A 142644-nucleotide genomic window follows, 5' to 3' on the forward strand; every position below is an offset into this window, starting at 1 on the left:
GGATCGTTTGCAACAGTTTGGAAGGATTTTTCAGTGAATTGCAGAACGTCAGATTTTTGCTGAAATTGGGACCGCGCGGCTTAGGGATTTTTTCAAAAAAAGTTGTTCAGACGTCGAGAGCAAATTCTTTTTCTGATGATAAAACCCATCTGTTTCCACCGAAAAACCTTTCAGGGGATCGTTTGCTACAGTTTGGAAGCATTTTTGAGTGAAATGCAGAACGTCAGATTTTTGCTGAAATTGTGACCGCGCGGCTTAGGGATTTTTTCAAAAAAAAGTTGTTCAGACGTCGAGGGCTTATTCTGCTTTTGATGATAAAACCCATCTGTTTCCACCGAAAAACCTTTCAGGGGATCGTTTGCAACAATTTGGCAGCCTTTAGGAGTGAATTGCAGAACGTCAGATTTTTGCTGAAATTGTGACCGCGCGGCTTAGGGATTTTTTCAAAAAAAAGTTGTTCAGACGTCGAGGGCTTATTCTGTTTTTGATGATAAAACCCATCTGATTCCACCGAAAAACCTTTCAGGGGATCATTTGTGACAGTTTGGCAGGATTTTTGAGTGAATTGCAGAACGTCAGATTTTTGCTGAAATTGTGACCGTGCGGCTTATGGATTTTTTCAAAAAAAGTTGTTCAGACGTCGAGGGCTTATTCTGTTTTTGATGATAAAACCCATCTGTTTCCACCGAAAAACCTTTCAGGGGATCGTTTGCAACAATTTGGCAGCCTTTATGAGTGAATTGCAGAACGTCAGATTTTTGCTGAAATTGTGACCGCGCGGGTTAGGGATTTTTTCAAAAAAAAGTTGTTCAGACGTCGAGGGCTTATTCTGTTTTTGATGATAAAAACCCATCTGTTTCCACCGAAAAACCTTTCAGGGGATCGTTTGCAACAGTTTGGAAGCATTTTTGAGTGAATTGCAGAACGTCAGATTTTTGCTGAAATTGTGACCGCGCGGCTTAGGGATTTTTTCCAAAAAAAGTTGTTCAGACGTCGAGGGCTTATTCTGTTTTTGATGATAAAACCCATCTGTTTCCACCGAAAAACCTTTCAGGGGATAGTTTGCAACAATTTGGCAGCCTTTTTGAGTGAATTGCAGAACCTCAGATTTTTGCTAAAATTGTGACCGCGCGGCTGAGGGATTTTTTCAAAAAAAAGTTGTTCAGACGTCGAGGGCTTATTCTGTTTCTGATGATAAAAACCCATCTGTTTCCACCGAAAAACCTTTCAGGGGATCGTTTGCAACAGTTTGGAAGGATTTTTCAGTGAATTGCAGAACGTCAGATTTTTGCTGAAATTGTGACCGCGCGGCTTAGGGATTTTTTCAAAAAAAGTTGTTCAGACGTCGAGAGCAAATTCTTTTTCTGATGATAAAACCCATCTGTTTCCACCGAAAAACCTTTCAGGGGATCGTTTGCTACAGTTTGGAAGCATTTTTGAGTGAAATGCAGAACGTCAGATTTTTGCTGAAATTGTGACCGCGCGGCTTAGGGATTTTTTCAAAAAAAAGTTGTTCAGACGTCGAGGGCTTATTCTGCTTTTGATGATAAAACCCATCTGTTTCCACCGAAAAACCTTTCAGGGGATCGTTTGCAACAATTTGGCAGCCTTTAGGAGTGAATTGCAGAACGTCAGATTTTTGCTGAAATTGTGACCGCGCGGCTTAGGGATTTTTTCAAAAAAAAGTTGTTCAGACGTCGAGGGCTTATTCTGTTTTTGATGATAAAACCCATCTGTTTCCACCGAAAAACCTTTCAGGGGATCGTTTGCAACACTTTGGCAGCATTTTTGAGTGAATTGCAGAACGTCAGATTTTTGCTGAAATCGTGACCGCGCGGCTGAGGGATTTTTTCAAAAAAAAGTTGTTCAGACGTCGAGGGCTTATTCTGTTTTTGATGATAAAATCCCATCTGTTTCCACTGAAAAACCTTTCAGTGGATCGTTTCCAACAGTTTGGCAGGATTTTTGAGTGAATTGCAGAACGTCAGATTTTTGCTGAAATTGTGACCGCGCGGCTTAGGGATTTTTTCAAAAAAAGTTGTTCAGACGTCGAAGGCTTATTCTGTTTTTGATGATAAAACCCATCTGTTTCCACCGAAAAACCTTTTAAGGGGATCATTTGTGACAGTTTGGAAGCATTTTTGAGTGAATTGCAGAACGTCAGATTTTTGCTGAAATTGTGACCGCGCGGCTGAGGGATTTTTGCAAAAAAAAGTTGTTCAGACGTCGAGGGCTTATTCTGTTTCTGATGATAAAACCCATCTGATTCCACCGAAAAACCTTTCAGGGGATCATTTGTGACAGTTTGGCAGGATTTTTGAGTGAATTGCAGAACGTCAGATTTTTGCTGAAATTGTGACCGTGCGGCTTATGGATTTTTTCAAAAAAAGTTGTTCAGACGTCGAGGGCTTATTCTGTTTTTGATGATAAAACCCATCTGTTTCCACCGAAAAACCTTTCAGGGGATCGTTTGCAACAATTTGGCAGCCTTTATGAGTGAATTGCAGAACGTCAGATTTTTGCTGAAATTGTGACCGCGCGGGTTAGGGATTTTTTCAAAAAAAAGTTGTTCAGACGTCGAGGGCTTATTCTGTTTTTGATGATAAAAACCCATCTGTTTCCACCGAAAAACCTTTCAGGGGATCGTTTGCAACAGTTTGGAAGCATTTTTGAGTGAATTGCAGAACGTCAGATTTTTGCTGAAATTGTGACCGCGCGGCTTAGGGATTTTTTCCAAAAAAAGTTGTTCAGACGTCGAGGGCTTATTCTGTTTTTGATGATAAAACCCATCTGTTTCCACCGAAAAACCTTTCAGGGGATAGTTTGCAACAATTTGGCAGCCTTTTTGAGTGAATTGCAGAACCTCAGATTTTTGCTAAAATTGTGACCGCGCGGCTGAGGGATTTTTTCAAAAAAAAGTTGTTCAGACGTCGAGGGCTTATTCTGTTTCTGATGATAAAAACCCATCTGTTTCCACCGAAAAACCTTTCAGGGGATCGTTTGCAACAGTTTGGAAGGATTTTTCAGTGAATTGCAGAACGTCAGATTTTTGCTGAAATTGTGACCGCGCGGCTTAGGGATTTTTTCAAAAAAAGTTGTTCAGACGTCGAGAGCAAATTCTTTTTCTGATGATAAAACCCATCTGTTTCCACCGAAAAACCTTTCAGGGGATCGTTTGCTACAGTTTGGAAGCATTTTTGAGTGAAATGCAGAACGTCAGATTTTTGCTGAAATTGTGACCGCGCGGCTTAGGGATTTTTTCAAAAAAAAGTTGTTCAGACGTCGAGGGCTTATTCTGCTTTTGATGATAAAACCCATCTGTTTCCACCGAAAAACCTTTCAGGGGATCGTTTGCAACAATTTGGCAGCCTTTAGGAGTGAATTGCAGAACGTCAGATTTTTGCTGAAATTGTGACCGCGCGGCTTAGGGATTTTTTTAAAAAAAAGTTGTTCAGACGTCGAGGGCTTATTCTGTTTTTGATGATAAAACCCATCTGTTTCCACCAAAAAACCTTTCAGGGGATCGTTTGCAACACTTTGGCAGCATTTTTGAGTGAATTGCAGAACGTCAGATTTTTGCTGAAATCGTGACCGCGCGTCTGAGGGATTGTTTCAAAAAAAAGTTGTTCAGACGTCGAGGGCTTATTCTGTTTTTGATGATAAAATCCCATCTGTTTCCACCGAAAAACCTTTCAGGGGATCGTTTGCAACAGTTTGGAAGGATTTTTCAGTGAATTGCAGAACGTCAGATTTTTGCTGAAATTGTGACCGCGCGGCTTAGGGATTTTTTCAAAAAAAGTTGTTCAGACGTCGAGAGCAAATTCTTTTTCTGATGATAAAACCCATCTGTTTCCACCGAAAAACCTTTCAGGGGATCGTTTGCTACAGTTTGGAAGCATTTTGGAGTGAAATGCAGAACGTCAGATTTTTGCTGAAATTGTGACCGCGCGGCTTAGGGATTTTTTCAAAAAAAAGTTGTTCAGACGTCGAGGGTTTATTCTGTTTTTGATGATAAAACCCATCTGTTTCCACCGAAAAACCTTTCAGGGGATCGTTTGCAACACTTTGGCAGCATTTTTGAGTGAATTGCAGAACGTCAGATTTTTGCTGAAATCGCGACCGCGCGGCTGAGGGATTTTTGCAAAAAAAAGTTGTTCAGACGTCGAGGGCTTATTCTGTTTCTGATGATAAAACCCATCTGATTCCACCGAAAAACCTTTCAGGGGATCATTTGTGACAGTTTGCCAGGATTTTTGAGTGAATTGCAGAACGTCAGATTTTTGCTGAAATTGTGACCGTGCGGCTGAGGGATTTTTTCAAAAAAAGTTGTTCAGACGTCGAGGGCTTATTCTGTTTTTGATGATAAAAACCCATCTGTTTCCACCGAAAAACCTTTCAGGGGATCGTTTGCAACAGTTTGGAAGCATTTTTGAGTGAATTGCAGAACGTCAGATTTTTGCTGAAATTGTGACCGCGCGGCTTAGGGATTTTTTCCAAAAAAAGTTGTTCAGACGTCGAGGGCTTATTCTGTTTTTGATGATAAAACCCATCTGTTTCCACCGAAAAACCTTTCAGGGGATAGTTTGCAACAATTTGGCAGCCTTTTTGAGTGAATTGCAGAACCTCAGATTTTTGCTAAAATTGTGACCGCGCGGCTGAGGGATTTTTTCAAAAAAAAGTTGTTCAGACGTCGAGGGCTTATTCTGTTTCTGATGATAAAAACCCATCTGTTTCCACCGAAAAACCTTTCAGGGGATCGTTTGCAACAGTTTGGAAGGATTTTTCAGTGAATTGCAGAACGTCAGATTTTTGCTGAAATTGTGACCGCGCGGCTTAGGGATTTTTTCAAAAAAAGTTGTTCAGACGTCGAGAGCAAATTCTTTTTCTGATGATAAAACCCATCTGTTTCCACCGAAAAACCTTTCAGGGGATCGTTTGCTACAGTTTGGAAGCATTTTTGAGTGAAATGCAGAACGTCAGATTTTTGCTGAAACTGTGACCGCGCGGCTTAGGGATTTTTTCAAAAAAAAGTTGTTCAGACGTCGAGGGCTTATTCTGCTTTTGATGATAAAACCCATCTGTTTCCACCGAAAAACCTTTCAGGGGATCGTTTGCAACAATTTGGCAGCCTTTAGGAGTGAATTGCAGAACGTCAGATTTTTGCTGAAATTGTGACCGCGCGGCTTAGGGATTTTTTCAAAAAAAAGTTGTTCAGACGTCTAGGGCTTATTCTGTTTTTGATGATAAAACCCATCTGTTTCCACCGAAAAACCTTTCAGGGGATCGTTTGCAACACTTTGGCAGCATTTTTGAGTGAATTGCAGAACGTCAGATTTTTGCTGAAATCGTGACCGCGCGGCTGAGGGATTTTTTCAAAAAAAAGTTGTTCAGACGTCGAGGGCTTATTCTGTTTTTGATGATAAAATCCCATCTGTTTCCACTGAAAAACCTTTCAGTGGATCGTTTCCAACAGTTTGGCAGGATTTTTGAGTGAATTGCAGAACGTCAGATTTTTGCTGAAATTGTGACCGCGCGGCTTAGGGATTTTTTCAAAAAAAGTTGTTCAGACGTCGAAGGCTTATTCTGTTTTTGATGATAAAACCCATCTGTTTCCACCGAAAAACCTTTCAGGGGATCATTTGTGACAGTTTGGAAGCATTTTTGAGTGAATTGCAGAACGTCAGATTTTTGCTGAAATTGTGACCGCGCGGCTGAGGGATTTTTGCAAAAAAAAGTTGTTCAGACGTCGAGGGCTTATTCTGTTTCTGATGATAAAACCCATCTGATTCCACCGAAAAACCTTTCAGGGGATCATTTGTGACAGTTTGCCAGGATTTTTGAGTGAATTGCAGAACGTCAGATTTTTGCTGAAATTGTGACCGTGCGGCTGAGGGATTTTTTCAAAAAAAGTTGTTCAGACGTCGAGGGCTTATTCTGTTTTTGATGATAAAAACCCATCTGTTTCCACCGAAAAACCTTTCAGGGGATCGTTTGCAACAGTTTGGAAGCATTTTTGAGTGAATTGCAGAACGTCAGATTTTTGCTGAAATTGTGACCGCGCGGCTTAGGGATTTTTTCCAAAAAAAGTTGTTCAGACGTCGAGGGCTTATTCTGTTTTTGATGATAAAACCCATCTGTTTCCACCGAAAAACCTTTCAGGGGATAGTTTGCAACAATTTGGCAGCCTTTTTGAGTGAATTGCAGAATGTCAGATTTTTGCTAAAATTGTGACCGCGCGGCTGAGGGATTTTTTCAAAAAAAAGTTGTTCAGACGTCGAGGGCTTATTCTGTTTCTGATGATAAAAACCCATCTGTTTCCACCGAAAAACCTTTCAGGGGATCGTTTGCAACAGTTTGGAAGCATTTTTGAGTGAATTGCAGAACGTCAGATTTTTGCTGAAATTGTGACCGCGCGGCTTAGGGATTTTTTCCAAAAAAAGTTGTTCAGACGTCGAGGGCTTATTCTGTTTTTGATGATAAAACCCATCTGTTTCCACCGAAAAACCTTTCAGGGGATAGTTTGCAACAATTTGGCAGCCTTTTTGAGTGAATTGCAGAACCTCAGATTTTTGCTAAAATTGTGACCGCGCAGCTGAGGGATTTTTTCAAAAAAAAGTTGTTCAGACGTCGAGGGCTTATTCTGTTTCTGATGATAAAAACCCATCTGTTTCCACCGAAAAACCTTTCAGGGGATCGTTTGCAACAGTTTGGAAGGATTTTTCAGTGAATTGCAGAACGTCAGATTTTTGCTGAAATTGGGACCGCGCGGCTTAGGGATTTTTTCAAAAAAAGTTGTTCAGACGTCGAGAGCAAATTCTTTTTCTGATGATAAAACCCATCTGTTTCCACCGAAAAACCTTTCAGGGGATCGTTTGCTACAGTTTGGAAGCATTTTTGAGTGAAATGCAGAACGTCAGATTTTTGCTGAAATTGTGACCGCGCGGCTTAGGGATTTTTTCAAAAAAAAGTTGTTCAGACGTCGAGGGCTTATTCTGCTTTTGATGATAAAACCCATCTGTTTCCACCGAAAAACCTTTCAGGGGATCGTTTGCAACAATTTGGCAGCCTTTAGGAGTGAATTGCAGAACGTCAGATTTTTGCTGAAATTGTGACCGCGCGGCTTAGGGATTTTTTCAAAAAAAAGTTGTTCAGACGTCGAGGGCTTATTCTGTTTTTGATGATAAAACCCATCTGTTTCCACCGAAAAACCTTTCAGGGGATCGTTTGCAACACTTTGGCAGCATTTTTGAGTGAATTGCAGAACGTCAGATTTTTGCTGAAATCGTGACCGCGCGGCTGAGGGATTTTTTCAAAAAAAAGTTGTTCAGACGTCGAGGGCTTATTCTGTTTTTGATGATAAAATCCCATCTGTTTCCACTGAAAAACCTTTCAGTGGATCGTTTCCAACAGTTTGGCAGGATTTTTGAGTGAATTGCAGAACGTCAGATTTTTGCTGAAATTGTGACCGCGCGGCTTAGGGATTTTTTCAAAAAAAGTTGTTCAGACGTCGAAGGCTTATTCTGTTTTTGATGATAAAACCCATCTGTTTCCACCGAAAAACCTTTTAAGGGGATCATTTGTGACAGTTTGGAAGCATTTTTGAGTGAATTGCAGAACGTCAGATTTTTGCTGAAATTGTGACCGCGCGGCTGAGGGATTTTTGCAAAAAAAAGTTGTTCAGACGTCGAGGGCTTATTCTGTTTCTGATGATAAAACCCATCTGATTCCACCGAAAAACCTTTCAGGGGATCATTTGTGACAGTTTGGCAGGATTTTTGAGTGAATTGCAGAACGTCAGATTTTTGCTGAAATTGTGACCGTGCGGCTTATGGATTTTTTCAAAAAAAGTTGTTCAGACGTCGAGGGCTTATTCTGTTTTTGATGATAAAACCCATCTGTTTCCACCGAAAAACCTTTCAGGGGATCGTTTGCAACAATTTGGCAGCCTTTATGAGTGAATTGCAGAACGTCAGATTTTTGCTGAAATTGTGACCGCGCGGGTTAGGGATTTTTTCAAAAAAAAGTTGTTCAGACGTCGAGGGCTTATTCTGTTTTTGATGATAAAAACCCATCTGTTTCCACCGAAAAACCTTTCAGGGGATCGTTTGCAACAGTTTGGAAGCATTTTTGAGTGAATTGCAGAACGTCAGATTTTTGCTGAAATTGTGACCGCGCGGCTTAGGGATTTTTTCCAAAAAAAGTTGTTCAGACGTCGAGGGCTTATTCTGTTTTTGATGATAAAACCCATCTGTTTCCACCGAAAAACCTTTCAGGGGATAGTTTGCAACAATTTGGCAGCCTTTTTGAGTGAATTGCAGAACCTCAGATTTTTGCTAAAATTGTGACCGCGCGGCTGAGGGATTTTTTCAAAAAAAAGTTGTTCAGACGTCGAGGGCTTATTCTGTTTCTGATGATAAAAACCCATCTGTTTCCACCGAAAAACCTTTCAGGGGATCGTTTGCAACAGTTTGGAAGGATTTTTCAGTGAATTGCAGAACGTCAGATTTTTGCTGAAATTGTGACCGCGCGGCTTAGGGATTTTTTCAAAAAAAGTTGTTCAGACGTCGAGAGCAAATTCTTTTTCTGATGATAAAACCCATCTGTTTCCACCGAAAAACCTTTCAGGGGATCGTTTGCTACAGTTTGGAAGCATTTTTGAGTGAAATGCAGAACGTCAGATTTTTGCTGAAATTGTGACCGCGCGGCTTAGGGATTTTTTCAAAAAAAAGTTGTTCAGACGTCGAGGGCTTATTCTGCTTTTGATGATAAAACCCATCTGTTTCCACCGAAAAACCTTTCAGGGGATCGTTTGCAACAATTTGGCAGCCTTTAGGAGTGAATTGCAGAACGTCAGATTTTTGCTGAAATTGTGACCGCGCGGCTTAGGGATTTTTTTAAAAAAAAGTTGTTCAGACGTCGAGGGCTTATTCTGTTTTTGATGATAAAACCCATCTGTTTCCACCAAAAAACCTTTCAGGGGATCGTTTGCAACACTTTGGCAGCATTTTTGAGTGAATTGCAGAACGTCAGATTTTTGCTGAAATCGTGACCGCGCGTCTGAGGGATTGTTTCAAAAAAAAGTTGTTCAGACGTCGAGGGCTTATTCTGTTTTTGATGATAAAATCCCATCTGTTTCCACTGAAAAACCTTTCAGTGGATCGTTTGCAACAGTTTGGCAGGATTTTTGAGTGAATTGCAGAACGTCAGATTTTTGCTGAAATTGTGACCGCGCGGCTTAGGGATTTTTTCAAAAAAAGTTGTTCAGACGTCGAGGGCTTATTCTGTTTTTGATGATAAAACCCATCTGTTTCCACCGAAAAACCTTTCAGGGGATCATTTGTGACAGTTTGGAAGCATTTTTGAGTGAATTGCAGAACGTCAGATTTTTGCTGAAATTGTGACCGCGCGGCTGAGGGATTTTTTCAAAAAAAAGTTGTTCAGACGTCGAGGGCTTATTCTGTTTCTGATGATAAAAACCCATCTGTTTCCACCGAAAAACCTTTCAGGGGATCGTTTGCAACAGTTTGGAAGGATTTTTCAGTGAATTGCAGAACGTCAGATTTTTGCTGAAATTGTGACCGCGCGGCTTAGGGATTTTTTCAAAAAAAGTTGTTCAGACATCGAGAGCAAATTCTTTTTCTGATGATAAAACCCATCTGTTTCCACCGAAAAACCTTTCAGGGGATCGTTTGCTACAGTTTGGAAGCATTTTTGAGTGAAATGCAGAACGTCAGATTTTTGCTGAAACTGTGACCGCGCGGCTTAGGGATTTTTTCAAAAAAAAGTTGTTCAGACGTCGAGGGCTTATTCTGCTTTTGATGATAAAACCCATCTGTTTCCACCGAAAAACCTTTCAGGGGATCGTTTGCAACAATTTGGCAGCCTTTAGGAGTGAATTGCAGAACGTCAGATTTTTGCTGAAATTGTGACCGCGCGGCTTAGGGATTTTTTCAAAAAAAAGTTGTTCAGACGTCTAGGGCTTATTCTGTTTTTGATGATAAAACCCATCTGTTTCCACCGAAAAACCTTTCAGGGGATCGTTTGCAACACTTTGGCAGCATTTTTGAGTGAATTGCAGAACGTCAGATTTTTGCTGAAATCGTGACCGCGCGGCTGAGGGATTTTTTCAAAAAAAAGTTGTTCAGACGTCGAGGGCTTATTCTGTTTTTGATGATAAAATCCCATCTGTTTCCACTGAAAAACCTTTCAGTGGATCGTTTCCAACAGTTTGGCAGGATTTTTGAGTGAATTGCAGAACGTCAGATTTTTGCTGAAATTGTGACCGCGCGGCTTAGGGATTTTTTCAAAAAAAGTTGTTCAGACGTCGAAGGCTTATTCTGTTTTTGATGATAAAACCCATCTGTTTCCACCGAAAAACCTTTCAGGGGATCATTTGTGACAGTTTGGAAGCATTTTTGAGTGAATTGCAGAACGTCAGATTTTTGCTGAAATTGTGACCGCGCGGCTGAGGGATTTTTGCAAAAAAAAGTTGTTCAGACGTCGAGGGCTTATTCTGTTTCTGATGATAAAACCCATCTGATTCCACCGAAAAACCTTTCAGGGGATCATTTGTGACAGTTTGCCAGGATTTTTGAGTGAATTGCAGAACGTCAGATTTTTGCTGAAATTGTGACCGTGCGGCTGAGGGATTTTTTCAAAAAAAGTTGTTCAGACGTCGAGGGCTTATTCTGTTTTTGATGATAAAAACCCATCTGTTTCCACCGAAAAACCTTTCAGGGGATCGTTTGCAACAGTTTGGAAGCATTTTTGAGTGAATTGCAGAACGTCAGATTTTTGCTGAAATTGTGACCGCGCGGCTTAGGGATTTTTTCCAAAAAAAGTTGTTCAGACGTCGAGGGCTTATTCTGTTTTTGATGATAAAACCCATCTGTTTCCACCGAAAAACCTTTCAGGGGATAGTTTGCAACAATTTGGCAGCCTTTTTGAGTGAATTGCAGAATGTCAGATTTTTGCTAAAATTGTGACCGCGCGGCTGAGGGATTTTTTCAAAAAAAAGTTGTTCAGACGTCGAGGGCTTATTCTGTTTCTGATGATAAAAACCCATCTGTTTCCACCGAAAAACCTTTCAGGGGATCGTTTGCAACAGTTTGGAAGCATTTTTGAGTGAATTGCAGAACGTCAGATTTTTGCTGAAATTGTGACCGCGCGGCTTAGGGATTTTTTCCAAAAAAAGTTGTTCAGACGTCGAGGGCTTATTCTGTTTTTGATGATAAAACCCATCTGTTTCCACCGAAAAACCTTTCAGGGGATAGTTTGCAACAATTTGGCAGCCTTTTTGAGTGAATTGCAGAACCTCAGATTTTTGCTAAAATTGTGACCGCGCAGCTGAGGGATTTTTTCAAAAAAAAGTTGTTCAGACGTCGAGGGCTTATTCTGTTTCTGATGATAAAAACCCATCTGTTTCCACCGAAAAACCTTTCAGGGGATCGTTTGCAACAGTTTGGAAGGATTTTTCAGTGAATTGCAGAACGTCAGATTTTTGCTGAAATTGGGACCGCGCGGCTTAGGGATTTTTTCAAAAAAAGTTGTTCAGACGTCGAGAGCAAATTCTTTTTCTGATGATAAAACCCATCTGTTTCCACCGAAAAACCTTTCAGGGGATCGTTTGCTACAGTTTGGAAGCATTTTTGAGTGAAATGCAGAACGTCAGATTTTTGCTGAAATTGTGACCGCGCGGCTTAGGGATTTTTTCAAAAAAAAGTTGTTCAGACGTCGAGGGCTTATTCTGCTTTTGATGATAAAACCCATCTGTTTCCACCGAAAAACCTTTCAGGGGATCGTTTGCAACAATTTGGCAGCCTTTAGGAGTGAATTGCAGAACGTCAGATTTTTGTTGAAATTGTGACCGCGCGGCTTAGGGATTTTTTCAAAAAAAAGTTGTTCAGACGTCGAGGGCTTATTCTGTTTTTGATGATAAAACCCATCTGTTTCCACCGAAAAACCTTTCAGGGGATCGTTTGCAACACTTTGGCAGCATTTTTGAGTGAATTGCAGAACGTCAGATTTTTGCTGAAATCGTGACCGCGCGGCTGAGGGATTTTTTCAAAAAAAAGTTGTTCAGACGTCGAGGGCTTATTCTGTTTTTGATGATAAAATCCCATCTGTTTCCACTGAAAAACCTTTCAGTGGATCGTTTCCAACAGTTTGGCAGGATTTTTGAGTGAATTGCAGAACGTCAGATTTTTGCTGAAATTGTGACCGCGCGGCTTAGGGATTTTTTCAAAAAAAGTTGTTCAGACGTCGAAGGCTTATTCTGTTTTTGATGATAAAACCCATCTGTTTCCACCGAAAAACCTTTTAAGGGGATCATTTGTGACAGTTTGGAAGCATTTTTGAGTGAATTGCAGAACGTCAGATTTTTGCTGAAATTGTGACCGCGCGGCTGAGGGATTTTTGCAAAAAAAAGTTGTTCAGACGTCGAGGGCTTATTCTGTTTCTGATGATAAAACCCATCTGATTCCACCGAAAAACCTTTCAGGGGATCATTTGTGACAGTTTGGCAGGATTTTTGAGTGAATTGCAGAACGTCAGATTTTTGCTGAAATTGTGACCGTGCGGCTTATGGATTTTTTCAAAAAAAGTTGTTCAGACGTCGAGGGCTTATTCTGTTTTTGATGATAAAACCCATCTGTTTCCACCGAAAAACCTTTCAGGGGATCGTTTGCAACAATTTGGCAGCCTTTATGAGTGAATTGCAGAACGTCAGATTTTTGCTGAAATTGTGACCGCGCGGGTTAGGGATTTTTTCAAAAAAAAGTTGTTCAGACGTCGAGGGCTTATTCTGTTTTTGATGATAAAAACCCATCTGTTTCCACCGAAAAACCTTTCAGGGGATCGTTTGCAACAGTTTGGAAGCATTTTTGAGTGAATTGCAGAACGTCAGATTTTTGCTGAAATTGTGACCGCGCGGCTTAGGGATTTTTTCCAAAAAAAGTTGTTCAGACGTCGAGGGCTTATTCTGTTTTTGATGATAAAACCCATCTGTTTCCACCGAAAAACCTTTCAGGGGATAGTTTGCAACAATTTGGCAGCCTTTTTGAGTGAATTGCAGAACCTCAGATTTTTGCTAAAATTGTGACCGCGCGGCTGAGGGATTTTTTCAAAAAAAAGTTGTTCAGACGTCGAGGGCTTATTCTGTTTCTGATGATAAAAACCCATCTGTTTCCACCGAAAAACCTTTCAGGGGATCGTTTGCAACAGTTTGGAAGGATTTTTCAGTGAATTGCAGAACGTCAGATTTTTGCTGAAATTGTGACCGCGCGGCTTAGGGATTTTTTCAAAAAAAGTTGTTCAGACGTCGAGAGCAAATTCTTTTTCTGATGATAAAACCCATCTGTTTCCACCGAAAAACCTTTCAGGGGATCGTTTGCTACAGTTTGGAAGCATTTTTGAGTGAAATGCAGAACGTCAGATTTTTGCTGAAATTGTGACCGCGCGGCTTAGGGATTTTTTCAAAAAAAAGTTGTTCAGACGTCGAGGGCTTATTCTGCTTTTGATGATAAAACCCATCTGTTTCCACCGAAAAACCTTTCAGGGGATCGTTTGCAACAATTTGGCAGCCTTTAGGAGTGAATTGCAGAACGTCAGATTTTTGCTGAAATTGTGACCGCGCGGCTTAGGGATTTTTTTAAAAAAAAGTTGTTCAGACGTCGAGGGCTTATTCTGTTTTTGATGATAAAACCCATCTGTTTCCACCAAAAAACCTTTCAGGGGATCGTTTGCAACACTTTGGCAGCATTTTTGAGTGAATTGCAGAACGTCAGATTTTTGCTGAAATCGTGACCGCGCGTCTGAGGGATTGTTTCAAAAAAAAGTTGTTCAGACGTCGAGGGCTTATTCTGTTTTTGATGATAAAATCCCATCTGTTTCCACTGAAAAACCTTTCAGTGGATCGTTTGCAACAGTTTGGCAGGATTTTTGAGTGAATTGCAGAACGTCAGATTTTTGCTGAAATTGTGACCGCGCGGCTTAGGGATTTTTTCAAAAAAAGTTGTTCAGACGTCGAGGGCTTATTCTGTTTTTGATGATAAAACCCATCTGTTTCCACCGAAAAACCTTTCAGGGGATCATTTGTGACAGTTTGGAAGCATTTTTGAGTGAATTGCAGAACGTCAGATTTTTGCTGAAATTGTGACCGCGCGGCTGAGGGATTTTTTCAAAAAAAAGTTGTTCAGACGTCGAGGGCTTATTCTGTTTCTGATGATAGAACCCATCTGATTCCACCGAAAAACCTTTCAGGGGATCATTTGTGACAGTTTGGCAGGATTTTTCAGTGAATTGCAGAACGTCAGATTTTTGCTGAAATTGTGACCGTGCGGCTTATGGATTTTTTCAAAAAAAGTTGTTCAGACGTCGAGGGCTTATTCTGTTTTTGATGATAAAACCCATCTGTTTCCACCGAAAAACCTTTCAGGGGATCGTTTGCAACAATTTGGCAGCCTTTATGAGTGAATTGCAGAACGTCAGATTTTTGCTGAAATTGTGACCGCGCGGGTTAGGGATTTTTTCAAAAAAAAGTTGTTCAGACGTCGAGGGCTTATTCTGTTTTTGATGATAAAAACCCATCTGTTTCCACCGAAAAACCTTTCAGGGGATCGTTTGCAACAGTTTGGAAGCATTTTTGAGTGAATTGCAGAACGTCAGATTTTTGCTGAAATTGTGACCGCGCGGCTTAGGGATTTTTTCCAAAAAAAGTTGTTCAGACGTCGAGGGCTTATTCTGTTTTTGATGATAAAACCCATCTGTTTCCACCGAAAAACCTTTCAGGGGATAGTTTGCAACAATTTGGCAGCCTTTTTGAGTGAATTGCAGAACCTCAGATTTTTGCTAAAATTGTGACCGCGCGGCTGAGGGATTTTTTCAAAAAAAAGTTGTTCAGACGTCGAGGGCTTATTCTGTTTCTGATGATAAAAACCCATCTGTTTCCACCGAAAAACCTTTCAGGGGATCGTTTGCAACAGTTTGGAAGGATTTTTCAGTGAATTGCAGAACGTCAGATTTTTGCTGAAATTGTGACCGCGCGGCTTAGGGATTTTTTCAAAAAAAGTTGTTCAGACGTCGAGAGCAAATTCTTTTTCTGATGATAAAACCCATCTGTTTCCACCGAAAAACCTTTCAGGGGATCGTTTGCTACAGTTTGGAAGCATTTTTGAGTGAAATGCAGAACGTCAGATTTTTGCTGAAATTGTGACCGCGCGGCTTAGGGATTTTTTCAAAAAAAAGTTGTTCAGACGTCGAGGGCTTATTCTGCTTTTGATGATAAAACCCATCTGTTTCCACCGAAAAACCTTTCAGGGGATCGTTTGCAACAATTTGGCAGCCTTTAGGAGTGAATTGCAGAACGTCAGATTTTTGCTGAAATTGTGACCGCGCGGCTTAGGGATTTTTTTAAAAAAAAGTTGTTCAGACGTCGAGGGCTTATTCTGTTTTTGATGATAAAACCCATCTGTTTCCACCAAAAAACCTTTCAGGGGATCGTTTGCAACACTTTGGCAGCATTTTTGAGTGAATTGCAGAACGTCAGATTTTTGCTGAAATCGTGACCGCGCGTCTGAGGGATTGTTTCAAAAAAAAGTTGTTCAGACGTCGAGGGCTTATTCTGTTTTTGATGATAAAACCCATCTGTTTCCACCGAAAAACCTTTCAGGGGATCATTTGTGACAGTTTGGAAGCATTTTTGAGTGAATTGCAGAACGTCAGATTTTTGCTGAAATTGTGACCGCGCGGCTGAGGGATTTTTTCAAAAAAAAGTTGTTCAGACGTCGAGGGCTTATTCTGTTTCTGATGATAGAACCCATCTGATTCCACCGAAAAACCTTTCAGGGGATCATTTGTGACAGTTTGGCAGGATTTTTCAGTGAATTGCAGAACGTCAGATTTTTGCTGAAATTGTGACCGCGCGGCTGAGGGATTTTTTCAAAAAAAAGTTGTTCAGACGTCGAGGGCTTATTCTGTTTCTGATGATAAAAACCTATCTGTTTCCACCGAAAAACTTTTCAGGGTATCATTTGTGACCGTTTGGCAGGATTTTTGAGTGAACTGCAGAACGTCAGATTTTTGCTAAAATTGTGACCGCGCGGCTGAGGGCTTTTTTCAAAAAAAGTTGTTCAGACGTCGAGGGCTTATTCTGTTTCTGATGATAAAAACACATCTGTTTCCACCGAAAAACCTTTCAGGGGATCGTTTGCAACACTTTGGAAGCATTATTGACTGAAATGCAGAACGTCAGATTTTTGCTGAAATTGTGACCGCGCGGCTTAGGGATTTTTTCAAAAAAAATTGCTCAGAAGTAGAGGGCAAATTCTGTTTCTGATGATAAAACCCATCTGATTCCACCGAAAAACCTTTCAGGGGATCGTTTGCAACAATTTGGCAGCCTTTATGAGTGAATTGCAGAACGTCAGATTTTTGCTGAAATTGTGACCGCGCGGGTTAGGGATTTTTTCAAAAAAAAGTTGTTCAGACGTCGAGGGCTTATTCTGTTTTTGATGATAAAAACCCATCTGTTTCCACCGAAAAACCTTTCAGGGGATCGTTTGCAACAGTTTGGAAGCATTTTTGAGTGAATTGCAGAACGTCAGATTTTTGCTGAAATTGTGACCGCGCGGCTTAGGGATTTTTTCCAAAAAAAGTTGTTCAGACGTCGAGGGCTTATTCTGTTTTTGATGATAAAACCCATCTGTTTCCACCGAAAAACCTTTCAGGGGATAGTTTGCAACAATTTGGCAGCCTTTTTGAGTGAATTGCAGAACGTCAGATTTTTGCTAAAATTGTGACCGCGCGGCTGAGGGATTTTTTCAAAAAAAAGTTGTTCAGACGTCGAGGGCTTATTCTGTTTCTGATGATAAAACCCATCTGATTCCACCAAAAAACCTTTCAGGGGATCATTTGTGACAGTTTGGCAGGATTTTTGAGTGAATTGCAGAACGTCAGATTTTTGCTGAAATTGTGACCGCGCGGCTTAGGGATTTTTTCAAAAAAAGTTGTTCAGACGTCGAGAGCAAATTCTTTTTCTGATGATAAAACCCATCTGTTTCCACCGAAAAACCTTTCAGGGGATCGTTTGCTACAGTTTGGAAGCATTTTTGAGTGAAATGCAGAACGTCAGATTTTTGCTGAAATTGTGACCGCGCGGCTTAGGGATTTTTTCAAAAAAAAGTTGTTCAGACGTCGAGGGCTTATTCTGCTTTTGATGATAAAACCCATCTGTTTCCACCGAAAAACCTTTCAGGGGATCGTTTGCAACAATTTGGCAGCCTTTAGGAGTGAATTGCAGAACGTCAGATTTTTGCTGAAATTGTGACCGCGCGGCTTAGGGATTTTTTCAAAAAAAAGTTGTTCAGACGTCGAGGGCTTATTCTGTTTTTGATGATAAAACCCATCTGTTTCCACCGAAAAACCTTTCAGGGGATAGTTTGCAACAATTTGGCAGCCTTTTTGAGTGAATTGCAGAACGTCAGATTTTTGCTAAAATTGTGACCGCGCGGCTGAGGGATTTTTTCAAAAAAAAGTTGTTCAGACGTCGAGGGCTTATTCTGTTTCTGATGATAAAACCCATCTGATTCCACCAAAAAACCTTTCAGGGGATCATTTGTGACAGTTTGGCAGGATTTTTGAGTGAATTGCAGAACGTCAGATTTTTGCTGAAATTGTGACCGCGCGGCTTAGGGATTTTTTCAAAAAAAGTTGTTCAGACGTCGAGAGCAAATTCTTTTTCTGATGATAAAACCCATCTGTTTCCACCGAAAAACCTTTCACGGGATCGTTTGCTACAGTTTGGAAGCATTTTTGAGTGAAATGCAGAACGTCAGATTTTTGCTGAAATTGTGACCGCGCGGCTTAAGGATTTTTTCAAAAAAAAGTTGTTCAGACGTCGAGGGCTTATTCTGCTTTTGATGATAAAACCCATCTGTTTCCACCGAAAAACCTTTCAGGGGATCGTTTGCAACAATTTGGCAGCCTTTAGGAGTGAATTGCAGAACGTCAGATTTTTGCTGAAATTGTGACCGCGCGGCTTAGGGATTTTTTCAAAAAAAAGTTGTTCAGACGTCGAGGGCTTATTCTGTTTTTGATGATAAAACCCATCTGTTTCCACCGAAAAACCTTTCAGGGGATCGTTTGCAACACTTTGGCAGCATTTTTGAGTGAATTGCAGAACGTCAGATTTTTGCTGAAATCGTGACCGCGCGGCTGAGGGATTTTTTCAAAAAAAAGTTGTTCAGACGTCGAGGGCTTATTCTGTTTTTGATGATAAAATCCCATCTGTTTCCACTGAAAAACCTTTCAGTGGATCGTTTGCAACAGTTTGGCAGGATTTTTGAGTGAATTGCAGAACGTCAGATTTTTGCTGAAATTGTGACCGCGCGGCTTAGGGATTTTTTCAAAAAAAGTTGTTCAGACGTCGAGGGCTTATTCTGTTTTTGATGATAAAACCCATCTGTTTCCACCGAAAAACCTTTCAGGGGATCGTTTGCAACAGTTTGGGAGCATTTTTGAGTGAATTGCAGAACGTCTGATTTTTGCTGAAATTGTGACCGCGCGGCTTATGCATTTTTTCAATAAAAGTTGTTCAGACGTCGAGGGCTTATTCTGTTTTTGATGATAAAACCCGTCTGTTTCCACCGAAAAACCTTTCAGGGGATCGTTTGCAACAATTTGGCAGCCTTTATGAGTGAATTGCAGAACGTCAGAATTTTGCTGAAATTGTGACCGCGCGGCTTAGGGATTTTTTCAAAAAAAAGTTGTTCAGACGTCGAGGGCTTATTCTGTATCCGGTGATAAATCTCATCTGTTTCCACCGAAAAACCTTTCAGGGGATCGTTTGCAACAGTTTGGCAGCATTTTTGAGTGAATTGCAGAACGTCAGAATTTTGCTGAAATTGTGACCACGCAGCTTAGGGATTTTTGCAAAAAAAAGTAGTTCAGACGTCGACGGCTAATTCTGTTTCTGATGATAAAAACCCATCTGTTCACACCAAAAAAGCTTTCAGGAGAACGTTTGCAACAGTTTGGCAGCATTTTTGAGTGAATTGCTGAAACTCAGATTTTTGCTAAAATTGTGACCGCGCGGTGTCAGGGGCTCGGGAGCAGGAGTACAGGGGAGAGAGGAAATGGAGAGCGAGGGGGAGGAATCCGAAGGCAGCGTAGGGGAGTATGACAGTGACCCGAGAGATTCCATGAGCTTCTCCAGCGAATCAGAAGATTCCCAGAAGGGGGCGCCGATGGTCAGGGCAAGGGGGGTCCCAGGGGGGACGCACCAGAAACAAGGAGCCAGCGGGGAACCCCAAAGCAGCAGCGGGGGATCAGGACCAGTTCCCCCACCAGAGCGTAGTGGGGGGGAAGAGTCACATGTGTCAGGACCAGCGTCTCCTCCAGCGGGGAGAGGAGATGAGTCAGGGCTGACCACGCCTCCATCGGAGAGTGGGGGAATGGAGGGGAGGTCAGTTGCAGCTAGCCCCCCCGAAGGGGGAAGCAGTGACAGCAGCAGTGAAACGGTCAGGAGGAAAGTTGCTGGCTGGGCGCGCGCGCCAAGTTCAAATGTGCAGGCGCGGGGGACAGCAGGAGACCCGGATGGGGAACCGGCTCCTAAAGCCCGCCGGAGGGAGGGAGAAGGCTCAGGGGAATCAGCGTCAGAAGAGTCTAGAAAGGGCGAGACCCCGACGGGCCGGCGGACCCAGAGGAGGAAAGAGCAGAGGAAGAGGTGGAGTAAGGCGAGAGTCTTAAACTGGTGTATGGGGGGAGGAGATTCAGACGGAGAATCAGCAGTCTAAAGCTTGAGACGTAGGGCTGCGCGCTGCGGCTCTGGAAGTGAAACTGAACTTCAATAAAGACTTTGGTATTTAACAACGAAGCAGCATTGGTCCTTTGTGAGCTGGGACCTAGGGCAGCTCTGACAGTATGCTCCGTCTCCTTTAGAATTTAACCCTCGCAGCGTGAGTTGGCGCAGTGAGGGGCAAGACTTGGCGTTTTGCGAGCTCACGAAGATAGGCAAAGATGACTACAGAAGACAAGGTGACAGAACTGCAAGACGCAGTCACAAGGCTCTACGCAGAAGTGGAAGTGTCCAGGAAAAGAGAAGAAGAAGCAGTAGCGCGCTGGCGGGATCTGCAAACCAGGTGGGAACGTTGGGAGAAGGAGGGGCTGCCAGGACCCAAGCCGGAGGGCGTTGGCCTCGGGAAGAGGGGGGGCCACATAGTAGCCCACTTCGACGGCAACCTTCAGCAGTACCCTAACTTCAGAGCCGACATAGTTTTCGCGCTCAATTTGCTTCGGAAAGACTTTAGAGATGAGGAAGAAAAAGTAGGCTTCATAATTACTCATCTGCATGGGGAAGCTAAATCCTGGCTGCGGAATTTATGGCGCGAAAATGACCCCGCCCTCCAAGATTCCAACGCATTTATCAAAGCTATGGACGCTTGTTTTAAATCAACGGTAGATGTGGATGTGGCCAGGAGGGAAATGCATGGGCTGCAGCAGGGCAAAGCCACGGTGAGACAATATCACTCCCGCTTTTTTGCGTTAGTGAATGTACTGGGCTGGGAGAAGGACTCCATTGCCGTCAGGGACCTGTTCTGGGAGGGACTAAATGGGGCTGTGAAAGATGAGCTGGCAAGGGGAGAAAGACCCAAAAGCACCACAGAAGTTGTCCAAAGAGCGCTGGCGATAGGGGTGCGCCTGGAAGAATGCCCTTGGAGCAGGGAGGAGGGACGTAGGGCAAGCACAACAGCCAGGACAACCCCCTTCCTACCCAGAGAGACAGGGCGCGCGCTATCCACGCCTCCACTGGGGAGGGGAGAAGAGCCGATGGAGATGGGTGGTGCCAGGGCTCAGACAGCCAGCAGAGCCCAAACACCGGGAGCAGTCAAGGCGAAGGCTCCTAGAGGGACCAGGAAGTGTTACATCTGCGACAGTGCACAGCACATGGCCAAAGAGTGTCCCCAGAGGCTCCAGAAGCACACTGCAGCTTCAGCAACAGTAAAGGGAACAGGTCAGCAGCAAGAACAGCTGCAGGTAAACGAAGAAGCCTGGTTGGAAGCGGAAGCACTGGGGCCCAGCCAGGCGAGTCAGTGAAGCAGTCCCAAGAGATTTTACAGCCCACAGACCCCCTCCCACCCAAACCAGTGGTGCAACTCACCGCATCGCTCCAGCTGCCCAATGGGCTCACCCTGGAAGTACCAATTACCATTGACTCTGGGAGCAACGGAGACTTTGTAGGAGTGGACTTCATCAAGCAACATCGCATAGCACTCCTGCCAGCCACGATGCCCCTAAACGTCGTCACGGTCGATGGCAGGAAGCTACTGGGAGGAGAGGTGGTACAGCAAACACCGCCTATGGTAATGCAAATTGGAAACCACCATGAAGTCATCAGCTTCAACGTCACCCACCTGTCGGACACGCCCATAGTGTTGGGTATGAGTTGGCTGGATAGGCACAGCCCGGCATTAGCATGGTACCAGCGGCAATTGACCTTCTGCTCTTCCTACTGCGCAGAACACTGCATCCGGACCCGCCAGGAGGAAGAGGGGCAAGAGGATGAACCGCAGCTACACCTAGGCATGGTGCAAGCGGTACCCAACAAGTACAAGGAGTTTTTGGAGGTCTTCTGTGAGAGGGAAGCGGATAAGCTGCCTCCCCACAGGCCTTACGACTGCAAGATTGACCTCCTGCCGGGGGCGACGCTGCCGACTAGAAAACTGTATTCCATGTCTGAGGACGAACTGCAAGAACTCAGGGAGTTCATAGATCACAACTTGAAGCGGGGATTCATCCAAGAATCCAAAGCAGTGGGGGGCAGTCCCGTGTTTTTCGTGAAGAAGTAAGACACGCCCCAACGCAGGCTGGTAGTTTATTATAGAATCATCAATTCCAGGACAAAGCCCACGGCATTCCCCATGCCCAAGATCGACGACCTGCTCGCGACGGTGAGGAAGGGACGACTCTTCACCAAGTTGGATCTACGAGGGGCGTACAACCTTATACGCATGCGGGAGGGCGTCCATCTAATTACACCGAAACAGCTTTCAGGGGATCGTTTACAACACTTTGGCAGCATTTTTGAGTGAATTTCAGAACGTCACATATTTGCTGAAATTGTGACCGCACGGCTTAGGGATTTTTTCAAAAAAAGTTGTTCAGACGTCGAGGGCAAATTCTGTTTCTGATGATAAAAACCTATCTGCTTCGACCGAAAAACCTTTCAGGGGATCGTTTGCAACAGTTTGGAAGCATTTTTTAGTGAATTGCAGAAGGTCAGATATTTGCTGAAATTGTGACTGCGCGGTTTAGGGCTTTTTTAAAAAAAAAAGTTGTTCAGACGTCGACGGCTAATTCTGTTTCTGATGATAAAAAACCATCTGTTTCCACTGAAAAAGCTTTCAGGACAGGGTTTGAAACAGTTTGGCAGCATTTTTGAGTGAATTGCAGAACGTCAGAATTTTGCTGAAATTGTGGTTTAGGGATTTTTGCAAAAAAAGGTCTTCAGATGTCGAGGGCTTATTCTTTTTCTGATGATAAAAACCCATCTGTTTCCACCGAAAAACCTTTCAGGGGATCGTTTGCAACAGTTTGGCAGCATTTTTGAGTGAATTGCAGAAAGTCAGATATTTGCTGAAATTGTGACCGCGCGGCTTAGGGATTTTTTCAAAAAAAGGTTGTTCAGACGTCGAGGGCTAATTCTGTTTACGATGATAAAAACCCATCTGTTTCCACCGAAAAAACTTTCAGGGGATCGTTTGCAGCAGTTTGGCAGCATTTTTGAGTGAATTGCAGAACTTCAGATTTTTGCTAAAATTGTGACCGTGCGGCTTAGGGATTTTTTCAAAAGAAGTTGTTCAGACGTCGAGGGCTTATTCTGTTTCCGATGATAAAAACCCATCTGTTTCCACCGAAAAACCTTTCAGGGGATCGTTTGCAACAGTTTGGAAGCATTTTTGAGTGAATTGCAGAACGTCAGATTTTTGCTGAAATTGTGACCGCGCGGCTTAGGGATTTTTTCAAAAAAAGTTGTTCAGACGTCGAGGGCAAATTCTGTTTCTGATGATAAAAACCCATCTGTTTCCACCGGAAAAGCTTTCAGGAGAGCGTTTGCAACACTTTGGCAGCATTTTTGAGTGAATTGCAGAAGGTCAGATATTTGCTGAAATTGTGACCGCGCGGCTTAGGTATTTTTTCAAAAAGAAGTTGTTCAGACATGGAGGGCAAATTCTGTTTCTGATGATAAAAACCGATCTGTTTCTACCAAAAAAGCTTTCAGGAGAACGTTTGCAACAGTTTGGCAGCATTTTAGAGTGAATAGCAGAACGTCAGATATTTGCTGAAATTGTGACCGTGCGGCTTAGGGATTTTTTCAAAAAAAGGTTGTTCAAACATCGAGAGCTAATTCTGTTTCCGATGATAGAAACCCATCTGTTTCCACCGAAAAAACTTTCAGGGGATCGTTTGCAATAGTTTGGCAGCATTTTTGAGTGAATTGCATAAGGTCAGATTTTTGCTCAAATTGTGACCGCGCGGCTTAGGGATTTTTGCAAAAAAAAGTTCTTCAGACGTTGACGGCTAATTCTGTTTCTGATTATAAAAACCTGTCTGTTTCCACCAAAAAACCTTTCAGGGGATCGTTTGCAACAGTTTGGAAGCATTTTTGAGTGCATTGCAGAAAGTCAGATTTTTGCTGAAATTGTGACCGCGCGGCTTAGGGATTTTTGCAAAAAAAAAGTTGTTCCGATGTCGACGGCTAATGCTGTTTCCGATGATAAAAACCCATCTGTTTCCATCGAAAAACCTTTCAGGGGATCATTTGCAACAGTTTGCCAGCATTTTTGAGTGCATTGCAGAAAGTCAGATTTTTGCTGAAATTGTGACCGCGCGGCTTAGGGATTTTTGCAAAAAAAAGTTGTTCAGACGTCGAGGGCTTATTCTGTTTCCGATGATAAAAGCCCATCTGTTTCCACCGAAAAACCTTTCAGGGGATCGTTTGCAACAGTTTGGAAGCATTTTTGAGTGAATTGCAGAACGTCAGATTTTTGCTGAAATTGTGACCGCGCGGCTTAGGCATTTTTTCAAATAAAGTTGTTCAGACGTCGAGGGCTTATTCTGTTTTTGATGATAAAACCCATCTGTTTCCACCGAAAAACCTTTCAGGAGATCGTTTGCAACACTTTGGCAGCATTTTTGAGTGAATTGCAGAACGTCAGATTTTTGCTGAAATTGTGACCGCGCAGCTTAGGGATTTTTTCAAAAAAAAGTTGTTCAGACGTCGAGGGCTTATTCTGTTTTTGATGATAAAAACCCATCTGTTTCCACCAAAAAAGCTTTCAGGAGAACGTTTGCAACAGTTTGGCAGCATTTTAGAGTGAATTGCAGAACGTCAGATATTTGCTGAAATTGTGACCGTGCGGCTTAGGGATTTTTTCAAAAAAAGGTTGTTCAAACATCGAGAGCTAATTCTGTTTCCGATGATAGAAACCCATCTGTTTCCACCGAAAAACCTTTCAGGGGATCATTTGCAACAGTTTGCCAGCATTTTTGAGTGCATTGCAGAAAGTCAGATTTTTGCTGAAATTGTGACCCGCGCGGCCAAGGGATTTTTGCAAAAAAAAGTTGTTCAGACGTCGTGGGCTTATTCTGTTTCTGATTATAAAAACCGATCTGTTTCCAGCGAAAAACCTTTCAGGGGATCGTTTGCAACAGTTTGGCAGCATTTTTGAGTGAATTGCAGAACGTCACATTTTTGCTCAAATTGTGACCGCGCGGCTTAGGGATTTTTGCAAAAAAAAGTTCTTCAGACGTTGACGGCTAATTCTGTTTCTGATGATAAAAACCTGTCTGTTTCCACCGAAAAACCTTTCAGGGGATCGTTTGCAACAGTTTGGCATCATATTTGACTGAATTGCAAAACGTCAGATTTTGGCTGAAATTGTGACCGCACGGCTTAGGGATTTTTTCAAAAAAAGGTTGTTCAAACGTCGAGGGCTAATTCTCTTTCCGATGATAAAAACCCATCTGTTTCCACCGAACAAGCTTTCAGGAGATCGTTTGCAACAGTTTGGCACAATTTTTGAGTGAATTGCAGAACGTCAGATTTTTGCTGAAATTGTGACCGCGCGGCTTGGGGCTTTTTTCAAAAAAAAAGTTGTTCAGACGTCGACGGCTAATTCTGTTTCTAATTATAAAAACCGATCTGTTTACACCGAAAAACCTTTCAGGGGATCGTTTGCTACATTTTGGCAGCATTTTTGAGTGAATTGAAGAAAGTCAGATTTTTGCTGAAATTGTGACCGCACGGCTTATGGATTTTTGCAAAAAAAAGTTGTGCAGACGTCGAGGGCTTATTCTGTTTCTGATGATAAAAGCCCATCTGTTTCCACCGAAAAACCTTTCAGGGAATCGTTTGCAGCAGTTTGGCACAATTTTTGAGTGAATTGCAGAACGTCAGATTTTTGCTGAAATTGTGACCGCGCGGCTTAGGGATTTTTGCAAAAAAAAGTTGTTCAGACGTCGAGGGCTAATTCTGTTTCCGATGATAAAAACCCATCTGTTTACACCGAAAAAGCTTTCTGCAGAACGTTTGCAACAGTTTGGCAGCTTTTTTGAGTGAATTGCAGAAGGTCAGATATTTGCTGAAATTGTGACCGTGCGTCTTAGGGATTTTTGCAAAAAAAAGTTGTTCAGACGTCGAGGGCAAATTCTGTTTCTGATGATAAAAACCCATCTGTTTCCACCGAAAAACCTTTCAGGGGATCGTTTGCAACTGTTTGGCAGCATTTTTGAGTGAATTGCAGAATGTCAGATTTTTGCTCAAATTGTGATTGCGCGGCTTAGGGATTTTTGCAAAAAAAAGTTCTTCAGACGTCGAGGGCTTATTCTGTTTCTGATGATAAAAACCCATCTGTTTCCACCGAAAAACCTTTCAGGGGCTCGTTTGTGTAATGGCTTTAGGGGTTGCTTGTGCGTAAATAGTCGCCGCTCTGGGCTAGGTTGGCTGGTTAAACCATTTCTCGCTGGAAAGCCATCCACTCCGTGGCTGTTCAGTCACTGGCAGAATCCGTCAGTGGCCGTTTCTTAAACCTTTTCCAACATAAAAGTTGTTTGACGCCCAGTCTCCTCCTACTCTCCCTGCGCGGAAGTCTTCTGCACAGGGAGGGCGTGGGTAGCGGAGGACCTGTGCTCTGCCCGCTGGTGTCCAGTGAATAGTCCCGGAGCCTGCTCTCTGCTTCCCCATTGGCCCCCCTCTATCCCTGGTGTTGCCCTGATTTTCTTCCCCAACGGGAGACCTGCCTCTCTCCCTGCTTGGCCCCTCTCCAGCATCGTTGTGGAGCCTCGCCTCCTCCTCCTATAGTTCCGATGGCAGTTCCCTGACATCCATCTCCCCCCCAGAACCCCCTCCACCCCCGGCCCGACCTTTGGATCCAACTTCGTCCCTGTCGTCGGCCGACGATGCGGGGAATCCTCGGAAGGAGCTGTCGCCATCCTCAGAGGATTCAAAACCCACTTCCCACCCGCTCTGATCTCTCCCTGCGGGGTGGGCCTCCCAGTCTGAATCCTCCCTCCCCGACGCTTCTCCTCCCTCCTCTTCGGAGTGAGGAAAACCTACAAACTCCTCCTCATCGTCGGTGGTGCCAAATTGCTCCTCCCAGAATCTCGCTGGTGGTTTTGGTTTGTGTGGGAACCGACTGTGGAACTCTTCCACTAGATACCCGTCATTGATTGCCTCCGCGGGAACCCACGTGTCTTTGGACCGGGGTTCTCCCTCCCAAGTGACCAAGTACTCTACCTTGCGCCCCCGCCACCTGGAATCGAGTATTTCCGTGGCTTGGTTGTGGTGTTCCCTCTCCTCTACTTGCGGGTGTGTGGTGACTTCTCCCTCCCGTCCCGGGAATTCCCGCCCCTCTCTGTACGGAGAGAGTAGGGACCTATGGAACACCGGGTGTAACTTCATGCTGTCAGGCAGCTTGAGCCTAAATGCCACGGGGTTCACCTGCTGTGTTACCTCAAAAGGTCCCAGCCGCCTCGGCTGCAACTTCTTGCATCCTCCCTTAAAGGGTAACCCTCGGGTTGACAACCACACCCGGTCCCCCACCCCTATGGTCTCCCCTTCCCGACGGTGCTTGTCTGCCTGCCTCTTGTAAATTTCTTTGTCCCTCTCCAAATTCATCTGGATTTGCTGGCGCAAGGCCTCCATTTCTTCCACAAACTGCTCTGCTGCAGGTACGCTCCACCCTTCCTTCCCCCTCCCCGGGAAGGCCCTGGGGTGACACGCATAATTGGCCATGAACGGGCTCATTCCCGTGGACACGTGTTCAGCGTTATTGTATGCAAATTCAGCCAGCGCTAGTTTCTCTACCCAATCGTTCTGTCTCTCGCTGACGTAGCAGCGTAGGTATTGCTGGAGTATACTGTTCGCTCGTTCCGCTTGCCCGTTGGTTTCCGGGTGTCTCGCCGTCGAGAACCCCACCTCGACCTGCAGCAAGCTCATGAGCTCCCTCCAGAACCTTGAAGTAAATTGTTTCCCGCGATCTGAGATGACCCTTGAAGGAGCCCCATGCAACCTGAAGATGTGATCTACAAACAATCTGGCTGTTTCCTCTGCCGTCACCGCATGTGAGCAAGCTATGAAATAGCACATTTTTGTCAGTAGATCGACTACTACCATGACTGCTGTCTTCCCTCTTGATTTGGGCAGATCAGTCATAAAATCTATGGACACCACCTCCCAGGGTCTTCCCGGCGTGGGTAAGGGTTCCAGTAACCCTGCAGGGGCCGCCCTCTCCCCCTTTGCCCTCTGGCAGCGGTCACACCCCCGTACGTACTCCCGTACATCTTCCCTTACCCTTGGCCACCAGAACTGCCTGGTGACAAGCAGCATGGTCTTGTGCTGACCAAAGTGCCCCGCTGTTGGGTTGTCGTGGAGTTGTTTAAGTACCCTTCCCCTCAAGGTCTCCCCCGGTACGTACAGCACTCCCTTATAGTACAGTACCCCTTCCTTTTCTTCAAACTCTCCATGGTTTTCCCTTCCTTCCCGTAGTTCCCTGATTTTAGTTTGGGCGAACTCGTCGTCCCTGGTGAGACCGGCTAGTTCTCGTTTCCCAGCCAACACTCCCCCACACACCCATTTGTCCTCGGGAAACACGTGTTGGGCTTCCGGCGGTCCGTCTCCTTCCATGTACTCCGGCTTCCGGGAGAGAGCATCGGCTCTAACATTCTCCTCTCCCGGCACATACCAGATCTTGAAGGAAAACTTGGAGAACTCTTGTGCCCATCGAATCTGTCTCTGGTTGAGTACTCGCGCAGTCCTCCAGTACTCCAAGTTCTTGTGATCCATGCAAACCTGGATCTTGTGCCGCGCCCCTATTAACAGATGTCTCCATCGGCGAAACGCTGCATAGATAGCTAGCAGTTCGCGGTCATACACCGTGTAGTTCTGCTCCGACTTGTTCAGCTTCCTCGAGAAAAAGGCGCACGGCCTCCAGTCTTGCTGGGTTCCTGGCTGCAAAAGTACGGCTCCTATGGCCCGGTCTGACGCGTCGGTCTCTAGCCTCATGGGCTTCTCCAGATCCACGTGCAGGAGCTGCTCTTCCGACGCGAACGCTTTCTTCAGGCTTTCAAATGATTGCTGGGCCCCTTCCGTCCAGACGAACTTCTTTTTGCTACTGAGACAGTCTGTGATGGGTGCTGTTAAATGGGCGAAGTTCTTGATGAACTTCCTGTAGAAGTTGCTGAACCCTAGGAACCTCTGCACGTCCTTCCGGGTCTTGGGGGCCTTCCATTCCAGTACCGCCTGCACCTTGCTGGGGTCCATAGCTAGGCCCTTGTCTGACAACTTGTACCCCAGAAACTCGACTTCCCTTGTGTGAAATTGGCATTTTTCCAGCTTGTCCCACAACTGGTGCTTCTGCAGTCTCTTTAGCACTTCCCTGACGTCTTTGACATGTTGCTTCTCATTGTCAGAATAGATTAAGACGTCGTCCAAGAAGGCTACGCAGTTTTTGTACAGCAGGGACCCCAACACGTGGTGCATGAAAGCTTGAAAGCAGGCGGAGCCCGACTGTAATCCGAAGGGCATAACTAAGTACTCAAAGGCTCCTAGGGGAGTGAACATGGTGGTTTTCCATTCGTCCCCCTCCCTCATCCTGATCAAATTGTATGCCCCCCTGAGGTCCAGCTTGGTAAAAAATTTCCCCTGCCTCACCCGTTTTAAAATGTCATCAATCCTGGGCATTGGGAAGGTCACGGGTTCTGACACCAGGTTGATGCCCCGGTAGTCCACAACGAGCCTGGGCTTATTAGTATCCTTTTTGTCCACAAAGAACACCGGACTGCCCCCCACCGCCTTTGATTCTCCTATGAAACCTCTTTTCAGGTTCTTGTCAATAAATTCCCGCAACTCCTGCATCTCCCTGTCCGACATGGCATACAGTTTACCCACTGGCAGCTGAGCCCCTGGGAGTAGGTTGATTTGGCAGTCAAAGGGCCTATGGGGGGGTAGTCTATCCGCCTCCTTCTCGCTGAAGACCTCCTGCAGGTCAGCATATTGGGGTGGCACCTTCCCTTTTGGCTCCACCGCCATTCCCGCCACCCTGGCCACTGTCATCCTTGGGGTTTCCCCCCCCCCCCATGCAGTGTTCCAAGCAGTAAGCTGACCCAAAGGTGACTGTCCGCTGATGCCATGCCACTACTGGATCATGCAGTGACAGCCAGCTCATTCCCAGTATTATTGGGGGTCCTGACAGTGTGGCTACGTGAAAGGCAATAGTCTCTGTGTGCCTGGAAACCCTCATTCTCATTGGTGGGGTCTGGTGTGTCACCTCCCCTCCCAGAAGTTCCCGGCCGTCGATGGTGGTCACTTGCAAGGGAAAATCCAGAGGCAGCAGGTGGAGTTGGTGTTCTAGAGCGAAGCTCTTGCTGAAGAAATTGCAGGAACTGCCTGAATCCAGCAGCCCCTTCACCTTGACTGGGTGCCCATTTGGGAGTTCTAGCACCACTTCTATGGCTATCGCTGCCCTGGGAGGGTCTGGTTGGGGCACTTCTATTGGTTGTTGGCTTGGCTGCCGCCCCCGCTGATTGGCAGCCAAGCTTGGCTGTTTCCCTGGTCCTGATCCGTTTCCTCCTTCCCCTCACAGCCCACAGCTCCCACCATCCCTTGCCAGGCCTTTCTTTGAGGGCAGACCCTGGCAAAATGTCCTGGCCGTTGGCAGAGGAAACACTTCTTGTGGATTTTCCAATCCTTTCCCTCCCTCTTGCGCCCTTCAGTGGTGTTTGAAACCTCGTGCGCGCGCGCGCCATCTATTTCCATTGGCTCAGCCGGCTGCCGCGGTATTTCAGGAATGCGGTAGTCATGGTAACGTTCCCCTCTCCCTTTGCTCTTCTCCTGCGCCCGCGCTTCCTGTCTCGCTCCAATCGCAAGCACAGCCTTGGTCAGCTGGTCCATCGACTGCGTGCGGGGCGTGCGGGAAAGCTCATCCTTGACCGTTGGGGACAACCCCTCCTCAAATAACATCTGAATGGGTTCCGCGTCCAGATCCCACCCAAGCCGGTGGATTAACATCGCAAAGCGCGACCAGTACTCTCTAACAGATTGGCTCCCCTGCTTGCACCCCATCAATTGCCGTCAAACCACATTTTGCTCCACTTCGCTTGAAAACATTGCATTCATTGCCTGAAAAAATTTCCTGACGTCTTTCAAGGCGGCATTTTGCGTTGCCATTAGGGGCCTGATCCATTCCCGCGCCCCATCCTCCAGATGCCCCACAATGTAGGCCACCCTCTCCCCATCATCCGCAAAGTCATCATGCTGCAGTTCCAAAGCGTACTCTATTTCCGTTTGGAACGCGTTGTAGTCCTGGGGCTTTCCCCCAAACTTGTGCACCAGCCCCGGTACCTTCCTTGCGATGGGGGTGGGTCTGACCTTGGCATCCTGAGCCCTCCGTTCTTCCAGCCTCGCCGTCAGCAGAGCCACATGCTGTTCTAAATCTCGGTTCCTCTCCACCAGATTCTGCACTCCAGCTGCTCGCTCCGTGGCACCGGCTTCTCCTGTTTGACTCATTATGCTCCCCTGCCTGTCGCTGTGCACAAGCCGCTTCAGGGACTGACGGATTGCTGTAATGGCTTTAGGGGTTGCTTGTGCGTAAATAGCCGCCGCTCTGGGCTAGGTTGGCTGGTTAAACCATTTCTCGCTGGACAGCCATCCACTCCGTGGCTGTTCAGTCGCTGGCAGTATCCGTCAGTGGGCGTTTCTTAAACCTTTTCCAACATAAAACTTGTTTGACGCCCAGTCTCCTCCTACTCTCCCTGCGTGGAAGTCTTCTGCACAGGGAGGGCATGGGTAGTGGAGGACCTGTGCTCTCCCCGCTGGTGTCCAGTGAAGAGTCCCAGAGCCTGCTCTCTGCTTCCCCCATTGGCCCCCCTCTATCCCTGGTGTAGCGCTGATTTTCTTCCCCAACAGGAGACTTGCCTCTCTCCCTGCTTGGCCCCTCTCCAGCATGGTTGTGGGGCCTCGCCTCCTCCTCTAGTTCCGATGGCAGTTCCCTGACAATATGTTTTTGGATAATATGTTTTGTTATAATTTTGAATTAAAAAAAAATTAAAAAGAGAGTCTCCCAGAACCCATACCTTCCCCCCAAACCAGATGTTCGCTGAGGATAGCAGAGAAGAAATCTCAGAGTCAAGTGGTCCTGACCAGCCGCCATCAGAGGCAGGAGGAGTCTGATGAACAGGGAAGTAACAGAGAAGGGGGTGGAGCTTCACTCAGAGCAACTAACGGTGCTTCATGGAGGTGTCTTGATAAAAACAGAATGGAAAAGCTCGCTGTGTCCCTGCCTCTCTGCTTTTCTGGGCAATTGACCAGATGCTGACAACAGCACCCTCACACATGGGAGGTATCTAGTTTAGGAGAGACTCCATTTCATGTGAAGCAAGATGACTGTGTGTTAGGATCCACTGTGAATACTGCTAAGTTGAATGGAGTGTTGGAGTGCTTCTTCTCTGCTTGAAAGAGGACCATGCTGCAGGAGAAGGTAAAAGTGGACGTCTCTCATAGGAGCTACAGAAGGCTAAGTGCTGAGCTCTGGAAAGACAGGGAAATACAGCTGTTTGGAAGTTAGAAGAAGAGACTTTAGGCCCATGCTTGAATAAGCATGTGACTGTAAATATTACGTTTTAATTAATCTGTAACTCTAAGTTTCCACAAGTAAAGTTTTTGAATGTTAAAGTCTGCACATTGGTTTAATTTCCAAAGATGGGTGTTGTTGTTGTTGTTGTTGTTTAGTTGTTTAGTCGTGTCCGACTCTTCGTGACCCCATGGATCAGAGCACGCCAGGCACTCCTGTCTTCCACTGCCTCCCACAGTTTGGTCAAACTCATGCTGGTAGCTTCGAGAACACTGCCCAACCATCTCGTCCTCTGTCGTCCCCTTCTCCTTGTGCCCTCCATCTTTCCCAACATCAGGGTCTTTTCCAGGGAGTCTTCTCTTCTCCTGAGGTGGCCAAAGTATTGGAGCCTCAGCTTCACAATCTGTCCTTCCAGTGAGCACTCAGGGCTGACTTCCTTAAGAATGGAGAGGTTTGATCTTCTTGCAGTCCATGGGACTCTCAAGAGTCTCCTCCAGCACCATAATTCAAAAGCATCAATTCTTTGGCGACCAGCCTTCTTTATGGTCCAGCTCTCACTTCCATACATCACTACTGGGAAAACCAGTAGTGGTTTAACTATATGGTGCTTTAACTATATGGACCTTTGTTGACAAGGTGATGTCTCTGCTTTTTAAGATGCTGTCTAGGTTTGTCATTGCTTTTCTCCCAAGAAGCAGGCGTCTTTTAATTTTGTGGCTGCTGTCACCATCTGCAGCGATCATGGAGCCCAAGAAAGTAAAATCTCTCACTGCCTCCATTTCTTCCCTTTCTATTTGCCAGGAGGTGATGGGCCCAGTGGCCATGATCTTTGGTTTTTTGATGTTGAGCTTCAAACCATATTTTGCACTCTCCTCTTTCACCCTCATTAAAAGGTTCTTTAATTCCTCCTCACTTTCTGCCATCAAGGTTGTGTCATCTGCATATCTGAGGGTATCTGTCATATATATATGAGTTGAGCTTCTTAGCCATGATTTTGCTACCCTTACTTCAACAAACAGTCCCACACCATATGTACAGAATATGATCATTCTTATAATAACTGCTTATTTCTGCCTCCATGCACAGCTTACCTAGGTCTACACTGCCTCGCTGCGCATTCTTTTTCCAGCCTTGGAGAAATTTGTTTCTGATGCTTGCCAAATTATAGACTGTGTGTTTGGTAGAAGCAAGGAAGAAGGTAGGGCCGGAGCATTCAAGTCCTTGCCCAGCCAATTAGACGAAGGACAGAGCCAGAGGAGGCCAGGCCTTTTGTATCTGTGCTCCGCGGGATTTATTGGCACTAATTACCAAGGCACTTAATGGCTGGTTCTGGATGGGAATTAATTCTGGCCTGGTGGATAAATAATGCACGATGGTTTATTTAGCTAAATGCAAGGCAGCAGAGAAGAGGCGGGTGCAGGCAGGAGCTTGCTGCAGACAAACAGGACAAGAGATGCTGCGATGAGGGGATTCATCTGACTACCAGTAAGATGGGGAAGAGGAGGGCAGGATGATGAAGACGAGGAGTAAATTGTACTTGCAATCAGGAGGGCTATGTTGAGTCCCAAGATAAAGCAAGCCAGAAGAGGTGAGTAAGGCTCGGATCTAACATTATCTCCGAAGGTAGACCATAACAACCTTGCTTTCAAGTGTCATGAGATCAAAACAGGAAACTTTTCTGGCTCCTCGTATCGCCAATACAAATTGTGATATTGAACGCTATCAAGGCGGCCACAGCATAATTATCTCGCTGCTCCAAAATTGCTTCTTGAGTTCTGAGAGGCAGGTAGGGATGTGTTCATCCCAGGTAGAGATGTATCTTGTTTTGCTGATGCTTTAGAGAAGGAAACTCAGTGTAAGTGAGTGTGTGTGTGTGTTGCACAGCAGAAGAGGATCTTGTCCATTTTCAAGTGCAAGGCTTGTATTCTGGAACTGGGAGCAAGTGGGGTTTGCCTTGCTGCATTGGAACTTTTATCTGCTCAGTTGTGCCTGTAAAGTTCCCTAGTAATATGTACTGTGTTCTCTTTTCAACGTAATACCATTTAAAGTATGGGTGGATCATGTTGCAAAAATGTTTGTAGAAATGTATGGATTGTGTCCCTTGTAAGGGGCATGCTGAAAAATTGGCAGTGAACAAGTGCCACAAATCTGCACATAGTGATCTGGGCTCCCAATGTCTTTTGATTTTTCTCAAAGAGCTGTGAGGGGAGGGGAAACTTAGCTCAGGACCAAAGCGTGGACCCTCACATCTCAATATCCCAGCATGGCCAATGGCCATGGATGATGGGAATTGTAGTTCGTCAGCATTTGGACACCCACCCCTGCTATATCCCTTATGAAACATTCATTGTGATCTATTTAGTTTAAACAAAACACAGGAAATAAACTCAGCCTGCTCTGGAAGAAGCCCTTGACAAAACAGAAACCGAGATTTGCCAGCTACGTGAGTACAGGAATTTGGTCGGCTTGTTACCACAGAGCTCTTAGCTCTCCACATCTTGATGAAACAGGCAGATTTAGAGGCTCCATTAGCGAAAGATATCGCCAGGGGGATACATTCTGCAGCCTTGGACTGTTGCTGATGCAGTTCTGCACTCGGCATTGATTCTGCAGTTCGTGCCTGAGTTATTTGTGCCATTTTCAGGCCGGCATTAATCCCCGCTGTGCCTCTTTTCACCTGTCAAAATAAGGTAGCACAGGCAGTTTTCCATAGCCTGAGCAATGGAAAGTCAATCTGTGCAGAAAGAAATGTAGGATAACCTCCCCACATGCCTTCATACCTTGGCTTGGGCTATTTAGTCATTCTATAAACTTATAGTCTACCCTCAACATAAACTTCAGTTCACTTTTAATTTAGAAATGTGCTGCTGATACTATCATAGCTTGACAGATGTGGGTGCTTTTCCTAGGGTGTTCTATGGTGTTGTCAACTGTGTCATTTTCAGTACAGTAGTACCTCGGCTTACAGACGCTTCAGGTTACAGACGCTACAGGTTACAGACTCCGCTAACCCAGAAATAGTACCTCAGGTTAAGAACTTTACCTCAGGATGAGAACAGAAATCGCGCGGCAGGAGGCCCCATTAGCTAAAGTGGTACCTCAGGTTAAGAACAGTTTCAGGTTAAGAACGGACCTCTAGAACAAATTAAATTCTTAACCCGAGGCACCACTGTATTTAAAACACTCAACCATGGGTAGACAAACTAAAGCCTGAGAGCCGGATGTGGCCCAATCACCTTCTCAATCCAGCCCTTGGACGGTCTGGGAATCAGCGTGTTTTTACATGAGTAGAATGTGCCCTTTTATTTAAATTGCATCTCTGAGTTATTTGTGGGGCATAGGAATTTGTTCTTTCCCCCCCAAATATAGTCCAGCCCCCCACAAGGTCTGAGGGACAATGGACCGGCCCCCTGCTGAAAAAGTTTGCTGAGCCCTGCGAGTCAAGGCCAATTGGCCCAATACTGAGTTCTTCTCAGAAGAACAACCCACCTAGTTGGCTGGGCTACTTATTCTCTGGGACTTTTATGGGTGCATCATCGCTAGCCCCAAATATTGCAGAGTGTGTACACATTTAATATCTCAGTCAGGCCTGAACTAGATGCGGCATGAAATCATGTGCACATTCAACCCCTGACTTCCTTTTTTAAAAAACCAAAAGCTGCAGCAGGAGACTTGGGAGCTATGGGTGCCATCTGTTCCATTTCCCTCACTCTGCACAAAGCCTAGGAAGAAATACTGTCCGTTCTTGTATTTCTTTTCTGCTTCTTACACCCTCGTAGCACCACACTTAACAGCCCCTGCTAGCCAGAGACCTTTAATGCCTTGCGCGTGAACTTTGTGGGGAAAGCTGATCTAATAACATCCAGCTTCCCCAATGCATGTGGTAAGAATTATTTATGTTTCCGTAAGACAGCTGCTGTTGAACATTCCTTCCCTGAATGAGAACGGCCTTGGACCTGAATGGTCAGGCCACAGGAAGCATTTGCAGGATGAAATCACGGGGCCTTCAAGGCTTCAACAACCCCCAACTTCAAACAACATCCTTTTGTGGCCAGAAAAAGGCCCACGGGGTCATGCAGGGCTGTCAAAAACAGCCTGGGGGTGTGGAAGCACCAGCGCTTCCATGATCTCTGGTTGCCTTCAAATGCTTCAGTTACTGTGCTGGGACGGGGGCAGATCTCTCCCCTACCTGGGCGTGCTGCTACCCCCACCACCACCAGTGGCAGGGAAGGTGGGGTGCCTTTGGGGGCACTGCCTTGGGGGTTTCTGATGCCCAGGGCAGCTGCTTCTCTTCACCTCATGGTCTGGGACCCTCTTGCCGCAAGGTATCCCTGCAATATGGTGTTCCCTTCTGTTATGTACTGAAGTTCTCACCCTGGGCCAGCAGGGGGATACTTTAGATAGTTCAGGTCCACATATGCAAATAAGGGATCAAAAGTGACGTTCAGTGATTCGATAGTTACAGAAAGTTGTTACAGTTACGTTGTACTGGAGCTCTATATAAGCAGGCTGGCTGAACCCTTCAGTTCAGTTCTGTTCTGGCCTGTGAATAAACAAGAGCTGTTTGAAGAATCGCTGTGTCGTCTGATATGTTCACCCACAACTTAACACTTTCCCACCAGCAGGCTTTGCCAGAAGTCACTATGCAACCCATTGGGAATTACCGTATATACTCGAGTATAAGCCTACTTTTTCAGCCCATTTTTAATGCTGAAAACGCCCCCCTCGGCTTATACTTGAGTGAGGGCCCTTTGGGGCTGCTGCTCCTTCCTCCTCCGCCGCCTTTGCCACTGTTGGTGGCGGCGGCGGAGGAACGAGCAGCCCAAAAGCAGCCCTTTTGGGCTGTTCCTTCCTCCGCCGCTGCCGCCACCAGCCCCTGCCTCTCGGCAGCACCCATGGTAGGCAGGGGGACAGGAGGGGCTGGGGGGGAGAAAGAAGCCCCCTCTGCCATGTGTGCATGTGTGTACACACACACGCACCCCAGCCCACCAGGAGGTTTGTGGTGTGGTGAACCAGCTTATACTCAAGTCAATAAGTTTTCCCAGTTTTTTGTGGTAAAATTACCATATTTTTCGCTCCATAAGGCACACCTGACCGTAAGGCGCACCTAGTTTTTAGAGGGGGAATTCAAGGGGGGGAATATTATTTAAAGGAAGCGCTGAGCAAAGCCTGTATGCATCCCAGGCTCTGCTCAGCGCTTCCTTTCACGAGCAGCGTGGAGTGTGTGTCTGGCTCTTGCGGGCTTTTCTACAAGGAGGGGGAAGGGACTGATGCGGCCAGTCAGTCCCTTCTCCCTCCTGGGGAAAAGCCCTCAAGAGCAGCGCCGAGCTTGTGTGTGGCTCTTGGGGGCTTTTCCCGCCTGCCTCCCCCCTGCATTCGCTCCATAAGATGCACACACATTTCCCCTTACTTTTTAGGAGGGAAAAGTGCGTCTTATGGAGCGAAAAATACAGTAGGTGCCTCGGCTTATATTCGGGTTGGCTTATACCCGAGTATATACGGTATGTTTACATGTGGTGGAGGTGTAAATATGTACATTTTTTTTCTGGCGAAGGGTATTAACAGAAATCACTGGGTTCAAGCTGACCAAAAGTCCAGAGGTAGCACTATTACCAATTTGCAATGGGGTGGAAGGTTCGCAGGCTATGAAGGACTTGCTCACAAATTTATTGACAGCTGCGCGAATTATGATAGCTAGGAAGTGGAAGGGGCAAGCAGAATATAAAATGGAAGAATGGTATAAAGAGGTGTGGGGTATAGCTATTAATGATAAATCAATATGTGCCATTAAGGGAACACACAGGAGAAATAATTTTGAGGAGATATAGAAGGTGTTTGTAGCATTTGTACTGTTAAAACGGAAAGGGGTCAAACCATTGCAAGAGGTGTTGAAATGTTGGGAGATTGGACAGTTGCAATGGAATGGTCTTGGTGGTAGGGTGCACATTTTTACAGTCATACCTCGGGTTACAGACTTTTTTTGGGTTACGGACCGCCCAAACCCAGAAGTACCAGAACGGGTTACTTCTGGGTTTTGGCAGTCGTGCATGCGCAGAAGTGCTAAATCGTCTTTGCGCATGCGCAGAAGCACCGAATCGCAACCCGCGCATGCGCAGACGCACCGCTGCAGGTTGCGGATGCTGCAGGTTGCGGACGTGCATCCCACACAGATCACGTTTGCAACCAGAGCGTCCACTGTATTCTTACTTATTTATGATTATTACTTTGTCAAAATATAATCATAATCATAGAAAAGAAAATTAATCCAATTTTTTTAAAAAAATTGTCTGTCAAAAAAAGGAGGGGTTATATAGCCATGAGGAATCCAGGAGGCTTGGGGTAGGTGTGGGGGGACCCTGCCTGTCAGATAAGGTGGGTGCCCCATCATTTTATTGATTGATTGATTGATTGATTGATTGATTGATTGATTGATTTAGAAATTGCTGGCGTTAAAGTGTTTGGAGCACACTCTTGTAGATATAGATAAATATTCTGCCTTTGTCTTCCTTTGTGAATGATTTTTTTAAAAAATAAAAAAGTAGATTTCTCCCGCCCCCCCTCTCTTTTACTTAGACCGCTCCAAGAGCCTGGTGATGGGGGACCCCCCTGGGCTGCCCTGCCGGCCTTCCTCCCCCTGCCGACAAGAGCCAGCGCTGAAACGTGGCTGGCTGAAGAAGCAGAGAAGCATCATGAAGAACTGGCAGCAGCGCTGGTTCGTCCTTCGTGGCGACCAGCTCCTGTACTATAAGAACGAGGATGAGGTCAAGCCACAGGTAAGGTGCCTCTGGGCTGGAAGTGAGAAAAAGTAGCCAGCAATCTGTGGAGGCCCTTGCTGGGTCTCCTGTCTGTGGTTGGTTGTGTGTCTGCGTGCTGCTTTAACTGTCTACATAAAGGCTATTCTCTTGCACATCTGGCTGTGTCTGTTCTGTCGGGGGTTGCATAACTCCATGCCCTCCAACATTTCTCGGATGGAAATAGGGACATCCTAAGGAAAAGCGGGACATTCCAGGATCAAATCAGAAACCGGGATGGCTTCTGTAAATATGGGACCAGTCCCTGGAAAATAGGGACACTTGGAGGGTAGCTTTTGGATATATGGGGAGCTGAACGACCCTCTTTCTGTATGCTGTTTACCAGGCATAGGCAAACTCTGGCCCTCCAGATGTTTTGGAACTACAATTCCCATCATCCCTAGCTAACAGGACCAGTGGTCAGGAATGATGGCAATTGTAGTGTCAAAACATCTGGAGGGCCGGAGTTTGCCTATGCTCACTGTTTACCTTCCACATTTACATTTCAAATATCTACTTCCCTTCTGTTCCCTGACTTTTTTCTGTTTTTTCCGCCAATTTCAGGGGTTTGTCCCTTTGCAAGGCAATCAGGTGAATGAAGTGGTCCCCAATCCTGAGGAGCCAGGGAAGTACCTCTTTGAAATTTCTGCAGGTAGGCTTGCCTTTCGGTCTCCTTTGTCTTGATCGTATGGTTCCGATTTGATGAGTGGAGCAGGGAAGTGGTGTAACTCCATGGTGGGGCATTTAAATTTTTAATTCTGATAGGAAATGCTCTGCAGGGGTCGAGAGGACAAAAAAAGGGGGGTCTAAGGAAGGTCAAGGACATGGGTTAAACCACAGAGCCTAGGGCTTGCCGATGAGAAGGTCGGTGGTTCGAATCCCCGCAACAGGGTGAGCTCCCGTTGCTCGGTCCCTGCTCCTGCCAACCTAGCAGTTCGAAAGCACGTCTGGTTCGAGCCCCACATTGGGCAAAAGATTCCTGCAGTGCAGAGGATTGGACTAGATAACCCTTGGGGTCCCTAACAGGTCTACGATTTTATGACACCAAAGCCACTTCCACCTTATGGAGGAAGTGGGGTTGCGGGCTTCACGGCCCCACCATGCGCGCGGTGGGTGAAGGCCACCCTCATGCGATTGGGGGGATTCCCAGCCGCATCATCTCCTGGCAGGCCAATCGGCCGGTTCAGGGGGCGTGGCCTGCCCTATAAAGGCAGGACGCGGCTGGGGATCTCCCTCTTTGCTGCTCATCAGCTGTTCCTGTTTTTCCCCACCCTCCCACCCTATAAGGTTTCCGTTCTTTGACCTTGCTATGGACCTTGGTTGGTTGCCGTTGAGGGGCCTGGTAGGAATTTTTCCACTTGGCAAATTGGCACCAGCCACTTGGTTTTTGCCTAACTCGTAGCAAATCATCACAACTTTCTTGGTAATGGCGGTTAGACATTGGTATTGTTCTGTAGATGGAAGAGGGGAGGTAGCGCCATCACCTGCCCTGCATATCGAAGGGTAATCCAATAAAGGATTCAGGGGGATGTGGTCCTGTCCGAAGCCTGGGGAGGTGAGGGCCTAAGGCATGCCCCCTAACGGTGACCCCGGGGGAGTCCTAGTTGATGTGCATCAGCAGGACTCCCCTACTGGTGGTTAACCCTTCCTGGACTTCAAGCGGACGGGCTGAAGTCGGATATAGTTGGTTAGGACCAATGCCTAAGCCAATGCCACTCATCACCTGTAACCAATAAAGTTGTGGCCTTTTTTAGCCCATTAACCGTAATAATTGTGTCACGTGTCATTATTTCCACGGGGGGGGGGGGGAGAAACTAACCATGCAACTGCCTTCCCCTCTCCCACCCCCAAGCCCTCCTTATCACATGTAAATGACAGCAGGGGCAAATGGGGTGAGAGCTGAGGTGCTTTTGGGGGACAGCATGATGCTGTCAAAGGAGGGACGTGGGTGGCGCTGTGGGTTAAACCACAGAGCCTAGGACTTGCCAATCAGAAGGTCAGTGGTTCAAATCCCCGCGACGGAGTGAGCTCCCGTTGCTCAGTCCCTGCTCCTGCCAACCTAGCAGTTCGAAAGCACGTCAAAGTGCAAGTAGATAAATAGGTACCACTCCAGCGGGAAGGTAAACGGTGTTTCTGTGCGCTGCTCTAGTTTCACCAGAAGTGCCTTAGTCATGCTGGCCACATGACCCGGAAGCTGTACGCCGGCTCCCTCGGCCAATAAAGCGATATGATGAGCGCCGCAACCCCAGAGTTGGTCACGACTAGGCCTAATGGTCAGGGGTCCCTTTACATTTACCTTTATAATGCTGTCAAAAGGTTTCTGGCAATAGGTTGTTTTTTTTAAAAAAAAAAATCACCAGAGAAGGAAAATCTGGATTAAAGGGTGTTTGTCTGGAATGAGCTAGCATTTTGATGCCAGCGATGAGGTTGCGGGGCACTGCAAAAAACTTTGCATGTATGCTGAGCACTGATGCTATAAAAAAACCCACATGCACCCATTCAGAAGCACTCTATATTGTTACGGTACTTGGGCTGCAGCGAACATTGGTGGTTGTAACCTAATTCAGGAAGCCGAGTCAAGCTTATTCGCCAGTGCAGTTAATTAAACCTAGGTGCAAATGTTAGCTAGTAATTGAAGCATTTAATGGCAGCTCCACGGTAATCATTTGGTTGCTGCCGCCGTGAGTGGAACACTTTATCATGTGCACAAGTAAGTACCCCGGAACTTACACCCCCCAATTATCCCTGATGACGCCCCGGGGCTCGCGCTGTCAAGTAAGCCACAGCTGACTTGAGTCAATTAAACTCTTGGGAGCTCAAGCAGGAGAATAATGGAAGCAAATTACTGTGCGATGCAAATGTGATCACGGAGCCTGTTCAGTAATGGGAGCGGCATGAGAATGCTCTAACAGAGCTCAACACATCTCTTAAAAAAACAAAAAAAACCTTGAAATTATTGTCTGGTTCTCTTGCACACCCTGCAAACAGGCCTGTGAGGAAAGGGAAAACAGGGTGGTGGTCCAATGGAAAAGTAGTAAGGGCTAATTGCTGGCGGTTATCATACCTATTAATGTTGAACTCAGCTCAAAGCTTGCTTCCAAGTAAACCCATTTGCCCCAGTGAGATTTGGCAGCTGGAAACTGTGAGGGACGCAGGTGGCGCTGTGGGTTAAACCACAGAGCCTAGGACTTGCCGATGGTGGTTCGAATCCCCGTGGCAGGGTGAGCTCCCGTTGCTCGGTCCCAGCTTCTACCAACCTAGCAGTTCAAAAGCATGTCAAAGTGCAAGTAGATAAATAGGTACCACTCCAGCGGGAAGGTAAACGGCGTTTCCATGCGCTGCTCTGGTTTGCCAGAAGCGGCTTAGTCATGCTGGCCACATGACTCGGAAGCTGTACGCCGGCTCCCTCGGCCAGTAAAGCGAGATGAGCGCCGCAACCCCAAAGTCGGCCATGACTGGACCTAATGGTCAGGGGTCCCTTTACCTTTAACTGTGAGGAGGGCCACAGCTGCAAAATGCTAGGCGATTGCCGCTCAAAATACCTCATTATATTCCTGAAAAAGAAACACTAAAACAACAACCACAACCACCCCTACCTACCAGGGTGATAAAACATTACATTTGGGGGCACCCAGGTGTGGAGGCAAGCCTCTAAGCACAGGTTCCTTTTTGTAATAAGAATAGAAAGCCCTGCAGTTCTGTGGTCAGCTGTGAGATAACTACAGTGGTACCTTGGTTCTCAAACGCCTTTGTACGCAAACAACTTGGAACCCAAACACTGCAAACCCAGAAGTGTTCCAGTTGCAAACTTTTTTTGGAAGCCAAATGTGCTCAGTTTTGAGTGCCACACTTCTGTTTTGAGTGGTATGCTGAGGTGTGTCTGTTTTTGCTATTTATTTTGCGTTTTTGTGGCTCTTTTTGTTTTGTTTTTGCAACTGTGTGGAACCCAGTTCAGCTGCTGATTGATTGATTGTGTGACTGCAGTACATTGTTTATCGCTTTCATTTTATGGATCAATGGTCTCGTTAGACAGTAAAATCCATGTTAAACTTGCTTGTTTTAGGGGTTGTTTTTAAAAGTCTGGAACGGATGAATCCATTTTGCATTACTTTCTATGGGAAAGCGCCCCTTGGTTCTGGAACACTTTGGTTTTGGAATGGACTTCCGGAATGGATTAAGTTTGAGAACCAAGATACCACTGTATAGGAGCATGTAACATTTTCAAACATGGAGGACATTCCGGTATCAAAGTGCTATCTTGGACTATAGCTATGTGCTCAGTTCCCCCATGTGGTGAACCACCAATGTTCAGGCAGTGGCTGTCTCAGTGAAGTAACTGCATGAACTGACTGGTTATTGGAGCCTTTGGGGCAGACAGGAGTACAAAGGGCTTTGAGTTCCAGCTGTTCCTTGCTTGAGCCCCATGGTCTTCCTAAGATACTGGCTTGTGCCTGCATGGTTTGTTAACATGCTTGTTGTCCCTGCTGTCACAATTTTGGCTTCCGGTCCTTGCTTTTACAGTGGTACCTCAGGTTACATATGCTTCAGGTTACATACACTTCAGGTTACAGACTCCACTAACCCAGAAATAGTGCTTCAGGTTAACAACTTTGCTTCAGGATGAGAACAGAAATCGTGCTCTGGCGGTGTGGCAGCAGCAGGAGGCCCCATTAGCTAAAGTGGTGCTTCAGGTTAAGAACAGTTTCAGGTTAAGAACAGACCTGCGGAACGAATTAAGTACTTAACCCGAGGTACCACTGTATATACTTTGTTAAGTTATGGGTGAACATATCAGACAACACAGTGATTCTTCAAACAGCTCTTGTTTATTCACAGGCCAGAACAGAACTGAACTGAAGGGTTCAGTCAGCCTGCTTATATAGAGCTCCAGTACAACGTAACTGTAACAATTTTCTAAAACTATCCAATCACTGAACGTCTCTTTCAATCCCTTATTTGCATAACTATCTACAGTATCCCCCTGCTGGCCCAAGGTGAGAACTTCAGTACATAACATACTTAGCTTAAGCATAGCCATACTGACTCTCTCACGAAACTGTATGGATGTGCATGTGTGGCTAGATCTATGCAGCTATTAAGAAACGCTAGGCAAAAAAACCGTTGTAAAGCTCCCAATTGAAAATATCAACGGGAGCTCACTCTGTCATGGAGATTCGAACCGCTGACCTTCTGATCAGCAAGCCCAAGAGGCTCAATGGTTTAGACCACAGCGTCACCTGCATCCCTCTAAAGCATCTCATACCCTCTTAACATTTCTCAGATGAGAAGAGGGGCATTTCTCCCTCCCTCCCTCACAACTGACCTTCCTTAAAGGTAAAGGGAGCCCTGACCATTATGTCCAGTCGTGACCGACTCTGGGGTTGCGGCGCTCATCTCGCTTTACTGGCCGAGGGAGCCGGCGTTTGTCCACAGACAGCTTCTGGGTCATGTGACCAGCATGACTAAGCCGCTTCTGGCAAAGCAGAGCAGCGAACGGAAATGCCGTTTACCTTCCCGCCGGAGCGGTACCTATTTATCTACTTGCACTTGCACCCATTTTTCCCAAGTTACCCCAACCATTCCCCTCTCTCGGAGATCAGAGCTATGAGTGCATAGGCCATTTACCCCCTAAACTAGCCTGCTCTTGGGGTCACAGGAAGAAGCCATCCTATTGCCAGTGTTGAGTAAGATTTGACACCCCCCATTGTCCCAAACCACTGGCTTACCTGGCAGCAAATTAGTGTGCCAAGTTCAAAATCCGAGGGTCGATCCACACAAGCAAAGTCCAAAGGTCAGGAAACGAGATTCAGGGTCAATCCAAGTAGCCAAGTCTGAAGTCCAGCAGTCAGGATACAGTCCAGAGTCAACTCCAAAGCACAGTCCCATGGAGGTCCAGGAGCATCCAAGACGAGGTCCATCAACATGGGCAGTCCAGCAGACGTACTGAGCATGCTCATTGCAGCATCTGGGCTTGATGAGGCAGGTGACCCTCACCTGTTCTAAGCCTACTCCAGCTGAGGAATCACACGCCTCCTCCCAAAACTAGTGAGCCTCACCTGGCCAGCTTTGTCTCCAACAATACAATGTCTTCAACCAGCCCTGGCCTTGCTATGTTTACTTCCTGAAGTATATAGGGACAGCAGGGGTTGGGGGGAATGCGGAGATAATGTGACCATCAGCCCTCAGAACACAAATCTCTCCTGTCAGGAATTCGCTGGAGCTGTTTTCCACTGTGAATGCAGATGGATATTTCCAAACATATGCCGAGCTGCCATGCTTCTAAGATTAAGGGAGGATATTAGGCCAGTCTTTTTTATTATTATTATTATTATTAATTTTGACATCTTCAATGAAAGTTCAAAAAATACATAATTATATGTGCACTAAACATGGTGAGGCTTCTTCTTCTTCTTCTTCTTCATCTTCTTCATCATCAATAAAAGAGAAAAAAGGAGGGGGAGAAACAGCCCCCATGTATAAGGGAAAATAAAAGGGGACGGATGGACCAAAAACTGTATACTTTACAATGTTGTTCTGGTACTTCACCAGATCTTAACCAATTACAGTACAGTGGTACCTCAGGATACATACGCTTCAGGTTACAGACTCCATTAACCCAGAAATAGTGCTTCAGGTTAAGAGCTTTCTTCAGGATGAGAACAGAAATTGTGCTCCGGTGGCGCGGCGGCAGCAGGAGGCCCCATTAGCTAAAATGGTGCTTCAGGTTAAGAACAGTTTCAGGTTAAGAACGGACCTCCGGAACGAATTACATACTTAACCTGAGGTACCACTGTATTTGTAAGAATTACAGTATTACAGTATTTGTAAAAATGGATTCCAAATATAGTCATTTGTTGTTGTTGTTTAGTCGTTTAGTCGTGTCCGACTCTTTGTGACCCCATGGACCAGAGCAGGTCAGGCACCCCTGTCTTCCGCTGCCTCCCGCAGTTCGGTTAAACTCATGCTGGTAGCTTCGAGAACACTGTCCAACCATCTCGTCCTCTGTCGTCCCCTTCTCCTTGTGCCCTCCATCTTTCCCAACATCAGGGTCTTTTCCAGGGAGTCTTCTCTTCTCCTGAGGTGGCCAAAGTATTGGAGTCTCAGCTTCAGGATCTGTCCTTCCAGGTCATACCTCGGGTTAAAGACGCTTCAGGTTAAATATTTTCAGGTTGCGTCCCGTGGTGACCCGGAAGTACCGGAAAGGGTTACTTCCGGGTTTTGCCGCTCACGCATGCGCAGACGCTCAAAATGACGTCATGCGCATGCGCAGAAGCGGCGAATCGTGACCCGCACACGCGCAGACGCGGGTTGCGTTCTGCTCAGGTTGCGGACGGGGCTCCGGAACGGATCCCGTTCACAACCAGAGGTACCACTGTACCATTGAATTTGTCCATGGCAAGTCTGCGTTTATATGCAAGTTGCTCATACGTTGCGAGTTTGTGTAAATCTTCAATCCAATCGTAGAAGGGAGCCGCATTTTTATTTTTCCAATTCATCAGTTATCAGTCTTTTTGCTATGGTAAGGGTGCGGAGAGTCCATTCTATTGTCCTTTTGTAAGGTTCCATGTGCTGGATATATAATTCAAGAGTTTTGAGCATGACATTAAACACTATACATCAAATGAAGCACTATATACCAGTATTTATACCAAGGAAGAGTAGAACTTACGTTCTGAATGCAGATTGTAACAGAAGTGCGTCTTCTTTCCAGGTGGCACAGCAGGTCGGGATAAGGTGCCCATCCACCATGAAGCCTTCTTGTTCATGGCTAGCTCCCAGAATGATATGGAAGATTGGGTGAAAGCTATACGACGGGTAATATGGACTCCATTCACTGGAGGTATGATTCACAGCTCTTAGTCACATAACATACGGTAAATCCCTTTTTCCCAAGGTAATGTAGCAAATTGGTCTGAAGCTCAACATCAAATAAACTAAGATCATGGCCACTGGTCCCAACACCTCCTGGCAAATAGAAGGGGAAGGAATGGAGGCGGTGAAAGATTTTACTTTCTTCGGCTCCATGACCATTGCAGATGGTGACAGCAGTCACGAAATTAAAAGACGCCTGCTTCTTGGGAGGAAAGCGATGACAAACCTAGACAGCATCTTAACAAGCAGAGACATCACCTTGCCAACAAAGGTCCATATAGTTAAAGCTATGGTTTCCCCAGTAGTGATGTATGGAAGTGAGAGCTGGACCATAAAGAAGGCTGATCGCCAAAGAATTGATGCTTTTGAATTATGGTGCTGGAGGAGACTCTTGAGAGTCCCATGGACTGCAAGAAGATCAAACCTATCCATTCTTAAGGCAATCAGCCCTGAGTGCTCACTGGAAGGACAGATCCTGAAGCTGAGGCTCCAATACTTTGGCCACCTCGTGAGAAGAGAAGACTCCCTGGAAAAGACCCTGATGTTGGGAAAGATGGAGGGCACAAGGAGAAGGGGATGACAGAGGATGAGATGGTTGGACAGTGTTCTCAAAGCTACCAGCATGTGTTTGACCAAACTACTATAGGAGTGCCTGGCGTGCTCTGGTCCATGGGGTCACGAAGAGTCGGACATGACTAAACGACTAAACAACAACAAAATGTAGCAAGTGGTTATGCAGGGAACACCTCCAACCAACATGTGGCCTCCAACCAAGTCCAAAGGTTCTGTGTTTGGTTGTTTTCATTCTTGGGAAAGTTCATGAAAAGAGCAGGTCTATTGTGGTGGCCTGTGCTCTTGGTTTAGCTTGCAGAGCTCTCCTAAAGTGTATTTCTCTAAGCAGTTGATACAGTTGGTGTTCACAGCTTTGAGGTGGCAAAAACCTTATCACCCGCTTTATTCCGACCACACCTGGAGTCCTGCGTCTATTTCTAGCCACCACAATTTAAGGAGGATATTGACAAGCTGGAAGGTGTGCCCAGGGGTGACCAAGATGATAAATGGTCAGGAAACCATGCCTTATGAGGAATAGTTGAGGGAGTTGGGTATGTTTAGCCAAAAAAAGGACACTGAAGGGAGATACGATAGCCATCCTCAAATATCTAAAGGGTTGTCACATGGAGGATGGAGAAAACTTGTTTTCTCCTGCTCGGGAGGGTAGAACCTGGACCAATGGCTTCATGTTACAAGAAAGGAGATTTCAACTAAACACCAGGAAGAACTTTCTGGTAGTAAGATCTGTCTGACAGTGGAATGAACTTAGAAGGTGGTGGACTCTCCTTCCTTGGATGTTTTTGAAGCAGAGCTTGGATGGCCATCTGTCAGGGATGCTTCAGCTGAGATTCCTGCATTGCATGGGATTGGATGAGATGATCCTTGGGATCCCTTCGAACTCTACACTTAGTGCTCTCCAAACGTTTTGAACTACAGATCCCATTATGCCTGCCCACTGGTCATGTTAGTTGGAGCTGATGGTAGTTGAAATCCAGAATAGCTGGAAGGCACCAGTTTGGGAAAGGCCGGATTCGGAAATCTAGGTGCTTACAGTAACTTGCATGGTGAAACTTGCCTTTTCAATCCAGTGGAGTTCTACAGGGTCAAACCTTTGATACTTTCAGCAACCAGGTGATTGTGCCTACTTCTACTTGATATTTCGGAGCCTCTGAGGCCATGAAGAAACTTTGAGTCAATTTGTGCTTCTCTACATGACCGAGAAGGGACGCGGGTGGCGCTAGGGATGCGGGTGGCACTGTGGGTTAAACCACAGAGCCTAGAACTTGCCGATCAGAAGGTCGGTGGTTCGAATCCCCATGATGGGGTGAGCTCCCGTTGCTTGGTCCCTGCTCCTGCCAACCTAGCAGTTCGAAAGCACGTCAAACTGCAAGTAGATAAATAGGTACCACTCTGGCGGGAAGGTAAACGGCGTTTCCGTGCGCTGCTCTGGTTTGCCAGAAGCGGCTTAGTCATGCTGGCCACATGACCCAGAAGCTGTACGCCGGTTCCCTCAGCCAATAAAGCGAGATGAGTGCTGCAACCCCAGAGTCGGCTGCGACTGGACCTAATGGTCAGGGGTCCCTTTACCTTTACCTTTACCTTTACATGACCGAGAAGAACCCTCTGTTGACGGAAGGCATTAAGCTGATGCCTGGCAGGCAGCAGTGCTCAGGCAGCACAGGAATGTTTCACTGGACGGGACAGACAGCATGGCATGATGCCGACCTCACGCTTCTGGAAGTCATCAAGAAGATCTCTGATAAGACCCTGAATTTCATACTCAGCCCACGGGGGAGACATTTGTTAAAACCTGTGACCCAGACTGAGTTGCTGTTTACCTTGGCTGCAACTGGGAGGAGTGCGGAGAGTGGGCAAGACCCTACCTGCCTTGCCTCCCTTGCCGCTGCATTGGAAGCTAGCGAGCTCCCCGTTTTCATTGGATATTTCAAATGCTTTAGCAACAAGTCATAATTAATGCCGAGCGAGTCGTGGCGCTGAGGCCAGATGTGCTGCCGCGATTTAATCCTCTGCAGCCGGAGGGGGGCTGTGAGGCTGCTCTCCGTGTTGCAGCAGAGGCCTTGTGGGCAAGAGGGGCTGCACGGGGACTCAGAATGTGTCTAATGCCTGGAGTCAAGACCTTCCTCCTCTGCCGCTCCTGCGCCATCACGTTGCCAGACTTCTGCTGGATGTTGGGAAGCTGCCATGCGCCCAAGTGCTGCGCCACAACCAGAGGTAAGGTGCAGGGGGAAAGCCGCAGTTGTTTCTCAGATAGCAAAGCTTGCAAGGTCAGGCAGGGGCTTGGAGCTTCTGCTGAAGGCTTGCCTTCACTTGTCAGACTGAAAGCTCCCTTCAATGGAGAATCGAGGGCCAGCATTTTGTACGTGCGGCTCAAACTCATGAGTGAAAGATGGCTTCAAGGCAACGGCGATGTAGGAATCTCCAGCTCTGCGATGGTCTTGGCCATCAAACCTGGATGAATTCCATGGGTCTTTCTGGGCCTTATTTATCAAACTCTATTTACTCCTGCGGACACGGGTGGCGCTGTGGGTTAAACCACAGAGCCTAGGACTTGCTGATCAGAAGGTCGGCGGTTCGAATCCCCGTGATGGGGTGAGCTCCTGTTGCTCGGTCCCTGCTCTGCCCACCTAGCAGTTCGAAAGCACCTCAAAGTGCAAGTAGATAAATAGGTACCACTCCGGTGGGAAGGTAAACGGCGTTTCCGTGCACTGCTCTGGTTCACCAGAAGCGGCTTAGTCATGCTGGCCACATGACCCGGAAGTTGTATGCCGGCTCCCTTGGCCAGTAAAGCGAGATGAGCGCCGCAACCCCAGAGTCGGTCACAACTGGACCTAATGGTCAGGGGTCCCTTTACCTTTACTATTTACTCCTGCACTGCAAGGAGGTTGGACTAGATGATCCTCAGGGTCCCTTCCAACTCCACAATTTTATGATTCTAAGCCATTGATCATCAGGCCACCAATATAGGGTTGTTGTGTTTTTTCCCATCGGACTGTAAGGTTTGGATGAAAGTGCTGGTTCTGCCTGTATGCACATGTTGTGCTGGCTGGTTTTGCGATCAGGATGCCGATACGATTGTGTTTACATGTGACCTGTATTCAGCAGCGCAGCTGAGCCTTAAAACTGCCCATTCATCCTGCCACACACACAGGAAAGTGTCCCAGTGTAACCAACACACACAAAGAAAGAAAAAAAGGGAAGAAGTGAGAGCTTGCTGAAATGAGCATAAATACACAAATGGTCCATTTGATAAGATATCGAGCAGCTTTACACACACAAAGCCAACACAGGGAAATTTGCCTAGATTAACTATTTACATTTGTATCAATTGAAAATGTGCTTTCATGAAAGTGCAAATGTGTTACTTTCTGCTCTTTTGAGGGCTTGCCGATGTGCGACTGGCAAACCAGAAAGTGCACGATGACTTTGTCTCCCTGAACATGTGTGAACCAGAAGCTCTCACAAGGAATGCAAACCTACCATCTGGGCAGATGGATGAAACCAACCAACGAATGTATTTTATGTTTTCAGAATTTCGACTCTTGTCTTTGAAGCTGGTGTTGAATTAGGGATTTGTGACGCGCTCCAAATATTTTCCCCCCCGTCCTCAACATGTTCAGACTTTGTTCTGCTAAGCATTTATTGAGTAACTTATCCCAGCTGGAGAGAGAAGCATTCTCCCCCTCCTACAGTTACAGAATAATTTTGTTTTCTCCACTCAAAGTTATGTCTGCAAGGGCTGTTTAAGAAACAGGCAGCTTGTCTATAGGCATATCTTCTTCCTGCATCAGGTGTGCTGACTTGAGAGCCTGCTTGTCTGTTGGACCTTAGAAGATAGCGATGGAAACCTAGCAAGCCATTTTTATTGCTCTTAAACCTAGCCAAACACCTGGCTTCATAAGGAGGGAAGAAGCTCCAGAAAATAAGTTAACTGTTTAGTTCCCATGCATCAGCCAGAGTGGTGCATGCTCTAGTTATCTCCCGCTTGGACTACTGCAATGCGCTCTACGTGGGGCTACCTTTGAAGGTGACCCGGAAACTACAACTAATCCAGAATGCGGCAGCTAGACTGGTGACTGGGGGCAGCCACCGAAACCACATAACACCGGTCTTGAAAGACCTACATTGGCTCCCAGTATGTTTCCGAGCACAAATCAAAGTGTTGGTGTTGACCTTTAAAGCCCTAAACGGCCTCGGCCCAGTATACCTGAAGGAGCGTCTCCACCATCATCGTTCTGCCCGGACGCTGAGGTCCAGCACCGAGGGCCTTCTGGAGGTTCCCTCATTGCGAGAAGCAAAGCTACAGGGAACCAGGCAGAGGGCCTTCTCGGTAGTGGTGCCCGCCCTGTGGAACACCCTCCCATCAGATGTCACACAACTACCTGACTTTTAGAAGACATCTTAAGGCAGCCTTGTTCAGGGAAGTTTTTAATGTGTGACATTTTAGTGTATTTTTGGTCTCTGTGGAAGCCGCCCAGAGTGGCTGGGGAAACCCAGCCAGATGGGCGGGGTACAAATAAATAATAATAATAATAATAATAATAATAATAATAATAATAATAATAATTATTATTATTATTATTATTATTATTATTATTATTATTATTATTATTATTATTGCCTTTTCCTTCAGCTTTTCTATGACTGACAAGCAAACTCTTGGATGTATGGTACACATTAAGCTGCCGGATAATGCCCAGAATTGGACACAAGAATTCTAGATCAGATGGACCACTGGACTGGCCTGTTCAAGGCAGCATTTTCCATCTTTGAACACTTTTTGTGGCCTTCTATTTTCCAACTGTTTTAGATGTGGCAGCTATTCTGCACTACGCAAAGCTCCCAACGGGTGCCCATTTGTGACTGACATCCGCCACCCCAGAAGTTTGGTGACGCAGGTGGCGCTGTGCATTAAACCACAGAGCCTAGGACTTGCCGATCAGAAGGTCAGCAGTTCGAATCCCCGCAACGGGGTGAGCTCCCGTTGCTCGGTCCCTGCTCCTGCCAACCTAGCAGTTTGAAAGCACGTCAAAGTGCAAGTAGATAAATAGGTACCACTCCAGCGGGAAGGTAAACAGTGTTTCCGTGCACTGCTCTGGTTCGCCAGGAGCGGCTTAGTCATGCTGGCCACATGACCCGGAAGCTGTACGCCAGCTCCCTTGGTCAATAGAGCGAGATGAGCACCGCAACCCCAGAGTCGGTCACAACTGGACCTAATGGCCAGGGGTCCCTTTACCTTTACCTTTTAGGCTACTCTATCAATTCTTTGCCAGCTAGTTCCCTGTTCAGAATCCTCTCCACACAACTTTTCTCCCATGGGGTGTTAAATGCATTCTGCATTTAAGTCCCCATAAGTGGAAATAGCCATGGAGAGGAAGATTTGGAGCACAGAAACAGTGGGCGAAGCAAATTTCCCTTTCCCTTCCTGCTTCTCCAATCCCAATGGCTTTTCCAGTTCCAGGTCTGGTGTTGAGAAGCTTAGACACACCTCTGCAAATAGGACACTTTGTTTAGCCCTACATTTAGTGCTGCGCCTGCATTAGCTGATTATCGGAGAGGAACGTCGTGAGACCAGAAGAGACCATTTCAAGCTAGCTAGCTCAGTTGCTTAGAACATGGTGCTGATAACCCCAAGGTTGCAAGTTCAATCTCCTTATGGAACAGCTGCATATTCCTGCATTGCATGGAGCTGGAGTAGATCAGGCTTCCTCAACCTCGGCCCTCCAGATGTTTTTGACCTACAACTCCCATGATCCCTAGCTAGCAGGACCGGAGGTCATGGATGATGGGAATTGTAGTCTCAAAGCATCTGGAGGGCCGAGGTTGAGGAAGCCTGGACTAGATGATCCCTCTGGTTCCAAGACCATTGATCCATCTAGGTTGGTATTGTCCACACTTACTGACAACAGCTCTCTAGGTTTTGGACATGCTCAACCATATCTGGAGAGGCTTGGGACAGGACCTGAGGCTTTCCATTAGTAGGACCCGTTTACTGAATCTGGCCCCAAGTCTTTGAGTGGTAGTTGAAGTCCTAATCAAAGTAGAACCTATTGAAATGAATGGGCCTCACTCAGTCATCATGTTCATTAATTTCAGTGGGTAAAACTTGGTTGAATGCCATCCTTTGCTATTATTTCAGCATAAGTACTTCCAGTTCCATTGCAGCTACTTCTCTTTGCAATGCTACAGTATGTGAGTCTCTGGAACGGGGCCAGAAGCTTCTCGATCAAATGCTTGAGGAACTCTGGCGTTTTAGTAGAATCATTTTGCTCTAGAGGGACAGATACTCTGAAATGAGAGTTAGATGTTCTAAAGTGCATCTGATTCTAGGGACGGAATTCAGTAGAGAGATCAGAGTACAAACGCTATTTCTACACTGTCCATGAAGGTGCTTGGTGGTAGGAGAGGAACATTTGTTCGGAGTTTTTTCCACATTTTGTGTAATCCTAATCTGGCAAAAAGGACGCGGGTGGCGCTGTGAGTTAAACCACAGAGCCTAGGACTTGCTGATCAGAAGGTCGGCAGTTCGAATCCCCGCGACAGGGTGAGCTCCTGTTGCTCGGTCCCTGCTTTTGCCAACCTAGCAGTTTGAAAGCACATCAAAGTGAAAGTAGATAAATAGGTACCACACCAGCGGGAAGGTAAACGGCGTTTCCGTGCACTGCTCTGGTTCGCCAGAAGTGGCTTAGTCATGCTGGCCACATGACCCGGAAGCTGTACGCCGGCTCCCTCGGCCAATAAAGCGAGATGAGCGCCACAACCCCAGAGTCGGACATGACTGGACCTAATGGTTAGGGGTCCCTTTACCTTTACCTTTAATCTGGCAAAATGCTCCGTCACGTAATGTGAAAGGGAGCAAGCTCGTAAATAATAACAGCATGGATTATAGCATTTACAGTGTCCACATGCATTATCTTAATACAACCTTTACCACAACCTCCTAAAGTTAGGTCGCTATTAATATCTTCATGCTATAAGGGGCGGGGGGTGGGAGGTGGGCTGAGATAGAATAGTTTGCCTGAGGCCACCTACTGAGTTCAAAGCAGAGGCAACATTCCGTCAGGACTTCCTGGTTCGTAGTTAGCCTGTTATACCAGCTCTCTCTCATGCACTGAGAGGATGCATGAGGATTTCCTTTCCTTGGTTAAGACCTGTTTGCCTCTGGTTCATCTGACGACATATTCTAGTCTTTGGAGACTTTTACCAGAGTGGAGGATCACAAACACCTTTGGTGCGATTGTTCCACAGAAGTAGCCAGTATGCTTCGTTACTTCCAAGTTACAGGAGGTGTTTGAGAAACAAGGCTTTGTCATTCTCTCTGATGTGTGTAAAGCATGGGTAGGCAAACTAAGGCCCGGGGGCCAGATCCGGCCCAATCGCCTTCTAAATCCAGCCTGCGAACCGTCCGGGAATCAGTGTGTTTTTACATGAGTAGAATGTGTGCTTTTATTTAAAATGCATCTCTGGGTTATTTGTGGGGCATAGGAATTCATTCATACAGTGGTACCTCAGGTTAAGTACTTAATTTGTTCCGGAGGTCTGTACTTAACCTGAAACTGTTCTTAACCTGAAGCACCACTTTAGCTAATGGGGCCTCCTGCTGCCGCCGCACCGCCAGAGCACGATTTCTCATCGTTTGAGCACGAGCACAAAGTTCTCATCCTGAAGCAAAGTTCTTAACCTGAAGCAATATTTCTGAGTTAGCGGAGTCTGTAACCTGAAGCGTATGTAACCTGAAGCGTATGTAACCCAAGGTACCACTGTATTTTTTTCCAAAATATAGTCCGGCCCCCCACAAGGTCTGAGGGACAGTGGACCCAGCCCCCTGCTGAAAAAGTTTGCTGACCTCTGGTGTAAAGCTAGGATTCAGCTTTTGCACCAAAGCAATTTCTCTTCCACTATCTGTATTTTATGGAATAGGTTTGATAACATGCCACAAACAGCTGTTGTGGCCTTTACAAGGTACATGGTCCACAACTGAATAGGGCAAATTCGTAACCTCTCTCTAGGCTTAAGTATTCTTAGACAATTTTTCTTAATAATATCGTTTATAGCAGTTAACACAAACATGAAAACTGCTGTAACTGGTGAGGAATCACTTATATGAATTAACCTAATCCTAAATCGTTTCAGTACTTGTCAATTATCCGCCTTTATTTAGAAAGTCCTCTCTCCCTTTCCTGTCTTTCAGCTTTCTTCTCTCCTTTCAGTTCCTTCTCCCCATGACCGTTAGCCAGATGACTTGGTCACCATTTGTCCTTTCCCTCACATTTTATGCCCCTCATAAAACGCCCCCCCAAACCACACAGTAGTGTTGCTCCCTGATTAGGGCTTCTCCTCATTCCTCATTAAGGAGGAACTACAATTCTTGCATGGGACGCAGGTTGCACTGTGGGTTAAACCACAGAAACTAGGACTAGCCGATCAGAAGGTCAGCAGTTCGAATCCCCGCGATGGGGTGAGCTCCCATTGCTCGGTCCCTGCTCCTGCCAACCTAGCAGTTCAAAAGCACTTCAAAGTGCAAGTAGATAAATAGGTACTGCTCCGGTGGGAAGGTAAACGGCGTTTCCGTGCGCTGCTCTGGTTCGCCAGAAGTGGCTTAGTCATGCTGGCCACATGACCCGGAAGCTGTATGCCGGCTCCCTCAGCCAATAAACCGAGATGAGCGCCGCAACCCCAGAGTCGGTCACAACTGGACCTAATGGTCAGGGGTCCCTTTACCTTTACCTTTAACCCAGTGAAAGGGGGACACGGGTGGCGCTGTGGGTTAAACCACAGAGCCTAGGACTTGCTGATCAGAAGGTTGGCTGTTCGAATCCCCGCGACGGGGTGAACTCCCGTTGCTCGATCCCTACTCCTGCCAACCTAGCAGTTCGAAAGCATGTCAAAAGTGCAAGTAGATAAATAGGTACCGCTCTGGCGGGAAGGTAAACTGCATTTCTGTGCGCTGCTCTGGTTCGCCAGAAGTGGCTTAGTCATGCTGGCCACATGACCCGGAAGCTGTACGCCGGCTCCCTCGGCCAATAAAGCGAGATGAGCGTCGCAACCCCAGAGTTGGTCACGACTGCACCTAATGGTCAGGGGTCCCTTTACCTTTTTACAATTCTTGCAGTGCCCCTTTGCAATGTTACTTGTTCCGAGGCAGGGTGCTGCTGATGGGGTGCACTTTGACATCACACCTGTGTGTAGACCGCATTTGTGGGGGACACTAACATCTGGGGAAAGGTTCATGCAACCTGCAACTTTGCAGCGATTCCTCTCAAGCCATAGGCACCCGAGCAAAGCATTGCTGGTGCCTCAAACAGCATCTAAGAATGTTTCAGGTCCCAAATGGATTTGCCCATCAACTTCTCCCTTCACTTCATGTAACCTGACAGACTCAGTCCACCTTGCTTGCCCTCACAACTCCTCCCACACCAAAATTGCATACACTCCAACATTTCTCCAGTGAAAACAGGAATGCCCTATGCCATTATTATTATTGTTGTTGTTGTTTAGTCGTTTAGTCGTGTCCGACTCTTCATGACCCCATGGACCAGAGCACGCCAGCCACTCCTGTCTTCCACTGCCTCCTGCAGTTTGGTCAAACACATGCTGGTAGCTTCAAGAACACTATCCAACCATCTCGTCCTCTGTCGTCCCCTTCTCCTTGTGGCCTCCATCTTTCTCAACATCAGGGTCTTTTCCAGGGAGTCTTCTCTTCTCATGAGGTGACCAAAGTATTGGAGCCTCAGCTTCAGGATCTGTCCTTCCAGTGAGCACTCAGGGCTGATTTCCTTCAGAATGGATAGTTTTGATCTTCTTGCAGTCCATGGGACTCTCAAGAGTCTCCTCCAGTACCATAATTCAAAAGCATCCATTCTTTGGCAATCAGCCTTCTTTATGGTCCAGCTCTCACTTCCATACATCACTACTGGAAAACCATAGCTTTTACAATACGGACCTTTGTTGGCAAGGTGATGTCTCTACTTTTTAAGATGCTGTCTAGTTTTGTCATTGCTTTCTTCTTCTTCTTCTTCTTCTTCTTCTTCTTCTTCTTCTTCTTCTTATTATTATTATTATTATTACTACAGTGGTACCTCAGGTTACAGACGCTTCAGGTTACAGACGCCACTAACCCAGAAATAGTACCTCAGGTTAAGAACTTTGCTTCAGGATAAGAACTGAAATTGTGTGGCGGTGGCGCGGCAGCAGTGGGAGGCCCCATTAGCTAAAGTGGTACCTCAGGTTAAGAACAGTTTCAGGTTAAGAACAGACCTCCAGAATGAATTAAGTTCTTAACCCAAGGTACCACTGTATTATATATATATATATATATATATATATATATATATATATATATATATATATATTTAATACCCCGGGTTGCTCCAGCTATTCTGCGTGGCTTCCAACATAGCGAAAAACATAATGAAACATGAAACATTAAAAAACTTCCCTAGACAGGGCTGCCTTCAGATGTCTTCTAAAGGTTGTATAATTACTTATCTCCTTGGCTCGGGGGGCGGGGTCACATAACTCCATACCTTCCAACATTTCTCCAGTAAAAATAGGGGGACGCCCTAAGGAAAAGCAAGACATTCCAGGATCAATTCAGAAACCAGGATGGCTTCTCTAAATCCGAGACTGTCCCTGGAAAATAGGTCTGAGATTGTGGACCACCAAAGATAATGCTTGGCTTCTCCCATTGGCAGGGATCTTTGGTCAACGCTTGGAAGACACAGTCCAATACGAAAAGAAGTACGGGAAGCACCTGGCTCCACTTCTGGTGGAGCAATGTGTGGATTTTATCCGGGAGCATGGGCTCGCTGAGGAGGGACTCTTCCGCATGCCTGGGCAAGCCAATTTGGTGAAAGAGCTGCAGGACTCCTTTGACTGTGGGGAGAAGCCTCTGTTTGACAGGTGAACTGGCATTTTTTAAGGGAACACTAGGAGAGCTGCAAGTCCCCCACGTGTCTGGATTGGGAGATTACCTGCCGTCCCCGTCCCCTCCTCCTGAGGAAGGAGGATTGCCACCGTATTTAGTTTAGAAAATTTAGTTTAGAGTTCAGCTGAACCTCCCAGGGCAGTGTACAGTGGTACCTCGGGTTACATACGCTTCAGGTTACATACGCTTCAGGTTACAGACTCCGCTAACCCAGAAATATTACCTCAGGTTAAGAACTTTGCTTCAGGAGGAGAACAGAAATTGTGCTTCGGCGGTGCGGCAGCAGCAGGAGGCCCCATTAGCTAAAGTGGCGCTTCAGGTTAAGAACAGTTTCACGTTAAGAACGGACCTCTGGAACGAATTAAGTACTTAACCCGGGGTACCACTGTACAATTACACACAAAAAATAAAACCATATTATAAACACTTAACGATTAACCAACACAGAAGTAGCCGTGTCTGTTTCTTATGCTAGATCACAGGTATGTATCACTGGTAACAGAAACACCATCTCTGGGGGGCCCGAGGCACCCTCAAATTTCTTTACCATGGGGGCCCAGCCAGCCAAACTAACATGTGGTGCTCTGCATTTGCCATTCAAATGGGGGGGGTGCCACATCTAGTGATTATGTGGGGTGGGGCTTACCTGGCCCCCATGGGCGTAGCCAGGATTTATGTTAGGAGGGCAGACTTTATGCTAGCGGGGGGCAAAACCTCAGTTATTTAACTATTTTTATTGATCTACTTGATTTAGGGGGGCAGTTGCCCCCTGCCCCCTCTTGGCTACACCCATGCTGCCCCTTATATTTTATAAAAGTTGGCACACCTGTTGAGGGGCCCAGATGCCCTCAAATATTTTATGGGGGGGCAAAAGGACCTTGGTCCCTATGAGTTGGCTCCTATGATAGGAGGGAAGAACAGTGACCACTTTTCCTTCCACGATGGTTAGGAGACTTAAACATTATCAGGTAAGTACAGTGGCACCTCGGGTTACATACACTTCAGGTTACAGATGCTTCAGGTTACAGACTCCGCTAACCCAGAAATAGTACCTCGGGTTAAGAACTTTGCTTCAGGATGAGAACAGATATCGTGCTCCAGCGGCGCGGCGGCAGCAGGAGGCCCCATAAGCTAAAGTGGTGCTTCAGGTTAAGAACAGTTTCAGGTTAAGAACGGACCTCCGGAACGAATTAAGTTCTTTACCTGAGGTACCACTGTAGTAGCGAGGCTGGTTCATGGCAGGTAGCCTGCACATCAGCAAGCATGGCGTAACTCACAAAGCAACAGCAGCCACTCAAAAAGCTGTTGTGCAACATGTGGGAGGGAGCAGGGTCATGGTAGGACAAAAAGACAGACTCTCAGGATGCTGTCATCGGCTCCTGGTTGGTTGCCCAGGAAAGCAGAAAGACAATGGAAAGTATCTTACATTCCTTTTTTATTTCCAACGTTACAGAGAGGGGCTATAGAACCCAGCCTCTTGGATAATGCCGTTGTCCCAAGTGAATCTCCACTCCCACTGAGCCTCTTGGGCTTGCCGATCGGGAGGTCGGCGGTTCGGATACCCGCAACGGGGTGAGCTCCCGTTGCTCTGTCCCAGCTCCTGCCAACCTAGCAGTTCGAAAGCACACCAGTGCAAGTAGATAAATAGGTACCCCTGCGGCGGGAAGGTAAACAGCGTTTCTATGCGCTCTGGTTTCTGTCACGGTGTCCCGTTGCGCCAGAAGCGGTTTAGTACTGCTGGCCATATGACCTGGAAAGCTGTCTGTGGACAAACGCCGGCTTCCTTGGCCTGAAAGTGAGATGAGCAATGCAACCCCATAGTCGCCTTTGACTGGACTTAACCATCCAGGGGTCCTTTACCTATCTAGTAACCTTTAGGGTTCCCCCTGCCCCCAAATTATATTTTATGAAGTTTCAACATTTTTGACATACACAGTCCAATAAACATTTAATTTTTTCGCCTCTCTTGTTTTTGTCGACTTCCATTTCCCATGGATTGGTTGATTCTCTCTTTTTTCTGCACCCTACCTTCTCCCTGTTAAATCATAACCACCAGACTATAATCTGATTCCTTCTGTTGCTCACAGCTAAAATCCTGCTCGCGAGTTCATCATACTATAATATTTCTTTAAATATTTCTTTAAATAGTCCGAAAAAAGGCATCCATTCTTCCATAAAACGCCCATCATTACATTCTCTTAAATCTTGCTGTTAATTTTTTTTGGGGGTGGGAATTTCTTCTTCCTTCCATTTCTGCACATAAAGAATCCCAGCGGCTATTGTCACATACATAAACTACTTTATTTTATTTTTTAAAGTAACCTCTAGGTTAGATTACTGCAACTCATGGTGTATGGGGCTGTCTCTGAAGACTGTGCAGAATTCAGTGGCCAGATTGCTCACCAGGGCAAGATGGTTTGAGCATATAATACCAATCATGGCCCAACTGCCCTGGCTGCTAATTAGTTTCCGGGCCCAGTTCAAAGTGCTGGTTTTGGCCTCTAAAGCCTTAAATGCTTCAAGAATACGATACAGTAAGCCCCCAACTTATGCACATTTAACTTTTTTTAAAAAAAAAAGCTAAAAAGGGGGCAGGAAGTGAAAAAAGACTTTGGCAATCCCACCTGCCATCACACCCGATGTGTTTTTGACTATACATGATTTTGGCTTTAGGTGCAATCCCTGGAACGTACCCCCCACATAAGTTGAGGGTTTACTGTAGCCTGCCCTGTGGAACACCCTCCCACCAGGTGTCAAGGAAATAAACAACTATCTGATTTTTAGAAGACATCTGAAGGCAGCCCTGTTTGGGGAAGTTTTTAATGTTTTTTCTTGTATTGTGTTTTTAATATCCTGTTGGAAGCTGCCCAGAGTAGCTGGGGAGGCCCGTCCATATGGGAAGGATATAAGTAATAAATTATTATTATTATTATTATTATTATTATTATTATTATTATTATTATTATTCATCTGAAGTCCTCCTCCATGAGAGGTCAGGAGAGAGGCAACAGGAGAACAGGCCTTTTCTGTGGTGGCTCCCTGTTTGTGAAACATTCTCCCCAAGGAGACTTGGCTGGCACCTTCATTATACATATTTACCATATTTTTCGCCCTATAGGATGCACTTTTTCCCCTCCAAAAATGAAGGGGAAATCTGGGTGCGTCCTATGGGGCGAATGCAGGCTTTTGCTGAAGCTTGGAGAGCAAGAGGAGTCGGTGCGCACCGACTCCTCTCACTCTCCAGGCTTCAGGAACACATTCACAGCCTAGGCAGCCCTGCGGGAAGTCCCGCAGGGCTGTCTATGCTGCGGATAGCAGCCTGCTTCCCGGAGCGTCGGGCGCCCTGAAAGCAGAGCGCCCGGCGCTTCGGGAACTCATCCGCAGCCTAGGCAGCCCTGCGGGAGGTCCCGCAGGGCTCCCTACGCTGCGGATAGCAGCCTGCCGCCCGGCGCGATGGTCGCCCTGAAGCAGAGCGCCCCGCCCGCCGGACAGACATCCGCAGCATGTTGGAGCCCTGCGGGAGTTCCCCGCAAGGCTCCCTACGCTGCGGATAGCAGCCTGCAGCCCGGCGCGAGGGGCGCCCTGAAGCAGAGCGCCCCGCACGCCGGACAGACATCCGCAGCATGGGGAGCCCTGCGGGGAACAAGCTTGGGGGACAGCAAGGAGGCGCAGCGCCGCCATCCCGCTGTTCCTCGGCCTGGTTCGGTTTCCCCGACCTGGTTTTGGGGGGGAAATAAAGGGAAAAATTTTTTCCTTTATTTCCCCCCCAAAAAAACTAGGTGCGTCCTATAGGACAGAGCGTCCTATGGGACAAAAAATACGGTACTTTGGCTTTCAACTATCTGTGGCCTTTAGGAAGTGAGTGGAATGTTTTTAATGGATTTCTCTTTCCTCTTTGCATCTATATGGGGTTTATTGTCTGTTTGGTTATAAGTCACTTTGCTCTGGACAAGAAAAAAAGGACTGACCACTTAGATAGATAAATAAACATGTGTTTCAAGGTATCTTTTAGTTTTAGTTTTCTTTTAGGCGATTTCGGAAGCCTGCCCATCTTTGCCAAGGGCAACTGCAGAGTTTCTGACTCAGCTGCTTTGCATCTTGCTAAAACTTCCTTTTTTTTCTTCCTTTGTTGCAGCAACACCGATGTCCACACAGTAGCCTCTCTCCTGAAACTTTACCTCAGAGAGCTTCCAGAGCCTGTTATTCCTTTTGCCAGATATGAAGACTTCCTCTCCTGTGGGCAGCTGCTATCCAAGGACAAAGGAGAGGTCGGTAAACACATCGCAAACTCACGAACAAACCTTTGTGCAAGGATCAATCAAACAGGGGGTATTTTTAGGGGGTGATGAATTCTAAAACAATAATTTTATTATTATTAAACTTCTTTACCTGCTCTTTACCATGAGGTCCTAGACATGTGACAGCAATATAAAAACACAGTACAGTGGTACCTCGGGTTACATACGCTTCAGGTTACAGACTCCGCTAACCCAGAAATAGTGCTTCAGGTTAAGAACTTTGCTTCAGGATAAGAACAGAAATTGTGCTCCGGCAGCGCGCCGGTAGCAGGAGGCCCCATTAGCTAAAGTGGTGCTTCAGGTTAAGAACAGTTTCAGGTTAAGTACGGACCTCCGGAACAAATTAAGTACTTAACCTGAGGTATCACTGTATTAAAATCAGCTAAAACGAATTGCCATCACAGGAATAGGTGCCGTAGGTGGGGAGGGAAAGTGACAAGTTTAGGGACTGCCACAGAATATGCCCCTCTTCCCACCCCCATAACCTCTGAGGTGAGCCCCTCTGTTGATATTCATTCCCCAGAGGGGTTGTAGGAAAGGAGGGGCTCTTTCAGATATGTAGGGTTTTTGAACCCTAATGTGAGCACCTCGAATTGGGCCCCGAAGTGAACTGGCAGCAAGGTGCAGCTGTTTTAAAATGAGGGCGTTGTGAGATTGCCCCTGCTGGTAATCTGGCTGCCGAGTTTCTGAGTCGACCTCTTGGAGTCAACTTCAAGGGCTGCCCCACGTCAAGCGCATTGCAGTAATCCCGTCTGGAAGTTACTAGATCATGGAATGCATGATCATGGAATATCCAAATGGGGCCATTAACTGGTGAACCAGTCATATCCGGAAAGGCACTCTCCTAGCCAGTGAGGCCACGAGTCTTCAAGGCTGGATCCAGAAGTATCAGCAGGTTAGGAGCTCTCTCGTTCCAGGGGAAGACAACTCTGTCCAGAACTAGACTAATCGATCTCCCCAGATCGCCATTGAATATAGGGGCTGGTTGTGTGTTTGGCCCTAGTTATGGAGCTATTGAGCTTAGCGTTCATTCTGCTTTCGTCCCGTCCCTCAGGGTACTCAGGAACTGGCAAGGCATGTGAGAAGCCTTCCGCAGGCCAACTACAATCTCCTCAAGTACATCTGCAAGTAAGTCATGTTTATGGGAGGAGGGTGGGAGTATTGGCCCAAGCAATCTTTCCTTTGGTTTTGACAACAAAGATCAGACACTGAAGCACTGAGAGCGCTATCACCGGAGGGGTTAAGAAAGTCACTGCTGCCCAACTAGTATTGGCAAGGAACCTTCTTTTTCTGGCTGATAGAACTGACGGTCTAACAGAGAGATAATCACCAGCAAGAGCATAACTGCTTGAATGTCCCGTGCATGAGTTCTTTTGCACTCTTTCTGCTCTCCCAAATTATGGACAGGGCATGAAGGCTCAGGCCTACTCAGTTCCATAATTGTACTCTGCCAATTGCTCGTGAATATATTTATTCAGGGGGACAAGCATGGAGGCATCCCAATTTCTACTCACAATGGCTTATTGTGGTGTTTACTAGAGCTCGCCACACCTTTAGATGGTCTTTAGACGAACATGTGATTGAACAGTGCCCCTTTTTTTAAATATCTGGGTGTTACATTTCAGGCTACATCTAGTTGGCTAGGCCACTTTAAGGCTGTAACCATCCTAACACGAAGAAAAATTGGTGTCCTGCTTAGTTTTTTCCATACCCGGGGAGGACAATTGGTGATCCCAGCATTAAGAGCTTTTGTTGGGAAAGCTATTCCCCAGATGTTATATGGGATAGAACTCTGGGGGTGGAACCAGAGGCTGTTGGAACGGCTTGAAATTTTGCAAAATTATTACCTCAAGAGGATTCTAGGCCTTCCTCAAGGAACACCAGCAGCTTTCTTGAGGGTGGAAGTTGGATTACCCTCTGTGTCTGCCAGGGCCCACTTAAGATTCCTACGATTTTACATCAACCTTGCAAACACTTCAAACACCTTATTGGCCAAACAAGCCTTTGTATCTCTTCAAAAGAACACCACTTGGCGTCAAAACCTATCTGAGATCCTGGTTAAATACACCCTACCGGAGTTTAATATTCTCAAACTGTGGAGCCCGGACAAAGTTTGGGAATGGATCCTGGAGAGAGACGCTCTGTTAGATATCACAAAAATACAGAACCCAGGGTCCTCCCACTGGTTTCCCCGACTGAAAACAGTCAAAACCTGCGCCAATTATTTGGCGAATATCACCAATCCCACCCTTCGGAGAGCTTTCACCATGGCCCATTTTCAAACCATTCCTACGGCCTATTTGTCAGGCAGATGTACAAAAATCCCAGTAGAGCAGCGTATATGTCCTTGTCATATGAGAACCAAAGAGGATCACACACATTACATGTTGTATTGTCCCATCTATTCGGCCTTCAGGAATGCGATGTTACAAACTATTCCCAAATCAATAGCTAACTCTGAGGACCAAGTAAAGTTTTTACTGGTGGACACTGATCCACGGATTTCTCACGTGGTAGCGGTCTTTGTGGTGAAGGCTATGAAAACTAGGGTATGGTTCCTGGAGGAAATGGAGAGGTTCCTCCCATTGCTCTCCTAACCTGTTGCTGTATCTTCTTTCCTGAATGGCGAGGTTTTTGGGTAGTTTCCTTGCTGGGACAGCATGGCACGAATTTTAGCTTATTTTTATAATTTTATTGTTCATCTTTTAATAATGTTTTATGGTATTTTGTGTAAAGGCATGGACCTCACAAATCTAATAATAAACTTTGTATTGTACTCACAATGGCTTTGATGCCTAGAGATAATGACTTGCTAAAGCAACTCTCTCTCCTCTGCTGGAGGTTGAGGACCACAGTGCAAGTCATAATGAACACCAGGGCCTCATCTAGGTCAGGATGAGTATCCAAGAAGAAGCAAATTTGGACTATGGGTGCAGCCCTCAGTGGGTCCAGCTTGCTGAGTTTGGGAAGATGATGTCTCAGCAAAGGCTCGGAGTCAACTGAAGCTTTGGAAAGGCCATCAGGGCTTGCCCTTCCAATGGTTCCACTCCACTGGAAGACCAGTTTGCAGTATTAAAAGGAGCTGTAGCCTATTGTGGCAGTCACATGCAACTGGGTGCTGGTAGAACCCAGGGGAATCATCCTCAGATTCTTGAGATGATGGAAAAGGCACATCCTCAAGCTGTAGCAATGTAGAAATAATAATAATAATAATAATAATAATAATAATAATAATAATAATAATAATTTATTATTTGTACCCCGCCCATCTGGCTGGGTTTCCCCAGCCACTCTGGGCGGCTTCCATAGAAACCAAAAATACAGTAAAATATCACAGATTAAAAACTTCCCTGAACAGGGCTGCCTTAAGATGTCTTCTGAATGTCAGGTAGTTATTTATCGCTTTGACATCTGATGGGAGGGTGTTCCACAGGGCGGGCGCCACTACCGAGAAGGCCCTCTGCCTGATTCCCTGTAGCTTTGCTTCTCGCAATGAGGGAACCGCCAGAAGGCCCTCGGCGCTGGACCTCAGCGTCCGGGCAGAACAATGGGGGTGGAGACACTCCTTCAGATATACTGGACCAAGGCCGTTTAGGGCTTTAAAGGTCAGCACCAACACTTTGAATTGTGCTCGGAAACGTACTGGGAGCCAATAGAAAGGAGAGATGAGCTAGAAAGAGTGTTGCTAACGCCTGTCTTGGGGTGACTTGCACTGTTCTCCTAAACGTTAATCAAAGCAGTGCCTTCATTCATTGGTTAACAGCACTGAAAGGTGGTAGTAACTAGTTTCTAAAAAACAGCAACAGTTGGTTAGAATAGCATCTGCACTTTTTGCCTCATATCTCTGGTTCTATATGGGCTAGAGCAGGCTTCCTCAACCTCGGCCCTCCAGATGTTTTTGGCCTACAACTCCCATGATCCCTAGCTAGCAGGACCAGTGGTCAGGGATGATGGGAATTGTAGTTTCAAAACATCTAGAGGGCTGATGTTGAGGAAGCCTGGGCTAGAGACTTGCTTTATAAAAATTAATACAAGGTGTGACTGGAAAGTTTGGTGAATGGTCACAGAAATCGGACTGTGAGAAATATTCGAACATACATACCTTACAGACTTTCAAAGTAGGCCCCCTCTGATAAAATGCACCATTGACAACATTCATAGAACTCTTGGAAACTTCTGGAGAAGTCCTATTTTCGTACTGCTTTCAGTTCCCTCATCATAGCAGCTTGGACATGTGGAACGTTGGAAAATCCGTGCCTTTTCAGTGCAGATTTCAGTTTTGGAAAAAGAAAGAAATCCAGTGGGGCCAGATTGGAAGAATATGGAGGGTGGGATGACTCAGTAACCTCAGTAACGATTTCACGTGGAATATGCAATTCTTCCGCCATCATTTGGACGGACAAACGCCGATCCCGCATCAATAACTCACGAACTCTGTCGACATTTGCTGCCATTCCGCTCGTTGATGGTCAGCCAGACCGAGGGGTAATTTTTGATGGTTTGCCGCCCTTCACAGAAACGTTTAAACCACTCATACACTGTATTTCAAGCTACAGCTTCATCTCCGTACACAATTGTGAGCATTTCATGGGTTTCCGATGCCAATTGTATGTTCGAATATTTCTCGCTGTCTGATTTCTGTGACCATTCACCGAACTTTCCAGGCACACCTTGTAGATCAAAAGGGCACAAGTGCCATGGCTAGAATCTGCAGCTAGGTGAGGAGGGGCAGTGCCACACACCTGGCCTCCTGGCAGCAGCGCTGGTGCCACTTACTGGGGGGAGGAGAAGTGAGGTAGTGAGGGGTTGGGCACTGTGTGGATCCATCAGCAGGAGTACCAGATTCATTCTGCCCGTGTGCCCTCCCTGTACCAGCCTCCCTGCTGCCTCTCCCTTCCTGGCAAGTGGCAGAAAGCTGCTGCCAAGGAAGTCAGGTGCACAGCACCACATCTCCTCAGTCCTCACCAATAGCTCCTGGCTAGAATCTGGGTCAAACCTGGCACCATGCCAACCTTGTGCTGTGAGAGACACATTGTACTCCTTCACAGGTGTGGTGGTAGTGGTGGTGGTTTCACTGGAAAGCAAAAGTCTGGAAGTTTCATCAGAGGAATGGCAGATGGAAGGGGGCTGCTTAAATTTTTCTCTTTCCGCTATCAAATCACCTGAAATTTTGCCATTTGCAGGGCAAAGATCTCTTTCCCCTGATAGGTAGGAACAGGGTGTGTGGATTTTGAGTTAAAGAGGTGATCTCTTGGGCTTTCACTGCCTATCATTGCCTCTGGTGCCGCTTTTCTGCAAAGTAAAAACATCAGGAGACTCATCTTGTATCTCCCACATATTCTAACTTGACCCTTAGTAAAGAGAGCCATGGCAGTAACACAAGTGGTAACTCCTCGCTCTGGTCTTCTTCCTCCACTGAGAAGAATTGGTGGTGAATGTAACTTTCACTTCTCTCTTGGGTGGGGTCTTTTCAAGATTTCTCGATGAAGTTCAGTCTCACTCGAGCCATAACAAGATGAGTGTCCAGAATCTTGCCACTGTATTTGGACCAAATATCCTTCGGCCACAAGTAGAAGATCCGTTAGCTATAATGGAAGGTATGTACTTTATATTCCTAAGGTTCTGATGCATATTTCAGGTGTGTGTGGACAATTTCAGCAGCTATAGAACCTGTGACTATTCAGTTGTTGAATGCATAAGAATTCTAGACAAAATACCAAGTCAAAGCAGACCCACTGAACTCAGTGGTCCAAGTGTATAGGTTTTAGTGAATCTGCTCTGAGTAGGGATATCATCGCAAATGTTTGCAAAGCTGGCTGTCTCCACCTAACTCTCTGAACATCACCACACAGGTACTTCCCTGGTCCAGCACTTAATGACTGCTTTGATAAGCGAGCACGGTCAGCTCTTTGGTGCCTCTCTGACAGAGGGCCCCGGCCAGCACCCACATGGCACAATAGACCATCTCTCCAAGGACAGCAGGGCGGACCGCGAGTTAGAAAGCCCCACGGTCAACCCTGTGAGCCAACTCTTCAAGGCAGCTAAGGAGCAGAACAGCAAAGCAGACTGCAGCCTTCCTGCAACGAGCCCCGGCAAGAGAAGGCAAACGTTGCCCGCCTGGAAATACTCCTTTCGGCAGCAGGGGTCTGGGTCGCTCAGTCACAAACTGGGAAGCTCTTTGCTGGATAGCCCCGGTTTCCCTTCCGGTGGGAACTGGCTCATGAATGGACTGTATTCCCTTCAAGGCCACTGCAGGCCGTCCTCAGGAGGGCGGGCCACAGGTTCGCCTCAGAGACTATCCACCTACGACAATGTCCCCACTTCCGGCCTCTCTGTCAGCGCCCACAGTAGCAGCACCAGTGCCACATGGTCAAGCTCATCCTGCGAACTCTCTCTCGCCGTGGATTCCGTCAGCAGCTGCCCTGCCTGTCGGGCCAGCAACTCCTCAGCCTTGAGCTCTCTTCAGGTGGAGTGGGCCACGGCTAGTTCCTTCCCGCAAAGCGAAGCCTGCTTGGATAACAGCGGGGAGAGGTCAGGGGCGTCCTGCAGCGGCGACAGTGATCCAAACAATGGGGCGTCTGCTTCCAAAGACTCCGCCCACTGCTCTGGAGCCCTGCAGAGTCTTGTCGCCGAGCTGAAGGCAGAGCTGAGCAAACAAAGGATTGCGTATGACTCCAGTATCAAAAGGTAAGCGTTCCAGAAGGCAGGCAAATAAATGCCTGAGAGTCAAGACAAGAGGCTCTGAATGGTTGTTGTTGTTTTCAGCTGGAACTCACCGGAACTAAGTTCCAGCACCTCTCAGGTGGGCGCCATTGCCATTATACGAGAACAAAGGTGGTGTTCATGGCGAGTTCCGGCACCCTTTTTTTTTCTAGAAAAACAGCACTTTCTTTCCCTTCCATGTTGACTTCAGCTTACCCACTCAGTTTACCAGGGGGTTTTTTTCAGCCAGAACTCACTGGAACTGAGTTCCAGCACCTCTCAAGTGGGTTCCATTGCCATTGTACGATAATAAGGTGAGTTTCAGCACCTCTTTTTCTAGAAAAATAGCACTGGTTTAGGCCATTTAGAGGGATGCAGGTGGCGCTGTGGGTTAAACCACAGAGCCTAGAACTTGCCAATCGGAAGGTCAGCGGTTCGAATCCCCGTGGCGGGGTGAGCTCCCGTCTTTCGGTCCCAGCTCCTGCCCACCTAGCAGTTCGAAAGCACGTCAAAGTGCAAGTAGATAAATAGGTACCGCTTTATAGCGGGAAGGTAAACGGCGTTTCCATGTGCTGCGCTGGTGCTGGCTTGCCAGAGCAGCTTCGTCACGCTGGCCACATGACCCGGAAGTGTCTTCGGACAGCGCTGGCTCCCGGCCTCTTAAGTGAGATGAGCGCACAACCCTAGAGTCAGACACGACTGGCCCGTACGGGCAGGGGTAGCTTTACCTTTACTATTGTTGTTGTTTAGTCTTTTAGTCATGCCTGACTCTTCGTGACCCCATGGACCAGAGCACGCCAGGCCCTCCTGCCTTCCACTGCCTCCCGCAGTTTGGTCAAACTCATGCTGGTAGCTTCGAGAACACTGTCCAACCATCTCGTCCTCTGTCGTCCCCTTCTCCTTGTGCCCTCCATCTTTCCCAGCATCAGGGTCTTTTCCAGGGAGTCTTCTCTTCTCGTGAGGTGGCCAAAGTATTGGAGCCTCAGCTTCAGGAGCTGTCCTTCCAGTGAGCACTCAGGACTGATTTCCTTCAGAATGGATAGGTTTGATCTTCTTGCAGTCCGTGGGACTCTCAAGAGTCTCCTCCAGCACCATCACATAAATTGACCTGTGTAGCTGAGTCCATAGTGCTATGTCATGCTTCCAATGGCACCATGTGAGGGAGATAGATGAAGGCAGGAATTGGTGTCTGAATGGTGCAGACTTTTTAAAACTGTTGTCCCTGTGTGTTGTATTTGGGCTCTACTTCAGGCAGAAAAATGTCCTGCGCTAGTACAGTACAAAACAAAGTTGGTTGGCTGTGTCACTATGGGGACATGACTTTCCCAGGCTTTCTATGGCAGGTCGTCACATCACAGATAAACATGTGGCAGCATTTGCTGCAAGTTTAACTTGTTCGTGCTCTCTTGACTTTAAGGATTGAAGAAGCAAACACGGAACTGAGGAAGAGGGTGGCAAGATTAGAAGAAGAGCTCGATCAAGAAAAGAAGAAATACACAATGCTGGCGATCAAGTTGCGGAACTCTGAGAGGGCCCGGAATGATGCAGACAAGAGAAACCACCTCCTGCAAGAAGAGATGGAAGATTTCTTCAAAACTTTGGGGGATTTGACTGCAGAAAGCCAGATGGCCAGCACCCCAAAATAAAGAGAAGCCGCCAGCCAGATTCCTCCTGCCCTGCTCCCTGCTTCAAAATGGCATGGATCAATTTTGCCCGTTTGCTTGCAGTGGTGCGGAAAAACTTTTGCTAAATTACTGGCTTACAAACATTATAGTATTGAACTGCCAGAGAAGTTGTTAACAGCTGAAGATAAATGATAGATTGGCGAGGAAGAAGTTGATTGTTATCATTTCTGGCAGTTTCTTTTTGATGGCCCAGGGCAAGTGTGATACTGTGCATGGTTGCAAAGTGCTTGAACTCTGCTGAAGAAATGCACTGCCTTCTCCTGCACGGGAGCACAAAGTTCGGTTTGCAACATTTAACTGATCTGCTAAATTAAAATGAACCTGCATAGTCAACATTTCTATCCTATGCATAACTGCTTGCTTGCATAATCAATACTGACAGCTTACGGTGTCAACAGCAACTGATTATTATGAATTAAATTTGCATGCCGCCCTTCCTTTGAAGCTCCAGGGGCAGTTCACAGCATAAAAACACAAAATACCAACACAAAATGCACAATAAAAGCAAGGCCATATGCAAACCAAATCAATACCCCTCCCCCCAAAAAAACCCCACATTTTAAAAGCCATAGAATGTTAAACCAGCTAATGGCCTGGTTGAAAAGGAACGTTTTTGCCTGGTACCTAAAGATGTACAATGAAGGCTCCAGGTGAGTCTCCCCAGGAGCATTCCACAAGCAGGATGTGAGCAAGGAATCCCCATGGACTCCGGCATCTCTCAGACTGCGTTATTTTATGGAGCTCCATTCACCAGAAGGGACAACCCTGCTACTGGTTCACTTTCAATTCTCTTCAACCTCCAACGGAAGTCTAGGATATGTTCTATGATGCCCCTTCCAAACAAGCTACGTTTTAGGAGAACCTCTGTTGAAAGGCGTTTTGGAGTTTGACCCACAATACCCAGCTGCCCAAAAGCCACACGAATCTCCTCCTCCGATGTGGTTTTGCACAACATGTGGCTTATTATAATTTTTATAAGTAGCCCTACTTTCTGCCTCTAATACTTCTGTTTGACATAGTGGGGAAAGGCTATGGTTGTGTTCTCAGATGAGACAGGGTAGGTAACAAGGAGAATGCTGGAGGCCCCGGAAAAATGTCAAGTGCCTTCAACCAAACGATGGAATTTGAGGGACCCAGTAGGCAAAACAGCATTTAAACAGTTCAGAAACATTCACAGGTTTTGCAAAAATGGCATTAAGTTCATTTCAGGGAAACCAGGCAGGTGAGACGCTGGATACTATATATGCACACAATAAATGTGTAAGAAGAAATTGCTTTTCTGGGATCGGGGGAAAGAAAGATAAGAGTGACTGTAATCCACTGCCCAATTTCCAGACGTGGTTAAGCCTCTTTAGAATCTCACAAGCAAGACAGAGCCCATGCACAGTGTTTAGCATCTGAGTGTAATCCTCAGTTAAGGTGTTGATTATTTTTTCCAGCTATAGAAAAGGGAAACATTCATTCAAGACACCACTCTGTCCATCATTCTGTACTGTGGGCTTCAGGTTAAGGGCTTCAGGACTTGGGAATTTTCAAGAGTTGTCAAGCGAGCTCCCAAAAATTAACCAAGAGCACCATTTGCATCATTTTTCAGACCAGCTCTAAGAACTATAACCAAACTAGATATGATGGCTGCTGTAGACTTTGGTTTCAAGATTTGGGGGCATCAGAATCTCTAATCTGGGCCCATAATGCCATCACTGGTTCAAACATCAAAGCTCACCCATTCCTCAAGGACCATAACAAGATGACACACTTTTACTCATTGCCAGGATGCCATGGTTCAAAATTAAAGTAAACAAACATATTTAACATAAGTAAGAGCCTTGTAAATCCCACTACAACTAGAGGGAGGGGGACCCCAGTTCTGACCACTCCCCCCCAACCCTTTAAAGTGTGGTAACATTTCAGCTTAAGCTGGTAAAGCACCACTATTGCTGCCTGTGGTTTATACATTTATTGCTTTTTCCTGCTAGTCTCTCTAGCTTTGCAGCTTCTGACCCCAAGAAGTGGAGAAGATAAAACGAGAATGCCCTATATGAATCAATAGCTCTATTTGAATCTATTTGAATTCACTGGCAGAGGCACCGGGGGGGTGGGGTGTATATAGCTGGTTGAAAGAGTATTGAACGATAAGAAAGCCAGGGTCTACAAAGGCACCATTATATTCTGGGATGGAAAGAGGTATGGAATTGCCCTAGCTAGGGTAGTAAGGGGCAGGGTTAGAAAATAAATGCCACTACATCATCAAAATCTGGACCACATGGCAAAGTTTCCCCATCTTCCCCTACCCACCCGCCAAATCTACTGCCTGCCATTCTGCCACTTTCCAGAATGGCAAACAATGTGAAATCACCCAATCCTGTTTTCTCCCATGCTGCCTGAAAACATTTGCTTTTCTTGCAGCCACTGAAAACAAACACAGACCAAACAAAAATTTGAAAAGAAGTAGCCTCTCTTTAAAAACAAGCAAGCAAGCAAAGAAACAGACTTTCGCTTCGAAAGAACTGGATGGATAGAACCAAACAGTTTCAGGCAAGATTCAATTCTCTCAGCCTTCATGGTTGTGTCCAACAAGATACTTGTGCTATCGTTTAATATTTGCTTCTGTAGGCAGCACTGATGTACAGTTTTGTTCACATTTAAATCCACTACACAAAATACTTCTATCTACGCAAGGCAGTCAGCACAGCCTAAATTCACAAACATTGCATTTCCTAAGAACAAATTTCCCAATGATTGTTTTACTCACACAGAACTTAATCGGTTGCACAAAAAAATATCATTCAATAATGTACACTGTAAACAGTTAACATACTTCAGTGAAGAGCAGCACCATTTTACATTATATTTAACATTTCTACATAGTTTGTTGGTGGTGGTTGGTTGTTGTTGTTTTTTAAGGGAGCACGGCCAAAGTTGGGAACTCTGTGCTGAAATGCTACCCGATTCTCATGGCTTCAGAATGACCCACTGTCAGTTTGGGGGGGTTTTCTATGCCGCTCCAATGACACGGTGAGGCAAAAGAGGAACGCTGTCAGTGCAGCACAATGGACGTTCCTGCAGCATCACCTTATGCAATGCATTCGCTGCAGATCCTGAAGCGACAGGATGCTGTGTAAGGAGAAAGTGCTAAATTTGGGGAAAAGAGCGCTTTATAAACTAAGAGATGCACTAGCCTGAATATGCAAGGAAGGTAGAGAAATGAGCACCACAGAACCATATTCAGTGTGGGAAACATGAATTTGCATTGTTAATCTATTAAACTATGGGGCAAGTTAAATTTGCATGGCAAAGGCGGCGTGATCTATCATGCTTCTTCATCTTGTTTTCAGTGATTCCTTTGGGCACAAGAAAATGTGACATTGTCAGAGCTTATATAATGTTCCCTATATACCACAGGAAATGTCTCTGTTCAGGACTGCTATCTCTGTGGCTATACCTTAGCCTATAATTAGATAGTTTAACCACTCAAATGGCTAAAAATAAAACATTTAGCTTATGGACTGAAAAAGGGTGTGCAACACACAAAGATACCCTAATAAAATGATTCCAAAACTCAAGTAAACCTTAAATAAAGCTGTCGTGTAACAAACGGGACAGCAATGTTACATTTAATAATGTAATTTTTAAAAACGAGGTCCACATCACAGTAGTAAAACATATGCAAATTTAAAAACTCATGATAAAAATTATTAATACTGTACAATTTATTACAGGAAAGTATTGTGGCTTACTTTTAAAACGCAACTTAAATTAAAATTAGCACTCTGAAATGAATCCCACAATTACTTCTGAAAACACGCCCCCAAATAATACCACCTATTTTTGTAACTAAGAGAACCCCGTCCCCCAGTACGTCAAGTAGTCATCTACAGCAACCCAGGGGGCCTGCGGAGGCTTCTAGGCTGCTGTCTGTATCGGAGGCCAATGTTGGGTCAGTAGACATTGAAGAGTCGTCATTGGCAGATGACGATGAAGAGGGATGCCGAGAACCATTGATCACTGCTGCACCTGTGCTATGAGAAACAGAACATCAATTCGGTTACAGAGAGACTGGCCTCCTTCACTGGCTCGTTTTCACTCTGACTGGCCATTAATGCACTTGGCTCATAACAGGCTGGTTAAACTTAAGTCTTGTAGAATTCAGTTTTAGGTTACCCAGGACAGCACATCAGCTAAGTGTAAGCTTAGCTCTCATTCCAGGTTAAACGTTTCAGCTTTCAGCTCCACTTAAAACCAGTTAAAAACTAGGATCAACTTTAAAACAACCCCTTGAGTGTCAGCTTTCAGTGCCGTTTAAAAAAACAGACAAGTCTAAGTTACAACTTAAAGCTAGAGGGCAACTTAGGTTCTAAAACAAAAACCAACCAACCACCCTCAGTTGAAGCTCAAGATTCAGCTTATCGCAAAGTTATTAAGCGCTGTATATGAGCTAAGTGGAAAGGTAAGACTCAATCCAAGTTAAAAGCTCAGCTTTTGGTTAAGTTTCAAAATAAGTTAAAAATCAGCTCAATTTTAAAAAGTCCCACAGGGAGTCAACTTCTTGCAATCCCAGAGGTCCTTCACTGCCCATATCTTTACCTTAACCCACCTTTGTCAAGCCCCCTGACAAAAAAGAATCCATTTACCAGGGATGGGGGGCTAAGATGACCCCAAAGCCCATTTCAGATTTCTACTCACTGGAACCGGGTGCAGCCCAATAATTGAGCCACTCCTCCTTGCATTTTTCTAACAAGGCGCTCCTGACCTAACTGGCTGCAGCAACAGCTGGGGGAAGCTAGTCAGGCCTACAAATCCAGGGAGTCCACTTTGTAAGCAAAGAAAAAAAGGGTGGCCCAGTTGGCAAAGCATCTCAACCTGTGGCAAAGGGTCATGTTACCCTACAAAGCTACTGATGTAAGAAATGCCAAGATCCACAGTAAATCTACCTAACAAACAGCAGGCACTATAGATAGAAAATCAGGAGGGGTCTAGAGGCTATCAATCATACTGTGCAAAATATTACATGCCTCTCTGCTGGACAGAGGTTGTGGATGGGTGCTTGGTGCCATGAGCTCCTGGCCCTCAGGGATCAAACTCGTCCCCGTGAGGCCCCGTGAAGACAAGGCCTTCAAGGGATATGATAACAGCACCCCACTGCCAGAGTTGCAGGCCTTCCACAGTCAGAGAGAATGAAAGCCCTGGGAGGTGGGAGTTGCTCTGAAGAGAAAGAAGAACCCTTTGGTAGGATGAACAAATATGCCCACAGAGGATACGCCTCTGGAAGTTGGGGGATTCCATCATTAGGGACGCAGGTGAGCTTATGACACGTGTGCAGAGTGGAGGGTGACTTGCCTGCCTGGCGCAAAGGTTGCAGTTGCTGTGTGTTGTCTACGCCAGAAATGGGCTCCAGTAGACCTCTGAGTGGTCTGAAGTAGATCAGCAAGGATGTCTAACTCCCATTTATTTAAAATGGAAACAAAACAAAAAAACCCTCCCCCAATTATCGGGCTCCAACAAAGAAAGACCAGGTAACCAACAGGGGTCTCCTTCCTGAATTACAAGGCAAACATGGGTGATTCAGGTGAGGTTTGCATATGCCCAAGTCAGATTACACTGTTAGCTAGGCAATGCAAGTCTGATCAGGGATTTCCTGAAGTCCTCAGTCTCTCTGGGGGGGCCCAAAAGCTGCTTTTTCAAAGTGACAGACAGAAAGCAGACTAGCAAAACTCTTTGAGCTCAAGTGGAGAAGCAGCCTTTAATTCAGTGAGTTATTGCTCTAGAGTACAGCAGTCACAAAGATTTGGGAAAGGGCTGATGGAGTAAGTACTGAAAACTGGATGGGATTCACCAAATGGATCCTGCCAGCAAAAGCCCAGCGCAAGCAAGGGTTTCCACTTGCATAACAGGGATTTCCCCTCCTCAACTGGCTTTGTGGGGTTGGATAATTCCATCTGCCAAGCTGGCATTTTGTAAGACAAAAATGTTGAATTCCACCTCACGTTCTTAAGGCAAGATCTAGCAACAGAGAATTGGGATTAGTGTTTGTATCCCACAAAGACTTTTTCTGAAGTCGGATAGACCCAAACAGGCCCCACAGACCTGAGACAGCTGCACATGGCTATTCGCAGTGAAGGAGGCAGGTGTATTTACTGCATACAGATATTAACAGATCTACACCTGCCATCTTGTTGCAGGGGAAGAAGGTGAATCAGAAGTGCTTGTACATACACCATCACAGTATTTTGCAGTGGCTTCTAAAATGATTTGGGACGTGGATGCTGCTGTGGGTTAAACCACAGAGCCTAGGACTTGCCGATCAGAAGGTCGGCGGTTCGAATTCCCGCAACGGGGTGAGCTCCTGTTGCTCGGTCCCTGCTCCTGCCAACCTAGCAGTTCGAAAGCACGTCAAAGTGCAAGTAGATAAATAGGTACCGCTCCGGCGGGAAGGTAAACGGTGTTTCCGTGCGCTGCTCTGGTTCGCCAGAAGCGGCTTAGTCATGCTGGCCACATGACCCGGAAGCTGTACGCCAGCTCCCTCGGCCAATAAAACGAGATGAGTGCCGCAAGCTCAGAGTCGGCCACGACCTTTCCTTTTCCTAAAATGACTTACTGTATCATGGCAATAATGGGTAACTGGGTATGTGTGTAAAATGCACATGAATACTGTAGAGCAAGTTGCCTGGTACAGACAGTTCTTCTCCAAGTAGTGAAGGTGGATGGGAATGCAGAAGGGCTGTCCTCGCTTCCTTCTCCATGCTCCAGCACAAACACCTGAAGAGGGCTAAGTGGCATAAACTAGAGCAACAGCACTTTTATTGTAAACCAACCTAAAGGAGGCGGTTGTCCACATATAACGCCATTCTTGGTTCTCTCCTCCAGGTCCATAACTTCCTTGTAAATCAACTCTGAAAATCACCAGGTATAGTGTTATCCATACAGTATTTCAAACAAGCCAGAGAAACAGACTCCTATATAACAAGTATCACATGTTCTATTGAACATAACTCTGTTGATCAAGCAGAAAGCAGAGAATGTAGTACATTAGGCAAGTCAAACAATGCACCCGTGAAATACCGCCGTTCTGCTCCACTTTGCAGAAACTGAGCAACTCACTGAGCAAACAGCTTCAGGGTTTTCTTGAGGATGAGCACATAAAAAAGCATTTTGAAAAGGCCACACCCACCCCGACTCCTCAATATCTGCAGGCAATGCTTGCTTCCTTAAATGCTTCTGCGTCAAATGATTCTTCAACCACAAAACTAGCAAAACTTCAGAACACTATCAGAAACAGAAAATCTACCCAAGAAGAGACATCAAATACACAATGGGTGCCTTTTCCAAGAGTTGCACTGCTAGTATTCTAGAAAGAAAAATACAGAGGCATGGATATTAGTCCTGAAGAGAGGTGGCCATTATAGTGCCTTTACAGATCCCATTTGGATATATCAAAAGCTAGTTAATGGATACTATAACACCCAATTCTTAAAATATGCAAGGGATTTTAAAAGCAATGCCTTTATCAAAGTTCAAAGAGAATCCCCTTTTACAACTCTTAATTCCCACACATTTTGTTCCAAGTTTCTCTCTGATCTTTGTTCTCTCCTTTCCTGCATGACTCTAAGCCATACAACTAACTGCCTCCCTGGCCATGCAAAGATGATGATACTTACACAGGATCCTATTCTTTCACTCCACTTTAATTAACTGATTCATGATACCCACACTTCATTGTTCTTTGCCAGCTACAAGCAGATTAGATTCTGTACTTCCTTCATAAGAAGGCACTGAAATAATGGATACCAATCTCCTATTTTACCTAGCTGTGAGCACAAAGTGATAACTAAACATTAAGTACAGTACTCCTGCGAGTCATTGCCCTATTTGTGGGCTTCTGGTTGGCCAGTGTGGGAAACAGGATGTTGAACCAGATGGACCTTTGGCCTGATCCAGCAGATATCAATAAGCTATATATTAATAAGCTTGCACAACTTCTACCTTCTCAGTAGTGGCGCCCACCCTGTGGAACGCCCTCCCATCAGATGCCAAGGAAATAAACAACTATCTGACTTTTAGAAGACATCTGAAGGCATACCTGTTTAGGGAAGTTTTTAATGACTGATGTTTTATTCTGTTTTTAGTCATCTGTTGGGAGCTGCCCAGAGTGGCTAGAAAAACCCAGCCAGATGGGAGGGGTGTAAATAATAATAATAATAATAATAATAATAATAATTACAGGAGTAAAGGCTGAGAAAAAGAATCACCAACCAAGCCAAGTGTTCAGGATCCTGCTGATTTAGAAAGCTGTTGGGGGCTGTTATTCCCAACACAGTTTGTGGAGGCAAACGCAGTTCCCACCACACTTTAGCATCTTAAAACAGTGCAGCAAAAGCTTCATTGCTAATAATATTAATACTTAAAGTATTAACCTCACCTTTCCATTCTTCTATTGTGTGCTCTCTTTCATCCAGCTGCTTGTCTGGTATCTTTGGAGGAGGCTGAAAACAAAAATGTGGCAGAAAACTGAATAGAAGGTAGCAAATATAAATTTACACTCTCAATTTCAGTATTGATCCCAGGATCCCAGGCCCTCAATTTATTAATTATTTTGAATTACACACCAGCCATGAAATTCTTCAAGGACCTATTATTATGTAGAATTTTTGTTCCTGCTATGTCACTGGGGGAGGGTATTGTGACAAGGGCCCAATGTTGATCACATGCCTAGAGGTAAAGGTAAAGGGACCCCTGACCATTAGGTCCAGTCGTGACCGACTCTGGGGTTGCAGCGCTCATCTCACTTTATTGGCCGAGGGAGCCGGCATACAGCTTCCAGGTCATGTGGCCAGCATGACTAAGCCGCTTCTGGCCAACCAGAGCAGCACACGGAAACGCCGTTTACCTTCCCGCCAGAGCAGTACCTATTTATCTACTTGCACTTTGAAGTGCTTTTGAACTGCTAGGTTGGCAGCAGCAGGGACCGAGCAACGGGAGCTCACCCCATCATGGGGATTCAAACTGCCGACCTTTTGATCGGCAAGTCCTAGGCTCTGTGGTTTAACCCACAGCGCCACCCGCGTCCCGATCACATGCATAAACATAGATAATTTAAATGGACCTTTTCCACAAGAAGTGGCATAACTTACACTTGTGCCTCTAAGCTGACCAACACTGCTTTGTAGGAATACTGTACATGCCCAGCATTCCACTTGCATTTCCCTAGATTTCCTGCTATGCAGCAGGATTCTGAAATTCACTGAGTCCCCTCTATGTTTAGGCTGCTAATCAGCAGTGCTAATTAGTGTGCTAAATCCTCAATCCACTTCTTGAAAATAATCCCAATGCTACAACTAGCTGTATGCAGCAGAATAAATGCTTAGGAGTTACGAGTGCCAACCTGCCCCATGATGCGTAAGACGTCCATGAGTTGGACATCAGCAAAGTGAAAACGACAATACAAATGAAAATCCTGCCCCCTAAAAAAATAAAAATAAATGAGGATTCATATAATTACACTTACAGCATAACTTGGAAACTCTGAACCTTGCACATAATGTGTAGGAGTCATAAAAAAGCAAAATAATAATAATTATAATCTAGTGCTGAGCCAGATGCTCTTCAAGTTATTTTGAAGGGCCCCCCTGCCAGGGCTTAATCCTACCCTTTTCACAGATATTTGGCAGCCAAATTTTATCTCCCTTTCCCTCTTTTGCAAGCAGTCTTAGCTTCGTGACATGAAACTGCTAAATGGGGTCATCTGGAGTTTTGGAGCAATATCCTAACAAAACACAGCTCTATTTCTCCCTTACATCGGCAGGTGAGGCAGTGGATGTGCTGGGCCGCTATCTTGCCTTGGCAGTGGACTGGATGAGAGCCAGCAAGCTGACACTCAGTCCAGTTACGACTGAGGCACTGTTAATGGACAGTTCCCTAGACTGGACAGATGGGGGAGTCGCCTGCTCTTGAAGGGGTTGCAGTGATCAGGGGTAAGCAAACTTTTTCAGCAGGGGGCAGGTCCACTGTCCCTCAGACCTTGTGTGGGCCGGACTATATTTTGGGGGGGAAATGAACGAATTCCTATGCCCCACAAATAACCCAGAAATGCATTTTAAATAAAAGCACACATTCTGCTCATGTAAAAACACCAGGCAGGCCCACAAATAACCCAGAGATGCATTTTGAATAACAGGACACATTCTACTCATGTAAAAACACACTGATTCCCGAACCGTCCGTGGGCCAGATTGAAAAGGCGATTGGGCCTTAGTTTACCTACCCATGAGTTACACTTCCTCTGAAGGAGCAGGTACATAGCTTAAGGGTACTTCTGCATCCATTGCTGTCGCTTGAGACTCAGGTGACCTCAGTGGTGCGGAGTGCCTTCCACCAGCGTCGGCTGATGGCCCAAGCTGCGCCCCTATCTGCGCAATGCATTATACGTGGGGCATTTGGCTTCTAACTATCTATGGCCTTCTATAGTGTGTGGGGTGTTTTAATGTATTTCTTTGCCCGGTTTTCATGTGTGTGTTGTTGTTTTTAATATAAGTCACTTTGAGGTGCCATAGCAAAAAAAAAAGTGACCAATATATTTAATTTAAAAAATTTAATGATGGCTGCTACACAGCCAGTCAGATTTAGCTATGTGCTGTGAGACCCCATAGAGGGGATGGGGGGGGGGGGAGGGAGTTCTGAGATTCAGAGAATCTCTTTATATAGATATGGTTTGTTTTTTTACTTTTCATTTACAGTGGAACCTTGGGTTGCAAATGTGATCCGTGCGGGAGGCACGTTCACAACCCAGTGCCGCGTCTGCGCACACATGTGATGCGATTAGGCGCTTTTGCGCATACGCAAAGCATGTTTTGGTGTTTCTGCGCATGCACGAGCGCCGAAACCCAGAAGTAACCCGTTCCGGTACTTCCGGGTTCAGCGCGTCTATAACCCAAAAACATGCAACCCGTAGCATTCACAACCCAAGGTATGACTGTATCTGTATTTTGTAAAATAAAAAAAATGACTTCAAAAACAAAAAGAAGAGAAGATTTAGCTATGTGCCATGGCAAACAGAGCCTAGGGATCATCTCAGAATAAAGTAGTTTTAGGACCACTTTCCTTCAAAAGGGAGTTGATTTCTATTCTGGCAAAGCTTTTTGCAATGCCTCCCATTTTGGCTCAGCTTATCCTGAACCTTCTGAACCTCCAATTCAATCATGTAAAGAATAAACTATAAGCTGTAGAGCAGACAACCAGCCTTTTGGGCTACCTTCCGGCACCAGACACCATGATCGGTGGTGTCCCTGTCAGCAAAAGAATCCAGATTCTAAATAATAAATAAAACTTACTGCTTCTGCTTCTGAAGGGTCATACCAGACATTGATGTATGGGTGCTGTAGAGCTTCATCTACTGAGATTCTTTTTGATGCATCGATCACCAGCATTTTGGATAACAAATCTCTTGCCTGACTGGCTGCAGGAGTAACATTTAACATAGGATGTAATATTTAAACATTTCAGGCAGCATGGGAAAGGTTGGGGTGAGAGTCATAAGCAAAATAAGGAACAAACTTATTATTATACAGCATATTTGGCGATACAACCAAACTAGCTGCTTCACTATCAATGTAGTTTATGAGCAAGGCTCTACAGTCTTGCTCACTACTTTCATCATGGCGATGTGTCAGCCAGCCTCTAGAGAGCAAGATAAATGCAAGGCATCTTCTCAACCCTGGAACCGAGGATTATCTCAACCCGCTTCACAAAGACGGAAAGAAGGCTGGGCTTTGTTTTGGTTCTGCATTTGCTGGATGGAAGCACAGAACCAAAACTAGCCTCTGACTCCTCCATCTGAGCTGGAAAGGGAAAGAGGCATGTGGGCTTGTGTCTGCCACAGTGGAAATCGAAGTGAAGCACTGCACAAAACTCTTACCTTTCAGTTTGTTATGTTCAGAATCAACTGGAAACAGGACATCTGGGAAGAGCTTTTCAAAGCTATAACCAGCATATTTAGGCCTATTCTCCACGTATGTCCTCACTGTTGGCTGCAGCTTCTTCATGAATTCTGAGCACGGCGTTCCTAGTTGTTCAATAACTTTATTCCATTGATCAATATCTGAGGTGAAGCAGCTAAGGAAAATTGTTTATGTAGCGTTCAGGACAAAGGCCATGTTAAAACTACACCAACAATAAATGGGAGAGCTATGGCCAACAATAACTTATTAGAGAACCAAGGATGGCTAAATCAAATAACTGCTCTTTTCGCTATGATCTCAACAAGGGCTAGTCTCACCTGGCACACAGGATCTCATGCATTTCAAAATGCCACTTAGAGGCTTTCAGAACAGTATAGAAAACAGAAAGGATTTGAATCAACTGAAAGTCTGAGTTTCCCCTTCTGTTGTTAGGACTGCCACGTTCAAGACTGTTCTGGAGAGTTTAGAAAACTTAGCAGGAAAACTACACGGGAAAATACCTGAATATTACTTCTTTCTAAACAATCTGGCAACAGGTTTAACTGAAACTATTTTCTTTCACCATACTAACGATTTTTAAACCTTGAGAATAAAACTATGAAAGCTCACATATAATTGATCCAGTTGAACTAATCTGAGTTCTCCAATCAGTAGCCTAATCAACAAAATAAGACATCACAACCGAAGATTCAATATCAAATTTCAAAATCGTCTACCACACCATACAAACCCAGAAGCAAACCATTTAGCATATAGGGAACACCTATGTGAAGATAGCTTATTAACTTTACTCTCTGTATATGTGTATGTATGTCTGCTGATCTTCTGGTCCTGAGCCAAGAAGTACTCTTAGGAATTCAATATTTCACAGAATCATAGAATTGTAGAGTTGGAAGGCATCCTGAGAGTCATCTAGTCCAACCCCCTTCTATGCAGGAATCTCGTTTATAGCATCCATGACAGATGGCCATCCAACTTGTACTTAGAAACCTCCAATGAAGGAGAGTCCACCACCTCCTAAGCGAGGCTGTTCCACTATCAAACAGCTCTTACTGTCAGAAAGTTCTTCCTGTTTAGTTGGAACCTCCTTTCTTGTAACTAGAATCCATTGGTTTGGGTCCTGCTCTCTGGAGCCAGAGAAAGCAAGCTTGCTTCATCTTCCATGTGATAGCCCTTTAGATATTTGAAGATGGCTATAATATATCCTCCTCTTGCTTTGAGCATAGCCAAAGAAACCATCCTTGTATTTATAGATAAGTAACTTTTCTTGCACCATCTCCCTGCAGCTGTAGGTTACTCAGGTATACTCCTTCATGATTTCCCTTCAATTTCTTATGCATGCCCTTCTTAAATCTCAGCTCATCTGTAAGTTCCTTGTGCAGCCACACCGGTTTCTTTAGGTGCCTCTCACTATTCTTTCTTGTTGGAATCGTCTGCATTTGTGCTGTCAATATGTCACCTTTAAAAAACTCCCATCCCTTCTCTTTGACTATTTCTGACCATGGGATCTCACCCACTAGTTCCTTAAGCTTTTCGAAATCAGCCTTCTTAAAGTCCAGAGTGCATGTTTGACCACCCTCAGCTTTACGTTGCCTCTGTATAGTGAAACCCAAGAGGACGTGATCACTTCCTCCCAAGGTTCCCATTGATCAGTTTACCTCCTCCCTGTTGGTGAGGACCAGGACCAAGATAGATGATCCCCCTGTTGTGTCTTCAACCTTCTGGGAAATGAAATTGTCAGTCAGGCAACTGGGGAATTTGCTGGACCTTACATTGCTGGCAGAGTTTGAGTTCCAACAGATATCAGGGTAGTTGAACTCTCCCATGACTTCTGTATCTCTCCGTTTTGAATGTCTGGTAATTTGGGGAAACCTGTGATCATCACTTGAGAAAGTGTCATCCAAAACACCCGTTGCCCTATTAATCACAATGAGGGAATATCAAGAAGATTGACAGTACAGGGTGTGGTGCTTTTGTCCCATCAAACCCAGTAAACCAATCAGTCTTCTCCCCATACCTCAATCTAAGCCAAGAACAGTTCTGCATCAGTCAGGGAATCACTTGTAGCAAAATACGTTATAAGAGTCAGAAATGATTGCTAAGAAGAATGTTAAAGGACCAGAGAGAGAGGAAAAACCAGGGAAACAAACACTTATCCAAGGGTCAATCATTGTGTAAGTGATACCCATCTCATGCTACTCTCCAAGTGGTATCCAGAGCAGGTGCTCCTACTGCCCCAACCTGTTAACACTACTAAATAGCAGTAGCACTAATGAAGGTGTCCACACACAAATGAAGATTAACAGAATATTAAATAACTAGCTCTGTTAGGACACAAAGCTAAACATAAACAATTAAGGCAATACGCTTGGGTACTCAATAGAAAGGAGAAAATGCAAAAAATGAAGTTACAGAGGAAAAAAGCAGAAGGATATTAAATAGATCTCACTAATTTTGCACATGCTGCCCACTAGAAACACTTCTGTGTTCAAGCCCAAATCACACAAAGACACAACCATACAAGGTGTTCCTCCGGCTGGTGGAACTGTTAATCAACCACAAAACTTTTTACTGTTCTGGAGCATATAAAAACCACTTTGTTTACAAAGCAAGTAGGCCTATGCTCTAAATTGGAGCAAACAGCAAACTGTATACATGTTTGAAACAATAGAATTTTAAAGCCTCGGCAGCTGGAGACAGCATTATTTGATGTTGGAAAGGAAAATGCTAGAATACATTTGACTTTTGATCATTCAGTTCTAGGCCCAAAGTAAGGATACGGTCTGTACCAGGAAATAATACACCACCTTTGATCATTTCTCCCATGATGCACCCCACTGACCAAATGTCAACTGAAAACAAAATGCAATGACATTAACTGATTAAAAGAAAAGCAAAAAGGACTTTAAAAGGAAAAAAAACCAATGATAATAAAGAGCAGTGCAGGATGAAAATGAATGAGAAAAGTGAAGATGTGCTTGCTATCATACCAGCAGAGACTATTTCCTACTGCTAAATGCAGCCTCAATAGAACCAAATTTATTCTAATAATTTTTATACTTATCCAGAGGAAATAATTATGAGCCTTTTAGGGGTGGGTGGAGGGAGTTATAAGCATTTTCCAAGGAATATTGTGGGGGGGCAAAGGAGGAAGAGAGTCACAAGGTATTAGTTACCCAAAAATTCACATGCTGCAGCAGTACAAGGATACAGTCCCTTCCTGGAAAGAGGATTTTGTGGCAAACCATTTCTCCCATAATGCACCCAACAGACCATAAATCCACTATGTTTGTAGCACAAAAAGAAGAAGCAAAGCAAATTGTCACTGAAAATTAAAGAAGCAGGAGGGCATGACTGCATTTTACTATCTGCAGAGAAAGCACCAAAAAGGAAGAAGCAATCATGGGATCAAGCTGTAAACGTATTTTTAGAACACACACACACAGCTCCATATGTCCAAAACGTGTTCTGAGTGGGACCCAATGGAAGCAATAATGGTCACAGGAGAATAGCGTCCTTACATAGCTCCCATTACATTTCAATGCAACTTGCTAAGCAGAAGTAGAGTAAACCCCCAATACTTGAAAGCTAAAAAAAACAAAAATTCTTGTTCATTAAGAAAAGATTAACAATAGCCGAATTCCTTAACAAACGGCTGAAATGACAGAGGAAAATACACACAGGTTCATAATTAGTAATGAGAATTAATCAATCTCAAAAAGGTAGAATATCAGTGGGGTAGGTGGCTCATCTATTCAGACTGTGTTCAACTGGTTCTAGATGGGTTGCACTCACTCTAAAATATCAAGGCTGGCTCCTAGATGCACCCTTGTCACCAAAGGCCCAGATAGCCTCTGTGCCAAAAGAGTGCCTTTTATCAGTTTAGGATGGCAAACCAGCTGGGATCTCTCCAGGATGGAGACAGCCTGGTCACAATTATCCATGCTCTGATAAACGTCTAGTGTTGAGTGCTCTAATGTGCTACACATGTGCCTCCTCTGAAGACTGCTTGGAAACTACCATTAGCTCATAATACAGCCACCAGGACTGCCTGGAGGGTATCGAGAGAACTTCCAGGCCATTTCTGAGCACAATTCAAAGTGGGGTACAAGTTTCTAACTAAACACTTGTAGTTGTGCTTTTCACACAGGTACCTGAACAGATATCTGCTCCCACCACAACCTGCCTATGTACTTTGTTCATCTCTGGAGTCTCTTCTCCGGGAGCACCATCATCCAAGGTTAAGTTGAGTGGCATCTATATGGAGAGCCTTCTCTGGGAAGAATGTGCCACAAACAAGGCTGTGCCACTGGAGCTAAGGCAGCTGCTATGCAAAAAGTGTCCCCTTTGAATTCCAAGCACAGCATTCTTTCTTATCACAAGGTACCGTATTTTTTGCTCTATAAGACGCACCAGACCACAAGACGCACCTAGTTTTTGGAGGAGGAAAACAAGAAAAAAATATTCTGAATCTCAGAAGCCAGAACAGCAAGAGGGATCGCTGCGCAGTGAAAGCAGCAATCCCTCTTGCTGTTCTGGCTTCTGGGATAGCTGTGCAGCCTGCATTCGCTCCATAAGACGCACACACATTCCCCCTTACTTTTTAGAAGGGAAAAAGTGAGTCTTATAGAGCAAAAAATACAGTACCCCTTAATTTATACCAGAGCTCCCTGAAACAGCTTCCTATGGTGGACTGGTGTGCTAATACCGGGGCAAGATGGTTTGAGCATGTAACGTCATTCTTGGCCTGACTGCACTGGCTGCCAATTAGTTTCCAGGCCCATTCCAAAGTGATGGTTTTGACCTATAAAGCCTTAAAACAGCTCGGGACTGCAATACCTCTCCCCATATGAACCAACCCAGACCCTGCAATCACCATCTCTGGTCCTTCTTCCTGTGCCTCCTCCATGGGAGGTTCGGAGGGTAGAATCACAAGAACAGACCTTATCTATACTGGCTCCCTGTTTGTGGGAAGCTCTTTGTCGCCTATCTTTAGGTGCCAGGCATAAACATCCCTCTTCTCCCAGGCCTTTGGCCAATTAAGCAATCTATGTGAGAGAGAACGGGGTATTGTTTTTGTTTCCTATTATGGTATGTATTTATGTGTTTTTATTTTGTAAACTGCCTCGTGATTTCAGATGAAGTGTGGTATAGAGATTTAATAAACAAACAAACATCACATTGTTATAGACAACGTGGTCAACTTCAAGGCAAATTAGCTTTTCCTTTTCCAGTAGGGAATTTCCTGCTCCTGTTCATTAGAACCTCTTAAAGAAGTAGAGTTCTGAGGTCCTTGATAGAAACCACATTCACGCAATACATTTCAATCACTCTGGCTAAAGAGTCATGGCTTCCCCTAAGTAATTCTAGGAGCCGCAGTTAGTTATAGGTGCTTAGGAAACCCCTATTCCCCTCACTCCCTTTTGTTTTCATCTTAACTATTGTTGTTTTCATTTTAACTACCATATTGGCCTGAATATAAGCCACACTTTCCCCCCAAATTCTGACCGTGAAAAGTTAAAGTGCAGCTTATATTTGTGACCTTACAGTGTGCAACCAGGAGTGCGGGACAAACAGTGCCAGGAGCGTGGCGAAGCAACGCCCGCCCCATGCATAGTCCCCTGTCCTCTCCCCTCAAGGCCGGGAAGGGAGAAAGCAAGGAAGGGGAAAGGCCGCCAGCAACGCAGCACGGCTTCCCCCACACTGAGTATGCAGCCAGGAGTAGTGAGGAATGGAGCGGCTTATACTCGGGGGGGGGGGGGTCTTCAGTTTTAAAGCTGCGGCTTATATTTGGGTGTGGCTTATATTCGTGCCAATACGATATGTATATGTGCTTTTACCTTGTATTTTTATCTTGTGAACCGCCCTGATATCTTGTGATGAAGGACGGTATAGAAATCTATTTAGCACTAAGTAAATAAATAAATCTCCTGCCAACCTAGCAGTTCGAAAGCACGTCAAAGTGCAAGTAGATAAATAGGTACCGCTCCAGTGGGAAGGTAAACGGCGTTTCCGTGCGCTGCTCTGGTTCGCCAGAAGCGGCTTAGTCATGCTGGCCACATGACCCGGAAGCTGTACGCCGGCTCCCTCGGCCAGTAAAGCGAGAGAGCGCCGCAACCCCAGAGTCGGTCACGACTGGACCTAATGGTCAGGGGTCCCTTTACCTTTACCTAAATAAATAAATAAATGGGACTAGTTGTTAAGCCACTCTGAGAATTGTGGCTCTGGGGAACTTGTTAGCGCAGGTGATGAAGCAGGCTTTGGCTCTACCATCCATCCGCTGATGAGTGGGAGAGTTGAAGCCTGCTTTCCCTTGCCAGTGCACAATCAGAAGTGCACTTTACAGCTCCTGGTGGTACATTGGCAGCTACATCTTGACCTGCCCTACACCTGGGATCACATAGGACATCAGATGTGAGAAAGCTGGCCTGGCTCAGTATAAGGCAGCTTACTATGTTCTAGTGTCCCAATCCTCTCCCTGGCACTTGCCCGGAGAGAAGCTGAGGACAAGCAAGAAGAAATGGTAGATACCTCTATAAAAGCAGCAAACATGGTTTCCTCTCTTCTTAGTAAGGTAAAGGTAAAGGGACCCCTGACCATTAGGTCCAGTCGTGACCGACTCTGGGGTTGCGGCGCTCATCTCGCTTTACTGGCCGAGGGAGCCGGCGTACAGCTTCCGGGTCATGTGGCCAGCATGACTAAGCCGCTTCTGGCGAACCAGAGCAGCGCACAGAAATGCCATTTACCATCCCGCCAGAACGGTACCTATTTATCTACTTGCACTGGCGTGCTTTTGAACTGCTAGGTGGGCAGGAGCTGGGACCGAACAACGGGAGCTCACCCCGTTGCGGGGATTCGAACCACTGACCTTCTGATCGGCAAGCCCTAGGTTCTGTGGTTTAACCCACAGCGCCACCCGTGTCCCTCTCTTCCTAGTAGGAGAGTGTAAAAAGGAGTGTGAATGAGCAGTACGGCTTCCCAGAGGAAGATGACAAGTGAGATCTTGGAAGCAGAGGCAGGTGCATCTTACAGCCATTGCTTGACTAATTCTCCCTTCCGTGCTGCCCACAGGGATAGCAGGAAAGGAGCAGCTGTCATCTCCACAGTTACGCCTCTCTCATAGCCACACAGCAGGAAGGATTGTGCAAGTACTAAATGCAAGGAGCAATTGCTGCTTCTGATCATTCATCTGTCTTTATCTCTCTGGGAAAGCCTACCTATTCATTCACCTTCATTATTTGGAGGTGGTGGGGAAAGTTTTTGGTAAATGTAAATTTGCAACAGAAATCCACCTGCCTCTCCAATCCCCAGAGAAGGTGGGAGATTGGCCACCATCTCAGGCTACAAGCAGCAGCCACCACACTGCAGCTTTTACAGGATAAAAGCTGATAACTGAGTGGTGGCTTGAATGAAGTTTTACATCCATTTCCATTATCAGTTCTAGATAACTGAGCTTAAAATTGTAACCTCCATGTCAAACATGAGATCAAGGGGGACTTAGCATAGAGTGGGAAAGTGTTATTTGTGGAGATAGAATAAAACACTGCCCCAAGAGCATATTTTATCTAAACATCCTATGTTTCCTCAATGTATAACAGTATTTCCTAACATGCTTTCAACACAACATAGTGGGATTAAACATTTAGCATACTTAGGTCATGGTGTTATTTTAAAAAATAAGTTTCAGCAGCTGAGAAAAATGTAAGATGTAACGTGCAGGGTGTAGGGACAGAAGATATAAAGCACATTATGTTAAGGGACAAAATGAAAGTTGCTGACCATTTTCTTTGTATCCCATCCCTAGGATGACTTCTGGTGCTCTGTAGTAACGAGTCACAACATAAGGTGTCATCATAAAGCTGGTTCCTGCTGTTCTAGCTAATCCAAAGTCAAGAATCTTCAGCGTGCAGTCAGATTTTACTACTATATTGCTAGGTTTCAAATCCTTTCAAGAAAGAGAGAGAGAGAGAGAGAGAGAGAGAGAGAGAGAGAGAGAGAGAGAGATTATTCTAAGCCAAGCATAAAAGTCCCCGGTAGAAGATAAAAAACAAACTGGTAATTATGATACAAGTGTGGGGAGGGGGTGTTTTCAGCCAGAAGTCTCATGCTGCCTGGGGACAATGGGAGTTGGAATCCAACAACATCTAGAAGACTACAAGTTCCCCACCCCTGCCCTAGAGGATTAAATTTGTAATCTGGAGGTATGACAAGACAGGTGGCCTCTCTGTTAGAGAGTGCCTTTCATCTGCTTATCTTGTAGTAAGATATAGGGTTGACTACTATAATGTGTTGTACATAGGTCTGCATTTGAAGGCTGTTTTGAAACTGCAGTTGGTTTAAAACATAGCCACCATGGCAGTTTCATTTCAAGTGAACAGCAATCTTCCTTGGCTTAACAGCAAAGAAAAATACTCCCCAAACAGGAATGTGAAAACAACGGCAATAATCTCACTAACCCTATGTATAATTCCAGCTGAGTGAAGATGCTTAATGCCGCACAGCATTTGATAGAGGAGATAGGACATTCGTTCATGGTCGAGCTCCATTTGAATCACTTGGCACAGATTTGCATCCATGAGCTCCATCACTATGTAACTTTTGAAGAACATCAAAACGTAAAATCAGACGAGAGCAGCAACTTAGGTCATACAATCAATTGTGCGCTCGTAATGTACTCGCCGAACAAGTTTTACAAAAAAGTTATACTTACACATCTTGAAATTCTTCCAGTGATTTCTGTGGGGTAAAGACATTCAATAGGCCAATTATCTATGGGAAAGAAACAAGTCACAATGAAGGCCCGCAAACAGTCTGTTTGTCTCTACGTGAGTTAAGTAATAAATGCAAAAAAGAAACACGCAAGAAAACATAGCATTTGATCAAATCAGAACTTGACTGAAGCTCTCGCACATTTTCACCTATAACCTCAAAGACAAGCCCAACTAGCTGCACTGTATACAGGTAACTCTCATCTTACACTTAATTTGCTTATGCAATTGTAGCTTTGCATGGGTAGGGTAGGATGGGTGGAAATAAATAAATAAATAAATGGAGCATGGGGGAAAGTATTACCGTATTTTTCGCTCTATAACACACATCCGACCATAACACGCACGGTTTTTAGAGGAGGAAAACAAGAAAAAAATATTCTAAACGAAACAGTGGATGTATGATTTTTGTGGTTCATGCTGTGGCCACAGACATGTGATCTGACGGTGAGTTTGGGGTAGCCCAAGGCAAAAATCCTGAGGATCCATGTGGATCCATGCTTTGTAACCAGGCTCTCTGTCCCTCTCTTTTCCCCACTCAGTGGCTCTTCTCCCGCTTTGCTGTTTCAAAGCGAGCAAAGCGAGCCACAGAGGAGAGAAGGAAGGGGAACCATGGATCCTCTGCTCACGACTGCAGCAGATCCCCCCGCCATCCGTAGGCATTCACTCCATAACATGCACAGACATTTCCCCTTACTTTCTAGGAGGCAAAAAGTGAGTGTTATGGAGCAAAAAATACGGTATTTTTCCTTGTAGCTTATCTTTGTTGTTTTGCTATATAGTTTTAATTTGCGCTTGTTTTCGTCTTTTTATGTCAAACGCTTTGTGAGGTTTAGCCGAAAAGAAGTACATAAATATTTTACAGATACCAAATTGCTGGTGTCCAAAACCCATCAATTCAGTATAGTATCATCAAGATAGTATAGTATAAATCAACATAATAAAATATAATCCATTTCTAGCAAATTAAACCGTCCTGTATCCTATTTGCTATTTTCTTGCTATGCCAAATTAGACGTGATGTTTGTCCTATTTAAGCATTAAAGAGGAGAATGGGATGCTAATTTTTACAACAAAAGGTTAATGATAGTGAAAGAAACAGGATCAGCTTATCCATCTTTACACATAAATGTGGCAAATGCATGAGTAAGAATGATCTCACATCTAGTCTGACCCTTTAAACGATGAACAAATGTACTTACGTTTTTGTGGTTTACGCACTTCATGAGGACAAGCTCTCTGTAGGCTCGTTTGGCATGGGTTTGGTTCTGAAATGGCCGACTTAGCTTCTTGATTGCTACATTTCTTTCAAGGATAGCATCGTAGGCTGCACTGTAAATAAAAGTGAACTGTCATAACCATATTTGTATAAAAATTGACAAGACTGGGAGACGGGAGTCAAGACCTATCCGTGAAACACAATCAGTCAAGGATCTGAAAGAGGTTTGCAGTATTTATAGATATTCTGATTTGAATAAGAATCAAAACAGCTTAAACATTCCGATACTGTGAAATGTTTGTGGAAAAAATAATTGCTGAAGCGAAAGGCTTGCTCACAGATTGTACAGCTCATAGTAAAGCTTCTACGAAGAACATAGATGTCATCTATGATTCTATGGTGATATGAGGTGATTTGCCATTGGTGGTGAACCTCAGGCTCCAACCTGCTGGGCTGAAAAGGTTCTCCACCCCTGCTGTAGACAGTGGAGGTGGTGATGTCACCGAGTGTTCAATACACTGGTTCGTCCAAGGGGCCCAGAACTGTCCACAACCACTGGTCAAGTGAAGAAAAGCAACTGGGCTGCTTAACGCTTTTCCTTTCTGACATTTTATCTTCTCAAAATCATTCTCTCCTGCTTGCTTTCCAACCCATAAGGGACAAGATACAAAGTCCCTGTATTTTTCCCCCTCATGCTTGCAGAAAAGCAAGACAGAGGGTGATTTAGAAGAGGCAAAATGCCAGGAAGGGAAATGGCTAATCAATCCATTCCCCGAAAAAAATAGCCCTCTGCGGTTATTTTCAATCAGGAGACTTATTCTCACATTTTATGAGGTGTGATATTTCATTGGTTTGAGGCGGAGTTTTGCTGCTGTTCTCATGGACAGGAGTGTGCATACAACTGCTATTCTCCCAGTTCTGTACTTGCCACACCTACTTCCTAGTTACACTTGACCTTTACGTGACCTGATGTCATTGTATCTGGTTCTATTCCCTCTTTTCACCTTGCGCTACAATAAAAGCACTGGGGCACTATATATACAAAAGCAATGGTTCTCTAGCAACCAGTACTATCTAGCATTCAAGTAGCACGTCAATCAGTTTTGCTCATGTTCGCATTTTAAACAAAATGAGATTTCATCACTGAGCTATTTTTTAAAAAAGGAAAAGCCTTACCATACTATGCCTTGCGCACCCGAACCAATAGGTTTTAAATTCTGGTATCGTTTGAGTACAGTGAAAGTAGAATCTCCAATCTCTACACTATAGAAGTTGTTTTCGCGTTTGCTTCTGCTCATGACGCCGTTAGTCGAACACTTTAATCTAAAAGACATGAACCTGCAAACACAAGGAAAGTGTTACATGCCTAGGCATATAAATAAATAAATATAAATGTGTGTGTGTGTCAAAGTTTGAAAACTTTTCTGCATTTTTGGCCACAGCCATCCCAACTATCTCATCACCTGCTCAATACAGACAGATGCTCTTGCTTTTAAGGAAGAAAGAGGTCCAATTTAATGTCGTGGGCTGGAAAGCAGACACAGACTCAAGAGTCAAGATACAGGATACAGGAGTTCTGGAGCAGGATAAAAATTTCAGAACCGGATGGAAATGGCAAAGATGTCCCAGCAACTTTCCCTGTTAAAATAAGGCACACTCACTCGTAAGACTCTCTTGCCTTCTGGGAATGTTGAGATTGCAAGTGTGCACTCCTTCGGTGGGATTGTTCCCATTTGTGAAGGCGTCACCTGGTTCCAGGTGACAAAGCAGTGCCCTCCTGTCTAGCCTCTTGAATGAGTTCAGTTTCTGCCCCTGACTGATCAAAGCCTCTCCCATTCTCCACTGGGTCTCTCTGCTCCACAGGAAGGTTGGAGGGGAGAGCTGGCATACCTTCTCCTCGTTCCAAAGTCAGAGTGGAAGGGGGAGATACTTCATCCAACCCAGAGTGCCTACATTCCCCATCTTTCTTCCTCCTCCTGCTTCGGAGTCTGCCAACTCAATCCCAATTCCCAACACTGCTGTGGGGCTCATGACATCAACAACCTTACAGAAACAATTTTCTAGTAAGACTGCATTCCCTCCAACATCAGCTCAGCTCAGCTCCTTGTTGGTAGAAAGAAGAATAAAACTTCTCCTTTAGGGATCACAATGCTTTTCCTGCAAAAGGTCCCAGGTACAATTCCATACATCTTTCATTAGAGGGATACCAGAATGTATGAGGCAAGGAAAGGCCTCTCTGTGTCCAAGACCCTGATGAGCTGCTGTTAACTGGGAATAGATAATAGTGGGTGAGATGCCTTTGAGTAAGAAAGCTTCACCCGCTTGTGAAAGATGGTTCTGAGGTACTGAGTCACGCAATTAAGAGATGTATAGTTCAAAGGCAGCACCCTAGGTTGTTCTTGGCAGGCAGATTAATAAAGGATGACCTTTCACAGCTGAGGATTAATTTTCAGTGAAACACATTTTAGCCATGCCTTCTTAACAGCATTTCAAATGAAAAGCACTAGGCCTCTTTCTTTTCTTTTTAGCATGAAACATGAATAAATAGCACAGAATGTCAGCGTAAAGTGGGATGCCATTTTGCTATTTTTTTTAAGTGAGGGGGCAGAGAGACTAATACTGTCCCACCCTTATTTTGCCACCTGCATGCTTGCTTCCCTCCCTCCTGGCATTCTCTTACTTTTCCAGAATTTAAGAGATAGGAGGTCTATCAATAATATTTATACTTTAGTTAATTAAAAAAAAATTAAAACGGGGGCAGGAAGAGAGGGACTGGCAACAGCCCAGGAACAAACATGTGGTAACCCACAGCATTTAACTGTATCTCCATCCTGAGTCCTGTATCACTACATCATTTTCCATTCTGGACTCAGCAAGCCCCAAACAAGAGCTGTCACGGTATACAATCAGGAGATTATAATTTCTGGTTGTTGTCTGAGCAGTCCCAAAGGGGAAACTTTCAGTGGCAATATTTTTCTTACCCAAACCTTTACTATAGATTCGTGGAGTGTGTCCCTAAAAGTTCACACGCTTGAGCCTTGTTTCTGCCACTTCCTCCAAGTCTCTTTAAGCTACGGCCAGTATGCACCTTTTGTAGCTTAAAGATTGCTTGGTGGAAGTTATTGATTGGGAATGGAGAAAGGATAAGAGGAAAAGCACAAATTGTCTCCTTTAAACTGCAAATGGGGCAGAGACCCTAAGAACCAAAAGCAGGGTAGATAGCCATTTTCAACACTCTGTAATTGTTTCACTAGCTCTATTGCCTTCCATCGTGGGGAGCAATGTCTGGGATTCCGATGCCTGATAAGTCAGGGATTCCTAACTCCTGGCCTGAAGGATTCTTGGTTGGGGATTCGTACTTGATATCATGCACCCTCACAATCCCAACTTCTCTGTCCTGTATGTTTCCATGACAGTACACACAACTCTCTCATTCTTTCAGTGTTGGGGTTCCCCCACCTTGCCTTTAAATCCAGTTTTTTTTCTACATATTTGTGGAGTCACCTGGGTATGCAGAAACCCAACCCTTGTTCGTGGGTGGTCCCGTTGTGCTGCCTTACTGGTCATGGGAATTAATCGTCTGGAACAGCAAGCAACAAATGCCCTGCAATGAAAAAAAAAACCAACAGTGAAAATACTGCAGCGTTTGCACTGGATAGTATGAATGCTTGGCCTTGATCTTCAACTTTTGCTGTTTTTTAAAGGCAAAAGTGTATGTTTCTACCTTTTGTTATACAAAAAATGTGGGCAAGGAACCTCACAATGGCATTTGTAGGGGAGACAGGACTGACATTTTTATTTATTTGTAATATTTGTGTCCCATTTTTCCATCCAGGAAGTTATCAGTCATTAATTTAGACATTAAAACAAAGTAGCCATCGCTTTCATTGAAAGCTTCTCCAAGTATGACTACATGAGTCTCCTGGCATCCTCCACCTCTAAAAATCAGCGGATAGGAAAACCAGGCAGCAGATGACAGTTACAAATGACAAGGTCTCGTCCAGGGAACCACAGCTCTAAGTGTGCCACACTTGTTCCCCAGCTACTGTCACTTCTCTGCAGTGACTGTAAGCAGAAGAGAGGGCCGGGGGTAGGAAAACAGCAGGCTTCATCTGCATCTGGAGTTCTTCTAAAGGATGACACAGGACCATATAAGACATCTCTTTCAAGGCCTCAGCCCAGACACACAAAAAGGGAATTGCACCCAGAAGCCAGTTACAGGATACAGAAATGGGAGGAGGGTGTTTAGAAAAACACTGAATGCAACCAACACCTATTTTCTGATCCTACCTGGTTGGAGACTAAACAATATTAAAAATAGAAATCAGCCAAATCTAGCTTTTCCTTCCAACTAGAAAGTCTTATACAACAGCCTTTCCCCCTGTCCTGGGGTGGGCACCCTGCAGACCTAGAGTCAAAGGCAGCCCTCAGCCTAATTTCGAAAGACCTCTACAGATCATTTCAGATATCTGGCAAGAGTGATCTGTCCTTTCCCCAGCAGCCTCTTCTTGCCTTTAATTCCTCTGTAAAGACAACCTATTTGCAGCAACAGCCCCCAGGAGGGTAGACTTCTCTGCAAGCAAGCTGCTGACCCAGGTAAGAACTAGAAGATGTGGTCCCCAAGTCCTTCTGCAGGGGACTAAGGAGGAGCAGAAATGTCTCACAGTAAGTTCACTGGCTCTCTGCCAGGCAGAACTCCAGTTGCTGGGAGTGATGATCCATTTGCATCTTTTCTTAATTCAAAATAAAAATAAGGAACATGTGCAGCACCTACCATGAACACAAGTGCCCCTGTGAAAAGGTCAAGATGGTGACTCATGTTCTCCTTTTACCAAGAACTGCATAAAATCTTTTTTTAAAAAAAACCCGTAAGCCAGGACAATCAGATCATATTCATCATCATCATACCCTGCCCATCTGACTGGGTTGCCCCAGCCACTTGGGTTGGCTTCCAACAGGGTATACAGAAACACAACAACAACAACCAGCAGAACATCACACATTAAAAGCATCCCAATACAGTGCTGCCTTCAGATGTCTACAGAAGATCATATCATTATTTATCTCTTTAACATCTGAACAGGAGGGTGTTCCACAGGGCGGGTGTGACTCTGCATGGTTCCCTGTAACTTAACTTCTCACAGTGAGGGAACCGTCAGAAGACCCTTGGAGCTGGCCCTTAGTGTTTAGGCTGAACGATGTGGGCAGAGATGCTCCTTCAGGGTGAAAGCCATTAAGGGCTTTAAAGGTCAACATCAACACGTTGAATTGTGCTCAGGAATATATTGGTAGCCAATGCAGGTCTTTTAGGACTGGCACTATATGGTCCCAGCGGCCGCTTCCAGTCACCAGACTGGCAGCTGCAGTTTCCAAGTCACCTTCAAAGGTAGCCCCATGTACAGCACACTGCAGTAGTCCAAGTGGGAGATGTACCACTCTGGTGAAACAGTGCGCAAGCAGGTACTGTCTTGGTTGGCGTACCAGATGGAGCTGGAAGACAGCCACTCTGGACACAGAATTGACCTGCACCCCTATGGACAGCTATGAGTCCAAAATGACCCCAAGGTTGAGTACCTGGTCCTTTAGGGACACAGTTACCCCATTCAGGACCTACCTGCCCCCTGCCTCCCAGAAACAGTACTTCTGTCTTATCAGGATTCAACCTCAATCCGTTAACTGCCATCCACCCTCCTCCTACTTCTCTCAGATCAAAATGAATCTATCACTCTCAGTGTGGCCAAGTACTATGCTGCAACAAGCAATCACAGCCAGGAACTGACCTCAAGACGTTTTGTACTTTTCCTCTTTGGAGTACATGTTATGACTACAACTTTCAATAATATTCATTCCAATTTTACTTTTTTATATGCTATTTCTATTTTCTTTATTCTTTTCACTCTATTATACACATCTGGATAAGGTGTTCTATGTGCTTCTTGCTTTGATTTCTTAATAATAAAGATTAATAAAGTCAATAGTCCCTCCCGGTCCTGGCTCTATTTTCATCAGAAGAGCAGGGTTAATAATTTGCCTTTAAGCTTATCTCAGGGGCACTATGTGACCTAGTCTGCCTTTCTTCTCCCTTTTGTCTGGTCTATAGGGGACTAGGGAGGGCAGGTGGGTTTGGGGTCCTGCAAAAGAAGACTGTTTCAAGCCCTCTAAGTGCTGCATGTTCTTTATATTTCTAAATATCTTCCCTCCAGTAGCATTTAGGTGCACCAGTGTGAAGTCTCTGCAGTGCTTTTGGACCAAGAGTGCAGAAAGACAGTTAGCTGGTTTACTGAATTAGAGTGCTCCATCAATTAGTGTGTGGTTGGAGGTTGAACCTAGATGATGCTGATGTTCAACATCTGCAAAACATTGCTTTAGAGCCACTCTAGCCCTCTCCTATTCCAGAGAAATGGCAGAGCCCAAGGAAAATCTGTATAGCTAGAGTTCAGAAGTTTTATGAACAGCAAACTGAATGGTTTGTGGGGCTACTAAGCCAGTTGGATGTAAGGTTAGCTTCAGCCAAAAATTGAAAATAGCAAGCCAAGCCCTGGCTTCAGCTTTCTAGAGGCCAGCCTCCAGACACTGGGTGATGTTCGTCATGCCACAGGGTACCTGAAGAACAGCTCTCAGAAATTTGGATTGAACTGCTTTCATAGGTGTAAAAATGGAGTAAGGGTTGAGCTGGGCCAATCAAGTGACTGCATATTTATTTTCCATCATAGAGAAACTATGTTATTTAGGAAATACAACCTTGGGAAAGTTTTAAGGCTGATTAATGCATAAACTTAATAAAATGTGGAGCACAGCTATTCAACACACCTGGTGATGGTTTGGGGCAAATGGCTGAATCCTAACAATGAGGAGAGAGGGTTGCAAAGATTAAGATTAGAAAGTACTTGGGAAAACCCATATTAATGCTTTGCATTGTGTGACACTGAAATTCAGCATGAACTTCAGAGATCAATCAATAACCACAAATCTTTTTCCATCTTCTATTTACAGCATGTCAACTCAGCATAATCCTATAAACTTTCTCATGGATAAGTAACCAGTTATGAAGAAGATTTGGCATGAAAGAACCTGAAGCCTTGAAAAGTCAATTCAGAAGTGCTTAGTAAGAAAAGTAACAAATTCTGACAAATGAAAACATGCCAATCTTCAAATGATGTAATGCTACAATCCTAACCACACTTATTTGGGAGTACAGTACAGTGGTACCTCGGGTTAAGAACTTAATTCGTTCTGGAGGTCCGTTCTTAACCTGAAACTGTTCTTAACCTGAAGCACCACTTTAGCTAATGGGGCCTCCCGCTGCCGCCGCCATGCAATTTCTGTTCTCATCCTGAAGCAAAGTTCTTAACCTGAGGTACTATTTTTAGGTTAGTGGAGTCTGTAACCTGAAGCGTCTAACCCGAGGTACCACTGTAATCTCCATTAAACACAGTGGGTTATATCTGTATAAACCTGCATAGGATTGGTCTACTGGCAGGTCCTGCTATCCGAATAAAATGTGTTCCCGGGAAACCTTTTGTCAGGCAAGCGGTCACATAAATGGTCAACTATTTCTACTGATTCCTATAGGAAAATTTCTAATGTGTTCCCGACCAAGGAACTTTGATCCCAAAATGACAAAAACAATAACAACCCTGGGAAAACCCTCTGAAACCTTGCAAAAGGCAACAAGGAAGGAAAAAATGTTATCTTATTTGTCCAGTCTCTCATCCTTCCTCCCCTCTTCACCATGGTTTCTGATGAAAAGGCTGTTGCAAAAAGTAAGCCTTGTTTAAAGAGGCTTATTTGTTTAACAGTACTACACACAGATCTGGCTGTTTAGATATTTGAATCTGCGATGTGCATAGCAAGATTAAGAGTACTACTTCCTTGTATTTTGATAAGTGATTTTTTTTGTATACTAAGCGTTCGGATAGTGGGCCTTAAGTATAATTAGTATAATTTACATAAGCCCATACAGGATAGGTTTACTCCAAGACTCCCACTCCTTATTAGCATGTCACTGGAGCCCACTAGATAGCAACCTTTTAGCATCTTAAAGAACGAAAAGTTTTCTTGTGGAGCATAACCTCACTGTCAAAAACATGAAGCGTAATTCTCATTTGGAAGACACAGATAGATAAAGCATAAACTGGAGCTGCGAACAGAACCAAAAAGCCATGACACACAAGAAAAACAAATGGTTTGCAACATGTCTATGCCTTCTGAGCTCAGCGCACATACAGTACTTGCATCTTGTGGCCTCACTCATACCATTTCCCACCCCTCTGAACATTCATGCGTTTGTAGTGATTAGATGGATAAATTGGTCCCTCTCAACTCTACGATTCTATGTCCAGGTGCAGATTCAAACCCTGGTCTCCCAGGTCACAGTCCAACACTCTCTAAACCATTACGCCACACCGGCTCCCGCCTGGCCACTCAGCACCTCTCGGTCCACTTCGCAGGGATGTTGTGAAAACAAGAAGGGGGAGAAGGAGGGAGGAACAAGGTAATCTGGGGTAATTTTCGGGGAGACAAGTCAGATGCATAATAAAACAAGCATGCTGTAATCTGCATTTCGTGCACACTGGGCCCAACAAAAGGTGCAGCATCAGCACCATCATTATTCCAGGGGTGCCAATTATCACCATTATTCTATGCCAACTTCCATGATGATCATTGCTGTATTCTATATCACCCAGGGGGGTGCCCAACTTGAATAAAATATTGGGGGCCCCAGGGAAGCCCCATGGTACACACACAACCCCCATTTGAATGGGAATTCCCCTCAAACTTCCCCCTCAAATATTTTATTGGGGGACACACACACACACCCCTTCATCTGAGGATCCCAGGGCCGCCTTTAAACACACACAAAAAGCACGCAACCACACAACCTCCCTTAGGGGCCCCCAAGTTTCTTTGCCTCCCCCCCACTTTGAGCAAAGGGGAGCAGGCCCAAAAAGGAGGGGCGGGTGGGGGGAGGAAGAAGGAAGGCCCCCCACCCCGCTCCAAGCCCAGTGAGGCCTTGTGAGACCGGAGGCGACGGTGGCAGCCTGTGCCCGGTGAGGAGGCGCCTCTCTGTCTCCCTCTCTCCCCTCAGAAAGGCACCCATGGGCGCGAGGGAGCGCCTCCCCCAGGCAGGTAGGCCCAGCCGCCAGCCCGCTCTCTCCCAGCTACTCACTCGCTCGCTCGCTGGCTCCGCTTCCTCGCCTCAGCCGGGCCTTGTCGCCGCCGCCGCCGCCGCCTCTTCCTGCCTGGCCGCCGCCGACCACAGCGAGGCGGAGCGGGGCGGGGAAGGGGGCGGGCGCACGCCGCCTCGCGCCCGCCTACTGACGGCCGGAGAGGCCGCGGCGCGCCTTCCGCCTCCGCCGCCGGGCCGGCATCTTCCTCAGGGAACGAAGCCCGTCGGGGGCGCTGAGGCGGCGGGAGGGCCTCGCCCGCCTTCCTCCGCCGGACGGGAAAGGCTCCCTCAGCGCGCGCAGGAGCGATATCCTATATACTCTCTTTTTTCTTTTTCTTTTTTAAAGAAAATTATTGGTTTTCACAACATTATAAACAAACAAACACATAAAACAAACAAACATAAATCGTAACCTTATTAAAAATTGCACTTATTAACATTGTTAAATGACTTCCTCGCTTCCCCTTGGTTGAATTTCATGGTTCAACCATGAAGTTCTTAAAATACTGGCCCAGAAATGGAAACAAGAGGAAATACCGACGATAGAAGAATGGAGAATGAAATTAACAGACTATGCAGAACTGGATAAACTAACTGGGAAAATCAGATATGTTCGAGACCAAAAGTTCATCGAGGACTGGGGAAAATTTGTTGAACATCTGAAAAGTATATGTGATGTCCAAACAACGCTAGCGGGGTTTCAAGAAGCACTGTGAAAGTTGAGATATATTGTTAAAAAATAGATATTGGGAGGGAAGGCCAATGGCAATAAAAACAGAAGAAATGTGTAATTGAGAGGGGAAAATGGATGATTGTCAGAGAAGATGAAGGAAGTCCAAACACAGTTAAATTTGTGAAATTTTGATAAGATTGTATATTTGTGTTGAAAAACAATAAAAATTATTTTTTAAAAAAACACATAAAACAAACAAACATAAATCATAACCTTATTAAAAATTACACTTATTAACATTGTTAAATGACTTCCTCGCTTCCCCTTGGTTGAATTTCATGGTTCAACCATGAAGTTCTTAAAATAATTCAACTTAAACATTAACATCCTTAGATCTTCACATTATGAAATTAAACATATTAATTCATCACTTAAATAAAATCCTAAGTCGATTAAGTATCGATATCCTATTTACTCTCGCGCAGGAGCTATCCTATTCTCTGCGTGTGCGCATGTGTGTTTTCGGGGGCTTTAGTTCTTTTTTAGTTTCTTATTTATGCTTTTCAAATTTATACATTTCATTAGTTTGACAGCCAATTTAACATTTCCAAATTTTGACTTCCTTCCCCCTCTTTCTGCGGTTCCTTAAATTATTATTTTTTAAAAAATATCTTCTGCATATTCAAGTTGTTTGTTGATTTATCTCCTGCAAATATATACTCTTGTGAAACTGCAGGTTATTATTACATTAATGCTGCCAATGTTTTTATCCGTTTACAGTTTATCTGTAAATATTCAATAAACCATTTCCATTTTTTTATTTTAAAAAAAGGTTTATCTTAATTTCTTATTCTTCTGGTAAGTTTCGCCATTTCTGTCTATTCCACAAGTTTTCTTGTTTTTCTGGGACTTTTCTGCTTTTTTCCACTTTGGGCCAAATAACATTCTTGCTGCTGTAGTAGCAGACATAAATAAATTTCTCTACAGTTTAGGTAGTTCTGTCCCTATAATTCCCAAAAGAATTTAGCTCTTAAGTGCGACCCCCCCTCACCACTACCAAAAAAAAGCTGAACAAGAGTGCCCCGTGCTGCAACATTTTGTTGCTGCTGACATACGATGTCCCCGCTTGCAAACTCCAGGTTGCAGATTTTCATTTTCTCCCTTTGAGGAGAAAAATCGGATTTCTTGCTCAGTCTCTGGGCCACAAGGCCTGATGGGTCAGGAACTCCTCTTCCGGATCCAGATCTGGAACTGATGTGTGACCCGCAAATTGCATGGACACCTTGGGGTGGCACCCTGCAGGACTGCAGTAGGTGCAGCATGCTGCAGCGCAGTTGCTGACCAGAGTGAGGTCTGCACTGGTTGCAGGGCTCGAGTTCAAGGTGTGGCTACTGGCATATTAATAAGAAGAATAATAAATTTTATTATTTATACCACGCCTATCTGGCTGGGTTTCCCCAGCCACTCTGGGCAGCTCCAAACAGAATGTTAAAAATACAATCAAACATTAAAAACTTCGCTAAACAGGGCTGCCTTCAGATGTCTTCTAAAAGTCAGATAGTTGTTTATTTCCTTGACATCTGATGGGAGGGTGTTCCACAGGGTGGGCGCCACCACCAAGAAGGCCCTTTGCCTGGTTCCCTGTAACCTCACTTCTTGCAGGGAGGAAACCGCCAGAAGGCCTTCGGTGCTGGACCTCAGTGTCTGGGCTGAACGATGGAGGTGGAGACGCTCCTTCAGGTATACAGTACTGGACCGAGGCCGTTTAGGGCTTTAAAGGTTGGCACCAACACTTTGAATTGTGCTTGGAAACGTACTGGGAGCCAATGTAGGTCTTTCAGGACCGGTGTTAAACGGTCATGGCAGCCACTCCCAGTCATATCAAACCATTAACGCCTCGGGAGCAGTTGATCTGCAGGATGGTCTTTACCCCACAAGCACCCACCCGGCTGCTTCGGATCAGCAGTGCCACATGATGCCCGTTCCACATTGGTAAGAACTTGATTGTTTAGTGTACCCTTTGGAACTCCCCGTTTGTTGAGATCAAGCAGGCGCCTCCATGGCACTGCACAGCGCCTGCTAAAAGCATTCCTGTTCAGACAATCCTACCCAGATGCTTAGAAAGCCAAGGTAGTTTAAATCTGTTTTAGTATTTTAAGTTTTAAAGTAGGGTTGTGAATTTTCCTCAGTTTTAACTATTCTGTCTTTCGTAAAAGCCATGTTGAGGTTTTTTTACAATCAAGCAGTAAATGAATATTATGAAATAATAGTAATAAAAATAAGTATTTGTGTGTGCGCATGCATAAAACATTATGGTTTTCCCTCCTTCTGTGGCCTTTGGATATAATATTGGGGAGAACAGAGAGGTTTGCTGTGGTTCTTCTTTGTCTCTTCCTGTATGGCAGGTTTGTGGCACCTGTGGCCTTCCGGGTGTCCTCATCAAAATGCCATTCCATGTTGTCTTCCCATTTCCATTTCAGGCAAATATCTGCTAAGTAAACAAACAAACCCCACAAGGAGAAGACATCCAAGGAGAAGACATCCAACATCATCAGGGGAGCCACAAGTTCCTTTGTCCTGCTGTGTGGCTTGTAGGATCATGCAGAGCTGATGCCATAGTCTACAACAATTTACAATTTGAGTCCTAAGTCACAGCCTGGTCCTGTGCAAAGTTTTTTTTTTTTTTTTAAATATTTATTGGTATTTTCGAAAAACACACAACAAACAAAAACAAAAAATAAACAAAATAAAAACAACACAAAAAAGCATATTCTTTTTTCCATTTCCTCCATTTATTTTTAACAGCCTTATTTTCACTTAATTTAAAAAAAAAAGAAAAAAACCAATTTCACCTTATTAAAATTACACATCAATACTTATACCTCATTAATTTATTCTTAAACCTTTTTCCTAAGGTCGACCAAAATTTCCCTTCCACGGTTTACCCAATTTCCTTACCACTAACAAAATATAAAACAAACAAAGCAATGCAAATTATCCTTATGTACCCTTTGGATTCCCAACCTCCACCCACCCTTCTCCCGGTTCCAGTCCCCAACCAATATCCATCAGTCTTTATATTATTTATTTAGCCTGGAGATCTCAGGTCCGAGGCCCTTATGTCTCTCTCAGTTCCTTTCTGCCGGTCTCTTTGATAGACCTTGATGTTAAGCCCCAGGTCTCGGAGGGGCTCCGGCCCAACAGAATCGGTGTTGCTTCTAGCCAGTCCTCCATACTTAAAAGCAAAAGCAAAGCCTATGGGGTATTCCAACTCTTGTTTCAAATTTCTTTCAAATCCAAATGTCCCCACAGCTCCAGCTTCCACCTTCAACAAATTTATAATCCTCAGGTCTTCAGATCTCCTCAAAAGAGGATCTCTCCATTTTCCAAACTCCCAATCAAACCAGGCTTTCCGCATCCAGTTTTTATTGTCCTTTTTTATCATCATGTCAGGCCTCATATTGTAGCTCTCCTTTGACTCCTGCAAACCTCCATCTCCTCCTTCGTTTTCTTCAAAAAGAACATATTGCTCCATCGTGTCTACGCTTTCGGTTTCATTTATTTGTTCAGTTGAATAGGCTTCCTGTTTCAAATCCTTATCAGACTCCAAGCTGTTGTTTACTGTCCAGTGTAATAGCGATACCTCTGTAGACAAAGCATCGTACTCATCTTGTAAGTTTCCCAAGAGAACAAGTGCTCTGTCCAATTCTGCTTGGAATTTAGACACTCCAGCCATTTTTGTAATGTAGTATCCTTGTTACCCCTCTAGGGGGATTTAATTCCTTGATCTTCCTTTCAGCTCAAAAACCAAAAGTCCAGTTATTTTGTATCAACCTTATTTTCAACAAGTTATCCCGAATAAACCAGCAAAAACAGCAGAAACAATGTTCTCTTTTTCCAGCTGACAACTAGCTGACTAGCAGCTCACTTGACAGCTGTCAAAATCTTCCATGCAACAGGCTTTCTCATCGGACGTTCCCGGGTCTAGGGGGGGGTGTAGTTTCAGCTCCCAAAATTCTTTTTGTCCTCCAGAATATCTTCTTATAATGTCCAGACCGTGAGGTCAGGATCTTTTGTTAAAAAAAGCAAGAAACAGATTCTCTCGACCTTAGCTGCCCAGTCCTTTGCTTTAAGTTGTTTACAAAGAGGGGGGGTGGACTTCCTTTTTAGCCCCTTCCCGCTCGTTCCGAATCCAAGATAAGAAATTTTTTAAAGTTCCAATCTCCGTATTACTCACGGGTTGATGTTTTAGAATCCAATCAATCTTAGAAGAAGTTGGCGCTCTCTGTCAATGGCTTGCGGCTTCACTCCGTAGACGAGGGAGTACTCTCAGCACCACGCCTTACCCTGCCTCCGTTCCGAAGCCTTTAAAAAGGCTCCGTCGCGGATTGGGGGGGCGCAAATGGTGCCCGCCGAGTCTCTGTGTTCACAGGCATCCGCGCCTGTGATTTTAAGGGTCCCCGCTTCGCCGCAGCGGCCAGACCCAGACGCTACGGAGCCGATTCCCTCCGGAGCTCGGAGGGAATCCGCCATCAAACAATGGCACCAACCCGGAAGTCGGTCCTGTGCAAAGTTTTGTTGTTGTTGTTATTTAGTCGTTTAGTCGTGTCTGACTCTCCGTGACCCCATGGACCAGAGCATGCCAGGCACTCCTGTCTTCCACTGCCTCCCGCAGTTTGGTCAAACTCATGCTGGTAGCTTCGAGAACACTACCCAACCATCTCGTCCTCTGTCGTCCCCTTCTCCTTGTGCCCTCCATCTTTCCCAACATCAGGATCTTTTCCAGGGAGTCTTCTCTTGTCATCAGGTGGCCAAAGTATTGGAGCCTCAGCTTCACGATCTGTCCTTCCAGTGAACACTCAGGGCTGATTTCCTTAAGAATGGATAGGTTTGATCTTCTTGCAGTCCATGGGACTCTCAAGAGTCTCCTCCAGCGCCATAATTCAAAAGCATCAATTCTTCAGCGATCAGCCTTCTTTATGGTCCAGCTCTCACTTCCATACATCACTACTGGGAAAACCATAGCTTTAACTATATGGACCATTGTTGGCAAGGTGATGTCTCTGCTTTTTAAGATGCTGTCTAGGTTTGTCATTGCTTTTCTCCCAAGAAGCAGGCGTCTTTTTAGGCACACCTAAATCCCGTTGAAGTGAATGGGCTTGCGTGCATCTCACTGCACAGCATCAGGTTCTAAGTGTGTGCAGGAGAAATGCAGCTAACAGTGTCAACAGGTACAAATCTAATCTCAGCCAGGGAGATAGGACCCAAATCTGAACAGTGAGTGAGTTTCCCTTATTTGTGCCTAACCTAATCCAATCTGTTTGTGAAGGAAATCTCTTCTCTCTCTTTGGCAATCACTCATAGCCAAGTAAGATAAACACGGTAAGTAACTGTGGAGGCCAATTTTGGATCCACACTTCTGGATCCACACGTCCTTCCACAGTGGGGACATAGGTTTCCAGGCGGAAGTTGATCACGGTGTGGATTTGCTAAGTGTGCCTTCCTCTTAGCACGTTTCTCCCTTGTGTCCTGAGTTCGAGTGTCTTCAAATCCCAGGACACCTTTGGTAAAGGCTGTTCTCCAATTGGAGCGCTCGCAGGCAAGTGTTTCCCAATTGTTGGTGTTTATACTACATTTTTTCAGATTTGCCCTGAGACAGTCTTTGAACCTCTTTTGTTGACTAACAACATTACTCTTTCCATTTTTAAGTTCGGAATAGAGTAGTTGCTTTGGAAGACGATAATCAGGCATCCGCACGACACGCTCAGAAACCTCCGAGACTTGTGGGAAAGAAGCCATGGTGGCTTCCCATGCGTAACGGCCTGGGTTCAGTCTTTGTCATGCGTGCCATGGAAACAAGGAAGGCCACTTTCAGACTGTCGCACCTCAACTGTGCGCTCTGCATTTTGCTGGTATGTGATTGAATCCCACGGCTGTAAACTCTATTGCAGTGAAATTAAATAAATAAATGCAACCACAGCAACAATCCCCCATGGAAAGGTCATAGGATTGGTGGAATTATTTCATATATTTGCCATAAATTTGGGGGTGTCTTTACTGAAACAACATAGAACAAACTCGTCTGTAAGAAGCAAGTAACTGCGTCGGGGAACTGCGAGGTGAAAATAAGCAATCATTAACCCAACGGAGAAGATACTCTGACCTTATAATGGAGGCAAGTCCCATTATAAGTGAAATACAATCCCAGCAATATATTACCGAGAGAGGCCATGAAGATGGCTTAGGTTAAGAAGATTTGTATGTCGTTTCTAATTAAGGGCAGGGTTTTAAGAAGCTTTCCTGACCTTGAAACCACCAAAGCTAAAATTGGAACTGTAATCCCCACTTCAAAAGTTCCAAGAAGTTGCTCCATTGTGCTATATGGGGAGACTCATTTCGGTGCTGTAAGCTTGTGTGGGAAGCCAGTGAATAGCCAGGGCTTATGCAGTATAAACGGCTAAACAAACAGGGCATTGAGAGCATAAAGGGCAAAATTGCATCCTTGGGAAGCTGTCACAGGGCAATTTGGAGTCATCAAAAAAAAACACCTGGCCACCTCGCTGTTTGCTCCTAGCTCCACCAGGTACGGTAATTTATGAACAACTTAAATAGAACCAGCTTTGGAGGAACCTGATTCTTGCATCCTTGGCTTATGATTTTCAAGCAATAGGGGACATTGATTTTTAATTAAATCTACTCGCATTCAAGGGAAGGTAGACTTGCCCACTCAACATTGGGCAAGTCAGGGACTGAGTATGTGGGGCAAAAATACACAGGAATGTTGCCCCTGCCTCCCATCCACAAATACACCAGAGCAGACCTTTAGAAAGTGGTGAATACTGATGAGCATTTAGCTTAGCATAACCTTGACTCTCATAACACCAGTAATAATACTAGTAATTATTATTAATACTAGTATCAAAGAAGGAACACATGAAAATGAAAATTCCCAATTAAGCCGATCTTAAAAATTCTTTATTTTTGCTATTAGGCAATCACGTTTATCAAATATCACATATTAAATCATGAGTAAAATCATATTTGCATAGATTCACCTACCTAAATTCGTATTAACAATATCAAGAATAACCAGTAAACAAATTTATTTATTTTATTTCACAGTAATTTATTTTATTTTGCTGCTTGATTGTAAAAAACAAAACAAAACCCAACAACCTCAAAGGTTACACAAAGATAAAACAATGAAATCGCGGAAAATTCATGACCCTGCTTTAAAACATACCAAAGTTAAAATGCTAAAACAGATTAAAATCACCTCAACTTTCTAGGTGTGCTTGTCTAAACAATAATGTTTTTAGCAAGCGTCCAAAAGAATGCAGTGAAGACTCCTGCTTGATTTCAGTAGGCAGGGAGTTCCAGAGTTGCATGTGCTGCCACACTAATATTGATTGAACACTGGGGAAAATAATAAGAAAAAAATGTTCAGCACAATGCTGTGTTGTTTCTGTAGTTTTTAATGAAGTCTCCCGGGAAATCTCTACTTTCCAGAGACAGTGGAGTGTAGAGAAGTGTTGTACCTGAATTGTTAGTTCAACAAGCTCAATTCAAGACGCTTCCCCCCCCCAATAATTTTTAATCCAATATCTTGGATTAGCTCAGAGTGGGGAACCATTAGCTCTCAAGATGCTGTTGGACTGCAGTTCCTATCACTCCTAAGCAGCATAGCCAATAGTCAGGGATGATGGGAGTTGTAGTTCAGCAACATCTGGAAGTCTCACCCTTGCCTTTTTCTTACTATATAAAATAACTCTTGAATGTCATCACATTGCAGTTTGCTTGGCCACAGACAGGTGGTGCTGCAAGCATGGCAACACAGAGTCACTCTACAATTCTATGGAAAAAGGTCTAAGGAGAGAGAAGAGGCTTAGCAATGAAGAAAACCACACTGAAAACAATTTAAGCATTTACGAGAAAGAATGCGATGACAAAAGATAGGGTACCTTCCAAAAAATATACACCTCAGGTGTCAAAGGTGTTAGATTTACCAAGCAAAAGTGTCATGGAAGGCTTATAAGACGCACCCGGCAGGAAGTTAGACAATAATTTTATTGTTTCCTTTAAACAAGAACGGAACAGTAGTAATAGGAAAGTGAACTATTTTCCTTGCCAATGAAAAACACTGTTCATTTCTGTTTTTGTTTTTTTAAAAGGAGGTTCCTGACACTTTTAATCGCACATGTCATATGGCAACATTTCCTTGAGTGCTTTACTAATTGAGCAGCACACAGAATAAAATTATTAATAGAGAAACAAGTCAGCCACAAAACAAAAAAAAACCTCTGAGACAACTGGCCCTACGTTCTTCAGTTAGACCATGGAGCAGAATAGCTGGTCATTATCATCTGAAATGACAGCCTATGACCCTTTAAAAATCTACAGTTATCTCAATATCCCCACTGCCACCTCTGTCCCCCCCACCCCACCCCAGTTATGCTTCTTGCGGCACTTCATAGAGGTCAGAAACATGTAGATGTTCCCGGCAGGCAACAGATTAATTATTTGTTAGACAAACCACCTCCCTGGGAGTATCGGAGAACAATTTTATCCTTTATCCTGCTGATGCCTCCAACCCAGTCACATGCCAGCTTTAAGGGTTGCTTTGGAAACTGCTCTCTGGGAGGTGAGGGACTCCTGGGTTCAGTTAGCACCACAAAGGGACGGAAAGAAACAAACAGAGGTGAAGAACCTTTGGGCAGAGGGGTGCAGCCGCTTCATAGCATAGCTTTGTGAAAATCGACCCATCTTTCCTGCTTTTGGGCGAAGAGAGTTTCGCACCTCAGCGCAGCTTGCCTGATTCTGCGGCACATGAGGTATGGCAGAGTTTTTACCAATCCGTAAAGTGAGCCAGCGTGGCATGTTGGATAAAGTGTGTGACTTTTGAACGCAGGGCATTCGGCCTAAGCTTCCTCACTGGGTTGCAGAATAAAAGGGGGGAGATCGGTCACGAATGCTGCCTGAGCTCCTTGGTGGAAGGGTGTGGCTGAAATCGGAGTGAATCGGGTACAATTCTGCAACAGCAGGCTCTCCAAAACTCGATTTCCCGCAATTGAATTGAATAAGCCTTTGCTTATTCCTCTAGCCTCTTGTAAGAATGAAGGACATTTTCTGAAATGTAATGCTGTAAAACGCATTATGAACAAAATAGAATCATGAGACTCATCTATGAAAGGGAGAGAGGGTTGAAATTTTGTAACTTGAATTTGGTTGTTTGGGTGGGGCTGAGTGAGCTTTGCTAGAGACACCGGCAATTGTTCACAAAAAATACACCTTAGCCTCTTCACTGGTTTATTTCCTCAGGACACAATACATTCTGGAGTTTGGGGTTGGGCTGCCATCAGTATGCTGATGACACCCAACTCTATCTGTTGATGGATGGCCATCCTGACTCAGCCCCAGACACACTGATCAGATGTTTGGAAGCTGTGGCTGGATGGTTACATGGGAGCCGGTTGAAGTTAAATCCTTCGAAGACAGAGGTCCTTTGGCTGGGTCGGGACGATATGGGATTGGGGGGGGCAACTCCCATCTCTTGCGGGGGTGCAATTAGTGCCAGCACCGTCCGTTAAGAGTTTGGGTGTAATCTTTGACACCTTCCTTTCCATGGAGGCGCAGATTGCAGCTATAACAAAGGCAGCATTTTTTCATCTCCGCCAAGCTAAGCAGTTGGCTCCTTACTTCTCTCGCCCTGACCTAGCCACTGTGATCCACACGACGGTCACCTCCAGACTGGATTATTGTAACTCACTCTACGTGGGGCTGCCCTTGAGACTGACCCAGAAACTTCAGCGGGTGCAGAATGTCGCGGCAAGACTCCTTACGGGGTCCTCGCTGCGGGATCACATTCACCCGGTGCTACACCAGCTGCACTGGCTCCTGGTGGAGTACAGGATCAGGTTTAAGGTGCTGGTTTTTACCTTTAAAGCCCTATACAGCCTAGGACCCTTGTACCTACGGGACCGCCTCTCCTGATATGTCCCACGGAGGACCTTACGGTCTTCAAATAAAAACATCTTGGAGATCCCAAGCCACAGGGAGTTTGGCTGGCCTCAACCAGAGCCAGGGCTTTTTGGGCTGTGGCTCCGATCTGGTGGAACGCTCTGTCACAAGAGACTAGGGCCCTGCGGGACTTGACATCTTTCCACAGGGACTGCAAGACAGAGCTGTTCCACCAGGCCTTTGGCCAGGGCACAGCCTGACCCCCTCCTTTGGTAATCCTCACAGAACTCTAGCCCAATGGTTGCCATTCATTTGATTTGAACTGATTTTATAATGTATTGATTTTAGAATGCTGTATTATTTTACTGTTGTTAGCTGCTCTGAGCCCGGCTGCGGCTGGGGAGTGCCGGATATAAATAAAATTTAATTTTTATTATTTTTATTATTATTCCCAATACTGAATGCACAGAAGCAGCATGCCACCCTACCTTAAACCAGGTGGTGGTGGTGGTGGAGAGTCTATGGCAGAGCAAATGCCACATTCTTTGCTCCTGTGTCCCTGCCTGCCTGCTCAGTTCTATATTTTTGACCAACAGTGGCCCTGCAAAAGTCAAAAGGGTCAGTGGCACCTGCAGCGTGCATAAACAGCAGATTGTGTGTCTACACAGAAGGCACTCAGAGCTGCAGTAAGCCAACTGTTCTTTCACTTTGACCTGGGCAAAAGTTGGAAGTGGACCGCTTTTTCCTTTTATCACCCGTTGACTGCAGTGGCAAGGAATTTCTCACACCATTATGTCATCTTTCCACCTCAAGGAGCCTATTGTCATTCCAGTGTTCTTCCCTAACCTGGCATTGGACCTTAACATACCTTAGACCATGGGTAGGCAACCTAAGGCCTGGGGGCCGGATCTGGCCCAATCGCCTTCTAAATCTGGCCTGTGGACGGTCTGGTAATCAGCGTGTTTTTACATGAGTAGAATGTGTCCTTTTATTTTAAATGCATTGACAACTACCAGTTTGCATACAGGGCAAATAGATCCACAGAGGACGCTATCACCACCACTCTCCATGCTGCTCTGTCCCATCTGGAGCAGCCGGGGAGTTATGTGAGGCTGCTGTTTGTGGATTTTAGCTCAGCTTTTAACACTATTCTCCCCCATAGACTGGTGTCCAAGCTAGAGGCGATTGGACTCTCCAACTCCACCTGTCTCTGGGTTTTGGATTTTTTGTCAGAACGTTCTCAGAGGGTTAGAGTAGGGTCACATATGTCCACAGCCCTTAGCCTTAACACCGGCTCACCACAGGGTTGTGTGTTGAGTCCCCTGCTCTATGCTCTCTATACGTATGACTGTACAGCCATCTATTCCAGCAACAAAATCATCAAGTTTGCTGATGACACTACGGTGGTAGGGCTCATTTCAGGAGGGGATGAGTCCGCCTATCGGGACGAGGTGGAGCGGCTCTGTGTTTGGTGTGGAGAGAACAATCTGGCTCTTAATACGGCTAAGACCAAGGAATTAGTGGTGGATTACAGGAAAAAAAAGGCGGACATTCAGCCCTTGCATATCAATGGGGAACGGGTGGAGAGGGTGGCGGAATTCAGGTTTTTGGGAGTAACTATCGATCAGGGCATGACTTGGAGCGCAAATACCACTGCTCTGGTGAAGAAGGCCCAGCAGAGAATTTATTTCCTCAGACTTTTAAAGAAGAACAATCTGAGTGAGAGACTGCTGGTGTCCTTCTACCGAGGCTCCATAGAGAGCATTCTTACATACTGTATTTGTGCTTGGTTCTCCAGTTGTACAGCTAGGGAGAGGAAGGTGCTCCAGAAGGTCATAACCACAGCACAAAGGATTATTGGTCAACCTCTCCCATCCTTGGAAGAATTGTACGGTTCCCGTTGTCTTAGGAAAGCAAACAACATCCTGCAGGATTCATCTCACCCGGGATACAGTCTGTTTGCACTACTGCCGTCTGGCAGGAGATATAGAAACATCAAGTCAAGGACAAATAGACTGAAAAACAGTTTCTACCCGAGAGCTGTGGCCCTTTTGAATGCTGTAACTCGATAGTGTGACTTGGGAGATTGATGGGTGTGGGTGTGGGTGTGGCTGGAATGTGGTTTGTGGGTTGTTGTTGTTGTTTTGCTTTTGTTGTTTTTAAGGGATGGCATCCAATTTCGTTGCACTTGTGCAATGTTGCACGTGTGTAATGACAATAAAGAATCTATCTATCTATCTATCTATCTATCTATCTATCTATCTATCTATCTATCTCTGGGTTATTTGTGGGGCCTGCCTGGTGTTTTTACATGAGTAGAATGTGTGCTTTTATTTAAACTGCATCTCTGAGTTATCTGTGGGGCGTAGGAATCCGTTCATATTTTTTTTCAAAATACAGTCCGGCCCACCACATGGTCTGAGGGACGGTGGACCGGCCCACAACTGAAAAAGATTGCTGACCCCTGCCTTAGATGTTTGCTGGCACTCACATTTTACATCTCTGAGGCCTTCCAGAAGATTATAATTCCATAATGATTTAGCATTTTTAACCTTCATGACAGCAGTTTACTCTTCTGTTATAACTGCAGAGGTGCTCCCATGCCTGTATAATTAGAAGACCTGCATGTCAAGAGAGCCTATATTTCACACCATCAATAAATATGTAATAGAAATATAGGAAAGTGCTTTAATTATAATCACCTGTTGGTTGGCTTGTGACTGTTTGTTTATTCCACATATATCAACATATTTTCTCCATTGCAGAATAGTTAATCAATATTGAGCTGGAGAAAGCAGCCAGTGGCAGTCTGGGACTTGCTTTGGTGGAATGACCAGGCAATTGTGAGAAAAGCTGCCAGCCAAGTCTCCAGGTGGGTAGCATCTTACTGAAGGTAACATTTGGATCCCATTGAAATTAATGAGACGTACATCATCACTAACTTGTCACATTCATTTCAGTAGGGATTCAGTTAATCTAACGTAGTTTGGAACCAAACCGTTCCGCTACTCCAGATGATAGAGATTTGTGTATCTCTTGTCAAGAGCAGGTCTACCAGCTGGATAACTCAGCTGGTTAAAGCGTGGTGCTGTTAACACCAAGGTTGCAGGTTTGGGAATAGCTGCATATTCCTCTTTTCCCCCCAATTTTTTTCACAACATTATAAACAAACACACACATAAGACAAACAAGCATAAATCATAGCCTTATTGAAAATTATTAACATTGTTAAGTGACTTCCTCGCTTCCCCTTGGTTTAATTTCATTGCATATCCTTTTAATGGTTTTCCAAATCACAGTTCTTATAAAATTTAACTTAAACATTAACATCCTTAGATCTTCACATTATGAAATTAAACATATTAATTCATCACTTAACATAAATAAAATCCTAAGCCAATTAAGTATCTGCAAGCTGTTTTCAGTTAATTTGACTTAACAAATTTAACTAGATAATCACTGAATTTAATCCACTCTTCCTGATACTCCTCCTCCTTCTGGTCGCGGACTCTTCTGGTCAGGTCGGCTAGCTCCGAAAAATCCATCATCTTCATCTGCCATTCTTCTATCGCTGGTAATTCTTGGGGTTTCCACTTTTTAGCTAACAAAATACGAGCAGCAGTTGTGGCATACAAAAATAGTTTAACATCTTTCTTGGGCAATTCCAAACCTGTTATTCCAAGAAGAAAGGCCTCTGGTTTATAAATGTATATTTCAACATTTTTTTCAATTCATTATAAATCCTTTCCCGGAAGTCTTTCACTTCTGGGAATAGCTGCAGATTCCTGCATTGCAGGGGGTCGGAGAAGATCAGGTATCCCCAAACTCGGTCCTCCAGAGGTTTTTGGACTACAACTCCCATCATTCCTAGCTAACAAGACCAGTGGTCAGGGATGATGGGAGTTGTAGTCACAAAACAATTGCAGGGCAGAGTTTGGGGGTGCCTGGAATAGATGGTGCTCAGGGTCCCTTCCAACTCTATGATTCTGTGATCAGGGGTGGCTGAATGAAGCAGACAAACTTGTATAATCCACATTAAACATTGGAGTCATTACAGTGGTACCTCAGGTTATGTACGCTTCAGGTTACAGACTCCGCTAACCCAGAAATAGTGCTTCAGGTTAAGAACTTTGCTTAAGCAGGAGAAGAGGGGGGAAACTTTGGACCTAGCGAGCCTGCAGGAGAGAGTGAAAAATTAAATTACCACTGCTCTGAACCTGGAAACGGGCTGCCAGCAGAACTGACGTTTTGGGAGAGTTCATTGACTGTGAACAGAAAGCATGTTGACAGATGGTTAAGTAAGAGAAATATATTGTTTCCATTGTCCTCTTCTGCGTTCAAAAAGGAGGAAAAGTAACTGAAATTTGGAACTAACTTTATAGTTTAAATTGTGTTTGAAAGGATTGATACAAGTGGAGACTGTTTCCCTCTAGAGGGAGCTTTTGAAACTGTTACAAGAGTGGAGCTGGGTTTTTTCCAGCTGTAAGATAAGAGCTGTGAGAATCAGAGACTGACCTTGGATTTTAAGAATGTTGACAGAAGGAGCCTTAGTGACTGTTTTATGTAAGATAAGCTATTCGTTGGAACAGCTTCACATGAAGACGGATATTATGAATACCAAACTTGAGAACTTGGAACAAAAAGTGATAAATTTGGGACAAAAAGTGACCATCAATACAGAAATTGTTCAGGATTTGACACAGGAACCTACTTTGACGGGACAAACTGGGGAGAAGATGAAGGAGAAAGCTGTTGTTGTTGAACCTAAAGTAATACAAGTGGGAGCCCCAGCCTTACAGAGGCAAATCGAGACTATAAGTGGAGGCCTTTTATGAATGAATATAGAAAAAGTCAGAATTTGAAGATTGGAGCCCTGCCTGGACTGGAGAAGGAAGGTTGGATAGACTCTTTCATGCAGGCATTTACTGACCTTTGGGTCCTGAATCTGGGTCAGGAGGTGATTGGAGTGGTGGGGGCCTTTGCATTTGGAGGAGCTTTGAAACATGATTTGAGATATTGTATGGACCTTGGTTCTAGCTGTGGAGAGTTGGCTGGCCTGTCGAGAGGGAATGGGGGCATGGTTGGGTCAGGGGCCCCCCGAGACCTGCTCTTCAGCATCTTTAGCATCAAAGAATATGAAGAAGAATTGCAGAAGGGACTTGGAAAAGATTTAAGAGCCTCGGACAGAAGATCTCCAGGTTGATGAACTATATGCAATGGACGGAAATGACTGGCAGAATCCGAGACCAGGGAGAAGAGATAGTGGTAGAAGATTGGGAAAGTTTAAAGTTTGTATATAGAAATATTGTAAAATTAATGAGTGTTTGAAAATTGTTGGACTGAAACTTTATGGCTTTAGCAGAAATGTTATAAGGAGTTAAGTATAAATAAGTACTTTAGTATTAATGGAAAATAAGGTTAAAAATATGTTAAGATATTCATAATGATAAAAATAGAGAAAGATGGAAAGGAATTGCTGAAACAAGCAACAGAAGTGGAATACAAAAAGGGAGGTGAGAGGAGGTCGATGAAATAAGGGAATGAAAGATAGAGTAATGAAATGGCATGTTATATGTTTTTAAATTGTTGTTGTTTTGTTTTGTTTAGCTTAGTGTTAAGGTTGTGTTTTGTATTGTTTATTGTATTGTTTTTTCTTTTGTTCTTTTTTCTTGTTTGCTCTTTTTTGTCTTTTTCTTCTGCCTTTTTTTCTGTTTTCTTTACTTGTAAGTTTGAAAAGTAATAAAGATTATAAAATAAAAAAAAAGAACTTTGCTTCAGGATGAGAATAGAAATCGTGCTCCAGCGGCGTGGCAGCAGCAGGAGGCCCCATTAGCTAAAGTGGTGCTTCAGGTTAAGAACAGTTTCAGGTTAAGTACGGACATCCGGAACAAATTAAGTACTTAACCTGAGGTACTACAGTATAGCTAGACTGTAAGGTAAAGGTAAAGGACCCCTGACAGTTATTTCCAGTCGTGAACAACTCTGGGGTTACGGTGCTCATCTTGCTTTACTGGTCAAGGGAGCCAATGTTTGTCTGCAGACAGTTTGTCCGGGTCATGTGGCCAGCATGACTAAGCCGCTTCTGGCAAAACCAGAGCAGCGCACGGAAATGCCGTTTACCTTCCTGCTGGAGCAGTACCTATTTATTTACTTGCACTTTGACGTGCTTTCGAACAGCTAGGTTGGCAGGAGCTGGGACCGAGCAACAGGAGCTCACCCAGTTGTGGGGATTCAAACCGCCAACCTTCTGATTGGCAAGCCCTAGGCTCAGTGGTTTCTGGGTCCCTACTGATAAACATATAGGACTTCTGAGATACCTGATAAAGCCACAGCACTTAGGAAAATTAAGTATTATAGCACAGCATTTGTCCTTTTTAATGGAGCTGCCAGAACAGAACCCGCTGAGAAGCATTGGGTAATAGTGCACTGCCACTAGGACTGTGAATGAAGCTGCAATTATAGTGTTAAGTTGTGGGTGAACATATCAGACAGCACAGTGATTCTTCAAACAGCTCTTGTTTATTCACAGGCCAGAACAGAACTGAACTGAAGGGTTCAGCCAGCCTGCTTCTATACAGCTCCACTAGAATGCAACAGTAACAACTTTCTGTAACTATCCAATCACTGAACGTCACTTTCGATCCCTTATTTGCATATGTGGACCTGAACTATCTACAGTATCCCCCTGCTGGCCCAGGGTGAGAACTTCAGTACATAACATATAGGACATCTTGCCCCAGAATTTTTAAAGAACTGGGGGACTGAACAGACAGGCCCAGGCCTACTAACTCGATGCTGTTGCATACAGCATTTAGAAATCGCAGCTAGTTCGAGATATATTTTATCATGCCATTTGAATTAAAGTGCCTGTGCTTCTTTCCTTTGGGCTTATTTTGCCCTTCATAATGCTAAGCAGTGTTCGAAACCCCCATTGTTCTAGGCGCGTTTTGTGACAGGGAATTTCATCAGCACAAGCAGTTTCTGAGCTCTGGGTGCGGTACTGCGCCTAAGATTTCAGATTAAAACTGTAAAGGGGAAGGAGAGGAGGACTTTTTTTCTGCCTCCCCAATTATAGCTACCCTACTTTTCGCTCCATAAGACGCACCTGACCATAAGACGCACCTAGTTTTTAAAGGAGGAAAACAAGAAAAAAAAATTATGAACGAAACAGTGGATGTATGATTTTTGTAGTTCATGCTGTGGCCACAGACATGTGATTTGACGGTGAGTTTGGGGTAGCCCAATGCAAAAATCTTGAGAATCCATGTGGATCCATGCTTTGTAACCACGTTTTTGCGCCATTGCAGCCCCACGAAACAGTGGATGCGTGTTTTTTCTTGGTGCAGGCTGTAGCCATGGACATGCTATGTGATCTGATGGAGAATTTAGGGTGACCCAGTGCAAAAATCCTGAGGATCCATGTGCTTTTACCTCCCCCCTCCCAGGCAGCCTCCTTTTTCTCTAGAGTCCCTTATCTCCCTCCCGATCACTTGCCGATCAGCTGCTCAGCGGCTTTGTTTCAACACCCCTTTCCCCTTTGCCTTAGTATCTTTTCCTTAGCTGGAGCAGTTTTTTGCTCCTCCTTTTCTTCTAATTTCTCTCCTCATTGCTTTAATCTTCCTGTCTCCCCTTCTTGCAAGTTCGCTGTCTTTACCTCCCCCCTCTCAGGCAGCCTCCTTTATCGCTAGAGTCCCTTATGTCCCCTCCCGATCGCTTGCCGATCAGCTGATCAGCGGCTTTGTTTCAACACCCACTTTCTTCTTTCTTTCTAAAAAAAAGCATGATCTGACATTTCCCCTTACTTTTTAGGAGGAAAAAAGTGCATCTTATGAAGCGAAAAATACGGTACTCTCTGAAGACTAGAGAAGAGATGGTCTTAAGAATATTAGGGGTGGGTGGGCAGGGGAAAGACTAGACCATGTGAAAGGCGAACATAACATTTTAGCCGCAGTTTGTTCATTTTCAGCTTTGTTTTCTTCTTATATATATATTTAAGAGTGCCCTGTTGCACCCATAACTTAGGTTTTAAGGTGCCATTTAGCTCCTAGCTTCCTGTCTCAGTTTCTAACATTGATGTTAAGCCTATATTTCTCTGCTTAACGTGGTATCTTCAGTGCTGTGAAGATTGCCCTGTTTGACAGGAACAGATCCCATGTGGAGTATTGCTTATTATTATAATAGAACACGCCAGGTTGTGAGCTGCGTGTAGCTTGTGTTTGTCCCCAGAGAGAGAGAGATGTGCAGTCTGAGTTTGTGTGACATCACAGTCATAGGCAGAATGTTCCACACCGGAACTGTGACAGTTGGGGAAGCAGTTGCGGAGGATGTTGTGAAGAGGTGGAGCATCTGGGCCATCTGTGGGGTGCATACCAGACTACATCCACGGCTGATCATGAGGCTTTCCTAAGTTAACATCCCTCTGAACTGAAGGAGGACTGTGCAGACTGCCTTCTATATGAGGTTGTGCCTTTTTTTCTCTAAAGATCGCGTTGGGGAGGCTTGCCTTCATAACTGGAAGTTAGAATACCCAGGAGTGCATGTTGCCTGTTTTAAACTGTTGCTACACGAATGCCTTAGCAAGTGAACGCTGCATGTTCTAAAGCAGGCTGTGGTTGGTTGGTTGGGTTTTTTTTGGACTACAATTCCCATCATCCCTGACCACTGGTCCTGCTAGCTAGGGATGATGGGAATTGTAGTCCAACAATAGCTAGAGACCCAAGTTAGGGAAAGCCTGTTCTAGAGGGACAAATTCTTCATCTGGACTGCATGAGATGCTGCTTTTTCTTTCCATTGTGGCTTCTAAGGTTAAAAAAAAAAAAAGGTAAAGGACCCTTGGATGGCTAAGTCCAGTCAAAGGTGACTATGGGGTTGTGGCGCTCATCTCGCTTTCAGGCCGAGGGAGCCGGTGTTTGTCCACAGACAGCTTTCCAGGTCATATGGCCAGCAGGACTAAACCACTTCTGGCGCAACGGAACACCGTGACAGAAACCAGAGCGCATGGAAATGCCATTTACCTTCCCGCCGCAGTGGTACTTATTCATCTACTTGCACTGGCGTGCTTTCGAACTGCTAGGTTGGCAGGAGTTGGAACAGAGCAGCGGGAGCTTACCCTGTCGCGGGGATTCAAACCACTGACTTTCTGATTGGCAAGCCCAAGAGGCTCAGTGGTTTAGACCACAGTGCCACCTGTGTCCCTGGTTGTGGCTTCTGTCTTGAGGTAGCAAGGGAAGCCTCACTTATACAATTTCTGCTCTGTTAACATACAGGACCTAAGGGCCTCCCACAGGAATTCATTTTTTAATTTTTTGCTCAGTATGGATTCGTGTGTCTGGATGAAAGTGGTTACTTGGGAATCCTAGGAGCACAGCAAAGGATCACTTTCTAAGACCAGGAAGAATCAAGTTAAATGTGTAGCAAGGTGAGGAATGGCTGCAACTTCTTTTCCAGCGAATTACTAACTTGTCTGTTGTTTCTTCAATACAGTTTGGTGAAATGAAACAGGCCCATCTCTTGCTCTTTGCCTCAGTGGTGGTGATAACATGCTGCATGTAGCCCAGAGATAACATTTCCAGAAATGCTGCGGCCATGGAACCTTTTCCACAAAAAGAAAAGCAAAAAGGGAAGCAGGGTGCGTGTGCTTTAGAATAAGTGCCGTGTTTACTTTCTTAAATGTTTGTGTGTAACTTAAACTGTCCTTCTTAGCCTGTTTATAAAATGTAAATAATATAAATGCTTTTGTTTTAAACAGCAATCAGAAATGTACCCGTTGTTAGAAATGAAACTGCAATCTGCTGGTTTCTAGAAACACAGTCCTTTGCATGTCTGCTTATAAGTCCCCGTATGTTAAATAGAAATTACTCCCAAGTAAGTGTGCATAGGATTGCAGCCAGGTAATTTAGGATTGCCTGCATGCTAGAGTAATTTAGTGCTGTTGAGCCGCTGCTTTTCTGTAACTAGCTAGAAGTGGAATTAAAATGGAGATTTTATACAAGACTATAGCACCATATTATCCAGCAGTCGCCTAAATTTGGGCTACAATATGTTATTCAGGTAATGTTCTTTCCTGTTCTTTCCTGTTTTGTTGCTTTCTATTTATCCCAGCTTAAGGGCTTTTTAAAATCAATTTTATATCCTTTCCTTCCTCTTGAAAAGGAGCCCAGGATGGTTCACAGCATACAAAAGGTATAGGGGGGAAATGAATATTAAAACATTTTTCAGAGTTGGAGAATCACAATCACAGAGCCTCCAGCTGTCCCTATTTTTCTTTTTCTTTTTTATAAGATTTTTATTAAGATTTTTACATTACAAAAAATAAAAAGAAACAGAAAAAGAAAAAAAAGTCTTTCCATCACATTATTTTTCATTTACTTGTTTCTTGGACCTCCTCATACCTCTCTTCTTTGTATTCCAGTTCAATTTATTAGCTCAGCAATTTGTTTCCCTCTTTATTCTACCCAAATCTTTATTCTTAAATTATTGTGATCTTGAAATTTTACTTTTATAAACCCATTTTTTTCATATTCTTTTAACCCATTACAGCTAGAAACCTCTTAATTTTAATCCAACATGTCAGCTGTCCCTATTTTTCAGGGATAGTCCTGGATTTACAGAAGCCATCTCGGTTTCTGATTTGATCCTGGAATGTCCCGGTCTTCCTTAAGACATCCTGATTTTCATCAGAGAACTGTTGCAGGGTGTGGAGTTATGTGACCCCTGAGCCAAGGAGATAAGTAACTATACAACCTTTAGAAGACATCTAAAGTCAGCCCTGTATAGGGAAGGTTTTTTAAATGTTTTATTGTGTTTTTATATGTGTTGGAAGCCACCCAGAATGGCTGGGGCAATCCAGTCCGATGGGCAAGGTATTATTATTATTATTAATTATTATTATTATATAGAACACCCCTATTTTCATTGGAGAAATGCTGGAGGGTATGCAATCAGCATGGAAAACAGCGACATATAATATAATAGTGGCTGGTTTACTTTACAAAGGGTAAGGCAAGTCTCCATATGCTAGAGAGATAGTTGAGCGATCAGCTAGGTGCAGAGGCCCTAGGGCAGAGAAAATGTGGCTTATGCTATTTGTAGGCACAGAGGAGCCAAAGCTGCATTCAAGAAGACACCCACAAATCGAGGAACGGACCTGTTTTCAGACTGCATTCCTGGTGAATCTCCTCAGAGGTTTTGAGAAAGGAGGCAGATTGGTGAAGATTAATGACGCTAAGACTGTTTTGATGTATGGAAGTGATGTTATATGGAAAACATCTGGATATGGCTACTGGATAAAAATAATAATATCCACACAGGATTACAAACTGTTCTAACCAGCTTGTGGAGACTATCAGAGGTCACAAAGAGAAAGGAAAAATATATGAAAATAACAACAAGAGATGTGGAAAAACAATAAGAAAGGACTGGATAGTACTGTGAACATCATAAGGTTAGATTTGTGGACATTAAAACAGCAGTAAGAAGCAAGAAGTTGATTGGATCCCCTTCGGAACTTGAAATATGGGTACCCCCAACAAAAATTTAAAATTCGGCTGTGTAATTTGGAATTTATGTAATTTGGTTTGATTTGATGTGATTGGTCGGTTAATAAAAAATTATTCTTAAAAAAAAAAAAAAGACACCCACAAATCTATCCTTCATCCTCTGCCTGGGTTCAATGGGAAGATACTCTGAGTATCTCTCCAGGGCTCACCATGCTTCTGTGGTCTTCTGTATATCTTAACAGCATTTCCAATTGCCCTTGTTTCAGATCACTCACCAAGTTTGCCGTTGTTCTTCTTAGGCTACAGATGTTAAGTGCAGCCCTCCTCTCAAAAGAAAGGATGAACCCGGGAAATCGGAGGTTATTTCAGGCAGGTATGGTTTTTGCACATCTGAATCCATCACCACACATAAAATACAGTACAGGTATATTCTCTGCCAGGTGCATCATATTATTTAAGCGAGGAGCAGGTGGCGCGTGGTATAAACCACTGAGCCTCTTGGGCTTGCTGATCAGAAGGTCAGTGCTTCGAATCTGTGCGACGGGGTGAGCTCCCGTTGCTCTGTCCCAGCTCCTGCCAACCTAGCAGTTCAAAAGCACGCCAGTGCAAGTAGATAAATAGGTACCGCTGCGGCGGGAAGGTAAACGGCGCTTCTGTGCGCTCTGGTTTCCGTCACGGTGTTCCGTTGCGCCAGAAGCGGTTTCGTCCTGCTGGCCACATGACCCGGAAAGCTGTCTGTGGACAAACGCCGGCTCCCTCGACCTGAAAGCGAGATGAGCGCCGCAACCCCATAGTCGCCTTTGACTGGACTTAGCCATCCAGGGGTCCTTTACCTTTTATTATTTAAGCAATTATTTAAGCCTTTTGACAGGACACACAAGCACTGCCCCAGAAGCACCTCTGCAGCACTATCCTTTTTTTCTGCCTTTTGACCTCTTTCCACACTTTTCAGTTTGTGTTGTTCTATTTTACAGAGTCACCTTTCTGGGTGCTCCCCTGGAGATGCTTTAGACGGAGGGGTGTAGCCTATCTCCCCTCTGTCTGGGAGAAGGCCACTTTTTTTATCCTGGTCGCCACTGCCAGTCGTTTCTATGCCAAGTGCTGAGGGATATTTTCTGGAAGAGGGCATTGTCAGAGACTGATACCAAGCACAATTCAAACCATATCTGCTCAGTGAGCCTGGCTTCTCCCGCAGTCTGTGTTTTTAGCCAATGAGTGAAGTCAGAGCTCTGATGGACAAGTGAGTTGTTGGACACCAGCAGCAGTAAACCCTGGGGTACGAAAGAGCTGTTGTTTCCCCCTCCTCTTCAGTGCACTTTTACAGTATCTCTTCTTATTTTTCTCCAAGGGATCTCTGTAGTTTGCCCTGTTTTCCGGCAACTAGGATGCATATTTCATTGGGTTTGATCAGATACTCTTAAGGAGTTATTTTCTGTAAGTTCTACTACACAGTAAATGTGGGTGGATGTTAAAAGAACCCCCCTCCCCTCTCCGCCAGAAGCCAAATGTTTGGAAAGAGGTTTAGGAAATTCTCTTTTTTTATATAAGATATTTATTGAAGTTTAACAATTACAGAAAAAAGAAAAACAGACAGTAATAATAAAAAAGATTACACTACTTCAAAAATAAAAAAATACAACACTAAAGCGAAAAAAGAAAAAGAAAAGAAAAGAAGAAAAAACCCAAAAACAATACAACAAAACAATAACATTTTTTTAAAAAAAACATTAACATCCAGTATTTTCATATCATTATCTTTCATTTACTTATTTCCTTGACTTCCTCACGCCTCCCTTTTTGTATTCTATTTCATAATTGTTCCAGCAAGTCCTTTCCCTGTTTCTCAACTTTTGTTCCTTAATTTATCTTAACACAATTTAACCTTGAATTTTACACTTTAACCCATTAACAGTCCATTTTTACTTAATTCTTTGTAACCTTTCTGCTAAGACCATGTAAATCCATTCCAACATCTTTCTAGCATTCATTAATTTTACAGTGTTTTTTTAAGTATACTTTAAATTTTTTCCAAATTCTCATGCAGTGCGTGAGATAAAGACCAGGCACTCATGGAGAATTCCCCATATTCTTAACCTGCAATACAATGGTATACATGGCTACTCAGAAGGAAGTCTCTGTGTTTAATGGGACTTGCTCCCAGGTAAGTGTGTAAAGGATGGCAGCCTAGGCATTGGTTTAGGGTTGGTATTGAGGGACGCGGGTGGCGCTGTGGGTTAAACCACAGAGCCTAGGACTTGCCGATCAGAAGGTCGGCGGTTCGAATCCCCGTGACGGGGTGAGCTCCCATTGCTCGGTCCCTGCTCCTGCCAACCTAGCAGTTCGAAAGCACGTCAAAGTGCAAGTAGATAAATAGGTACCGCTCCAGCGGGAAGGTAAACAGCGCTTCCTTGTGCTGCTCTGGTTCGCCAGAAGCGGCTTAGTCATGCTGGCCACATGACCCGGAAACTGTACGCCGGCTCCCTCGGCCAATAAAGCGAGATGAGCGCCACAACCCCAGAGTCGGCCACGACTGGACCTAATGGTCAGAGGTCTCTTTACCTATTGAGGAAAACAAGGTTCCTTTAGGAGCTGTGTGGCAGGCAGAAATTAAACAGGTTGTTAGTTTGGAAACACATTAGGGAAAAGTTTAATCGTCACAGTACAGGTAGCACCCCCACCCCCAATTAATGTGCATTCAGTAGGTGTGCAGCCGTGTATATGCACATCGTACTGAACCCAGAAGTGACCCAGAAACGTCACAAAGGCCCCTGGGTTGCCTTCTAACTTGGTGAATCCTCAGAATCACTATGTAAGTGCTGAGTATTATTATTAAGAATTTGTGTTTTACTTTTAGTAGCTGGGATTTAAATTAAGGCTCCCCAGGCTGAACATCTGGAGAATGATGAGAGTTCTTCCCCGTCTTCTGATAGGAGAAATACCTCGATGGCTGACAGAAAACTTACACAAAAGTCACGTGTTCGTTTTATATTTACCATTAGGCTAGTGGCCACTAATTAATGATACGATGTAGACTTGGAACAGCAGAATAAAATGTCACTTCGCTCTGATATGTTGGGACTTGAAGTACCAGAAGGTCCTGGACCTGGGACCAGAGGCATGTTGGGCAGGAGTTAAGCATGGCCAAAAAAGGAGTAGTCCAAGAGACCCTATGGAGTACCAAATAAATAATTTTAACAGCCTGATCTGAGTCAAATGAAAGCTTCCACGCCATTTTCACTCACAGATCTGAGCAGCAAAGACGCTCAAGTTTTGCCTTGTTCTTTAAAAGAAACTGCTTCATAAACCACTGAGCAGGAGTTTAGTCTGACATGTAGCATCCCCCTGGTGCAAAAGAAGTTGGGGTAAAGGTTTAGCTTGCAACAGGGGACTCCGCATTTCTGTGCAGTAATCAGCAAAGAGAAAGAAAACAGAGAGACAGGTGCTTTGAGGTTGTTTAATTTTAGCACTGCTGCGTGGTAGTGGTTTCTGCCATTTCCAATATAGAATGTTAAGTGAATAACATCGTTCTACAGCCTGCAGAAAAACAAGCTTGAAACACAGAAAATGGAAACAACAGAATCAGAGGGTTACGTGAGTGAAGATGAAGACGTAGCCAAGAGACTGTCTACCCTGCCCAGAGGTACCTACATAAGTATCTGCATCAGCTGCTATAAATCTTATTTACCTTTTGGTCTCATTGAAGCAACGCCATTATTATTATTAGTAGTAGTAGTACACTACCCATCTGAGTGGGTTGCCTCAGCCACTCTGGGCAGCTTCCAACAAATATAAAAGCATAATAAAGCCAAACATTAAAACTTCCCTCTACAGTTGTACCTTGGAAGCCGAACACCTTGGCTCCTGAACGATCAAAACCTGGAAGTGAGTGTACCGGTTTTCGAACGATTTTCAAAAGGCGAATGTCCAGCGTGGCTTCCACAGCTTCTCATTGGCTGCAGGATTCTCCCGCAGCCAATCAGAAGCCACGTTCTGTTCGAAAACCAAGGTACCACTGTACAGGGCTGGTTTTAGATGTACAGTGGTACCTCGGGTTAAGTACTTAATTTGTTCCGGAGGTCCGTACTTAACCTGAAACTGTTCTTAACCTGAAGCACCACTTTAGCTAATGGGGCCTCCTGCTGCTGCCACGCCGCCAGAGCATGATTTCTGTTCTCATCCTGAAGCAAAGTTCTTAACCTGAAGCACTATTTCTATGTTAGCAGATTCTGTAACCTGAAGTATATGTAACCCGAGGTACCACTGTATTCTAAAAGTTGTATAGTTATTTATCTCCCTGACATTTGAATTTACTGTGTAGTAGCATCTACAGAAAATAACTTGTAGCGAATACCTGATCTCAGGTAATGCTCCCATGATGGCAGAGTTGCCCATCATGACTGGAGTATCTTCTTCCCCCTTCTTATGTCCCATGAGGAGGTCAGGATAGCAGCCTTTGAGACCTTGTACCATAGGGCCTTGGCTGAGCTGGGAATAAGCAGGGACCTTTCTGTGGAGAGTCCTGTCCACCCGACCTCCCCAACCAAAAGCAAATGATTCCTTTTATATCGATCTGATAGGGGCGTCACTTGTCAGTGATGAAGAGTTGGCTGAAATGTCGCAGATATCGCAAAGGAAAAGCGGTTCAAACTGTAATACTGAAAATCTAATCCAGAAACTTCAAAAGCAGATTGAACAGGAAGAGATTCTGAAGGAATACGTGGTGAGTGCTCTACCTCTTCAGGCCTGAGTGTTGCTATTTCAGCAGCAATAAGCAGAATTATTTTCCTCCATTATGAGACAATTGTGGTACTGTACCAGTATTGTTACAGTGCAGTCTGTACCCGTGTCTGCTCATGAATTTGGTAGGGGTTGCTTCCCGGTAAGTGTGTACTGATTTAAAGTATCTCTGAAATATTGAGAGAAAAATGTGTTCTGTTTCTGGAAGAAGGTACAGAAAACTCCAGTTTAGATGCTTAGAAATACCATTACAATTCTAATAACATTTAAGGTTTAGTAGACATGAATGCTAGGGACATGGGTGGCACTGTGAGTTAAACCACTGTGCTGCTTGGGCTTGCCAATCGAAAGGTCGGCGGTTCAAATCCCCGCAACGGGGTGAGCTCCCGTTGCTCTGTCCCAGCCCCTGCCAACCTAGCAGTTCAAAAGCATGCAGTGCAAGTAGACAAATAGGTACCACTCCGGCGGAAAGGTAAATGGCGTTTCTGTGTGCACTGCTCTGGTTTCGCCAGAAGCGGCTTCGTCATGCTGGCCACATGACCCGGAAAAACTGTCTGCAGAAGCAGACAAACGCCGGCTCCCTCGGCCTGTAAAGCGAGATGAGCGCCACAACCCCAGAGTCGTTCGTGACTGGACTTGTCAGGGGTCCCTTTACCTTTAGACTCGAGTGCTAGCTATGAATCAGATGGATTATCTCTTACAAAAAAGAGAGAGGGAATATGGATTCACTGAATGCACACACATAAAACCCCCACATATATACTCCTACTCATGTCTCTGCAAATGAAGGATGTTGAATTTTACCTTTCTTTTAGAGCTTAGAGCACATGAAGCCAACGGATGACTGCCAGATTGCTGCAGCAGCAGAAAACCGGGAAAAGAACAGATACCGAGATATCCTCCCATGTAAGGAATTGTCTCTGTGGCGGTTTAGGGAGAATGCGAGGGAAATGCGTGAATGAAGACAAACGTGTAATTTGCTCAATGCCAGCTCAGTTGGTTAGAGAGTGTGGTGGGTTGGTTAGAACTTTTACCTGTGATTTTAAATCTTGGACCTAGGCCTTAAGATTTTCCACTGTACAATTACAATAATTCCATTTCATTCTGATATGAGAAACCAGCTCTATAGCTCACACACAATTTACAGCTCATGTGTATATTATATATTTACTTGCTTTGGGGGTTTTTGTGTGTGTGGCTGTAACTCAGTAGCACTCAACAGACTGGACTTGTTCTGAACCTGGTCCCTAAGGGATTTAATCTATGTACATCCCCATCCACACAACTGAAGAGCTACAGACTACCAACTTGCAGCTCTTGCTCCAGGCTCTCGTCCTGGATGGTGCTGATTTTCTGGACCCAAACCAGTCTGGCTCCAGCATGGTTTGAAACTAAAATGCCTTCAGTCAATCTGGTGGGTGACCTGCACCAAGAAGCTATAGGTAGCCGGTCTCCTTGTTGATTTTCCTAGACCTCCCAGCTGTGTTTTGTATTCGGCCATGATATACTCCGTCTTGGAGGGGAATTGGGACACTATTTGCAGTGGTTCCTCTTTGTTTGTTTGTTTAGAAAAGGTGTACTCTGCCCCTTCAGTATTGCTACTTCCAAGGCAACTATCGAGACCAATGAAACAGATAAAAACAGCACCACACGGGCAAGCTGTAAACAAATAGATACATACGTGGGATATTTTGTTAGAAAACACCCCATGTCGATATTGTCAGGAGCTCAGTCTACACTTGAGTAGGACCCTGGTAGAGATACATGCCCGACTGGCATGTTCTCTCCCTCCTGGTCAATCATTCGGGAGCTTCAAAAGCTTTCTTCAGTCCGAACATCACAGCGACCAATGCCAACAGACACCGGCACACTTAGGGATCCGCAGAGTTTGCGCATCATGTGTAACAGACCTCAGCAACTCAGCATTTTGGCTAATCAACTTTATTTACAAATAAACACACATGGAGCACTGCAACATGGCTCCCTCTCTCTCTAGCATCAGACAGCAAAGAGAAAAAGAACAAAGGACAATAGTCCCACTTCACGGAACACAGTAACACAAACATCCTGTCTCCGTCACTTCCCACTCTGTGGAGTCAAAACATACACCGTCATGTGAAAGACAACAATCCCATGACTGCAATCACGGAGCAGGAATTCTAACAAATATTTCATGGTGTAGTCTGCAGACTGTAGAGAAGGCTTAGAGGCCTGGAAGGGCTCATCTGTATTCCTTCCTAGACGACAAAACGCGGGTTCCCCTCGGAGAGGCCGAAGGCTACATCAACGCCAGCTACATCCGCGTGCCAGTGGGCAAGGAAGAGTTCTTCTACATCTCCACCCAGGGGCCTCTGCCTTCCACCGTGAGCGACTTCTGGCAAATGGTCTGGGAAAACCAATCCAATGTCATTGCCATGATAACAAGAGAAACGGAGCGAGGAACATCCAAATGCCACCGCTACTGGCCTGAGCCCCCCCGGGACACTCTAATGGATCTGAGTCAGTTTCAGCTGCGAATGAGTAACTACCAGATCCTAGACTGCTTCATCATTAGAGTGATAGAAGTTACAAAGAAACAGGTATGGCACCCAGGTTTACAGAAGAAAGAGACTTGTCACAGATCCCAAGCTTGACCTATGCACATAATGAGAATAGTGATTAATAATAATAATAATAATAATAATAATAATAAATTTTTATTTATTTATACCCTGCCCTCAGGGCAGCTAACAACCAATAATAAAAACAAGTTGATTAAAATACAATTTAAAAGATTAAGATACAACATTAAAACATTAGGCTGCAATCTCTTCATAGGGGGGAGAAAGGGAAAAGAAAGGGGGCGAGGGAATCAAACTGATTCTGAGCCAAAGGCCAGGTGGAACAACTCTGTCTTACAGGCCCTGCGGAAAGAGATCAGATCCCGCAGGGCCCTGGTCTCATGAGACAGAGTGTTACACCAGGCCGGAGCCAGTGTTTAGAAGGCCCTGGCTCTGGTTGAGGCTAACTTCCTTAGGGCCCAGGACCTCTAGGGTGTTGCTATAAATGGACCTTAAGGTCCTCCATGGGGCATACCAGGAGAGCCTGTCCCGTAGGTACGAGGGTCCTAGGCCGTGATTAAGTTATATTTGTTTGCTGAATTTTTCTTCCTTTTGCACAAGGAAAGTGATGGTTGAGCTATGTGCATCATTAGAATAGTGATTAAGCTGCCTTTCTTCGCCCAATTTTTCTTCTGTTGTGTTCAGTGATGCCAAATCAGCACAAACCTTCAGCCTGCCTGTCTGATAATATTGTTTCCAGTCTTGCGCAGGGCAAGGCTTTCAATCCTCCCCTTTTGGAGGAAGCGTTTTGGAAGATGTGCATTTGGGAACTGTTAACGAGTTGTTTCCTGCTTTGTAAAGCCTTGGCCTAAGTACATTTCCCTGTTGCCTGTGACCTTGGCTGTTACAATGCTGTTTTAATGTTCAAGATGCTGGAATAAAAGACCTCTCAGAGAGGCATCTAGCAATCCTGTCCCTTCACAGCCGCCTCGTAGGTGGAAAGGGAAGAGGCCAAGACAGTGGTTGACAGCTGGGGTGGGGTGGGGTGGGGACAACATTTATTTTATTTAACAAATTAATTGTAATCAGTCCTTTTTTTTCTAAAAAAATGTTTAGGGGTACTCTCATTTAGACTCAAGAAAATCACCATTTTATAGTTCACATCAGGAAAAATAAATACAGTAAATGTACAAAAGTACAAAGATTCACAAAATGTTTAGAGGTATGCGTACCCCCAGGAAAAAAAGCACTGATTGTAATAAAACTTTTAAGAGGTTTACAAAAATTAAAAACAGAATACAATGGTACCTCGGGTTAAGTACTTAATTCGTTCCGGAGGTCCGTTCTTAACCTGAAACTGTTCTTAACCTGAAGCACCACTTTAGCTAATGGGGCCTCCTGCTGCCGCCGCACCGCCGGAGCACGATTTCTTTTCTTATCCTGAAGCAAAGTTCTTAACCTGAAGCACTATTTCTGGGTTAGCAGAGTCTGTAACCCGAAGCGTATGTAACCCGAGGTACCACTGTATTAAAATTATCAATAAGAGACTGTTAAAAGCAGGGCTTGCATGGGGGTTTTGTGTTGTTAGTAGTGTCAGGGGATGCAGACTTCAGATTTCGACTGAATTGCTTGTTTTCCCAAATTCTGATTTGAGAAGAGGGGAATCTTCCCATGACTAATTGCTTAACGGCTAGTTCTTTGACTCCTTTTGCTGTAGACACTTGAGAAGCGGTCCGTGCATCACCTCCAGTTTACATCCTGGCCAGACCACGGCACTCCCACGTCATCAAAAGATCTTGTCAAATTTGTCCGATACATGAGAAAAATCCACCAGTCAGGCCCCATCATCGCTCACTGCAGTGCCGGGATTGGAAGGAGCGGAGTGCTGCTTTGTGTGGATATTCTGTTGAGCTACATCGAAAAAGATATGCCTGTAAGTTCACTAAAATCCTCATTCCATCCTTAGCAGGCCTGCTATGTTGGGATGCTCGCTATGTGCACAGGCAGTGAGAACATAAAGGCGAGGGGAAAGGCTGAATAGACTGGTGAGAGTTGTGGTGGTCTCGGAATCAAGAGACCCAACTGTGGACTCATGGTTTTGTAGAATCACAGAATTGTAGAGTTGGAAGGGACCCCGAGTGTACAGTAATGATCTCTGTCAGGCGAGCAGCCTGATAAACAGCGAAAGACTCTCCATCAGTTTTATACAAGTTTATTTAAAAGAAGAACACATTCAGAGCATGGCGTTCTGCCTGCTCTCATTAATCTTAGTTGCTCAGTCTGACTTATCGTTCCTCCCCCAACAAGAAGAACACCAAAATCCCGTCTTTCATCTCCTTCCTTCTGTTGCTCTCCAAGCTTTTCTAATCTCCTAGTTTTAAGACTACAGGGCTGGGCTACCTCTTCCTCAGAAGACTCAGCCTCTGACACTGGCTTATCTGCTGGTTGCCTGGCAACGCCTTGACTGACTTCCAACTCTTCCTCCCCTTGGGAGCTAACTGCTTCTTCCCTGGAGAGAAGGGGCCGCAGGCTGCTCTCGCTAAAATCAGACAGACAGTTCTCATCTACAGTCAGTCTCTTCTTCACTCAGCTCAATTTCCGAGGCTGACTCTTTTGCTGAGCTCGGGGGGGCACGTTCCTGACACCGAGAGTCCTCTAGTCCAGCCCCCTGCAATGCAGAAATCTCAGCTAAAGGATCCATGACAGATAGCCATCCAACCTCTGTTTAAAAACCTCCAAGGAACCTCGCCATTTGCCATGAACTCTCCAGGTGGCATCAGGAAGCCAAACGCTTGTCTCAGCGTTAGCTTTTTCCTAGCTAAAATGCAGGGATAAGAATACTCACTTACCTCAAAAGGGTTCTTGCGGGGGCTGCCCCATTATTGTCAGAAGTTTGACGTGGGCCCTGGCTTCCCTCTCCTACTGGTCCCCAAGGGTGGCAAATAAGTCGGCCTTTTTTATTCCCGCAGTTTGACATCAAGCAGATAGTAACGAATTTGCGGCAACAGCGCTGCGGCATGATTCAAACCAAGGTAAGGAGATCGAGCTCAGTTGCCTCCTTGCACAAACTGCACGGAGTTAAGTGGTTTACTTCTGCAAGAACAACGAGCATCTCTCAAAGCCTGGGAGCAGGAGCTGCCTACATTTTGCTTCCCATTTTGAAGAGGCCTTAGCAATTAATTGTGTCAAGGATGTGGCTCAGAAACTAGGCTTCATTTGTGCTTGGGGTTATCCAGGCTGAGCCAAGGAGCCTGTTTTAGTATCATACCATATTTTTCGCTCTATAAGACGCACCAGACCACAAGACGCACCTAGTTTTTGGAGGAGGAAAACAAGAAAAAAAATATTCTGAATCCCAGAAGCCAGAACAGCAAGAGGGATCGCTCTTGCTGTTCTGGCTTCTGGGATAGCTGCGCAGCCTGCATTCGCTCCATAAGACGCACACACATTTCCCCTTACTTTTTAGGAGGGAAAAATTGAGTCTTATAGAGCAAAAAATATGGTACGTTGTTTTCTCTTGAAACCTGCAAAACAAGGGTGACTTCCTCTGTGGAAGGAGTAGCAGGAATTCTGCAATTTTTAGATACTATTGAAACCCCAGCGCTCCCCCCTTTGGGAGATTAACTGCATCTTATTAGCAGGGAGATGCATTTCTATCATTTTACAGTCCACTACAGAAAACCCAGAGAACAAAATTTTTCCTTTAAAAATTACATTTGATGGTTCATTGAACCTTTCCGTATTTGGGTCGTTTTATAAAGTTTGAAAAAGGTGTGTCTTCTGGCCCCTCAGCTGTGCATGCTCTCTTGCTTATGGGACCACTTGGGTCCTGACCCAAACATTGCAAATCCCCTGAAAAGCCAAATAAATTATGTTGCAATTATGTGTGTGCATGGATGTTTAATTTCGCAAGAGAGCAGGATTTCAGTTCCATTGGAATTGGACTTGTGATTGGATTTTTCAAAACCTGTAACTGGCCCTGTATAGTAATTTATAGAGAGCAAAAGAAAATGTTCAAAAGGGGAGGGTCTTCTGGACAACACCCTAGCAAAGGAATAGGGGAGGTCCTGCTTGCTTTATCTTAGCAGAGTTTCCCAAAGATGGGTCTCCAGCTGTTTTTGGACTACAATTCCCACCATCCCTGACCACTGGTCCTGCTAGCTAGGGATGGTGGGAGTTGTAGTCCCAAAACATCTGGAGACCCATGTTTGGGAAACCCTGATTTAGAGCCTTGGATTAGCTCAGGAAATGAAGCCTGTTATTTCTGGTTGTTGTTTCCAGGTAAGTCAGTGCAACGGCAAGTCTGTCTGAGGTGAGCAGGGGCAAGCTTGCTCATCTCTCTCTCTCTCTCTCTCTCTCTCTCTCTCTCTCTCTGTTTGCCACACTTCTTCAGGGGGAACTACTCCTGATTTGAAGGAAAAACCTAAAACCGAAATAGTACTGTAGCAGCTGTGGGAATGTTCAGGGAAGCAGGAAAGGATAGATTGTCTGATTATATCCTTATCCAACATGTGTTAACAGTTCCACAATTTCAGCAGAGTAACGTTCCCCTTATTTTAAACTTTGCAACAGATGCGTTTGCTCAGGCTCGCTAAAGCCTCTATAATAACTGTTCTGGTATTTTCCCCTTATTCCCTCATAAAATATAAGAGACGACACAGTCTTTTACAAAAGTATAAAAAGAGTTTACTCACATTCTGTTCCCAGTCAGATCCCAGAAGGCAGACTTAGATTAATGAAGTGACATACACTTGGAATCTATCTCGTAAGAAGACAGTCCCTTTGTCCTCTCTTGGCTGGAAGCCAAGAGGGCATCTTTGGCTTAGTAGATGTTGTTTCTTCGATGCATGTGGTGAAAGAGAGAGAGATGGCTGCCCTGCCCTGTGCTTTTGTCATTACCTGCACAGGTGAGGCCACACCCACCTCTAGTCACATGCGGAGGAAGTCTGTCCCAGCCCAGAAGGAAACAGGAAGTTTACCTGCTGGCTGGACAAACATTCCTCCCCATGTGTAAACAGGTTCACTCTAGGAATGTTGTACTTGACTGCTCTTGTGTTTCACATCCTAAAGCGGCAAGCATTAGCCAAGCGATTGTACCCACTGAATAGTCTCTCTCTCATCTGCTTGCATTAGGAGAGGTGGCTTTTAATTTTGCAAAGAGAACTATAAATACGAGAGTCATGCAGGTAGAAAAGAAAGTAGGCTTTGGCTCAAGGTTATGCCAAGTTTTTGCTGCAACACATTCCTTGAGTCTTTGCATACTCAGGGATGAAATGATTCTGCTCCCGGAAAGATTGGGGAGACACAGATTGTCCCAGAGCCAGAACATTCACGAGCCTAGCAAGTTTTCTCTGTCTTTCATCCTGTGATGAGGAATATAACTGGCTGTTTCCTTCTTCATGCCCAGGAGCAGTATATGTTTTGCTACGAACTAGCTCTTGAAGTCTTGAAGAACATTCAGAGCACGAATTCCTAGCCGGCGCAATAAGCAAAGCCACGCTGCCGCCACCTGTCTCAGATCCGCCTTGTTACTTGAAACTCTTTCCATCGAGATGGCCATGAGAGGTGCTGTACAAGCGAGGATTTTTTTTTCCTGTTTCAGGGCTTGACAAACATGGATTTCTAAAGCTTTATGCAGGCAAAGTTGACACAGTGGGTGTAGACAAATGTCTGGTAACTAGCCATAAAAAAATCTGCTTGCAACTGAATTCACTTCTACTAGTATTTGTAATGGTTTGGGCTTAATGGCGGCATGGCGCTGTCCCTCGGATGAATGGCAGCTGAAAGAAAGTAGGCTTTAAGCCACACAGGACCTTGCTGTCTTCACCCACCTGAAAAAGAGGCCTGTGTTTTGAATAGAGGTGGCTTGTTTCCAATGGCTATGCCCCCCCCATTCCCATTCAAGCTAGAGAAGTATGACTTCTCAGACCCAGGCTTCCTTGGCTGCTTCATGTTATCACTGGTGATAGGACATGACCTTTAAGTAGAAGATGAAACTCACAGAGAAAGTGTTTTAGCAGTTGCAGGAGACAACTTTTTTGTCACCAGGACTGTGAAATGACCGGCAACTTTTTATCCAGTGTGTTTTGATTCAAGAAAAGTTAGTGGCTGGCTGCCTCGCTGGTTTTTAATAACAGAATGGCCATGTATGTATGCATCTAGTACACTAGACTTCTGAAATTTAGCTGCCCAACTAGAATGGCTTCTGCAGGGAATCTGTGATGCAGCCCTTTGGATAAAACGAGAGGTTGCCAGGTTTGCATTGGAGCCATTCATGTTCTTACTCTCCCTGCAAAAACCCATGCCCTGAAATTTCAACACAGTTTCCAAAGGGAGAATGAATTATCATGAAGGAACGAACAGAGTTTTGTACATAACGTAAGTAAGGTGTGCTGAGGAGAATGGTGCAAGTGCCATTTCTGACTGAGCCAGAGTTTCCAAACTTGCAGCCGATATCTGTAACGGCGGACTGGTGCCCTACAGCTTTTGCCACTCTTCACACATCTCAAGTTACATGTTCCCCCCCCCCCTACATGCCAAGTCAATCTCTGGGATGGAAATTTTAAATAATCATGAAGCAACCCTCCGAACCTATCTAACTTCTCCATGTCTATAATCTTGTGATAGATGAGATGAACTCCCTTCATCACTGTCCGTTGGCCATGTTGGTAAGGACTGATGGGAATCCAAAACATCTGGAGGGTACCAGGTTGGCTATCCTAATGCAATCCACGACATCTTTGTGGTGTGCCTTACAATGAAATTACCCATCACAAGAGAAATCTGGGTGATCAACCCTAGGTCTCCCTCCCAACACTGTATGGCTGGGGGCATTTGCCTGGGAGAATTCGCAGGCTCACTCCACCATTTAAGATCATCCCCCAGCTGTGCTCCAAACTCAGGGGGAAATGGCCTGACTGGGGGCATCTGCTGGGGAGAATTGGTGGGTTCAGGAGAGCCCTAGTCTGCTGATTCTCTCATGCCTGTGGGTTTGGTACCAAACTTTTGCCAAGGTGATGCCTTTCCGGGAGAGATGTTTTGGAAGCAGACTGCCTAGAGAAAGAAGGTCACCTCCTTTTAGAAACAGGCAGTATACACAGTTAAGTGTGGGAATGTTGAGGGAGGCAGGAGAGGATGGATATATTATTAATATCCTTCCTAGCTTGCGCTAGCAAGTTCCTTTACTTAGCAGAGTTTCTCATCCCCCTTTTAAACACACAACAGATAGCTGGTTGCAGGCTTCTGTAAGCCTCTCACTATTAGGTTCCTGGTAAGTTCCCTTAATATCCCTCTTAAAAGAATAAAGGCACCACAGTCTTATTCATAAGTAAATAAAAAAAGTTTACATACATCAGGCAGAGCTCAGTGTGATCCCTGAAGGCAGACTTAGTTACAAAGTATATACATGTGGGGGACGCGGGTGGCGCTGTGGGTTAAACCACAGAGCCTAGGACTTGCCGATCAGAAGGTCGGCGGTTCGAATCCCCGCGATGGGGTGAGCTCCTGTTGCTCGGTCCCTGCTCCTGCCAACCTAGCAGTTTGAAAGCACGTCAAAGTGCAAGTAGATAAATAGGTACCGCTCTGGTGGGAAGGTAAACGGCGTTTTCGTGTGCTGCTCCGGTTCGTCAGAAGCGGCTTAGTCATGCTGGCCACATGACCTGGAAACTGTATGCCAGCTCCTACGGCCAATAAAGTGAGATGAGCGCCGCAACCCCAGAGTCGGTCACGACTGGACCTAATGGTCAGGGGTCCCTTTACCTTTACTATATACATGTGGAGCTATCCCATATGGGGATAATCCCAGTGTCTTCTGTTGGCTAGAAGCCAACAGAGCATCTCTAGCTAAAAAGCTGCTCCAATGACGGAGGAAGTCAAAGAGAGAGAGAGAGTGCTTTGTGCCTTGTCCTTTTCGTTACCTGGTCACAAGGTCACGCCCACCTCTAATCACATGCAAAGGAAGTATGTCCCAGCCAGGGGGAAACAGGAAGTTTTCGACTGCCTGGACCAAACATTCCCCCGCATGTCCACTCTAGGAAAACAAGGAATGTTGTACTTGACTGCTACTTATGTATCGCATCCCACATTAAGAGTTTCAAGATAGACTTTTGCCTCCAATACTGCACCTTACACTGCAAAGTGGTAATAAATAGCTTGTGTTTAAATCACAAGCTGGTACAAGAAGACCAAGACCATCAAACGCAGTCAAATGTTTCTCATGATCAAATTGTTTCGAGGGTGAGTTTGGAGTTTCTGCTCTCACCAGTCCCACTATTATGAACAGAGCTGAAGAGGCCTGCACTTCCACTGGCCGGAAGTAGTTCAGGGTTTTGACATATGTATCACCTTAAATGATGCAGAACTTCATTTAAGGTAAAACATATAGCTAGGTACTGATGTACTTCCTGCCTGTGGGTGGACCAAGAGAGTTTTTTAACCTCCAGATTATGAGTTGCTTTTCCTTCCTTTCCATTCTTTTCTTCTGTGTTTTTATTAGCCAAATTTAGCGGCAGAAATATTACATTACAGGGTTGTATACATATTGAATGTCCTATTTAAAACTGCATACATGGGACAAATTATTTGCGAATGAAAACGTCTACCAACTTTTGCTCAATTATGGTCTCCAAAACTACTGAATACAACCCCATTGATCTTATGCAGACACGATAAACTAAAGATTCATGTTATTCCTTTTTTTAACTCATAGCCCATCTTTCCAAATGTTTGAATGAAAAAAAATATTAAAATAAGCAAGCTTTAAGTGCAAAAGCATGATTCCCATTTCAGTTTGAAAGACTCTGGCTCCAGCTATAGCTTACATTCAGCAACATGATTTGAGTCACAAGAAAATTAAGAACAGGGGCGTTAGTAAGATTTTAGACTGAAGAACAGAATTTTACCCATTGTGGCTATTTTTGTGGGCCGCAGCTCAGAAGACACACCTCGCAGCCAACCTCTACTGCCTGGTCTATGTATACAATAGATGAAAAACTACACCAGAGTTTTGAGAATGAACTCTGCAACTTTTGACACACCATTTTAAATGCTTTCTTGCCTTAAAACCTAAATAAAAAAACTCTCTGCACAAAGGAAATTAATACAACTTGACACGGGTTATGGATCTTATTGGTATGCTAGAGTTTGCTGTTTTACTTTTAGAGGATGGTTTAAACATGTCAAATGCATTCGAAACCGCGGTCCCCGGCTGCAGTCCACTTTACCCCCTCTGGGTTTTACCAGTGTTTTTCTGCATGTCTAGGCCAGGCTATAGTTCTTGGGGGAAGAAAAGACCCCAACCTGGCCCTGCAAGAGCAGATTGTGCTTTTTATGTATTTACGTAGCACAGTTTCAAGGCAAGTATGTAATACTTCCTTTTCCATCTGGAGCTAGGAGGGGAAATAGTAGCTGTATGCCATTCAAATAAATGCAGCTGTTTTTCAACCCTAGCACCAGACTTTTCGGAGTCCCCTCTGGTTCCAGCCTTCAGCTGCTTCTATAAGAACTGTTATGACTGCAATAGTACAAGACACTCCAAAAAGAGCACTTCTTCTGGGGTGCTAACAACTAGGCCAAGTTTATGCATTTGCGCTTCGAGGCCCCACAGTGCCTAGGACTTGCCGATCAGAAGGTCGGTGGTTTGAATCCCCACGATGGCGAGTTGTGCGTGAACTGAGTTTTGTATCCTCCTCACTCATAACCACTCATGTTCTGGGTCTGAGCGACCACTTCTGATTTACATGCAGCTTAAGGTCTAAACCACTGAGGTCTAAGCCACTGTGGTCTAAACTACTGAGTCTCTTGAGCGTGTCAATCAGAAGGTTGGCGGTTCGAATCCCCGCAACGGAGTGAGCTCCCGTTGCTGGGTCCCTGCTCCTGCCAACCTAGCAGTTCGAAAGCACGTCAAAGTGCAAGTAGATAAATAGGTACCGCTCCAGTGGGAAGGTAAACGGCGTTTCCGTGCGCTGCTCTGGTTCTCCAGAAGCAGCTTAGTGATGCTGGCCACATGACCCGGAAGCTGTACGCCGGCTCCCTAGGCCAATAAAGCGAGATGAGCACAGCAACCCCAGAGTCGGGTACGACTGGACCTAATGGTCAGGGGTCCCTTTACCTTTACCTATGGCCCAAAATAAGGGACAGTTGACTTTTCTAGCTAACCACTTACAGAAGTGTTTGGGGAACGTGAACTCATTTGGGGAAAGTGGGGAATCATCCAAGACTCATCATGATGGACTGAAGCGGTGATATTGGTCATCATACAAGAAACAGAGGTTGCCCAAAATGCAGAAAGACAATGTAAATGGGAATTAACATTTTAGTCCACAGCATCCAGATTTTCCTAGAAATTGCTCAGAAAATATTTTGGGACTGTTGATAATACAGCCTGGAAAAGAGAGACGAAAGTGAAAGCCTGCTGATAGGTTAATTCTCTCGTGCTCTATAGAGATCAAAGTTACGTACTAGTATTGTCTAGTATATGGGATCAGTTAATTTGGGATGTTTCATTGTACAGATGTACACTTAGGAGATGAAAACCACTTGCTCCATATTCTTATAAAGTTTATTAGGATTCCAGGTAATAACAAGACTTAACATTATTTATAAAAAAATCTGATTGCCATTTTTAGGTTCTTTATGAGGACAAAGACAAAGATGTATCGATTGCATCAATCAATCACTGGTTACATTACATCCATCAATCAAACTAATCATTTTCTTTGTAAGTTGCCTTTCCAAAGTTAAAACCCTATTCAAGGCAACTTGAAAGGTCGCCAGGGTAACTGGCTGTGAGGTGACAGGAAAAGAGAGTTTGTAGCCCCGTGTTCTGGGAAGAAGAAAGGCTGGGATCCATCTTGGGCAGGCTGGCTGAAGGCTGACTGCACAATTATGGGGGACAAACCCCTCTTGGATGTTGCATATTTAGCAGATTAATTGCACTGCAGAACGCATACAGTGGTACCTCAGGTTAAGTACCGGTACTTAATTCATTCGGAGTTCTGTTCTTAACCTGAAACTGTTCTTAACCTGAAGCACCACTTTAGCTAATGGGGCCTCCTGCTGCTGTCACGCCGCTGGAGCACGATTTCTGGTCTCATACTGAAGCAAAGTTCTTAACCCGGGGTACTATTTCTGGGTTAGCAGAGTCTGTAACCTGAAGCGTATGTAA

General features: G+C 45.0%; 3 protein-coding genes across 13 annotated transcripts; 2 read left to right on the forward strand and 1 right to left on the reverse strand.

Moving 5' to 3' along the window:
- Positions 1-33414: 33414 nt before the first annotated feature.
- ARHGAP22 (Rho GTPase activating protein 22) lies at positions 33415-71301 on the forward strand. Of its 2 annotated transcripts, XM_083615705.1 has the most exons (10): positions 33415-33711; positions 38697-38896; positions 39479-39566; positions 46626-46754; positions 58051-58258; positions 62419-62551; positions 63636-63709; positions 68057-68178; positions 68434-69268; positions 70701-71119. In XM_083615705.1, exons 1-10 carry the CDS (start codon positions 33678-33680, stop codon positions 70927-70929), a joined length of 2052 nt encoding a protein of 683 aa, XP_083471831.1. In that variant the 5' UTR covers positions 33415-33677; the 3' UTR covers positions 70930-71119. The 2 variants fall into 2 exon arrangements, with proteins under 2 accessions (XP_083471831.1, XP_083471830.1); XM_083615704.1 differs by lacking the exons at positions 33415-33711; positions 38697-38896; positions 39479-39566; positions 46626-46754 and adding an exon at positions 49240-49570 and having other exon boundaries at positions 70701-71301.
- A 2104-nt stretch (positions 71302-73405) lies between these two features.
- On the reverse strand, positions 73406-102305 carry MAPK8 (mitogen-activated protein kinase 8). Of its 6 annotated transcripts, none has more exons than XM_083615864.1 (13): positions 102072-102305; positions 96411-96510; positions 94083-94244; positions 92890-93019; positions 91630-91688; positions 91376-91514; positions 90699-90864; positions 85700-85771; positions 82877-83059; positions 82293-82417; positions 79385-79448; positions 77781-77858; positions 73406-74987 (listed from the first exon to the last, which is right to left on the reverse strand). In XM_083615864.1, the coding sequence occupies exons 3-13, from the start codon at positions 94238-94240 to the stop codon at positions 74971-74973; spliced, it is 1191 nt and encodes a 396-aa protein (XP_083471990.1). In that variant the 5' UTR covers positions 94241-94244; positions 96411-96510; positions 102072-102305; the 3' UTR covers positions 73406-74970. The 6 variants fall into 6 exon arrangements, with proteins under 6 accessions (XP_083471990.1, XP_083471991.1, XP_083471989.1 ...); XM_083615865.1 differs by lacking the exon at positions 85700-85771 and adding an exon at positions 86131-86202; XM_083615863.1 differs by having other exon boundaries at positions 73406-74982; positions 102072-102243.
- Positions 102306-120986: 18681 nt separating this feature from the next.
- PTPN20 (protein tyrosine phosphatase non-receptor type 20) lies at positions 120987-137188 on the forward strand. Of its 5 annotated transcripts, none has more exons than XM_083615932.1 (10): positions 120987-121165; positions 122019-122123; positions 124503-124576; positions 127737-127843; positions 128781-128923; positions 129756-129846; positions 131182-131519; positions 133198-133413; positions 134450-134512; positions 136888-137188. In XM_083615932.1, the coding sequence occupies exons 2-10, from the start codon at positions 122112-122114 to the stop codon at positions 136954-136956; spliced, it is 1113 nt and encodes a 370-aa protein (XP_083472058.1). In that variant the 5' UTR covers positions 120987-121165; positions 122019-122111; the 3' UTR covers positions 136957-137188. The 5 variants fall into 5 exon arrangements, with proteins under 5 accessions (XP_083472058.1, XP_083472057.1, XP_083472061.1 ...); XM_083615931.1 differs by lacking the exon at positions 122019-122123 and adding an exon at positions 122189-122333 and having other exon boundaries at positions 120988-121165; XM_083615935.1 differs by lacking the exons at positions 122019-122123; positions 127737-127843 and adding an exon at positions 122189-122333 and having other exon boundaries at positions 120988-121165.
- The last annotated feature ends 5456 nt before the right edge of the window (positions 137189-142644 follow it).

Source organism: Podarcis filfolensis, assembly GCF_964270895.1.
Source record: "Podarcis filfolensis genome assembly, chromosome: 5".
Taxonomy (NCBI): Eukaryota; Metazoa; Chordata; class Lepidosauria; order Squamata; family Lacertidae; genus Podarcis; species Podarcis filfolensis.

Bases quoted from the DNA above. Each gene is read 5' to 3' on its own strand.
- MAPK8 (XM_083615863.1), bottom strand. From the start codon at position 94,240: ATGTCTTTTAGATTAAAGTGTTCGACTAACGGCGTCATGAGCAGAAGC. The intron at 83,060-85,699 runs GTATCCTTACTT...GCTTCACCTCAG, and splicing joins ATTATTTCCTGGTACAGACC to ATATTGATCAATGGAATAAA. The intron at 74,983-77,780 runs GTTGGTTTACAA...CTCATAGCACAG, and splicing joins TGGACAACCGCCTCCTTTAG to GTGCAGCAGTGATCAATGGT.
- ARHGAP22 (XM_083615705.1), top strand. From the start codon at position 33,678: ATGTTGAGTCCCAAGATAAAGCAAGCCAGAAGAG. The intron at 39,567-46,625 runs GTAGGCTTGCCT...TCTTCTTTCCAG, and splicing joins CCTCTTTGAAATTTCTGCAG to GTGGCACAGCAGGTCGGGAT. The intron at 46,755-58,050 runs GTATGATTCACA...TCCCATTGGCAG, and splicing joins ATGGACTCCATTCACTGGAG to GGATCTTTGGTCAACGCTTG.
- PTPN20 (XM_083615931.1), top strand. From the start codon at position 122,280: ATGCTGCGGCCATGGAACCTTTTCCACAAAAAGAAAAGCAAAAAGGGA. The intron at 128,924-129,755 runs GTGAGTGCTCTA...CCTTTCTTTTAG, and splicing joins AGATTCTGAAGGAATACGTG to AGCTTAGAGCACATGAAGCC. The intron at 129,847-131,181 runs GTAAGGAATTGT...ATTCCTTCCTAG, and splicing joins ATACCGAGATATCCTCCCAT to ACGACAAAACGCGGGTTCCC.